The sequence below is a fragment of the Vitis riparia genome, chromosome 13 (assembly GCF_004353265.1).
Source record: "Vitis riparia cultivar Riparia Gloire de Montpellier isolate 1030 chromosome 13, EGFV_Vit.rip_1.0, whole genome shotgun sequence".
In the NCBI taxonomy this organism is placed as follows: Eukaryota; Viridiplantae; Streptophyta; class Magnoliopsida; order Vitales; family Vitaceae; genus Vitis; species Vitis riparia.
Window position 1 is genome coordinate 1,020,624 of NC_048443.1, and position 121,742 is coordinate 1,142,365.

The following is a 121,742-nucleotide window of genomic DNA, read 5'->3' on the forward strand; positions in this document are numbered from 1 at the left end:
TTTGCTTTAGACAAGTTTCATGCTTATTTGGTAGGGTCTTTCATCATTGTTTTCACTGACCATTCAGCCTTGAAGTATTTATTGACGAAGCAAGATGCAAAAGCAAGGTTGATTAGATGGATTCTTTTGTTACAAGAGTTTGATCTCCAAATCAGAGACAAGAAAGGAGTGAAGAATGTGGTAGCTGACCACCTTTCAAGGTTGGCTATAGCACATAATTCCCATGTATTACCTATTAATGATGACTTTCCTGAGGAATCACTTATGTTGCTAGAGAAAGCTCCTTGGTATGCTCATATTGCTAACTATTTGGTTACTGGTGAAGTTCCAAGTGAGTGGACAGCGCAAGACAGGAAGCACTTCTTTGCAAAGATTCATGCTTATTATTGGGAAGAGCCCTTCCTTTTCAAGTATTGTGCAGATCAGATCATAAGGAAGTGTGTTCCTGAAGAAGAGCAACAAGGGATCCTCAGCCACTACCATGAGAATGCCTGTGGAGGCCACTTTGCCTCTCAGAAAACAGCCATGAAAGTCTTGCAATCAGGGTTTACTTGGCCATCGCTTTTCAAAGATTCCCACATCATGTGCAGGAGTTGTGATAGATGCCAAAGACTCGGGAAGCTTACAAAAAGAAACCAAATGCCCATGAACCCCATCCTTATAGTTGATCTTTTTTATGTTTGGGGTATTGACTTCATGGGACCTTTCCCAATGTCTTTTGGTAACTCTTATATATTGGTGGGGGTGGACTATGTTTCCAAATGGGTGGAGTCAATCCCCTATAAACATAATGATCACAGGGTGGTTCTCAAATTTCTTAAGGAGAACATCTTCTCAAGATTTGGGGTGTCCAAGGCCATAATCAGTGATGGAGGTACTCATTTTTGCAACAAACCTTTTGAAGCCTTATTAGCCAAGTATGGAGTGAAGCATAAGGTAGTTCCACCTTATCATCCTCAAACTTCCGAGCAAGTAGAGCTAGCAAACAGGGAAATAAAAAACATACTGATGAAAGTGGTGATTATAAGCAAAAAAGATTGGTCTATTAAGCTGCATGATTCATTATGGGCATATAGAACAACTTATAAGACTATTCTTGGCATGTCCCCCTATCGTCTCGTCTATGGCAAAGCATGCCACCTCCTTGTGGAAGTTGAATATAAGGCTTGGTGGGCAATCAAGAGGTTGAACATGGACTTGATCAGAGCTGGGGAAAAGAGGTGTTTAGACCTTAATGAGATGGAGGAATTAAGAAATGATGCTTACATCAATTCCAAAGTTGCAAAACAGAGGATGAAGAAGTGGCATGATCAACTAATCTCCAACAAAGAATTGAGGAGAGGACAAAGAGTCCTACTCTACGACTCAAGGCTCCATATTTTTCTAGGGAAGCTCAAGTCAAGGTGGATAGGTCCTTTCATTATTCACCAAGTACATCTCAATGGAGTGGTGGAATTACTAAATTCCAATGACATAGACACCTTCAGAGTCAATGGTCATCGCCTCAAGCCATTCATTGAGCCGTTCAAGCCAGAAAAGGAGGAAATCAACCTCCTTGAGCCATAAAAATCCTGATCAAAGAAGGGTTAAATGGACTTGGTTTCACCAAAGTCCATAATTTTGTTAAATATGTTAATTTTTAAGTTTTGTAAATTAATTGATTGTAATTTTGGTCTTAAATTATGTTAATTGTAACTAACTTTTTGAATGATTAAAATCAGGAGGAATTGCAAGAAAATCGAAAGAAGTTGCTCCGAGCTGATGCCATTCCCAGCTCATCAGAGCCATCTCAGGCCCCTCCTTTTGTTGATCAGCCGCCTTTACCTCATCAGGAGCCTCCTACAAAAGAGACAGCTGAGCCATTATTTCCACAGCATCACTTCATGTCTCTAAGAAGGTACCACTTCTTCCCTATTTTTCAATCGCTTTTGTCACATTGAGGACAATGTTCAGCTTGGTTGGGGGAAGAGTTGAGAAAGGAAGTTTTTGTTATAAATGCTAACTTATTTTGATAATTTAGTTACTTGTTGCTTAATTTTAATTTTTTTAAAAAAAAAAATCTGTATTCTACTTTCCATGGTTATTAAGGAAAAATTTTCAAAATGAAAAGGGAGAAATTGAATTTTTGTCTTTTTACTTGACTTAGATTTTTTATTATGCTTACTAAAGTTGATGAATTGTTGAAGCTTCTATTGAATTCAAGCTTAGTTCTTCCACTTTAAGCTATTCACACACTGTGCACAATAGGTTCCGAGTATAAGATGAAAAACTATTTCCCTCTTGACTTAGGAAAATTTTAGACTTGGTACCTTTGACCTCATTTAATAGTATTGGGACACCTTGTAAAAGGCCAATGAGCCTTTGAAAAAAAAAGAATAAAGCAAGAAAGAAAAAATGTTTGTTTGCCTTGAAATCCGAGCAAGGTCCAAAGGGTATATGGTGAAAATCTTTAAAACCTGGTGCCCTAAGCCTTCATTGGTTGGGAATCACCGACCTTAATGCTCGTTACAAGGGTGAATAGGTGAAGTTTAACATACTGTAGGTGCTTGGGTATTAAAAATTTATTCTCAAAAGTCCGGGGTAAAATCCGAGGAGTTAGTGGTTGAAAAATCCTTAAAACTTGATGCCCTAAACCTTAATTGGTTGGGAGTCATCGATGGACCCCCGTTATATGGACAATTTAGAAAAAAAATACCTTTAAGCCTTGTACTCCTACAATGAAAAAAATTGTGAAACGAGAGGTGCGTTCTTAGCCTATTGGAAGTTGATCAGTTTGCTAAGCTTTGAAAAAGAACTAGGTTGGGAGGAGAGAGGTTAGTTCAACATACTATATTCGGAAACTAATAAATAACACTTAGATTTTTGTGGAAGAGTAAGGTTTGACCCTTTGGGAGTGGAAACTCTTTTAAAGCTTAAATTTGCATAATGTCTTCTCTTTAAGAATTGTGATTAGACAAGTTATTTGATAACTCTTGTTGAAGTTTGAGTTTTATTTCTTTAATGTTCCATGTGAGAGTTAGATCATCATGCCACTTAAAAATTGTTTTTTGATCAGCATGATGTTGTAAAATATAGTACTATTTATTTTTCTTTTTCTCTCCTTCATTACTAAGGGACTAGCAATATGTCGGTTGGGGGGAGTGATTACTACTCAAAAAGTGCTATTTGATAGCTTGTAATTAACTCTTTTAAACACTTTTGAGTAGTAGTTATCACCTTTTAACCCAATTAACATATTAAGGACCCTTGCAATCAATTCTAATCAAATTGTGTTAAGTTTTGGTGTTTTGATAGCTTTTTTATCACCAAAGCAATCAGTGATTGATTACTAATCAAAAAGTGCTATTTCATAGCTTGTAATAAACTCTTTTAAATACTTTTTGAGTAGTAGTTATCACCTTTTAACCCAATTAACATATTAAGGACCCTTGCAATCAATTCTAATCAAATTGTGTTAAGTTTTGGTGTTTTGATAACTTTTTTTTATCACCAAAGCAATCTGTGATTGAGGAGAGTTCTTTGGAATCCTTGGAAAAGCAATGGAAAGCTCAGAAACATGTAGAACCAAAGCTTTGAAGTCCTTTGCCATAAGAAAATCCGGAATACAAGGAGTAAAAGATGTCCGGACAGGGCATCCGGACACACCATCGGATGGCGGCGGAACATGATTCGGACAACATATCCAGATAGGATATGCTATTGTCTGGGTGTGAGGTTCACGAGTGTCGTGTGCTTCTCCCTGAGGGAGTCCGGATAGGAGAGCGCGCCACATGTCCTTTAGGGGGAATCCGGATGGAGTTGATTCGGATAGCCATGCGCACTCCGTGTCATCCGGATGGAGTTGATCCGGATAGCCTTGCACACGTAGACGGCCCCCCTTTGCGCAGCATAGCTCAGTCCACCCGGAGAGGAATTCTGTGCACCGACATTTTACATCCGGATGTCTCACAGTCGGATGGGAGAGGAAGACGTTTCAACTTCTCCGGTCAGACATATCCAGATCCTTAGACAGCGCTTACCCGGAGAGTTTTTCTCTCAGTATACAGTGTCGCGGTGTTATCCTGCAGCTTCCTGATATTTCCGACCGACATCTTGAGATATTTTCGATCGATATTTTGGGATATTTTGCTTTAGATATTTGTTGTGTAAATCCCCAAAGTCTCCTTGTAACCCACCTATCATAGGATTCCTTAGTCCTTAAGTAAGAACAAATGGGTGAATAACCTCTTATATATATAGATCTCGGGAGCTTGTTCTTAGGAACGACGCATCCTTTGTACAGTTTTGGAAGGAAGTAAAATACAGAGCACTTGCTCTGCTTTTCATATATATTGTTTTCTCGTTAGTTTTCTTTCTAGCCAATCAAACTCTAAGGATTTTTCCCCAGAGGATGAGAGGCTAGGCTCTTCGTCTCTTGGAGTGAAGAAAGCCGGGGAAGTTTCTTCATGCATAAATTGGAAGTTTTGTTGTTTTAGTTTTTAATGAAGAGAAAGTGTGACCCGTTAATGGTTTTTATCTTTTTAGTTAACTTAAAATGCCTTTAAATCACCTGGGCCAACACTTGATAAGGCAAGTGATCTTCATCCATTGAGATGCACTTGTTTATCTCTTGCAAGCCTTTGGGAGGTGGTTTAGAGGTAAGATTTTCTAGAATAGCCAACACTTGGTAAGCTTTTGGACTCCAATGAGACATCCATTAGTTATCTCTTGCGAGCTTGAGAAGGGAAGTCCAAGGTTAAAGATCACCTTGAATGGCAAATGCTAGTTGAGAGGCACAAGCCATTGCAAGTTGCATCAGTGAGAGGGATTTAGTGTCTGAACCCATTAAAGGGAAGCATCTGTATCACACCGGTTAGAGAATTAACTATATGTTAATTCTCTAACGCAAGGAAAAGAAACAAGTGACCGAAACTCTCTTTTTGTATGAGGAATCTGAGCCTAGTGATCTAAACTCCAAGAAACACTTTTCTTTGTAAGTAAAATCAGTTACTATTTTTGGTTAGTTTAAAACAAAACATTTTTCCACTAAAAATTATGTTTTCTTTTAAAGCTAACCTTGAAATGAAAAGGCACCAATTCAGCTTTGAATTAATATCAATTGTGAAATGAAAACCCATCCCAGTGAACGATCCTAGAGCCACTATGCTATAGTAGCTTTGTCTTTGCTACCCTAGTACATGGTGTAATAGGTTATAAATTTTGTTGATTACTCCCTCAATCAAGGAGCAGAAGCTAGACATGAATCAGCTGATACACCAATTGATAACGAATTAGTGATTAAGGAGAGTTCTTTGGAATCCATGGCAAAGCAATGGAAAGCTTAGAAACATGAAGAACCGAAGCTTTGAAGTCCTTTGCCATAAGCAGATCCGGAACGCAAGGAGTAAAAGATGTCCGGCCAGGGCGTCCGGACAGGATGGTGGCAGAAGTCAATGATCCGGACAACATATCCGGATAGGATATGCTATCGTCCGGGTGTGATGTTCACAAGTGTCGTGTGCTTCTCCCTGAGGGAGTCCGGATAGGAGAGCACGCCACATGTCCTCTTGGGGGAATCCGGATGGAGGTTATCCGGATAGCCTTGCGCTGTCATCTGGGAGAGGAGTCCCTACACCTTGCACACGCAGACGGTCCCCCTTGCGCAGCATAGCTCATTCCACCCGGGGAAGAATTCTATCTGGCAGACTCTCCACCTTCTCCGGATATTTCATATCCGGAATTCCGTGTGCCGACATCCGGATATCTCACAGCCGGATGGGAGAGGAGGACGCTTCAACTTCTCCGGATAGACATATCCGGACCTTCTGATAACGCTTACCCGCAAAGTTTTTCTCTCAGTATACAATGCAGCGGTGTTCTCCTGAAGCTTCCTGACATTTCTGACCGACATTTTGAGATATTTTGGGATATTTTGCTTTAGATATTTGTTGTCTAAATCCCCAAAGTCTCCTTGTAATCCACCTATCATAGGATTCCTTAGTCTTTAAGCAAGGAAAATGGTGAATAACTTCATATATATAGTTTGTAATTTTCTTTACAAAATTATTATATAATTGACGGAAGAAAGAAATATATTTCACAGAGCACTTGCTTTGTTTTTCCTTCATATAATTGTTTTCTCGTTAGTTTTCTTACTAGCCAAACAAGCTCTGAGGAAGTTTCCTCAGAGAATGAGTGGCTAGACTTTTAGTTCCTTGGAGTTAAGGTTGTCAGGAAAGGTTCCAAGTGCAAGAATTAGTAGCTTTGTGGTTTCAACCATTAATGAAGAGAAAATGTGATCCTTTAATGATTTCTATGTTTTTAGTTAACTTAAAACACCTTCAAGTCACTTGAGCCAACACTTGGTAAGGCACGCGATCTTCGTCCATGGAGATGCACTTGTTTATCTCTTGCGAGCTTTTGGGAAGTGACTTGGAGGTAGGATTTTCTAGAATTGTCAACACTTGGTAAGCTTTTGGACTTCAAGGAGACATCCATTAGTTATCTCTTGCGAGCTTGAGAAGGGAACTCCAAATTTAAAGATCACCTTGAATGGCAAATGCTAGGTGAGAGGCACGAGTCATTGCAAGTTGCATCAGTGAGAGGGAATTAGAGTTGAAATCCATTTAAAGGTTACACCTGTACAACACCGGTTAGAGAATTGACTATATGTCAATTCTCTAATGCGAGGAAATGAACCAAATGACCAGAGCTCTGTTTTTGCATAAGGAACCTCCCCTATGAACTTAAACCTCCAAGGAATGTTTTTCTTCATAAGAAATTTTCATTACTTTCTTTTTAGTTAGCTTTAAACAAAACCTCATTTAAACAAAGTTTGTGTTTTATTTCTTAAGCTAACCTTGAAATGAAAAAACACCAATTTACTTTGAATTGGTATCAGTTGAGAGTTGAAAACCCTTCCCAGTGAACGATCCTAGAGCCACTATGCTATATTAGCTAAGCTATCCTAATGCATGGTGATATAGGTTATAAATTTTGTTGATTACTCTCTCAATCAAAGAGCACCAGCTGGACATGAATCAGCTGAGACACCAATTGGGAACGAATCAGCTCTTGATATATTGGTATACAAATTTCTCTTAAATAGAGAATTTTGTATCCCTATTTCAAAATAGCTTTGATTTTTACAAGAACTATTTTAATTAAATCCATAATGCATTTTCTTGTGGGTTGATTTTACATTTTGTATCTCATCTCATTATTATCCTCCTTCTCAAAGTAAGATCATGTTAAGAGCTTAAATGACTAAAACAATATTTGTACTTTCATATCATTTCATCAAATTGATTTCTCCACAATGAGTATATAAGAACAGCATACCATATGCATTTTATACATTAAAAAACAATTATATATTACATCTATTAGAAAGAAATAACATAATCTATTAGAAAAACCTGCAACATTTTAATATAAATTTATAATTACTTAGATACCTCTTGATATATTGGTGAACGCACAAATTTTTCTTAAATAGGAGATTGTGAAACCAATAAACCCTTATTAATTTGTAAAATAGCTCTTGATACATTGGTGTACGCACAACTTTCACTTGAATAGAGAATACGAAACAAATTAACCTTTTAAAATAATAAGTATAATAATATATATTTGTTTTATGGTTAATGACTAAAAAGAAGCTTGACTAGTATGGGCCATGGATCTTGACTCGACTTGATCTAAGTAATATTGACTAAAATTGTTAATGCTTGATCTTGGATTAAATATGCTACAAACTTTATTTTTATCTTCAAACTTATTCTTCAAGTTTTCGATGATTTGTAAAGTTTCTTAAATTCTCAAGGTGGACTCTATAATTTTTTTCAAATTTTGAGAGTGTGTTTTAAAAGTTAAAGAGGTCCTAAAGGTTAGGAAATTCTCTTTGATGTTATCTTCATGTTGAAATATGGACTCACATATTTAACAATGATTCATGATTAAGCTATTCAAATTATGGACATTTTGATTTAATGTTCGTTTTAAGAGTATGGGCCACCTTATGTGTAGAGCCCAATGCAATCACGGGCTTTAGATGATGGGCCTAAGGCCCGTGAGGCCCAATAACCAATGGGTATGGTCCCTAAGGCAGGAGGGTATAAAAGGCTTAGGCTTGTGTCTTTTGGAGATTATTTTACATCCTTTGAAAGAATAGAACCGCTCTCTCTCCCGCTCCCATTGCTTGAGAGAATATATGAAGAAAAGAGGTGGTGCCCTCCATTGCTCTTAGAAGATCCATATCGTCTTCATAATGGCACAAACTTCAAGAAATGGGATAATATTCATGTGATTCAACATGCGATCCTGTATGATCATTGTTCAGAATATGGAATATAACAAATTGGTATCAGAGTCATTGTTAGATCAATTAGAAATGGTATATTAGGGCAATAAAAATTGTACTGCCTTTGTTTTTCATTTTGATTGGAATCAGCGCCATTGGAAGTGCGTTTCACGCGCATTTGGAGGCACCAGAGAAGGCGCCAGTGCAGGCGCCACTCAGATGCCATTAAGGCGCCTCCTCAGCGCCGTAAAGGCGCTGTTATGCAGCGCTATTCAGGAGGCCCCACTCCAGCGTAGTTTGTAGCGATTTTCAGGCACCAATGGAGGCGCCATTAACAGCGCCGTTGGAGCGCGCCACTCAAGACGCCGTTAAGGCGCGTTTCAGGGCACCATTCCAGCGCTTTTGAGGGTGTCGCTAGTACGCACCAGAGGGCGCCGCTGGTGCGCTGCTAAGGGCACCGTCTTGAATGGGATTGGAAGGCGCTGTCTTCGCACGCGGCCTGGTGCACAGCCTGGTGCGCGGCTGAGGGGCAAGCGTCGCGACCTGTGGGCACGGCCTATGCGCGTGGCCTGTGGGCACGGCCTATGCGCACGGCCTGTGCGCGCGGCCTGTGGGCACGGCCTGTGCGCGCAGCCTGTGGGCACGACCTGTGCGCGCGACCTAGGGCGCGGCCTATGCGCGACACGCCACAGCGCCTTCATTGCGACACTGTAGGCGCCTCTCCAAGCGCTGCTAAGGCGTCTTCCCAGGAGCCATTGGGGCGCACTCCCAGGCGCTACTTCCGGCACCATCTACAACGCCAACAGAGCATTCTCTGGGGCACCATTCCCGGTGCCATTAAGGTGTCGTCTTCAGTGCCGACTCGTGCCGTCTTAAGCGCCATTTAGGGCGCACCTCAGGCACGGTTAAGGTGCAGTTGCAGCACCCTACGCCATGAATGGCGGTTTTTGGTTTAAAAAAAAAAAAAAAAAAAAAGGTTGAGGAAAGGCCACCAAGGGAGTCGAACCCACGACCACAAGGTTGGAAGCCTTGTGCTCAACCAACTAAGCTATGGGAATTTTGTGTTTATATATGATTTTGATAAATTTTTGTATTCTCTTCTCTATACCATGTTAAGTATAAAGAATTTACCATTTCTTATTACATTTGTGTTTATATTTTAAAATAAATGAATTATGTATATCGGTTGCCAAAGTAACTTATACTATATAATTGATTTATTTTACAATATCTAAACATGTTATTATTATTATTTAAAATAATCGGCCCAAAGGAAGATTATTTTAATATAAAAATAGATAAAGTAGTCATAAATATGTGACATATAATGTTTATCTTGCATTGATATGTTAGTCCAAAGACATGCATATTGTGTTTGATTTTATTGTCAATATTTATGAATTAATTTTGTATAAGGATACCAATTACAAGTTAATATTTTTGTCCAAAGACTGAATATTAATGTTTGTGCTAAGTATCTTGCATAGTGTTTATTTATTCATGTATGTATGATGCTTATGTGACTGATTGTGAGCTTTATTATTATGAATTCAGCATCTTCTATATCTGCAAATGTGAATAACATTCCTGTGCTTAATGGCACAAACTTCAAGAAATGGAAAGAGCACGTTATAATTGTGCTCGGGTGCATGGATTTAGACTTTGCATTAAGGGAGGATCGCCCTTCAGATCTTACTAGTGCCAGCACTGCTGAGCAAAGGTCTACTATGGAAAAATGGGAGCGATCCAATTGCATAAGTCTAATGATTATGAAGCACTCAATTCCAGAAGCAATAAGGGGTGCAATACCTGAGGAAACCCAAGCCAAGGCATTCTTGGACCAGATAGCAAACCGATTCGCTGCAAATGAAAAGGTTGAGACAAGCACTATTCTTAGTAAGCTTGTCTCTATGCGGTATAAAGGGAAAGAGAATATCAAGGAGTACATTATGGAAATGTCTAATCTTGTGATGAGACTCAAGGCACTAAAGTTAGAGTTGTCGGAAGACATACTCGTGCACTTGGTCTTGATCTCTCTGCCTACACAATTCAGTCCATTCAAAATCAGTTACAATACACAAAAGGAAAAATGGACTTTGAATGAGCTTATTGCTCAATGTGTGCAAGAGGAAGAGAGATTGAAGCAAGAAAAGATAGAAAGTGCTCACTTGGCTTCCACATCTCAGGGATTTGGTACCAACAAGAAAAGAAAGAGGGACAATAAAGGAAAACAAACTGCAGTTTCTGGGACATCAAAGCAAAAGGAGCAAAAGAAACAAGATAAAGAGATCACTTGTTTCTTTTGCAAAAAGGCTGGTCATATGAAGAAGACATGTACCAAATACGCTGCTTGGCGTGAAAAGAAAGGTACACTTCTCAACTTTGTTTGTTCAGAAATTAATTTAGCTGTAGTGCCTACTAACACTTGGTGGATAGATACGGGTGCAACTACTCACATAAGTGTCACTATGCAGGGTTGCCTAAGAAGCCGAATGCCAACTGATGGTGAAAGATACATCTATGTGGGAAATGGCAACAAGGCTGCAGTCAAGGCTATTGGTCTTTTTAGATTACAGTTAGACTCTGGATGTACATTGGATTTGGAAGAGACTTTTGTAGTACCATCATTTAGACGGAATTTAATTTCTGTTTCATGTTTGGACAAATTTGGATATTGTTGTTCATTTGGAAATGGAATGGTTAGTCTTTATCTAAATTCAAATCTTATTGGTACAGGTAGTCTAACAGACAAACTATATAAATTGAATATAAAGGCCACTAATGGAAATGAAACCTTGCATTCAAGTGATTATGGCATTAAGCGAAAATTAATGAATGAGAATTCATCAATGTTATGGCACAAGCGTTTGGGTCATATTTCAAATCAACGAATACAAAGACTTGTGTCAGAAGGAATTCTTGATCCACTTGATTTTTCAAATTTTCAAGTCTGTATAGAGTGCATTAAAGGAAAACAAACAAATATGAGGAAAAAGAATGCCAATAGGTGCAGTGACGTCTTGGAATTGATACATACGGACATTTGTGGTCCATTCCCTACAGCTTCTTGGAATGGACAACAATATTTTATCACTTTCATTGACGATTACTCGCGCTATGGCTATCTTTATTTGATTCATGAGAAATCTCAGTCATTGGATGTGTTCAAGAATTTCAAAGTTGAAGTTGAGAACCAACTAAGCAAGAAAATAAAGGTCGTCAGATCTGACCGTGGAGGTGAATACTATGGTAGATATGACGGATCAGGTGAACAACGTCCAGGGCCATTCGCCAAATATTTGATGGAGTGTGGTATCGTTCCTCAGTACACCATGCTAGGGACTCCGAGCCAAAATGGTGTAGCAGAAAGGCGAAACCGTACTCTTAAGGATATGGTAAGAAGTATGATTAGTCATTCCACCTTACCAGAATCACTTTGGGGCGAAGCCATAAAAACTGCAGTTTATATTTTGAATAGAGTACCAAGCAAAGCAGTAGCCAAAACCCCATATGAGTTATGGACTAGCAAGAAACCTAGTATTAGGCACTTGCATGTCTGGGGTTGTCCAACTGAAGCTAGGCCTTACAAGCCAAATGAAAAGAAATTGGACTCCAAAACAGTGAGCTGCTACTTTGTAGGGTATTCTGAAAGGTCGAGAGGTTTCAAATTTTATGATCCCTCAACTAGATCCTTCTTTGAAATGGGCAATGCTAAGTTCATTGAGGATGTTGAGTTAAGTGGGAGAGAGCTAGTAAGAAAGGTGGTCTTTGAAGAGGAATCTGTTAATATTCCTATTATTACGATTGGACATGGTCATATTATGTTTAATGACACTATTCAGAATGTACAGTCGATAACAGGGATTCAAGACACACCTGAGATTCCTCCTGCTCAAGTTATGGAACCGATTCAAGTTCATCAAGAGGTAACTCAACAACCTCAAGAACCTCAAGTACAAGTGCCACTAAGGAGATCCACTAGAGAAAGGAGAAGTACAATTTCAGATGATTATGTTGTATATCTCCAAGAACATGAGCTTGACATGGGTCTGGAAGACGATCCAATTTCAATAAGTCAAGTCAAACAAAGTTCTGATTCTGAAAAGTGGATAGAAGCCATGAAGGATGAGATGAAATCAATGAAAGACAATGGTGTTTGGGACCTAGTAGAATTGCCTAAAGGTGTAAAACCAATTGGTTGTAAATGGATTTTTAAAACCAAGCGGGATTCAAAAGGCAATATTGTTAGGTATAAGGCACGCCTAGTTGCAAAAGGTTTCACTCAAAAGGAAAAACATTGATTTTAAGGAGACTTTTTCACCAGTTTCATCAAAGGACTCCTTTAGAATCATCATGGCACTTGTAGCTCATTATGATTTAGAGCTACATCAAATGGACGTTAAAATTGCGTTTCTTAATAGCAACATTGATGAGACAATATACATGGTGCAACCGGAGAACTTTGAGTCTAATGATTCAAAGCAACTTGTATGCAGATTAAAAAGGTCCATATATGGTTTAAAGCAAGCATCCCGACAATGGTACCGAAGTTTGATCAGGTGATTACTTCATTTGGTTTTAAGGAGAACACCGTTGATCAATGCATATACCTCAAGTTCAGTGGGAGCAAATTTATTATCTTGGTGTTATATGTTGATGATATTCTACTTGCAAGTAGTGATGTGGGACTTTTGCATGAAACCAAGCGATTTCTGTCTAGTAAATTTGACATGAAGGATCTTGGTAATGCATCTTTTGTGCTGGGTATACAGATCCATAGGGATCGTTCAAGAGGTATACTTGGGTTATCACAAAAGGCCTACATCGATAAGGTGTTGAGTAGATTTGGCATGAGCAATTGTGCACCAGGAGACACGCCTGTAGCAAAAGGCGATAAGTTTAGTTTGCACCAATGTCCGAAAAATGAACTTGAGAAGAAAGATATGGAGAGATTTCCTTATGCCTCGATAGTAGGAAGTCTCATGTATGCACAAGTTTGTACACGTCCGGATATTGCGTACATTGTTGGAATGTTAGGCAGATATTTAAGTAACCCAAGTATGGATCATTGGAAAAAGGCAAAACGGGTTATGCGGTATTTACAAAGAACTAAAGATTACATGCTCACATACTGTAGATCAAGTCACTTAGAGATCGTGGGATATTCGGACTCCGATTTCGCAGGATGTCTTGACAGTAGGAGATCCACTTCAGGCTACATCTTCATGTTAGCTGGAGGAGCAGTTTCATGGAAAAGTGTTAAACAAACACTTATTGCTTCTTCCACCATGGAGGCAGAATTCATAGCCTGCTACGAAGCATCAAACCATGGGATATGGCTGCAGAATTTTGTCACTCAGTTACGAATAGTTGATGGGATTGAGAAACCGTTGAGAATCAACTGTGATAATAAGGCCGCAGAATTATATTCTAAGAACAACCGAAGTTCGTCAAAGTCCAAACACATTGACATCAAGTTCTTGGTTGTGAAAGAAAGAGTTCAGAGTCTTCAAGTATCGATTGAACACATAAGTACAAACTCCATGATTGCGGATCCGCTCACTAAGGGTTTGCCACCCAAAGTATATCATGAGCACGTCACACATATGGGTGTTGTACACATTGATGATGTGCCAGTATAGTGGGAGTTTGTATTCAGACTTTGTGTTTATTTTCTTGATGTGATATTATGTTATGTTATCTGTACAGATCTTGATTTTAAAGACTATTGTATTTGAATTCTCTGAATTAAAATGATGACTTTCAAAAGCAGTTTAGCATCAAGTGTTGAAAGTGAAATTTGACTATTTTAGTCATAAAGTAGGACCAATTGGAAATAGACATATTAAAGTTCACATTCTATATAATTTCCATGCTACACATCCATACTTGATCCATGTTGCTAATTTTGTTAATGTTGTGATCATTGATGGGTCTAGTTAAATTATGATTATCAAAAGCCGCTTTGATCCTATGTTAACATAATTAGTAGACCGGATTGTTTAAGGATATTAAGTTAGAATAGCAAGATGAGCTCAATAAAGTACTATCATGAACATTGTTTTGTACTATATGTGGTCCAAGTGGGAGATTGTTGAAATATGGACTCACATATTTAACAATGATTCATGATTAAGCTATTCAAATTATGGACATTTTGATTTAATGTTCGTTTTAAGAGTATGGGCCACCTTATGTGTAGAGCCCAATGCAATCACGGGCTTTAGATGATGGGCCTAAGGCCCGTGAGGCCCAATAACCAATGGGTATGGTCCCTAAGGCAGGAGGGTATAAAAGGCTTAGGCTTGTGTCTTTTGGAGATTATTTTACATCCTTTGAAAGAATAGAACCGCTCTCTCTCCCGCTCCCATTGCCTGAGAGAATACAGAGAAAGAGGTGGTGCCCTCCGTTGCTCTTAGAAGATCCATACCGTCTTCATCAAACACACAAATGGAATCAGGTAGGTACCATTTGGCATAGAGATATTTTGGTATAATATTCATGTGATTCAACATGCGATCCTGTATGATCATTGTTCAGAATATGGAATATAACACTTCAATGTTTTTAGAGATAATTGTTATTATTTTGATAATTGTCTTTGTAATTATCTAAAAATTGATATTAATAATTATTATTAACAGTACCATATTTCAACATAAAGCAAGTCCTCCTTTACATGGATCCCATATAACACATTCCATAATCTTAAATATGTGAAGAAATGGATTACACATAGTAAAAGTTAATATGTCCTCTTAATTCAATTAGAAAAAACTCTTTTCTTATATTCAAAACTCTTCTCTAAAAGTGTATTGATTTTCCACTTGCAAATTCTTTTAGTGTTACTTCAAATGCATCCTAATATATATATATATATATATATATATATATATATCGTGAGCTAAATTTGTTTTAGAATTATAAGCATTAAAATCATTCTTTATTTACTCATTGTGCACTCAAAGGTAATAGTTAAATGGTACTAATAGTCAAAGAATGAAGGTGTCCATTCTTTATGTTATATAATAGTTAAAGATAGTGCTATTTTTATGCACTCAAAAGTCAAAAGTACTATTTGCTTAAGTTAAAAATTTACTTTCACAAGGTAATTTCTGGATAATAGATTTATTATGAAAATACATAAAAATAATAAATATTTCGAGTTCATTTGATATGGTTTGAAATATGAAAAGAAGAGTTTGCATTTTATAAATATTTTCTAATCAGCCCATTAAAACATGTTTTTCCTAAGAAGAATTTGAGATAGTCTCCAATACCTAAAATATACATTTAAATTTATTTAGAAATAGCCTCCAATACCTAAATATACATTTAAATTTTTTTAGAAATTTTTTTGGATCCTTCTTGGATATATTCCCATTCCAATTATCTTTCCTTTGTTTTCATTCCTGGATAATGACTTCATCAGTGCCACCTCCTCACCTGCCAGTAAGGCGCTTTTCTGTCCTCCAATGTGTGCCATGTCATTTGCCAACTTTGATTTTTTCCATGACATAAACAATTCCATGATATTGAGAAAATTGGAAATAATTTCTTTAAAACAGTTAGAAATTAAATGATTTTCACTTTTTTTTCTTCTAAGAAAACGCTTTTAGATTTCTTTTTTCTTTTTTTTCTTTTTTCTTGAAAATACATTTGAATAAAAATAAAAAAATAAAAAATATTTAAAAAAAAATGAAATTTATATAGTCTTGTTGAATCTTGATTTTTCACTATTGCAAAAAACGATTAAATAAAATATAAATACAAAAATTCTACATAATACATCTCATGGTATGAGATATATTATTAAAAAGGATTATTATATTATGTTATTTTATAAACTTTTCTTATAATTAATTAAATAATTTAAAGGCTGATGTGTGAAATTATATGTTCATCCACTTCTAGTTTTATTACATTGGGGTCACCACATATATAGAAAATAAAAAATAAAATATAAAATATAAAATCTTATTTCATGGTAAAATCTTATACAAAGGGAGTGAAGTGCTGAACCTTGAAGCCACAGCTCTTCATGGCAATTCAAGGCTCATTGTTTCTGACTCTACTAATCCTCGTTAGTGTATTGGCTTGGACTGAGCCAGTGGTTGCGACCTCCTTCAATCGGAGTAATTTTCCGGCTGATTTTGTTTTTGGAACAGCCTCATCTTCTTATCAAGTAGGAACATATTTTCATACACAAATCAACTGTAATCTAGCCCTATTTTGCATGAATTTTCGTATGAGTATATTTTCAATAGAAATGAATGTGTTTTGTTTATGGATTTTTCAGTACGAAGGTGCTGTCAAAGAAGATGGAAAAGGTCCTAGTATATCTGATACTTTCAGCCATAAATATTCAGGTCTCATTTTGGGTTAATTTTTATCATAAAAAATTTCGGTTGGTATAATTGAGTTTGAAATTTAGAGTTTAGGTTTCAGGATATTTAAAAAAAAAATGAAAATAATGAAGCAAATATTAAAAAGATTTTCAACTTGCGCTTGGAATAAAAAAAATGCAAGAATTTAGAGTATTCTTTTTGTGATGGCACTAGAAATGCAAGTTTTATTGTCATTTCACATGTACTTTTCTTGCTTTTACAAACCTTTTTAATTTTTCTTGGAATGTTTGACTTATGATCTATCCATTCTTCTTTCTTTTCTCAAGAAAATGAATTTATATATTCATTTTCATGAAATCACCCATGGTTTTAATATCTCATATCTCCATATATTTGTTGATGGAATTTTTTTTTCCTAAAAATTAATAGCCTTTCTAAAATAATTATTTTAATTGCTTTATTTTAAAATCATATGTGTCAAATGGACAAGATAATCTTCATATTTAGGAAAAAAAAAAAAAAAAACCTCAACTTTTTAAAATTTTTAAGTATACCTTTAATTGCCTCTATGCTATTAAAAGGAAAATAAATCAAATATCAGTTGGGGTTGATGAAGAGTATTCTTATCCAAAAATATTTATATGTCATGTTTTTAAAAAATTGAGGTTATTCTTTGGATGATTATTTTATCCTATTTAATTAAATGACCCTTTATTTTATATGTTATCTACTACAAAATAAAAAAAAACAATCATGATGTCTTCGAAAAATATATCAACACATGTGCATTTAATTTTGGGAAAGAAATAAAAATTAGACAATTAGGTTTAAAGTCTAGTTAATAAATAATAATTTGTATTGATATCTAACGAATCTTAACTATTTTATGAGATTTTTTATGTTAACTAATAATGAAGGTAGGTTAATTGATGGTAGCAATGGCGATGTTGCATATGATTTCTATCATTGTTATAAGGTATAGAATTCATCATTCTAAATCTTTTACTCTTTTTTCTCTCTTTAAGGTTTATATGTTAATTTTATTACTAATGGTGGATTTGAATTTAATAGGAAGATGTGCATTTAATGAAGGAATTAGGAATTGATGTTTTTAGATTCTCAATATCTTGATTTAGAGCATTACCTGGTAAGTTTATTGTTTCAGTATATTCATTAATTATTAAACTTCTTGCTAAGATATGTTAATAGGATAATAAGGTGTTATGAGAATTAGCATATTCAAACATTATAATGTTTTTTTTTTTTTTAATAATTCCATTGTGCTTCCCACACAAACATACAAGCAAAAAGAAAAAGAAAAAGAAAAAAAAAAAAGAACTCATTTTAATATATATATATATATATTAAGAAAAGAAATAAAAAGAAAAAACCATTGCCCCTTTTCATCTTTAGAAGTTGATTTGAAGTTAAGTTGGGAGTTTAAAATGCAGATACAATGATTTATTGTGATGCCCCTCTTTTTTCCAAATTCAAACCTTTCATTATGTTAAACATGAAGGCACCCTTTGGAATTTTATGATACCAATTTGATATCATATTGAATTAAAATCTGAGTCCTTGATATATAAGACTAAATTAAGACATAAACAAAGATACAAAACAAAAGATTAATATAAAAAATGAGATTAAGCTATCTAATTAGTCTAATTTTTTATAAGAAAAAAATGAAACATATGTACCAAAAAATGAAATCACCCAAAGGTATAAAAAATAGGATTTACTTTCATTATATGGACATAATTTATTGTGTGACTTTTTAAAATGACATAGCAATATAGTTTTCCAATACGATAGAAAAATGATGATAAGAGATTCATTCATAAACAACACTCTAACTCAAGGAGCTACAAATGAAGTTCCTCTCATTCATTTAATATGTTTACTTTCAACAATAAATAATCCTTTAATGTTTTTATATACCTTTATAGCTTTTAATAATTGAATATGAAATAAAATGAAAAAGAATTAAAAGTTTCACTTATAACATAATAGCTAATCACATATAAATATTGTTTGTTAACTATGTACTCATGTTGAGTTAGGATACAATATTCCCATTTTGATCCCTTCATTTAGGTCTTGATGTCCTCATCATAAACCATGGATTCATGGATGGCCCAATCCTATATTGTTAAAGGTTGGTTTTGATATCAGTGCCTCTCACAATTTTAAAATATATCTAAGCATATTACTTAAGTCATTTGTTTTTAGTGCCAAAAACTTCTCTATGCATGAATAATCACATCCATGACAATAAAAATAGTGACATCTTAAAAGAAATTTGTGCACTTTTTTCCTTTTGTTGATCTCAATGAGTGTTTGGCTTCTTAATTATATAAGCCCCAATTTATTTTATCATATCTAAAAGTGATATTTTTTTTTTCACTTACTTCCTTGTTAATCAATGAAATCCAAAAGTAATACATCATCTTAATTAGATATGTGACTTAACTCTTATGTTAAAAATTTTATCTAATGTAATTAAAAATTAAAGTAATTGATTTTGACATCTTTTTATCTTATCTTGACGCAAATGGTTACTTTTTTTAAAAAATCTATAATATGTTATTTTTAGGCTCAAGCAATGAAATTCATTAACCTAAAGTATAGTTCAATAAAAGAAGTATGCTAGCTTATATTTTTTTATTGGAAAAAGAAATATTTCAATTATATATTAAAGTTAATTGGGTCAATTTATTGTCTTATCTATTCAAAGCATTAAGAATTGTATATCAATGTTGCTTCCGAAAAGGAAAATCCCTGAAAATTTGAACATTTAGTTAGAAAGCATATTAAAAGAAATTATTCATAAGGTGTTAGAAATTCAAGACAAATCATACAATTCCAAAGGAAAAAAGATAATACATAATTTTATGGAAAGATTGTCATAGTTACTCTTCCAACCAATGTTATAAGATGAAAATTAATTTTAATAAAGTCAAAAACTTTTTTTTTTTTTTGCATTGTGGTTTAACTTAAAAATTTTATGTTGGGATACTATAAAAAGTTTAATATTAATTTTATATAATAATATTATCCCACAATGTTATAAATTGACCTCACATTCCTTGAAAGATACATAAATTTTGTACTCAAGTGGGAAGCTAAGCGGGGGAGTGAACAAGAAAGGCATCAACTTTTACAACAATCTCATCAATGAACTACTATATATCAAAATGTCATTATCCTTCCATCCTTTTATAATTTGATGATTAGTTGGTCAATTTAAGGCTATAGCTTGTACAAGCTCAACCCTCCCACCTGATCAATTGATATATATATATTTACTAATTTAATTCTAACTTGATTTTAGTCGAAGTGTTAGAAAAATAGGTCTAAATTATATTTAAATTGTGTAATTTATATTGAACACCAGGTAAGGTAGGGTTTTAGAAGAATAAACATCAAGTTTGGGTTGATCTAAGGTTGACTGCCCATCGACACAATAGGTCTAAGTTTTACCTTGGCCATATTAGTGTACCTAAATCTAGGAATGTCAATGAGTTATGTTGAATTAAGCTTAGATGGGATTAGCCTAGACATCACTCTAGGCTAGAGTAGTGTCCAAGATTACACCCAGCTCTAAGTGGGCTTGTACTGAACTTGGTTTGCCTTTTTTTTTTTTGTTGCCAAAATTCAACTTAGGCTATGGAGGTTGAGCTAGATACTCATGAATTCAACTAAAAACAACATCAAAGCATAGACTGGTAAGGTTAATTGGCTGCAAATTAATATGGAGAAAAACACTATAGAGCTTGTTCTAAATTTATTCCACTTATCGTAGGTCTACAACCCTATGTGACAATATTTCATTGGGATCTTCCACAAGCACTAGAAGATTACTATGGTGGATTTTTAAGCCCACACACTGTGTAAGTAAATCAAATTCTACCTTCTTTACCATTCTATACTCAATGAAATATATGAAAAATATAAACATTTCTAGGACAAGTCTTGTTAATTTGCTTATAAAAATTTTAGTATTCCTTGTATATAATACATGACATGTTACTGTATGATTGACAAAGATGATTTGCGAGACTTTTCAGAGCTTTGCTTTAAAGACTTTGGTGACCGGGAAAGCATTGGATCACCCTCAAAAAACCTTGGACCTTTAGCTTGGGTGCTTATGACCAAGGAGGCCTAGCACCGGGGCGGTGTTCTAAGTGGGTTAATGAAGCCTGTGAAGCTGGAAACTCTGCCACTGAGCCTTATATTGTAGCCCGCCATATGCTTCTGTCTCATGCAGCTGCAGTGAAAGTATATGAGGCTAAATACCCGGTAACCGAATAAATAGCAAGAGTCTCAAGCATGATCCATTGGTTTGTCAGTCTTTATTAGGAGGGCATGAGTTATGAACAAGGGTTTGAAAATAATAAGTTATCGACCAACCAAAATGCTTAAGTGGTTAGAGGACTACAAGCGAATAATGAATATAAAGTTAATTTGCTAACATGTAGTCTAATACATAACAAGTAACCAAATGTAAAATAGGAGTGCATGGAATCAATTACGTGTTAGATTATTTATTAGGTTTTGAAAAAAATTATACAAGTCTTTAACAATGGAAGATTATTATTAATATTATAATACTTAATTAGAAAGGTTGTGTTGACAAACTGTACAGTCATCTCAACAAGGGAAGATCGGGGTAACATTGATATGCCATTGGATGGTGCCCTACTCCAACCAGACAGCTGATAAGAAGGCAGCCAAAAGAGTCTTCAATTTCATGTTTGGATGGTTAGTATATAAATGCATCACAAAAACCAGTCTTCTAGTTATAAATTGCAACACATACTAATATCATTTCATGTCTATTCATAGGTTTATGGAACCATTAACCTATGGCGACCATCCACATAGCATGCACATACTTGCTGGAAATCGACTACCTAATTTCACCTTTGAGCAATCTATGCTAGTCAAAGGATCTTTCGATTTTCTTCTGATTGAATTATTACACAACAAATTATGCAGTTGATATTCATGTAGCTAATACTGTTAATGTGAGCTACGCTACAGATTCTCTTGTTAATCTTACTAGTAAGTCCATATAAAATCCTCAAAGTTTGATTTGTATAATAATTTCAATAAATCATCTTGATTATTGTTGACCTATATATGTAATTAATTTTTATTTTTTCCCTTTGGTTTGATAGAACAACACAATGGAGTTCCCATCAGTCCAGTGGTATGTAATCAATAAATTGTTGTTTTATAGCATTTCATACTTATCTTTCTAGATTGAGAATCATTAATAACTTCATTTTCATAAACTAAACGTTGAGAAATGAATTTGCAGGTTGGTTCAACTTGGCTTAGTGTCTATCCAAGAGGAATGTGTAGTAAAGTCAACAATAGTGCCTTACAAATTAAGGAGGCACTAAAGGACCCCATGAGGATAGATCACCACTACCAACATCTTTTGTTCCTTCAATTAGCCATCAAGTGAGTTTAATTCCTTAAGACATATAAATTTTTTCTAGTGTTTAGGCTTTTTGCAATTACTACATATTGGATGATTTCAACATGACAATAGGTAATATATTTGCATGTACTTTACAATGATTTGATTATGCAAATGAGAAAAAAAAATACTAATTAGGGTATCAAAATTTTTGGTTGTAGGGATGGTGTTAATGTTAAGGGTTACTTTGGATGGTCATTGTTGGACAACTACAAATGGAATTCTAGTTGCACTCTAAGGTTTGGCATCATCTGCATCGATTATGATAATGGCTTGAAAAGGTAAACTAAAGATTCAACTGTGTGGTTCAAGAAATTCCTTAAAAAATAGAGAGACTCCACAACATTATCTTTTTAATGTATGTATTCAATAAGATGGAGATGATCATCTCTTTTGCATCCACATTTCATAGAAAATAAAACTTTGATTTTCTTGTAGAATTGTTTTATTTAAATCCGCAAGGAATCTTTCTATCTATCCCTCTTTTCATTTGTTGTCTTTCCTTTCAAAGTGAGATCATGTTAGGAGTTTAAACAACCGAAATGATAGACATATTTTCCAAACTCTTTCTTTACATTGTTTTCTTTACAAGTATTAAAAAATAACATCCAACATACTGTAGACCCGTCGACTCTCATATATTCACTAATATTGTAGATTTGTCAACTCTCGTATATTCACTTATATTCAATTTCAACACTATGTCAATGTGTGAAAAGTTAATCAATCCTCTGCATAGACCCAAGAGGGGTTAAATTGGATGTCTTTTAAAACAATATTTTTTAACAAATTTAAAAGTAAGTAAGAATAATTGTATAAATTGCAATCAAACAAAAGAGAAACAGAGTAAGAGAGATGCAATTTTCATTTATAATAGTTTAAGACAACCCGCTAATATATGTCTACTTTTCTCTAACTTCAATGTCAAGCTTAAGATTATTCCATTATTAATAAGGCTTTTAAGCCAAAGTTTTCAAACTTTTACACTTGGAGTAGACCTCATTTAACCTTTACAAAGAAACTAGGATTAAAGATACATTAAGTATGAATAAGTAAAAGTAATTAATTATATCCTCAAATACTTTTTAAAACTCAAATAAATGATTTAACAATAATTTCTCAAGATTCCTCTCATTCATAAATGTGCCCGAAGAGTTTTAAATAGAAGTTTCAATGTGGAAATAATAGTTAGGCACATTTTGTACTATACCAATTGATCAAGCAATCGACAACTTAACTAGCCATTGGAAGTACAAAGTATAACAAGTGACTGTTGAGAAAGAGATAACTTGATCGGATGACTAGTTGCTCAATCTGTAGTCATTGCCTTGTCTCTTTACCAAAACCTCCCTAATTGATGAATTGGGCAATTCACCATTTCCCATATGCTTCTTGATTACTAAAAATCTTCACTTTTTAGCTATATAAAAAAAAATATATCCTTATGATGTTGAAAACCTTTTAAATATGAATTAGCTAATTTTAATATGAAGTGCCTAATTTTAATATAAAGTACCTAATTTTAATATGGTTTTATTTGCAAAGGTACTTCATCCATTTTTTGAAAAGATACAAAACAATTTGATTTAACTTGGATGAGTTTTGGTGCCTTAAATGATCATATGTATTCCTAATTTAGCCCAACCTAGTTTTACGTGAAATTAACCTTAAAAAAATGTTCAACCCTTGATGAGTTAATCTTCATCATGCAAACTTTGACGTTTCTTAGCTTTATATTCTTACCTTATCCATAATATGGATAATACTTTTGATATGACTCTGAGTCACCTTGTGAATTGTTGGGTCAAGCTCTTTAACTCACTACTCTCAAATGGTGGATAAGTCACTTGTATGACGTATTTAGCTTCAAAGCTTAGAATTTATTTAGGAACTATTTTTATTTTTTTTTATTTTTTTTTTTTTTTAAAATAGTTTTCTAATTTAGAAACATATTTGAAATTTTTTATTGAAAATTATTTCTTTGAGAATTCATTCTAAAAAACATGTTTTTTTAGTGTTTTTTGTAAAATATTTGAGAAACAATAAAAGATATGAAGAATATTTTAGGAATTTTTTTAATTATAGATATAAGTGTTATTTACAGAGAGAATAAATTAATTGAAAAAATTATTTTTCATATTAGAATTCTGAAACAAAATTTTATTTTAAGAACTATGCTAAAAAAATTCTTTAAGAAGTATTGCCAAAAAATTATTTTTCCTATGTGAATTCTCAAACAAAATTTTGTTCATAAAACCTTTTTTTTTTGTAAGAATTATGCTAAAAAAATGTTTTTAAGAAACATTTTCAAAAAAAATATTTTTACAGCCTTTTTCAAAAATATTGTCAAATAAACTCTTAATTTTTAAGTAACAAGCCAACAATTTATATCATATAGACTTAGGTTAAAACTTCAACACGTATATGATAACAATTTTATACCATTAATTTTACCCTAATTAAATGTTAAGGTTGTAGTTTAAATAAACTTAATGTATGTTATTGATCATTCTGCCTAATAATTTAAGTTTCTAGATTGTTTGATGGTATCAAAGGTTCTACGGAAAATCATGAATCTGAAACTCCAATTTATCAAGACTTGGACTCAACAAATGTTAGCTGAGTCACCTTCTTAACTTTCATCATCTCCTCCTTTGACACTTTCAAATTAAGTATGCTTGGCCTCAATCTGGTTCCTTTCAGTAGTGATATTCAAATATTTACAGCAGGATGACTAAAAGATCGTCTTACGTATATTTGAAGAAACATCCATACGTATATTTCAATAAAAGCTGCTCCCTTCTTCATTATCTTAATCAAGAGTGATTCATGCGGTCTTAAACAAATAAATCAACTCTCCAACTTTCAATTATTCATATTAATAAATCATTGATTGTTGTATGCAAATGTATATATTTTACATTACCTATAGCTTAGGAGTAGTAGACATAAGATACTGAAAATTAGCAATCACCTAGATGGTGTAAAATACGGTTAACTGAAGGACAAGTTTTTTGTTGTTATATCTGTATTAATGACATCACACCCACTCAAGATGAGTGCTCTCCTACTCATGCGTTTGTTCTATATATAAAAGATACAAGAGATGAGGGCTATATATAACCTGTACATGAAGTTAATTTGGAAGAAACTAATCACACTAATCTAGGCTACAATCTTGGATGATTTACAATCAAATTAAACTAACTTGGTAACTAGGATATTTTTATTTCTATAATTGCTCCTTCAACAACTCATGTCAATACTCCCCCTCAAGTTGGTGCATAGATATCATCAATGCCCAATTTGTCAAGTGAGTTGTGAAATATTTTGCTAGAGATAGCCTTTGTAAGAATATCTGCTCGTTGATCTTCTGACTTCACAAAAGGAAACTGAATGACCTTGTCTTCGAGCTTCTACTTGATAAAATGTCGATCCACTTCAACATGTTTGGTGCGGTCATGTTGAACTGGGTTGTGCGCGATTGCTATGGCTGCTTTATTATCACAAAACAAGTACATTGTATCCTAAGATGAACACTCAATTTCCTCTAATGATCTTTTTAACCAAAGTAGCTCACACAATCCTTTAGCTATGCCTCTAAACTCAACCTCTGCACTAGATAAAGCAACTACCTTCTGTTTTTTACTCCTCCAAGTGACCAGATTACCTCCCACAAATGTGAAGTAGCCCGATGTAGATTTTATGTCAGTAATGTTCCCTGCCCAGTCTGCGTTCGTATAGCCGTCAATGTGTAAATGTTGGTTTTTCGTGAACATCAGTCCTCTTCCTGGAGAAGACTTCAAGTACCGTAAAATACGAACCACTGCATGAATTGACTCACCAAGCTCACCACATAAGCAATATCAGGTCGTGTGTGAGATAAATATATCAGCTTTCCCACAAGGCGTTGATACCTTTCTTTATTGGTGGGGGTCTGGTTAGGAAATTCTCCCAAGCCATGGTTTTGAACAACTAGTGTATCAGTAGGTCTATAATCAAGCATTCCAGTTTCAAACAACAAGTCAAGCACGTACTTCCTTTGGGATAGAAATATGCCTTGTTTTGATCAAGCTACTTCAATCCCCAAAAAATACTTCAACCCTCCAAGATTTTTCACTTCAAATTCAGTTGCTAAATGCTCTTGTAATTTAGAGATTTCTTCCTCGTCATTTCCTATAATTATCATATCATCAACATAGATTATTAGAGTTGTTATCTTTCCCCGTTAGTGCTTCAAGAAAAGAGTATGATCTGAATTACTTTGCTTGAAACTGTGCTTTCTCATGACAAGGCTAAATCGTCCAAACCATGCTCTAGGAGACTGTTTCAATCTGTATAACGCCTTTTGTAACTTGCAAACTACCTTCCCTTGTGTCGAAGAAACAAAACCCGGTGGAATGTCCATGTACACCTCCTCTTCAAGATCCCCATGGAGAAAGACATTTTTGACATCAAATTGGTGCAACGGCTAGTCCAAGTTTGCAGCAAGAGAGATTAGTACTCTCACAGTATTTAATTTTGCTACAGGTGAGAAAGTTTCTTGATAATCTACCCCATATGTCTTAGTATATCCCTTCGCAACGAGCCTTGTTTTATATCTTTCAACTGATCCATCTGCTTTGTGTTTGACAGAGAACACTCATCAACATCCCACGGTTTTCTTCCCCTCAGGTAATGGCACAAGCGCCCAAGTATCATTTTTCTGTAATGCTTTCATCTCTTCCTCTATCGCTTGGATCCATTTGGGATTATTCATGGCTTCACTCACTGTATCAGGAACACCATCTATAGATAATTTATAAACCAATGCCTGGAGAGGTTCAGACAATTTTTGAGTTGAGATATGGTTGGCAATTGGGTACTTTGACTTGCTCGTTCCATGATCGGGTGAATAGCGGTTTGGTGGTTGCCCGCGGTTATGCTTGAAAGGTAGTTTATAGTCAGCAGAAATATTGTGAGGAGAGTTTAGAACTTGTACCTTAGGAATATTCTCGGGAGATTGGTCTAATTGTGGTACTGTCAGGTCATGGAAGGGTTGTTCACTTTCAATTTCCGTAACTTTTCCATTTTGATCTACTCTTGTTGGTTGTTGTTCGATCTCTGCTTCGACACGCTCAGCATTTTCAACTTCTCCTCTTTGATCTATCAGTATTGCCATTGGTTCTCTTAGTTGAACCTCCCTTATATCATTTGAATTTTCTTTGAAGCCTGGGCAATTTTCCCAATTCTGCTCTTCACTCATCATCTTCCCCTAAAGAGAGGAGCGGGAAGATTGAGAAGTGAAGAAATTCTCTGATTCAATAAAGGTGACATCCATGGTGGTATAGAGTAGCCTTGTAGTTGGATTGTAACATCAGTATCCTTTCTTGTGAGCTACATAGCCAAGAAAAACACAATGGACAACACATGGATCAAGCTTTGTCCGTTGATTCTTGTGTATATGAACATATGTAACACAACCAAACTTTCTTGGAGAAAGCATTAGAACTGATGGTAATGTCACATGTTGTGCAAGAACTTGAAGAGGAGTTTTGTAGTGCAAAACTCGTGATGGCAATCGGTTCATTAAGTATACAACAGTCATTGCTGCATCTGGCCAAAATCGTTTAGGGACATAAGCAACAGTCAAGAGAGCTCGAGTGATTTCCAATATGTGTCTATTCTTGCACTCTGCAACACCGTTCTATTGCGGTGTTTGAGAACAAGATGCCTCATGATGCAAACCATGTTCCTGAAAGTATCTGTGAAATTGTGCATTATCATATTCCCCACCGTTATCAGATCGAAGAATTTGAAGTTTAGCAGAAAATTGTGTTCGAATCATATTATGAAATGATCGAAATATTTCAAACACTTCATGTTTATTTTTCATCAAATAAAGCCAAGTCATTCGTGTACAATCATCGACAAAGGTTACAAACTAGCGAACACCAGAAGAAATAGTAATAGGAGCAAGGCCCCAAACGTCATAATGAACAATCAAAAAATGAGTGTCACATTTATTCAAACTGATTGAATAAGGTACCCGATGACTCTTAGCTTGAATACAAGCTTCACACTTAAAATCTGACTCATTAAACTTCGTAAATAAATCTGGAAATAAACATCTCAAATATCAAAATGAGGGATGCCCCAACCGATTATGCCATAACCAAATATGTGTTTCCTTAACTCTAGCAGAATGCATATTATTTGCTCAACCATAACTAAAATCATCCATGTAATACAACCCTTCCCTTTTAGTACCACGACCAATAATCTTCTTGGTGAGAATATCCTGAAACAAACAGAAGTTAGGATACATTATAGCACAACAATTCAATTCCTCAGTCACTTGTCCAATAGATAACAATTTATTGGAAAGTGATGGAACTAGTAAGGTATTTGGTAATGAAAAAGAAAGAGAAAGAGCCACTGTTCCAGCCCCTGTTACTGGATATGTTACTCCATTAGCATTGGCGATGCATATTCGTTTTGGTTGGGTGGCTTTAGAGAAGTCACAAGGATCAAAGGTCATGTGGTCCGTTGCCCCAGAGTCAATGATCCAGCCATCAGGGTTCCCCATTTTCAAGCAAGAAAAAACATAACCTTGGTTACCTGAGTCATTCTGAGCAATCTGTTCACTAGTGGAGATAGAAGATTCTTGTTGTGGTACGAGAGATAGTTGAGGCTCTACGCTCATAAGAGCTGCATGACTAGGATTGTTGCCTCCACTTGCTTCACGCTTTTTCTTTGCCTTGAGTTCATGCCACCAATCTGGATAACCATGTAGTTTGAAGCATGTTTTTTTTGGTGTGTTTTGTATTCCCACACTGTGTGCAGCCTCCTCTTTTCCCTTGTGACTTTGGTTTTGTGGTTGTGTTAGGCTTTCCATTTGATGGCGTTTGAAAAGATAATTGGTGTTGAGGTTTATGCCCTCCTCTTGAAAGCATAGCACCACCAAATATGGTATCTTCATTCATCATCATTACGGATTGCCTCAAATCCTCTCTTCGAACTTGTGCATAAGCTTGTTCCACTGTTAGGAATGGTTGTATCTGCAGCACATCTGCTCGGATCTTGTCAAGCCGATCATCAAGTCCATCTAAGAAGGTGTAGACTCTATCCTCCTGCAAAATAGAGTTATATTTTTGTATATCAATATCACATTCCATAGGATTTGGTCGATGAAAGTCGATTTCTCTCCACAAGCCTTGGAGATTGTTGTAGTATGTCTCGATAGATCCTCCTTCTTGTTTGAGTCTGGTTACTCTTCTTTTGAGATCATATGCTTGTGATGTATCAATGCCATCAAAGTACATAATAGCAATATTATCCCAAACAACCTTAGCCGTTGAGAATCTGATAAAGTTATTGACTAACTTTAGATCCATAGAATTGATCAGTCATCCCTTCACCACTGCGTTTTCGGTTCTCCATTTTCTGATTGCAGGATCTGTTTGTAGAGGCTATGGAAGATCTCCATTTATGTATCCCAACTTGTCTTTACTTGAGATATACATCTCGACAATTTGGGACCATAATGCATAATTGGTGCCATCTAACTTGATTCCAATCTGTGTAGCAGGTTCATGAGTTGTGATCTGGTTCTGAGTTTGGTTGTGGTTTAGTACTTGTGTCATTCTTGTCGTAAGATCAGCGAGAATTGAATTCTCCCCTTCGTGTTTTTCCACCCCAGTAGGAGGTGTTTCCATTTTCCTCTTTCTTGTTTTTTTTTTCAGAAATTCTATGGCCCTAGAATCTCTGCTCTGATACTATGTTGAGAAGAAGAAAAATGGTATTCTTCTATATATAAAGATACAACAGATGAGGGCTATATATAACCTGTACATTAAGTTAATTTGGAAGAAACTAATCACACTAATCTAGGCTATAATCTTGGATGATTTACAATCAAATAAAACTAACTTGGTAACTAGAATATTTTTATTTCTATAATTGCTCCTTCAACAACTCACGTCAATAACTCCAAGACAAGTTTTCTTGGAAATACTAATATTTATCATATCGTCATAGTCATCCCATCACGTTTTCTTAACTGAATGATTCAGATATATATATATATATATATATATATATATATATATATATATATATATATATATATATATATAAACCTTATTTTATAGTAAAAAAATGTCATGTCATCAATTGGTTGATTTCCTCTATATAGATCTATATAAAGGGAGTGAAGATGAACCTTCAAACCACAGCTTCTCATGGCAGCTCATCAGTGCTCATTGCTCCTAGGCCTACTGATCTTGGTTGGCTCAGTGGCTTGGACTGAGCCAGTGGTTGCTGCCTCCTTCAATCGGAGTAGTTTTCAGGCCGGTTTCATTTTTGGAACAGCCTCGGCTTCTTATCAGGTAGGGAGACATTTTTGTGAATTTATATAGATTAATTTTAATTTAATTTGTACATATTTCACATAAATTCATTTTTTTTTCATGAATTTCAAATATTCAAATTTGAAGTATGGTATACTACATATTCTATATCATATCATATTCTTATTTTTAATATAAATGAATGTGTTCTGTGCATGGATTTTTCAGTACGAAGGTGGAGCAAAAGAAGGTGGCAGAGGTCCCAGTATATGGGATACTTTCAGTCATAAATACCCAGGTCTCTATTTGAGTTAATTAATTTTCATGACTTTTATTAACACATAATGATTGTGTTTGGATTTAAGCTTGAGGGTTTAGGCTAACATTTGAGTTTTAAAACTAAATCCAAAATAATGATGATCTCTTCAAAGAGATACTAAGCACATCCAGTGGGAAAGAAAACATTAGAACAGCTATAAATGAGGTATAACACTGCCACCCCATTTATGATTTTATGGTTTTTTTTAATGGGTTCTCTCAATGATGGATACGTGGTGGTGGCACAAAAATTATATTAAACTATAAATTTTATGGTTTCTTTTTTAAATCAGATCGAAGGCATTGGTCCCATCTACCAGCCATGCAACCAGTTTAATTTAGCTATTAAGTTACTCTACATATTAGACCTGAGGTCACCTGTTTGAATGGTTGGTTTTTTACTTTAATAATTTTTAAGATAATAAAATGACATAATATATTGAATAAAATTAAATGATAAAATTTATTTGATGTTAAAATATGTCTTCTTACTAGTAAATTATAAATACTATGTTTATGCTATTTAGTCAAATTAGAAATTTTAGTAAATTTATATTTTATCCTTATTATAATTTAATTTGTATATATTAAAGATAGAAAGATGAAATATTTCTAATTTTTTTAATTATATACTTTTAATTAAGAACATATAAATTATAATTTTATAAAATCATGTTGAGTTGTGATTCAACCTCGATTCAACTAGTGAATTGTGATTTGATAACTTTTATAATTCAATGATCGATATGATTTTGAAATCGTAGAAAATAATTAAATTTTTTATGTTGACAAATATAGAAAGGATAACAAATGATAGCAATGGTGATGTTGCAGATGATTTCTATCATCGGTATAAGGTATGGAATTCCTCATATTATCTTTTCTTTTTCATTTTCCTCTTGTCAATGTTATAAAAATTTTGGTGATATTTATCAATAATATATTTGAATTGAATAAGAAGATGTGCATACAATGAAGGAATTGGGATTGGATGCTTTCATATTCTCGATATCTTGGTCTAGAGTATTGCCTCGTAAGTTTGTTGTTTCAATATTTTTATAAATTATTAAATTTGTTGCTCAGATTTCTTAATAATATATAAAAATGTTAGAAGAATTATGATATTTACTAATTAATTAATTTTATTTTTTTCCCACACAACAAAGAAGTTGATTTTAAAAAGAAATAAGCTAGAAAAGAAAAGGAAAAGATTATTGTCCCTTTTCCACATTGAAGTTGATTCTTTGACTAGTGAAGTTTCCAACCCCAATTTGAATAAGCATAATTTTGACTAGATAATAGAAGAGACAAATCCATAGAAATGACTCTCAGGTGATGACCTGTGTCGTGGAATGGCAAATAAGGTCATATCGGTTCATTTCTATGTTAAAAAAATTCTTTGTATCATATCTTCCTTGATTGTAACAATTCAATATGAAACAAACACTACTAGTAAATTCATGTCATGTGTAAATATTGTCTATTACTTATGTGTTGGTGGATGGTCACGCACGACACGAGCTTTTGAATAATAGGTCACAACCCACTAGTCATGGTTAAATCTTAACTATTTCAAACCTATCATCTCTCGCAACATCACAATATATTTAATTAAGCACATTAGAAAATCACCACTTATAAGTATAAAAAAAATTGATAGTAAGAGATATCACACCTAATGACAATTGAAACGATGGTCATATCTCAAAAGATGTATCTTAGAGAAAATTGACTTTTGATTTTTTTTTTTTTTTATATGTATATATTTGTGGAATGCAATCAACAAAGGTTTTAATATATATTTGAAGTAAAATAAGTTTTAGTAAAGTGACATCATTATTAATTAACAAAATTTAAAAATGATAAATTAACTGATCTTAGATCAAAATGTAATTAAATAATCATCAATTTTGACATTACTCTTTTTTGTGATAGAAATGGTTAATTAAAGAAAAAAATCCATATTATTTTATTTTTAGACTTAATGCAATAAACATACAAAGTTTAAATTATATTATTTATAGACTTAACATCATAACGTGTGACATTAAAAAGTTGACCTAAATTCACCTAAAATGTGGTTAAATCTAAAAAGGCAAGCTCATTGTTAATATTGTTTAATGATAATAATTCCGAAAGATTCCAATTATAATTAATATTAACTTGGACAATATTTTGTCTGATCCATTGAAAAGCATTAAGGATGACATATCAATGTCTCCCAAAAGAAACCCTTGAATGGCTATTTACTCAAGTAGACCTCAAAAATAATAATTATTATTATTATTCATTACATGATTAGGAGAAAATGAGAGTAAGTTTTTCAACCAATGTGATAATCAAATCACTTAGTTATAAATTGATCTTTTATTCCAATGAGTGTAACATATATTCAATTATTTTTTATTGGAACAAATATAAATTTTTGTAACTCAGGTGGAAAGCTAAGCGGAGGAGTAAACAAGGAAGGTATCAACTTTTACAACAACCTCATCAATGAACTACTATCAAAAGGTCATTAATTATTAGCTAGTCATATTTGTGTCTGCAACTTGAGCTAACTCTATCCATTAACCCAAATACTAATTACAAATCTAACTTTTAACTTAGATTTAGAAAAATAAACTTAAGTTGAACTTGAGTTAGGTAACTTAGATTGAACATTAATTGGGTTAGCTTAGATATTAAATAAATAATTTTCATGTTTGGGTAAAGTTTAGGTTGACCACCAACCAATCTAACTCATTCGAGTTACACCCACAAAATTAATGCACCTAAATGTAGTATGTCAACCATCATTTTAGGATGGACTAATACCTAAGATAGAGCCCAACACTAGGTGGGTTTGGGATAAGCCAACGTTTGGGCTTTTCCAAAACTGTACCCTTATAAGTATCGTAATTGAATTAAGCTTGAGGTTGTAAAAGTCAAGACACAAACTCAAACATTCAATCTAAGAAATGAAATATTTGGATCAAAACACTAAAAAAAAAAAAAAAAAAAAAACTTGTTCCATATATGTTTCACTTTCCACAGGTCTACAACCCTACGTGACAATATTTCACTGGGATCTTCCACAAGTACTAGAAGATGAGTATGGTGGCTTTTAAGCCCACACATTATGTAAGCAAAATCAAACCCTATTTTATTTACAATATACAAAAGAGTCTTTAACTACATATCTAAGTATATATACAAACACATTTGTGGGGCAAATTTTTTGTTTGTGAACACGATATGTATGTAACATGTTACCATACGTTCAATAGAGATGACTTTCGGGACTTTGCGGAGCTTTGCTTTAAGGAGTTTGGCGATCGAGTGAAGTATTGGATCACCCTCAACGAGCCATGGACTTACAGCAATGGTGGTTATGACCAAGGAACCTTAGCACCTGGACGATGCTCTAAGTGGGTTAATGGAGCATGCACAGCTGGAAACTCTGCCATTGAGCCTTACCTGGTAGGCCACCATCTGCTTCTTTCTCATGCAGCTGCAGTAAAAGTGTACAAGGATAAATACCAGGTGAGTATGCAATGGTTTTTAGTAAAATTCACGGATAGTCTAGTACATTAGTCTGTGCATCTATACTTAGAATTATGAATGAATTGTGAACTACAAGATTAAGTTATTAACTAACCTAAAAACTTAAGTTTTTAATAAGAAACTAGCAATTCATATCAAGTTTATTAGCATTTGGACTATTACATAACATGTAACAAAATTTAAAATAGTTTTTCCAATTGTTAATCAAATTTTGAGTCTTTAAGAATGGAAAAATCGTTATCAGTGCTATAATCCTTAACTAGAAATGTTATGCTAATATGTAATCTATGTAGGCAACTCAAAAGGGGAAGATTGGAATAACATTGGAGTCTAACCGGATGGTACCCTACTCTGACCAAAAAGCAGATAAGAAAGCAGTCACAAGAGCCCTAGATTTCATGTTGGGATGGTTAGTATATACATGTATACACAACAATTAGCCTCTTGATGGTAAATTACTAAACTAATTATATTATTATATGTTTGTCCATATATAGGTTTATGAATCCATTAACCTATGGCGATTATCCATATAACATGTGCACACTTGTTGGACCACGACTACCAAAGTTCACCCCTGAGAAATCTATGCTAGTGAAAGGGTCCTTTGATTTTCTTGGATTGAATTACTACACTGCAAATTATGCAGCTAACGTTCCTATTGCTAATACCGTTAATGTTAGCTACTCTACAGATTCTCTTGCTAATCTCACCAGTAAGTTTATATCAATTCCTCATATTTTGATTCATGACCACTATAAACCGATGTAATTAACATTTCTTCTTCTTTTTTTTCCTTGGTTTGATAGCACAACGCAATGGAATCCCCATCAGTCCAACGTTATGTGGACAAAAAAAAAAAGTTACTAAAACACTAGGAAAACAGTCATATTATGCATGAATAGATAGTTGTAGTTAGGGGTGGCAAAAGTTTGATATAATTCATCTGCACAATCGGAATCTAACATGTTTTTCAAGGGTTAAATTGAGTATAATAGTATTTGGGTCAAATTTATGTTTACCAACATAACTCATTTAATAAATAGGCTATTTTTAGGTTGACCTATATATCATAAATTTTATCCAAATTAATCACCTATTTAATAATCATATTGATTAATCCATTATAGTTCTAATTTAAACTATATTTGACTTATATAAAATTTTATTTTGAATAAATAAGTCAAAATTGAGTCATAAACATACAAGTTGAAAAGTTAATTATATAGACTTGCACAAAATCTAATTCAATTGGATTATTAAACAATACCTAATTATTAATGGATTAAATAGGTTATTTAATATATTTTATTAGGTTGTGCATGTACTCTAGGTTTATATTTTAACTTGATTATTATTTGTGTCACCTTTGGATTGACTTATTTAGTTAAGTGTTTCGCTTTTAACACAATACAAAATAAGACTCACCAATATGAATTGTTACCCCTATATAACATAGCATATTTCTCTTTAGAGCATAAAGATATATCATTAATTAGTTCATTTTTATAAATTACGTGTACGAAAAATGTATCTGTAGACTGGTTCAAATGGGTTTAATGTCTATCCTAGTGGAATTCGGAGTCTTTTACTCTATACGAAAAGAAAATACAACAATCCACTTATTTACATCACCGAAAATGGTAAGGCTAATGACCTTCTATTAATTTCCTTTTCGGTCACATGTTATCTTAGAAAAATATATCTCAAAAGAATTCTCTTATTACATCTTTAGTCAATTAACATAAATATTTGAAACTATTTTCAGGCATTAGTGAAGTCAATAATAATACCTTAACACTTAAAGAGGCGTTGAAGGACCCACAAAGGATAGATTTCTACTACCGTCATCTTTGTTCCTTCAATTAGCCATGATCAAGTGAGTTTAATTATTTTGATATACATTTTTTTCTAGTGTTTATGGTTCTTGCAATTACTCATTTTTGAATTATTCCATTTTGACTATAGTAAGTATATTTATAACAACCTTATGATTATTTGATGGCACAAAATAAAAGAAACATATGCTAATTATGGCATATTAATATTTTTCTTTTTCTTTTTTTGTTGTAGGGATGGCGTTAATGTGAAGGGTTATTTTGCATGGTCATTATTGGATGACTATGAATGGAATTCTGGTTACACTGTCAGATTTGGTATTGTCTTTGTTGATTATGACAATGGCTTAAAAAGATACCCCAAGCATTCGGCTCTATGGTTCAAGAAATTCCTCCTATAATAGATGATCGAGCTTCACAATAATATCATTTCAATATATAAATTTAATAAGATGGAGATGATCATCTCTTAGTATCCCCATTTCATAATATGGTTGGTTTTCATATGGAACTACTATAATTAAATCTATAATAGATTTTTTTGTGTGTTGATTTTACAATATCGCCCATTTTATTATTGTCCTATTTTTCAAAGTAAGATCATGTTAAGAGTATAAATGACTAAAATGATATTTGTACTTTCAATCCTCTCATCAAATTACAGGATACTTTCATATCCTTTCATCTAATTGTTTTCTTTGCAATGAATAGCTAATAATAGCATACAATATACATGTTATAAAATAAAAGCATTTATATATTATTGAACTTACATTCATAGCTCTTGATATATTGGCATACGAACAAATTTCTCTTAAATAAAGAATTTTGTATCCCCATTTCAAAATAGCTTTGATTTTTGCATAAAACTATTTTAATTAAATGCATAACGCATTCTTATGGGTTGATTTTACATTTTGTCTCTCATCTCATTATTGTCCTCCCTCTCAAAGTAAGAGCATGCTAAGAGTTTAAATGACTAAAATGATATTTGCACCTTCATATCATTTCATCAAATTATTTTCTTCACAATGAGCGGATAATAACAACATACCTTATTCATTTTATACAATAAAAAACATTTATATATTATAGTTATTAGAAAGAAATAATAAAATCATCTATTAGAAAACCTGACATCATATTGAAATAAATTTATAATTACATATATAGATAACCCTTGATATATCGGTGAACACACAAATTTCTCTTATATAGAAAACTATGAAACAAATTAAACTTTATTAATTTGCAGAATAGCTCTTGATACATTGTTGTACACACAACTTTCACTTGAATAGAGAATATGAAACAAATTAAACTTTTTAATTTATAAAATTATAAGTATAGTAATATATATTTCTTTTACAATTAATGACTAAGAAGCTTGACTAGATTTGGCCCTTTTATCTTGACTTGACCTGAGCTTGATTTGAGTAATATTGAATAAAAGTGTGAATGCTTGATCTTGGATGAAAGATGCTACAAACTTCATTTTTGGATTTTCAAACTTATTCTTCAAGTTTTCGTTTCTTAAATTATTGAGGCAGACTCTATAATTTTTTTCAAATATAGAAGTTTGAAGGTCCGAGAATGTGTTTTGAAAGTTAAAAAGGTCCTAAAGGTTAAGAAATTCTCTTTGATATTATCCTTAATTTTTTAGAGATAAGTATTATTATTTTAATAGTTGTATTTATAACTATCCAAAAATTGATATTAATAATTATTATTATCAGTACTATATATTTTAATTACTTAAATTGATTTATTTATTTAATATTTCAACATAAGATGAGTCCTCCTTTACATGGATCCCATATAACACATTTCATAATCTTAATTATGTGAAAAAGTGAATGACACATAGGAAGAGTTAATGTGTCCTCTTAATTCAGTTAAAAAAACTCTTTTCTCAAACTCTTATTTAAAGTGCATTGATTTCTCACTTGTAAATTCCTTTAGTACACCTTCAAATGCATCTTAACTTTTTTTTTTTTTTTTTTTACATTATAAGCTAAATTTGTTTTAGGATTTTAAATATTAAATTCATTCTTTATTTACTCATTGTGAGGGAATAGACTTCAAGTTGCTTGTATATTTGAAGAGATTGTGAATATGCATTTAGAATCTAGTAATTCAAGTGTAAGAGGGTTGAAGTCTTTGACCTTAAAAGTCTTAATAGCAATGGGACTCCCACTCGGTTAGGAGTTTGAGGAGAGTGGACATAAGTGGATTGTGAAATCACTATAAAAGAATTTGTATATCTCTTCCTTTTATCTTTTACTTAATTATTGTCTTGTTTAGCATTTCTTGTTCCTTTTGCCATTAATTGGTTATTTTTTAAAAATTTTTTAACACCCAATTCACTCTCCCTCTTTTGGGTGATTTACTTTACTTATTTAAATTGGTCATTTTCTAATTCTTTTTCCTTTTTCTTTTCTTTTCTTTTTTTTTTTTTTTTTTTTTTTTTTTTTTTTTTTTGCTTCATTTTTGTAGATGAGATAATCAAACCTAATATAGTTTGGTTCTCACACTTGTAGCATATGAAGTCCATTTTCTCTTTACCTACATTAGAGTATTCCTTTTTTTGGAAGTCCTTCCTTGGATAGAATTTTCTTCCTTTATATTTTTCAAGTCTGATGAACTTCTTAAACTTTCTTATGATAAATGCAAGGTCCTCATCTTCTTTACTAGTCCTTTTTTTATTTATTTATAAATAGTGAAGCTTTAAGATCTAAGTTTTTCTTTCTCTTGTCTCTCTCTTATGGATGGCCCTTTATTGTGATTTCATAAGTTATCAATGACCCAATCAATTTCTCCAAAGGAAGTTTAGTAAAGTCCTTAGCTTCATGGATTAGTGTAACCTCGACCACTCATTACTAAGAAAGAGATCTCAAAATCTTCACAATCTTCTCTAATTAGTAATTGTAGAGTTTGCCAACTATCAAGTGACAAGTGGCAAGGCTGTTGACTAAGCTCAACTAGCAAACAATAAAGCTGGCTGAGAAAATAACAGATGGGAGCATTTGTTAGTTAGTTAGAGGCTTGTGATTGATATAAAAGGTGCAGTCTCGGGAAAACTAAAAGGGGGCATTCAGTTGTATAGAACAGAGAGCAAGAAATCAAGAGAGCTTTGCAAATCCATAACCATAGGTCTATTTAGGTTATCTTGAGATAGAAAGAAACAGAGGTGAGGAAGGTTCTTGGGAAAAGCTTGTAATTTCTTTGTTTTGATTCTTGTGTAATCTCTGGTTGGCACACTTGAATAAAGGCTTCAGGAAATCAGTGTGGATGTAGATCAAGTTGATCGAACCACGATAAGTCTCTTGTGTTCTTGATCTTGGTTGATTGCATACCAGCTGTTTGATTTTGGTCCTAAGAGAAGTTCTTGCAAACTGGTTGTTTTTCCTTTTAGTTTCTGCTCTAACAGTCCCTAATTCAAGGCTGGTTCTTCTTCAACAGTATTTGCATACAAATTTCTCAATGTTTTTTTTTTATTTTATAGGGAAAAGAAATGGAACCCTTATTAATCCAATGGTATGTTGTTGGATTATGAAGTCTAAATCAATTTTGTTGCATTTCACAAGAAATATCATGATCGAGCTCCTTACTAACCTCATAAGGATCAAGCTATCCAGTCAACTTGTGATGGTTTAAAGGGTTAGTGCCCCTTTGAATTTGTTTTTTATATTTGATGAATGAAGAGTTTGTTTTTATTATATATTTAACCCTTTTATGATTTAGAGTTTTGTTTTTAGGGAGTACGGTCACAAAGAGTAAGAGTCTTCACTATTGTAATTCTTCTCTCTCGTTTGATTAGTGGATTCTTGAGTGTTGATACACTCTCGGGAGGGATCACATTGATTGTCGAACCACATTAAAATCTATTGTCTTTTATTTATTTTTGCTTGTGTGTGTGGTTTGGCAAAAATATGTTACAAAAAAAAAAATTGTTGAAAGTTTAATATGTTGGAAAACAACTTTACAAGTACATAGAGATGTAGAATTTCAAGCTTCTTTTATGCTCAAGAAGTTCACTATATCGGTTTATTTCTTTAAATAACATGTGTGGAAAAATAAATTTGCAAATTGCTTTAAGTCCTACTATCCATCAAAGAAGATCTTGTGATATATACTTTATTTAAAAAAAAAGATGCAAAAATATAATTATCTACATCATCGAGAAAGGTAAGACTAAAGGACATAATTTAATTATTTTCATTGAAATTACTTCATGTTATAGTTCCAATTCATTATGTCTTTAATCAATAAGTTAAAGTTTTTTAATTATTTTTATACACTTAAAGGTCAAAAGTACTATTTGCTTAAGTTAAAATTTTACTTACATAAGGTAATGCCCGGGTACTAGATTTATCATGAAAATACATAAAACAATAAATATTTCGAGTTCATATGATATGGTTTGAAATATGAAAGGATGATATTGCATTTTATAAATATTTTCTAATCAGCCCATGAAAACATGTTTTTCCCAATAAGAATTTGAGATAGTCTCCAATACCTAAAATATACATTTAAATTTATTTAGAAATAGTCTCAATACCTAAAATATAGATTTCAATTTATTTCGAAATTTATTTGGATCCTCCTTGGATGTATTCCCATTCTAATCATCTTTCCTTCGATTTCATCAATGCCACCCCACCTGCCAGTAAGTCGCTTTGCTGTCCTCCGATGTGTGCCATGTCATTTGCCAACTTGATTTTTGCCATAACAATTCCATGATATTGAGAAAACTGGAAATAATTTCTTTAAAACAGTTAGAAATTGAATGATTTTCTCTTCCTTTTTTTTTTTCTAAGAAAACTTTTTTAGATTTCTTTCCTTTTTTGTTCGTTTTCCTTTTTCTTGAAAATACATTTGATCAAAAAAGAAAAAAACTATTTTTAAAAAAATGAAATTTATAGTCTTGTTAAATTTTGATTTTTCACTATTGCAAAAAATGATTTAATAAAATTTAATTACAAAAATTCTACATAATACATCACATGGTATGAGATATATTATTAAAAAAGGATTATTATATTATATTATTTTATTAATTTTTCTTATAATTAATTAAATAAGTTACTCTAATATAAAAAATATATTCTTCTATAATAATCCATAATTAAATAAATAAACAAAATATTTATACCATACTTTTAAGATAATATTTATATTCAAATATATATAAAATAATATTTTATTTATATTAATATTTTTATAGAGATAATGATTTTAAAGGCTGATGTGTGAAATGTATATGTTCATCCTCTTGTAGTTTTATCACATTGGGGTCACCACATATGAAAATAAAAATAAAAATAAAACCTTATTTCATGGTAAAAAAATAATCCTTCGAGTTTATTAATGTCCTAAATTTTGGTCTATATACAAAGGGAGTGAAGTGCTGAACCATGAAGCCACAGCTCTTCATGGCAATTCAAGGCTCATTGTTTCTGACTCTACTAATCCTCGTTAGTGTATTGGCTTGGACTGAGCCAGTGGTTGCTACCTCCTTCAATCGGAGTAATTTTCCGGCTGATTTTGTTTTCGGAACAGCCTCATCTTCTTATCAAGTAAGAACATATTTTCATACATAAATCAATTGTAATCTAGCCGTATTTTGTATGAATTTTCGTATATGTTCATTTTTTTGTATGAGTATATTTTCAATAGGAATGAATGTGTTTTGTTTATGGATTTTTCAGTACGAAGGTGCTGTCAAAGAAGATGGAAAAGGTCCTAGTATATCGGATACTTTCAGCCATAAATATCCAGGTCTCTCTTTGGGTTAATTTTTAACATAAAAATTTTCGATTACTATAATTGAGTTTAAAATTTAGAGTTTAGGATTCAAAATGCAAGGCTTATTGCCATTTCACAAGTGCTTTTCTTACTTTTGCAAACCTTTTTAATTTTTCTTGGAATGTTTGGCTTATGATCTATCCATTCTTTTTCTTTTTTCTCCAGAAAAGTGAATTTCCATATTCATTTCCATGAAATCACCCATGGTTTTGATATCTCATATCTCCCTTTTTTTATGGAATTTTTTTTCCTAAAAATTAATAGATTTTCTAAAATAATTATTTTAATTGCTTTATTTTAAAATCATTTGTATCAAAGGGATAAGATAATCCTTAGAAAAAACCTGGTACTTATTAAAAAATTTGAGTATAACTTCAATTACCTCTATACTTTTAAAAGGAAAAGAAATTGAATATAAGGTGGGATTGATGGAGAGTATTTTTATCTAAAAATATTTATATTTCATGTTTTTAAAAAATGGAGGTTATTCTTTGGATGGTTATTTTATCCTATTTAATTAAATGATCCTTTATTTTATATGTCATCTGCTACAAAATTAAAAAAAAAAAAAAAAAATCATGGTGTCTTCCAATATTATATCATCACATGCACATTTAATATTGGGAAAGAAAAAAACAATTAGACAATTATGTTTAAATTCTAATTGACATAAATAATAATTTTGTATTGATATATGACAATTTTAATTATTTTATGAGATTTTTTGTGTTGACTAATAATGTAGGTAGGATAATTGATGGCAGCAATGGTGATATTGCAGAGGATTTCTATCATCATTATAAGGTATTGGATTCATCATTCTAAATTTTTTACTCACTTTTCCTTTTTTAAGGTTTTAAAAATTGTATGTTTATTTTATTACTAATGGTGGATTTGAATTTAATAGGAAGATGTGCACATAATGAAGGAATTAGGGATGGATGCTTTTAGATTCTCAATATCTTGGTCTAGAGTGTTACCTCGTAAGTTTATTGTTTCAATATGCACATTAATTATTAAACTTCCTGCCTAGATATGTTAATAGTATAAAAAAAGTGTTAAGAGAGTTACCATATTCAAAAACTATAATGTTTTTTTAATAATTCCATTGTGCTTCCCACACAAACACACAAGAAAAAAGAATTCACTTAAAAAACCATTGCCCCTTCTCTTTTGAAGTTAATTTTTTCACTTCTAAGTTTGTCATGCAAATACAATGATTTATTGTTATTCCCATTTTTTTCCAAATTCAAACCTTTCATTATGTTAAACATGAAGGCACCCCATGACACCCCATTTAAAGTAAGCATCATTTTGACCTTGTAATTTGACAAAGGAAAATTTTATGATACCAATTTCATATCATATTGAATTAAATTTGAGTCCTTCATATACATGACAAAATTTAGGCATAAACGTCAAAGATACAAAACAAAATATTAATATTAAAAATGAAATTAAGATATAAAAAAATTAGACTAATTAAAATAAGAAAAAAATGAAACATATGTACCAAAAAATGAAACCACCGAAAGGTATTAAAAAAAAATAGGATTTATTTTTATTATATGGTCATATTTTATTGTGTGACTTTCTAAAATGATGTAGAAATGTAGTTTTTCAATACCATAGAAAAATCATGACAAGAAATAAGTTCATAAACAAAACTCTAAATTGGTGATGATCTAACTCAAGGAGCTACAAATGAAGTCACTCTCATTCACTTGATGTGTTTACTTTCAACACTAAATAATCCTTTAATGTTTTTATATACCTTTATAGATTTTAATAATTGAATATGAAATAAAATGAAAAAGTATTAAAATTTTCACTTATAACATAATCACTAATCACATATAAATATCATCTATTAACTATGTGCTCATGTTGACTTAGGATACAAGGTTTCCATTATGATCCTTGTATTGAGGCCTGTTGGGCCGTTTAGCCCATTGTGGAACCACCCTTTGTGATTAGGGTTTTTTAGTGTGGTGGGGTTGTCATGTTATATATATAGAGAGAATATTGTAACCGCCCCGGTTGTACTCTGAATTCTTCCCTGATAATAGTGATATCCCTGCAACTCCGTGGACGTAGGCAAATTGCCGAACCACGTAAATACTGTCTTGTGCGTGTGATTATCTTTTCTTTGGCGTGTGTTTTCTTTAATTTTGTTTCTCACGGGTTGGGAATTCGGTTTAATTCCCTACAATTGGTATCAGAGCCTAGGGTTAGGTTTGAGTGGGAGCAATGGCAGAGGAAGCAGGAAAGGCGTCTGGAATAGAAAAGTTTGATGGCACAGACTTTGCGTATTGGAGGATGCAGATTGAAGATTATCTCTATGGGAGGAAATTGCATCTGCCTCTTTTGGGGACAAAACCTGAGAGTATGAAGGCTGAGGAATGGGCGCTTCTTGACAGACAGGTTCTAGGAGTTATTAGGTTAACTCTGTCTAGGTCTGTTGCACATAATGTTGTAAAGGAGAAGACCACAGCAGATTTGATGAAGGCTTTGTCCGGTATGTATGAAAAGCCGTCCGCAAACAATAAGGTGCATCTGATGAAGAAGTTGTTCAATTTGAAGATGGCAGAGAATGCATCAGTAGCACAACATCTGAATGAATTTAATACAATCACAAATCAATTGTCGTCTGTAGAAATTGATTTTGATGATGAGATTCGTGCTCTGATCGTCTTGGCTTCTTTGCCAAACAGTTGGGAGGCAATGAGGATGGCAGTAAGCAATTCTACGGGAAAGGAAAAGCTCAAGTACAATGATATACGAGATTTAATTCTGGCTGAGGAGATTCGCCGAAGAGATGCAGGTGAAACCTCAGGATCTGGTTCTGCCCTAAACCTTGAGACAAGAGGCAAAGGTAATGACAGATATTCAAATCGGGGTAGATCAAATTCCAGAAATTCTAATCGAAACAGAAGCAAATCTAGATCAGGCCAACAAGTACAATGCTGGAATTGTGGGAAAACAGGTCACTTTAAAAGGCAATGCAAAAGCCCTAAGAAGAAGAATGAAGATGATTCTGCTAATGTTGTAACAGAAGAGGTACATGATGCATTACTTCTTGCAGTAGACAGTCCACTTGATGATTGGGTTTTGGATTCAGGAGCTTCGTTTCATACCACTCCACACCGAGAAATCATACAGAATTATGTTGCAGGTGATTTTGGTAAGGTGTATTTGGCTGATGGTTCAGCCTTGGATGTTGTGGGTCTGGGAAACGTCCGGATATCGTTGCCCAATGGGTCTGTTTGGTTACTGGAGAAGGTTCGACATATTCCTGACCTGAGGAGGAATCTAATTTCTGTTGGACAACTTGATGATGAAGGACATGCAATACTATTTGTTGGTGGTACTTGGAAGGTTACAAAGGGAGCTAGGGTATTGGCTCGTGGAAAGAAGACTGGTACTTTGTATATGACCTCATGTCCAAGAGACACAATTGCAGTTGCTGATGCAAGTACTGATACAAGCCTATGGCATCGTAGACTTGGTCACATGAGTGAGAAAGGGATGAAGATGCTGTTGTCAAAAGGAAAACTACTAGAATTGAAATCCATTGATTTTGACATGTGTGAAAGTTGCATCTTAGGAAAACAAAAAAGGTAAGCTTCTTGAAAACTGGCAGGACACCGAAGGCTGAAAAATTGGAACTAGTACACACTGATTTGTGGGGGCCTTCTCCGATTGCATCCCTAGGAGGTTCAAGGTACTACATCACTTTTATTGATGACTCAAGTAGAAAGGTATGGGTTTATTTTCTGAAAAATAAATCTGATGTATTTGAAACTTTTAAGAAGTGGAAGGCCATGGTTGAGACAGAAACAGGTTTGAAAGTAAAATGTTTGAGGTCAGATAATGGAGGAGAGTACATAGATGGAGGGTTCAATGAGTATTGTGCTGTACAGGGAATTAGGATGGAGAAGACCATTCCTGGGACACCACAGCAAAATGGTGTGGCTGAGCGCATGAACAGAACTCTCAATGAGCGTGCTAGAAGTATGAGGTTGCATGCTGGACTACCAAAAACTTTTTGGGCTGATGCTGTTAGCACTGCAGCTTACCTGATAAACCGAGGACCATCAGTTCCCATGGAGTTCAGACTTCCTGAGGAGGTTTGGAGCGGTAAAGAGGTGAAGTTTTCACATTTAAAAGTTTTTGGTTGTGTTTCTTATGTTCATATTGATTCTGATGCTCGTAGCAAACTTGATGCAAAGTCGAAAATATGTTTTTTCATTGGCTATGGTGATGAGAAATTTGGCTATAGGTTTTGGGATGAACAAAACAGGAAAATCATCAGAAGTAGAAATGTGATATTTAATGAACAGGTTATGTATAAGGACAGGTCAACTGTAGTGTCAGATGTTACAGAGATAGATCAAAAGAAATCCAAGTTTGTCAACTTAGATGAATTGACTGAAAGTACTGTCCAGAAGGGGGGTGAAGAAGATAAGGAGAATGTAAATTCACAGGTAGATCTGAGTACACCTGTAGTTGAAGTTCGCAGATCTTCCAGGAACATTAGACCTCCGCAGCGTTATTCACCCGTTTTAAATTATCTCCTGTTGACTGATGGCGGTGAGCCAGAGTGTTATGATGAAGCCTTGCAAGATGAGAATTCAAGCAAGTGGGAGTTAGCCATGAAGGATGAGATGGATTCCTTGTTAGGGAATCAGACATGGGAATTGACTGAATTGCCAGTAGGAAAGAAGGCTTTGCACAACAAGTGGGTATACAGAATAAAGAATGAGCATGATGGTAGTAAACGTTACAAGGCCAGATTAGTTGTTAAAGGATTCCAACAGAAGGAGGGCATTGACTACACAGAGATATTTTCTCCAGTTGTGAAAATGTCAACAATCAGACTTGTACTAGGAATGGTGGCTGCAGAAAACTTACATCTTGAGCAGTTAGATGTGAAGACAGCATTCCTTCATGGTGACTTGGAGGAAGACCTTTACATGATTCAGCCAAAAGGGTTCATTGTTCAGGGACAAGAGAATCTAGTCTGCAAACTGAGAAAAAGCTTGTATGGCCTTAAACAAGCTCCTAGACAGTGGTACAAGAAGTTTGACAGTTTTATGCATAGAATTGGGTTCAAGAGATGTGAAGCTGATCACTGTTGCTATGTTAAGTCTTTTGACAATTCTTACATCATATTACTGTTGTATGTGGATGATATGCTTATTGCAGGGTCTGACATTGAGAAGATTAATAATCTGAAGAAGCAATTGTCCAAACAATTTGCAATGAAGGATTTGGGAGCTGCAAAGCAAATCCTTGGTATGAGAATCATTAGAGATAAGGCTAATGGTACATTGAAGCTTTCACAATCAGAGTATGTGAAGAAAGTTCTCAGCAGGTTCAACATGAATGAAGCTAAACCAGTGTGCACACCCTTGGGGAGCCATTTCAAACTAAGCAAAGAACAGTCACCGAAGACAGAAGAAGAAAGGGACCATATGAGCAAGGTGCCCTATGCCTCAGCTATTGGTAGCTTGATGTATGCTATGGTGTGTACAAGGCCAGACATTGCACATGCAGTGGGAGTTGTGAGCAGATTCATGAGTAGGCCTGGAAAGCAGCATTGGGAGGCAGTCAAGTGGATTCTAAGATATCTGAAGGGTTCATTAGATACATGTCTTTGCTTCACAGGTGCAAGTTTGAAATTGCAGGGTTATGTAGATGCTGATTTTGCTGGTGATATTGATAGTAGAAAGAGTACTACTGGGTTTGTTTTTACTCTAGGTGGTACAGCTATATCATGGGTTTCAAATCTACAGAAGATTGTTACTTTGTCTACTACAGAAGCTGAGTATGTTGCAGCAACTGAAGCTGGAAAGGAGATGATTTGGCTACATGGTTTCTTAGATGAATTGGGTAAGAAGCAGGAGATGAGCATTCTACACAGTGACAGTCAGAGTGCAATTTTTCTTGCCAAAAATTCGGCTTTTCATTCAAAGTCGAAACATATACAAACAAAATACCACTTTATCCGTTATCTTGTTGAGGATAAACTGGTAATACTTGAGAAGATTTGTGGATCTAAGAACCCTGCAGACATGTTGACTAAGGGTGTCACTATTGAGAAGTTGAAGCTGTGCGCAGCTTCAATTGGTCTTCTAGCTTGAGGACAGGAGGATGAGTTGTAGGGATGAGGGATTGTTTCTTGGAGGATAGCGGTTTGATGTTGGTGATTGGACTAGTCTCCAAGTGGGAGATTTGTTGGGCTTTGTGGAGCCTAGTTTTGTTTGATCCAATTTGACGACCCGACCCGAATAATATTGCATGACTTTTTAATGGGAGATTTATTGAGGCCTGTTGGGCCGTTTAGCCCATTGTGGAACCACCCTTTGTGATTAGGGTTTTTTAGTGTGGTGGGGTTGTCATGTTATATATATAGAGAGAATATTGTAACCGCCCCGGTTGTACTCTGAATTCTTCCCTGATAATAGTGATATCCCTGCAACTCCGTGGACGTAGGCAAATTGCCGAACCACGTAAATACTGTCTTGTGCGTGTGATTATCTTTTCTTTGGCGTGTGTTTTCTTTAATTTTGTTTCTCACGGGTTGGGAATTCGGTTTAATTCCCTACACCTTGGATTTAGGTCTCGATGTCCTCATCATAAATTTAGGGATCATAATGGGAACATTGTACCCCATAGTTAGCATATATATATATATGTCCCTACATTTAGGGTACAATGTTCCCATTATGATCCCTAGATTTAGATATTGATGTCCTCATCATTACCCATGGATTCATGGATGACCCAACCTTATGTCGTTCAAGGTTGGTTTTGATATCCGTGCCCCTCACAATTTTAAAATATATCTATATATATTAGTTAAGTTATTTGTTTTAAGTACCAAAAACTTCTCTATGCATGGATTATCACATCCATGACAATAAAAATAGTGACATATCTTAAAGATTGTTTATGCATTTTTTTCCTTATGTTGATCTTAATGTAATGTTTTGCTTCTTAATTATATAAGCCTGGATTTATTTTATTATATCTAAAAATGATCTTTTTTTTTTCACTCACTTCCTTGTTAATCAATGAAATCCATAAGTAATACATCATTTGTTAACTTAACTCTTATGTTAAAAATTTTCTCTAATGTAATTAAAAATTAAAGTAATTGATTTTACATCTTTTTCTCTTATCTTGATGCAAATGGGTACTTTAAAATAAATAAATAAATCTATAATACGTTATTTTTAGCCTGAAGCAATGAACTTCATTAGCCTAAAATATAGTTGAATAAAAGAAGTTTACTGCTAGCTTATATTTTTTTATTGGATAAAGAAATATTTCAATTATATATTAAAGTTAATTGGGTCAATTTGTTGTCTTATCTATTCAAATCATTAAGGATTGTATATCAATGTTGCTTCTGAAAAGGAAAATCCTTGAAAATCTGAACATTTAGTTAGAAAGCATATTAAAAGAAATTATTCATAAGGTGTTAGAAATTCAAGACAAATCATACAATTCCAAAGGAAAAAAGATAATACATAATTTTATGGAAAGATTGTCATAGTTACTCTTCCAACCAATGTTATGAGATGGAAATTAATTTTAATAAAGTCAAAAACTATTTTTTTTGTATTGTGGTTTAACTTATAAATTTTATGTTGAGATACTATAAAAAGTTTTATATTAATTTTATATAATAATATTATCCCACAATGTTATAAATTGACCTCACATTCCTTGAAAGATGCATAAATTTTGTACTCAGGTGGGAAGCTAAGTGGGGGAGTGAACAAGAAAGGCATCGACTTTTATAACAATCTCATCAATGAGCTATTATCAAAAGGTCATTATTCTTCCATCTTTTTATAATTTGATGATTAGTTGGTCAATTTAAGGCTATAGCTTGTACAAGCTCAACCCTCCCACCTGATCAATTGAAATATATTATTACTAATTCAAGTCTAACTTGATTTTATTCGAAGATCTAGAAAAATAGGTCTGAATTATATTTAGATTGTGTAATTCAAATTGAGCACCAGGTTAGATAGAGCTTTAGGCAGATAAACAAGTTTGGGTTTATCTAAAGTTGACCGCCAACCGACACAATCGGTCTAAGTTTTACCTTTGCCCTATCAATGTACCTAGCTAAATCTAGGAATGTAAACGAGTTATGTTGGAAATAGCTTAGATGTGAATAGCCTAGACATCACTCTAGGCTAGACTAATGCCCAAGATTACGCCCAGCTCTAAGTGTGCTTGTATTAATTGAACTTGGTTTGGGCCCCCCCCCCCCCCCCCTTTTTTTTTTTTATGCCAAAATTCAACTTAGGCTATATATGGAGGTTGAGCCAGATACTCAAAGCATAGATTGGTAAAGTAAATTAGCTACAAATTAATATGGAGAAAAACACTAAAGAGCTTGTTCTAAATTTATTCCACTTATTGTAGGTCTACAACCCTATGTGACAATATTTCATTGGGATCTTCCACAAGCACTAGAAGATGAGTATGGTGGATTTTTAAGCCCACACATTGTGTAAGTAAATCAAATTCTACCTTCTTTACCATTCTATACTCCTCAATGATATATATGAAAAATATAAGCATTTCTAGAACAAGTCTTAATTTGCTAATAAAAATTTTAGTATTCCTCGTATCTAATACATGACATGTTTCTGTATGATCGACAGAGATGATTTTCGAGACTTTTCAGAGCTTTGCTTCAAAGAGTTTGGTGACCGGGTAAAGCATTGGATCACCCTCAACGAACCATGGACCTTTAGCTTGGGTGCTTATGACCAAGGAGGCCTAGCACCGGGGCGGTGTTCTAAGTGGGTTAATGAAGCCTGTGAAGCCGGAAACTCTGCCACTGAGCCTTATATTGTAGCCCACCATATGCTTCTGTCTCATGCAGCTGCAGTGAAAGTATATAAGGATAAATACCAGGTAAGTGAATAACAAGCTAGAGTTTCAAGCATGATCCATTGGTTTGTCAGTCTTTATTTAGTAATGAATGAATTATGAACTATAGTTTGATAATATTAAGTTATCAACCAACCAAAATGCTTAAGTGGTATATAAAGGTAATTTACTAACATGTAGTCTAATACATAAGAGGTAAAAAAAATGTAAAATAGGAGTGCATGGAATCAATTAAGTGTTATGATTACTTATTAGGTTTTGAAAAAATTTATACAAGTCTTTAAGAATGGAAGATTGTTATTAATCTTATAATACTTAACTAGAAAGGTTGAGTTGATAATACTTAAACTGTACAGTCATCTCAAAAGGGGAAGATTGGGATAACATTGGTATGCCATTGGATGGTGCCCTACTCCAACCAGACAGCTGATAAGAAGGCGTCCAAAAGAGCCTTAGATTTCATGTTTGGATGGTCAGTATATATATGCATCACAAAAAACTAGTCTTTTAGTTATAAATTACAACATATACTAATATTATTCTATGCCTATTTATAGGTTTATGGACCCGTTAACCTATGGTGACTATCCACATAGCATGCGCATACTTGCTGGAAATCGACTACCTAATTTCACCTTTGAGCAATCTATGCTAGTCAAAGGATCTCTTGATTTTCTTGGATTGAATTATTACACAGCAAATTATGCAGCTAATATTCCTGTTGCTAATATCGTTAATGTGAGCTACGCAACCGATTCTCTTGTTAATCTTACTAGTAAGTCCATATAAAATCCTCAAGGTTTGATTTGTATAATGATTTCAATAAATCATCTTGATCATTGTTGACCTATATATGTAGTTAACTTTTAATTTTTCCTTTTGTTTGATAGAACAACGCAATGGAGTCCCCATCGGTCCAATGGTATGTGATCAATAAATTGTTGTTTTGTAGTATTGCATACTTATTTTATATATAGAATGAGAATCATTAATAACTCCATTTTCATAAGCAGGCTGGTTCAACTTGGCTTAGTGTCTATCCAAGAGGAATCCGTAATGTTTTACGCTACATTAAAAGAAAGTACAAGAATCCACTAATTTACATCACTGAAAATGGTATGGCTAATGGTCTTTTAATAATTTCTTCACCCATTAGACACTATTTCATAAATGTATAATTCAAAAAAATTCTTTTGTTCTATATTTAATTGATTAACTTGAAACTTTGAAACCATTTTCAGGGTATAGTGAAGTCAACAATGGTACCTTACCAACTAAGGAGGCACTAAAGGACCACAGGAGGATAGATTACCACTACCGCCATCTTTTGTTCCTTCTATTAGCCATCAAGTGAGTTTAATCTCTTAGAGATACGGAAATTTTTTCTAGTGTTAAGGCTTTTTGCAATTACTCCATTTTGGATGATTTTAACATGACAATAGGTATATATTTGCATGTATTTTACAATGATTTGATTATGAATGAGAAAAAAATACTAATAGTAGGGTATCAAAATTTTTGGATGTAGGGATGGTGTTAATGTTAAGGGTTACTTTTCATGGTCATTGTTAGACAACTATGAATGGAATTTTGGTTACACTCTAAGGTTTGGCATTATCTTCATCGATTATGATAATGGCTTAAAAAGGTACCCCAAATATTCAGCTATGTGGTTCAAGAAATTTCTCAAAAAATAGAGGAATTTCACGACATTATCTTTTTAATGTATGTATTTAATAAGATGGAGATGACCATCTCTTTTGTATCTTCATTTCATATAGAATAACTATGGTTTTCTTGTGGAATTGTTTTTTTAAATCCTCAATGGATCTTTTGATCTATCACTCATTTCATTTGTTGTCTTTCCTTTCAAAGTGAAACCATGTTAGGAGTCTAAACAACCAAAATGATAGACAGATATTCTGAATTCTTTCTTTACATTATTTTCTTTGTAGGATTAACTAATAACATTAGACATACTAGTTGTAGCCCACCTACTCTCATTTATTCGCTAATATTCAATTTCAATTCTATGTCAACATGTGATAACAAGCTAATCAATCCTATGGTACAAACCGAAGAGGAGGGATTAAATTAGGTGTTAGTCTGTCCAATTATTTTTAAAAAAATTAAAATCAAGTAAGAACAATTGTATAGCAATTAAAAAGAGAGAGAGAGAGAGAGAGAGTAAGAGATATTCAATTTTCATTTGTAATAGTTTGAGACAACCTACCTATATATGACTACTTTCTCTACCTTCAATCTCAAACTTGAGGTCGTTTCACTATTAGTAAAGCTTTGCAAGTTTTTACGCTTGGAGCATGCCCCATTTAACCTTTATAATTTCTTTCAAGTGATACCCTACACTTAACAAGTACTCGAGTAATATATTACACTACACTTAAACAAAGCCCTCTAGTGATACCCCAAACTTGACACAAACCCTTCAATGAATACTCACACTTGATACAAATCCTCTAGTGAACACTTACAAGGTTTACAAGAGAAGAATAATATAACAAACTCCTACTTAACAAGTTTGGCTCAAAGGATAGAAAGAAACTAGGATTAAAGGTACATTAAGTAAGAATAAATAAAAGCAATTAAATATGTAGTCAAACACTTTTTAAAGCTCAAATAAATAATCTAACTATAGTTTCTCAAGATTCCTATTGTTCATAAATGTACTTCAAGAGTTTTGAATAGGAGTTTCAATGTGGAAATAGTAGTTAGAGACATTTTGTCCCCTGCCATCCTAGACCCCAAAATTGGTCCTATTTTTTTCATCTAAAGTTTGATGCCTATTTATATATATAGATATATATATTTGTACCCTCTTACCTATATCTCATGCACTCTTATTTGTATTTTTATTATTTTACTTCTTTTATTTTATTTGTATTTTTGTTTTATTTTTCTTTATTTTACCTTATTTACTTTACTTTTGAGGAAGAAATAGAATTAGAAGGAAAACAGAAAATCAGGATTTTGAGAGAGAGTATCAAGTTATCAGTAATTAAAGAAGGCTTTCTCCGTCCGGCAAGAGCCGGCCCCCCTCCTTCTCCCTGGTTCTTCTTTCTTTCTTGGATTTTTTTTATTTTCTTCCTCTGCTTCTCTCTTTGCTCTTGGCCGCCATCTCTATTACCAGTACACACTACCACCTCTCTGCTATCACCCTTCCATGGCCGTCGCTCTCACCACCGTCCGCCTTAAAACTCCACCATCTCCAACTCCTCTTCCTGACTAGCCAAAACCACAGATCAACGACCACCATGGCTGCCACCTACATCCTTCATCTCGCCTCACCACCCGCTGCCACTTCTCATCTCCATTATGCCCTCACAGTCCATGCACCGTCACCTCCCAAGTTGTTGCTTCCTCTCTCTCTCCGGCTCCATCTCCATCACCACACCGCAGCCAGCTTCATTCAGTCCACAACGGACCATTGCCGACACAGTCACCCTCTCCATCTCCCTCACAGCCTCACCCATGGCCGCCATTACCTATTATTGTTATTAGAAAGAAATAATATAACCATCTACTAGGAAAACCTAGCATTATTTTAAAATAAATTTATGATTACATAGATAGCTCTTGATACATGGGTATACCTACAAATTTCTCTTAAATAGAAAATTGTAAACAAATTAACTTTTATATATTTCTTTTACAATTAATGACTAAGAAGAAGCTTGACTAGGCATGAGCCTTGGGTCTGGTCTTGACCTGATATAAGTTTACTTTGAATAATATTGACTAAGTGTGTGAATGCTTGATCTTGGATTAAAGATACTACAAACTTGATTTTTGAATCTTCAAACCTATTCTTCAAGTTTTTTGAAGATTTGTAAAGTTTCTTAAATTCTTGAAGCAGACTCTTTATGATTTTTTTCAAATGTAGAAGTTTGAAAGTATGAGAGTATGTTTTGGAAGTTAAAGAAGTGTAAAGATTGAGAAATTATCTTTAATATCATCCTCGATTTGTTTTAGAGAAATTTGTCCTAGGATTATAAGCATTAGATTCATTTTTTATTTATTTATTGTGAGGAAATAGACTTCAAGTTGGTTATATACTTGAAGAAATTGTGAAAGTACATTGAAACCCAATAATCAAAGTGTAAAAGGATTAAAAATTTTAACCTTAAAAGTCTTAGTGATAGTGGAATTCCCACTCGTTAAGAGTTTAAGGAGAGTGGACATTAGCAAATTGTCCATTCTTTTATTTGACATTAGCAGATTGTCAAACCATTATAAAAGAGTGTGTGTATTTCCCTTTATCTTTTATTTAATTCTTGTTTAGTATTTCTTATTCCTTTTGTCATTAATTGGTTGTTTTTGAAAAAAAAAAATTAACATCCAATTCACTCTTATTTAAATTAACCATTTTTTACAATCTTTTGACTCATTTTTGTAAAGGGGATAATCTTAGTGGACTCTCACACTTGTAGCATACCAAGTCCTTCTCTTTATCTACATTAGAGGATTTCTTCTTTTGGAAAACCTTCCTTGGATATATAGGATTTTCTTCCTTTTTTTTTTCAAACCTGATTCACTTCTTAAAGTTTCTTCTGATAACTACAAGGTACTCTTCTTCAATCATTAACCTCTTGTTCAGTATCTTTTTTTTTTTTAATCAATCGTGAGGCTTTAAGAGTTATATTTTTCTTTCTCTTGTCTTTCACTTCTTGATGACACTTCATTGTGATTTCATAAGTCATCAATGACCCAATCAATTCTTCCAAAAAAAAGTGTAATAAAGTCTTTAACTTCTTGGATTGTTGTAATCTTGGTGTCTCTTTGCTTAAGAAGATATCTCAAAATCTTCCTAATCTTCTCCGTCTCTTGTAGACTTTTTCCAATGCTTGAATTCCATTAATGATGTCAATAAACTTGTAAACAATTCAACAATGGATTCTCAATAATGAATAATATAGGTTTTACCATAAAATTTTGAGTTTTCTTTAATAGGTTTAAACTTCAACATCCTCCAAATAAAGACAACTAATGATGTTTGTTAAATCATAATCATGAAAAAAATATATTTCTTGCCACATTTTGATGACAATATAAAATATGCCTCTGGATGAAATTTTCACATCAAAAAGTACCTTTTTAGAGCTAAAAAATTAAATAATCATGTTTTTTGGTTTAGCTTTTTAATTTTTTATTTTTTTTTTCTCATCTTAATTTGCCTCCATCAACTATTAAAATGGTTAAAAAAACAACTCAACACCCCCTTGCATCTGAGAAATTTTTGAAAAGTTTTTTTTTTCTTCATATTAATGAAAAGGTAGAAACTAAATGATTGAAATTTTAGCTCATTGATCATTGTTCAATTTATATAAATCTTGTCAATAGATGGTCAACTTAGAAAAATATTTTCAATTTAATTAAGGTTTATTGGATTAAAAATGATAAAATAATTCTTAATTGGTAAATCTAACCCTCCACTTTTTTCTAACCCCAAAAAAATACCCTTTTTTAACAAAAATATTCTTTTACATGTAAATAATCCATTTTCAAATATGGGAGACATTAAATTTACTAATTTAGGAATGAGACTGTGAAACAAGTATTCTTGGAAATACTCAAATATTATTTATCATATGGCCAATAACCATTCCGACACATCATCTTCAATAAATGATATAGAAATAAATAAATAAAAGAAATAATTTATAAATATAATAATAACCCGATCATTCAAAGGCATAAGATTTTACCCTATAAATCTATCCGGCATTTTTGCCTTTCCTCTTCTATTATTATCGCAGATAGCAAATTTATAAATTAATAAAGTGTAAAAAAAAAAAAAAAAACCTCATTTTATGGTAAAAAATGTTGCATCAAATCAACCGATTTCCTCAATTTGGATCTCTATAAAGGGAGTGAAGAAGAACCTTGAAACCACAGCCACTCATGGCAATTCAGTGCTCATTGGTCCTAGGCCTACTAATCCTAGCTAGCTCATTGGCTTGGACTGAGCCTGTGGTAGCTGCCTCCTTCAATCGGAGTAGTTTTCCGGCCGGTTTCATTTTTGGAACAGCCTCGGCTTCTTATCGGGTAAGGAGATATTTTTGTGAATTTACACAGATTAATTTTAATTTAATCTGTACATATTTCACATAAATTCATTTGTACCTAAAGTCATTTTTTTTTATGAATTTCAAATATTCAAAATTTGAAGTTTTTGTATACTACATATTCTATATCATGTCATATATTTATTTTTAATATAAATTAATGTGTTTTGCGTATGGATTTTTCAGTATGAAGGTGCAGCAAAAGAAGGCGGCAGAGGTCCAAGTATATGGGATACTTTCAGTCATAAATACCCAGGTCTCTCTTTGAGTTAATTAATTTTCATGACTTTTTTTAACCCATAAAAAGTTTATGATGATGGATATTTGGATTTAAGCTTGAGAGTTTGGGGTAATATTCGAGTTTTGAAATTTAAAAGTTGAAGAAATAGTATATTCCTTTGAAAAAAAGGGGAGGAGACCCTAAAATATTTTGGATTTTCTATTAGGAGTGATTATTATGATGACAACCGATTTGGACCGGGAAGGTATCGAAACCCCTTCCCAATTTAATTATTTATTTTTATTTTTAAAATTGTATTATAAATAAATAAATTTATAATTAAATAAATATTATAATTTTTATAATTTATTTTTATGAAAGTAAAATTTTTATTTTATATATGTGAAAAGAAAGTGAAAATAAAAAAATAAATTAATAGTGTTTTATTTAATTATATATGTAATTCGGATGGGATGAGATAAATCAGTAATTAAATTTGACTAAATTTTTTTAAAATAAAAATAATCTCAACCTCATCTATAACCCGTTTATTATTATTTTAAACTCATACTATCAGGAATGGACTGGAAGGGTACCTATAAACCAGCCCTGTTCCCTAGGTTTGCACATTTACATTGATAATGCAAAATCCCATTGCATCCTTTATGGTGTTTTTTTGTTGACAAATATTTTGAATTTTTCTTGGATTGTTTGGCTTGCCATCACTCCTTTTTCTTTCTTTTCTCAAGAAAAGTGAACTTCGAGATTTATTTCAGAAAACCAGCCATGGGTTGATATCACACCCACAACAATCTCCATGCGTATTTGTAAATCAAACAATTATTTAATGATAAGATGTGCTTAATGTTGATGGAAATTCATTTTTCTTTACTTATATACTAAAAGCAATAGCTAAATCTTTCAATATAGCTTTTTAAATTGCTTGACTTTCTACTCCAAAATCCAAAATTATCATGACATCTTTAGAGAGGTACCAATTTATGATTTTATTTTTTTTAATGGTTAAATGATATTAAAATGTCTTCTTAATAGTAAATGATAATTATTATATTTATACTATTTAATAAAATTAGTAATTGTACTATATTTTTATTTTTAAATTGTATATATATATATATATATATATATATTGATATATAAAAATTTTTAATTAATTTTATTAATTTTCGTGTGTTGACAGTATAGATAGGATAATGGATGGTAGCAATGGAGATGTTGCGGAGGATTTTTATCATCGTTATAAGGTATGTAATTCATCATATTGTCTTTTCCTTCTTATTTTCTCTCATTAATGTTATAAAAATTATTGTGATATTTATTAACAACATATTTGAATTTAATAGGAAGATTTGCATACAATGAAGGAATTGGGAATGGATGCTTTTAGATTCTCAATATCTTGGTTTAGAGTTTTACCTCCTAAGTTAATGTTTCAATATTGTCAAAAATTAACTTTTATAAATTATTAAATTTGCTGCTAGGATTTCTTAATATATAATATATGAAAATGTTAGAAGAATTGTGATATTTAATTAATAATTAATTTTGTTTTCTTTCCTCACAGCAAGGAAGTTAACTTTAAAAAGAAATAAGGAAAGAAAAAGAAAAGGACCATTGTGCCTTTTCCACATTGAAGTTGATTCTTTGACCAATGAAGTTTCCAATTATAAAGACACCCTAATTAAAATAAGCATAATTTTGACCAAATAATAAAAAAAAACAAATCCATGGACTTAGATGATGATCTAACTCATGGAATGACAAATAAGGTCATAAAGGTGCACTTTATGTTTGAAAATTCATTTGTTTCATTCATATTTGAAAATGGAAGCATTTGATTAAAAGGTATCAAATATTTTTTAAATTTGATGAATAACCCCTTTGTTTATTTTATAATATAAAAAAATGACTCATTTAGGACATTATTACCCTTCTATTCTTTATGCAATTGTTTTTTTTTTTTAGTTGGGGGTGGGGGTGTGGTTTGAGTTGTTTTTGTTGAGAGTTTTTGCATGTTTTTTGTTGAGAGTTTTTGCATGTTTTTTGTTAGGGTTTCTTGTTGTTGTTCTCTCATGGGGTTTTTGTTGAAATCATAGAAAATCTATGATTTCTTATTATAAATTATCTTGAAAGTAGGTATAACACCATTAGAATTTAAATAAACCTAATAAAAATAAATAAAGACTAATTTATCCTTACTTCTAAAAAAGAAAGAAAATAATTCTAATATAATAACTAAATAAATAAAAGATACAGTACCTAAATATATAAATATATAATAACTAAATGAATATATAGTAACTAAATATATAATTTTAATGTAGTAACTAAAGATATTAATAATTTTTGTAATTTTTGAGGTTTTGGTAAAGGTGTGAAATTTTGATTGATGTTTTCTTTTGGGATTTTGATTTGTGTTTTCTATTGAGATTTTAGTTTAGGTATTTTGCAGTGCAATTTGTTTGTTAGATTTTTTTGTAGTTTCATCTAAATTTCTAAAATGTGAAGATGAGATCATAGAGTTCATCAAGTTTTTTTTTTTTGTAAATAAAATGAAAACTTAATATTAGTTAAGTTCTTTTAAATAAAACTTAACAACAGTATCATTCAAATTATTATAATCAAATTCTTTGTTGATGAAACAAAAACTTAACGCTAATTAAATTATTTATAAAGGAAACTCAATCATAGTATAATTCAAGTTACCATTATCATTAAGAACTTAACCTTAGTTAAGTCCGCTATAATTCAAATTTAATTTCAATGCAGTTCAAGTGAACATCCTTAATGAGAAAATAACCTTTATTAAATTTGTAATAAATAAAATATAATCTAGATAAATATCTCTAATGAAAATGATAATGAGTTGTTTGAGAAATAAAACAATTACAAAAGAGAGAAAAAAAGTCAACCAAAGAGATAAAAGTATTATAGCATGAAATAAATAAAATAAGTAGAAAAATATATTTTGGAAGGGAAAAAAACAATAAGGAGGGGTAAAAGTGTCTAAAAATGGTTATTTCTCAACAAAATTAAAGAAGAAGATCATTTTTACAATTTGATAGTTATTTTGAGTCATATATTTAAATAACCCTTGAAAACAATTCAATATGAAACAAACTTTTGCAAAAGAAAATAAGTAGTAAACTATTAATAAATTAATATCATGTGTAAATATGATCTATTAATCATGTGTTGGTAGATGGTCATGTATGACATTCTCTTTGACGACTCATGTGCTCTTGGATAGTAAGTCACAACCAACTAATCATAAACTAAATATTATATATTTAAAATTAACTATCTCTCACAAGTCACAACTTCATAATATGTAATTAAATACATTAGATAAGCCACCTCTTATAAATATCAAAATTAAACTTGATAATGAAAGATATCACACCTAATGACAATTGAAATGATACCACATCTTAAAAGATATATCTTGTGATTGCAAAATCGACTTCTTAGTTTTTATCATGTCTATGAATAGAATCAACAAAGATTGTAATATATATTTGAAGTAAAATAAGTATTAGTAAACGTAACTTCATTATTAATTATTGAAACTTAAAAAGGATAAATTAACTCTTATATCAAAATGTAACTAAAAAATCATTGATTTGGGCATTACTCTTCTTTGCAATACAAATGTTTATTTTTGAAAATTCATATTATATTATCTTTAGACTTAATATCATAAACATACAAAGTTTATATTATATTATTTATACATTTAACATCATAACATAAGACATTAAAGGGTAGCAATGACCTAAATTCACCTAAAATATGGTCAAATCTAAATGGGTAAGCTCATTGTTAATGTTTTCTAAGGGTAATACTTAAGAAAGATTCCGATTATAATTAATATTAACTTGGACAATATATTGTCTTATCCATGAAAAAAGCATTAAGGATGGCAAATCAATGACTCCCAAAAGAACAACCCTTGAATGATTACCTTGAATGGTTATTTACTTACAAAAAGTTAGAATGGCCCATATTGTAAAAGGGAGAATGACAATTTTTTTTTTCTTTGAAGAATTGTTGAAGTTACTTTTTCCAATCAATGTGATAATATAAGTTACATAGTTATGAATTGACCTCTTATTCCAAGGAATTTAGCATGTCATTTTCCTTTGCTTGGAATGAATATAAATTTTTGTAACTCAGGTGGGAAGCTAAGCGGAGGAGTGGATAAGGAAGGTATCAACTTTTACAACAGCCTCATCAATGAAAATACAACAATCCACTTATTTACATCATTGAAAATGGTAAGACTAATGATCTTTAATTAATTTCCTCTCTGATCATATATTATATTATAAACATACATGTAACTCAGAAGAATTATCTTGCTACATCTTTGGGCAATTAACATAAAAGTTTGAAACTATTTTCAGGTGTCGGTGAAGCCAACAATAGTACCTTAACACTTAAGGAGACCTTGAAGGACCTCAAAAGGATAGATTACTACTACCGCCATCTTTTGTTCCTTCAATTAGCCATCAAGTGAGTTTAATTATTTAGATGTACAAATTATGTTGTTGTGCCTATTGTTCCTATAATTACTCAATTTTGGATGATTTCATTCTTACAATAGTTATTACATTTATAACTATTTTGTGATTATTCGATTGCATAAAATAAAAAATTTTAAAAATAAAAATAAAAAATAAAACCTATGCTAAATGATGGGTTATCAATATTTTTTTGTTGTAGGGATGGCGTTAATGTGAAGGGTTATTTTGCATGGTCATTATTGGACAACTACGAATGGAATTCTGGTTACACTGTTAGGTTTGGCATTGTCTTTGTTGATTATGATCATGAATTAAAAAGATATCCCAAGCATTCAGCTAGATGGTTCAAGAAATTCCTCCAAAAATAGAGGAAATCCACAACAATATCTTTTCAATAAGATGGATTTTGTCATCTCTTTGTATCCCTATTTGATCATTTCTTTGTATCCCTCTATTTGACAATAAGCTTGGTTTTCGCATGGAACTATTTTGATTAAATCTATAATGCATCTTCTTGTGGGTTGATTTTATATTATATCCCTCATTTCATTGTTATCCTCCATTTCAAAGTAAGATCATGTTAAAGTTCACACAACCTAAACAATATACATACTTTTCAAATCTTTTCATCAAATTGTTTTCTCTATAATAAATAGATAATTATCGCATACAATATACATTTATAAAATCAAAAACATTTATATATATTATTGTTATTAGAAAGAAGTAATATGACCATCTATTTGGAAAACCTAGCATTATAATAAGTTGGACTTGGGTTTGTCTTGCCTTAGATCTCAGCTTGGATTTTGACTTGACATGACATAGGCTTGATTTGAGTAACTTGGACTAATGTGGTGTTTGTTTTTTTACTTAATTCTAAACAGAACCTTAATGCTTAATAGTGTTAAATATTAGGTTGTTTGTTTTTGTAGTATTTTATTTCTATTAAGTATTAAAAAGTAAAAAAAAAAACCAATATGTTATTTTTTTTCTATTTAGAAAAAAGTTACATATTTTAACCTTTTGTATTTAGTAAAAGGTTTATAATAAGTTATGAAAAAGTAGAAAAACAAACAACCTAAATTCTAAAACTAAATTGCTTTCAGCAAAAAGTAAAAAAAACAAACACCACATGAGAGTATGAAGGATTGATTTTGGATTAAAGATGCTTTAAACTTGATTTTAGGATCTTTAAATTTTTTAATGCTTGTAAAACTTCTTAAATTATCAAGGCAAACTCTCAGTAACTCTTTTCAAATGTATAAGTCTCAAAGTTTGCCTATGTGTTTTGAAAGTTAAAGAGGTGCTAGAGGTTGAGAAATTCTCTTTGATATTATCTTCAATTTTTAGAAACAATTTTTTTATATAATTGTCTTTATAATTATCCAAAACTAAAATTAATAATAATAATTATTATTATTATTATAATTTAATTATCTATATTTATTTATTTACAATCCTCCTTTCTATGGATCCCATATGACACACATTCACAATATTAATTATTTTAAGAAATGGATGATACATAGCAAAAGTTAATATGTCGTTAAGTGTCATATTTTAGATAAGTGGTATTATTTTATTTGAAACAATTAATTTTTTTCAAAAACACATGGCAAATTTCCTTTTGGTCACTAAACATGAAAGTCAATTCAGGGTCAATCATTATTAACACATGTACTGAATAGACAACAATCGGATTAAAATAGAATAAGCTTTTGAGTATTTGTGGATCACTTCCTATGATTTTGTTGCAACCCAAGCACAATCATAAGCCAGGTCAAGCCCTTTTAGCTTTAGGTTAAGGCCAAGCTTGGGCCACCACCCTTAACCTGGCTGAAATGGCTCAATCATGCCCTAGTATTTAGTAATCAGTTGTTTTATTCGTAACATATGTACCTACCAATTGTATAAGTAATGCTTTCCCCACTTTGAAAAGATTCAAATATCTTAACATATTTTCAAGAACCTTTTTACAGGATTTATTGAGCTAGTCTCGAGCTTAAAGAATCAGTCCAAGAAAGGTTATCATAAACCCTAGGCAATTATCCTACATTTATCGAATATGTTTTCAGAATATTGCTTTTCATTATGTAAAAGATCACTAAGTGTTGATTAATTTATTGAAAATAAATCATTTTAGAAGATTAATGGAGCTAGGGTTGAGATGGAAAGAAGCAAGGGAAGCCAAGAAAATTTTGGTAGTCAATGATTTAGGCTGTTAATGAAGGGTTTTGGTTAATGTTGCCTGTCATACAAGTGGTACATCATATGGTCTTGTTGTTTTTAAATTTTTGAAGGCACGGAAAATTTCAAGATATGGGGATATACCTTCCTCACTTTTTAAAATGTAAAGTGCATAAATTTTCTCTAAATTCTATGGTGGTAATTTCCATCACATTTATAATCATATATTGATATTATTACATGAAATCTTGAAGTATTTTTCCGGAATTTCACAATAATCTCTTTTTCGTGAATGGATTCAATAAAAGAAAGAAATAAGAAAGATGATTATCATTTTCCATTCCCTTCATAATAACTTTCACTTATCAAAGAATTCTTTGTTAAATCTATAATGTATCTTCCTTTTGATGTGTTGTAATTTTAGTATCATATTTCACGAATTCTCTTTCCTTGTAATGTAAAATAGTTTAAGCTATTCCAAAATAATAATATAAGTTTCTCATTAGTTCTTCAATTGCTAATTGCATTCATTAAGGATTGTAATTGTCTTTTAATTTTCATGAAATTAAAGCGATTTATATGTGCTATATACTTAGTCAAAGAAGAAAAAAAATCTACAATCTATTTAAAAAAATATAACATCATTCTAAAATAAATATATGGTGAGACAACCCTTGATATAGTGCACCAAAATGAAGTGAATCTTGATCATATTTTTTATGATTTCATGTGATTTCCATGATATTCAAGTGTAGTAGAAAAGAAAAAATCTTTGACTTCGATACCAATCCACATTACAACTTAGGTGTTGATTAATATTATTTTCAAAACATTTTATGTCACCTCTTTCACACCATAACCAACTTTAAGAAAAAAAAAAAGGAGCTTTTAATGCATCTAATAATAAAATTTTAGCTTCTAAACAAAAGTTAAAGATTAGATTAGTATTACATAATAACTCCGATTTACTTAAAGAATTATTTTAGTTAAATCTATAATGCATCTTTTAATTTTCTCTCATTTCATCCATTGACTTCCTTTTCAAAGTGGGATCATGTAAATGGGCTAAATAACCCATGTTATTTCTTCACATTGTTTTCTTTACAACAATAACTAATGGCATATCATCTATCTTTAATAGAACCAAAGGTATTTATGTAGTGCTCTTATTCAAAAGAAGCAATTGAAGTATCTAATTGATCACTTGATTTTTCGTCATTTATCGCATCAAAACAAAATTTATAACCTAATTCAACCATGTTAAAGTAACTCTTATCCGATCAAAAAGGGGTTTTAGCAAAAGATATGGTAGTATAGTGGTCTTAGGTGTTATCCACTGTGATGAATTATTTCCAGTAATTAAGGCATGAATGAGAGGAAAAGAAATGATTGTGATTAAGTGAAATTGGATTAACAATTCATGATAAAAATTCAAAATAACAATGATTTCAAATTGAAAAGAACAATAAAATGCAAAATAAAATGAAATTAATAAGGAAAAAAACTTTCAAAGTTAAGATTTTCTAGAAAACAATCTCTATAATAAATAGATGTTGAGATCTATTTTCATCAAGTTAAATTAAAAACCTAAATTTTCATCTAAACTGATTTTAAATTTAACTTTAAGTCTAGACTTAATTTCTCTTCAAATTGAGTTATTTAATCCAAAAGATCAATTTAAACTATATATTCAATTCATCTTAAACCACCTTCCAATGATTAATACATTAATGCAACTATTCGATCTCATTAAATATAGTTTTAAAAATTTAATGAATTTACTTAGTTTGCAATGTAATAGTCATTTAAGATAATTTGAAGAGAAAAATCCTCAAATTTCAATTAATCAATCAATTGGATCAAATTACCTTTGCAATTAAAGTTCATTTATCTAATTTACTATAGATCTTGCCTCTAAACCCTCCTTTCTCCAAAAAAAACGAGATTTAGTCACTCATGCTTGAAGATTTGGTCTCACAAGGCAGGTTTGGCTAGTAAGAAAATGAGGAAAAATAAAAGAAAAAATAAAATAATTCTATTAAGAGAGAGAATCTAGAAAATTCTACAATCAAAAGTATTCAAAAGCTCTTTATATGATAAATTCAAGTTTCTATTTATAGGCTAAGGTCAAGTGAACACTTGGCAACCTTTCATTGGTCTTCTAGAACATTCCAAATTCACAAATATAGAGTTTATCATCGAACTCATGATTTTGCATGAGCTTCAACCACTTCGCACAAAGACTCATTTTCGCACGATCATGCAAAATTTAGTGGAACAACAGGAGCATCAAAGAGCTTCTTGGACCATTTCACATGAGTATGCAAAATTTTCACATATTCATGTGAAATCAACTTACACACCTTCCTTAGCCTACAGTCGATTTTCTTTCTCTAGTCCATTTTGCACAATCATGTGAAATTTTTGCATGATCATGCGAATCTGCAACATTTGGTTTTTGAGCTCTCTTTGTTATTTCTTTCATTTCCTTCTTTTGATTCCACCTTAACTACCTCTAATTAACCCAAATCTCGATCCAAACCAATTGCATTTCTTCTTCCATTATGTATTTAAATCATCATCAACATTATTTGTTCTCTTCAATTTAATTCATCTCTTTCATCACCCATTTATCAAAACATACCCTGAAATGACCTCAAAACTTCATAAAACTTGTTTGCAACTCTTGTAAGGGTAACAACATGTTAATTGAGCATTTTAGGCATAATTACTACTCAAAAAATGTGAAACCCATCAAAATTACTATCTGAAATATGCTCTTTTGAATAGTAATAACTAATCACAAGCAAGTTTGTAATTGGGTAGCTCTTGATATATAAGGCCAAATAAAATGAATATATACCTATTAAATTATATGATACCAATGTTAATTTGGGGTTCTCCAATTCAATTAGGAACATTATTAATATTTTATATTTTAAATTTAATTTTTAATAATTTTTAAGCTTTTAATCCTTTTTAAACCTATTAAATTAAATATATATATTTTCCTTTTCAGAAGTTGATCCAAACAAGGCTAAAGTGCAATTAATTTCTTATATGATTGTAACAACATTGAAAATACGGCCCAAGCATGGTCACTAAAATAAAAAATAGGAGGCCCAAAAATATCACAGTATAGAGAAAAAGTTTGATTTCAAATAAGCACGTAAATGGGCTTGGTCAACCAGGCCCAGGCTCTCTTAGCTTGGGTCTGGCCCGGCCTTGAGCTGCCCTTAGCTTCGCCCAGGATAGCCTTTGGGCTGCTTGATTTAATTTCTAACCTAAGCCTAGTTATAGACCCAAGCTTTTAACAAACGATACTATTGTACTTACACAAAGGAAAGAAAAAAAATATTAAGAAATTTCATATTTAATCTTTTTGAAGAAAATTTAAAAATAAAATATTTTAAAATTAATTAAAATTTTATATATTTTTAAATTACTTTATTTATATATAAAAATAAATAAATAAATTTCAAATAATATATAAAAATAATTAATGATTTAAAAAAAAATTATTGTCACTCACTTTTTCTTTTCTTTTATTCTTCTACTCTATTCTCTTTCCCTCTTATAATCCCTCACACTTTTCAAGAACAAATGGATCCTGAGATATTTTCAAAAACCATTTGAGAGGATGTAGCTGGCAAGGCTCAGACTTAAAAGGTCAACCCAAGTGGAGACGCCAAAAAAATTGCTCAAAGCAAGTATTATTGCTTTAATTTGTTGAGAAAAATCATCTTGGAAGATTGGTGAGGCCAAAAATTTGGTGGTCAATTATTTGGGGTGTTATAGGGCTTTGATTAATGTTGCCTGTCATACAAGTACTACACCATGTGCTCTTGTTTATAAGATAAGTGGGCACTGTTCTCTTGAACGAATAGAACAAATCCAAGCTATGAGAACATCCAGGAAGACATAGTCAGAATAGTACAATATCCACTTTTACATCTCAAAAATTAGGAGGAAAACTATACATAAAAAGGAGCAAACTTTTTCAGTTTAATATGACTTTTTACTTTTTACTTTTATTTTTATTTTTATTTTTTCAATTTTATCATTTTTTTGGTACTTCCCATCACATTTATGGTTATATAATGATATTATTAATGCATGAAAAATGAAATATTAGGATATTTATAGCCTTAAAAAATGGCCCAAGAGTTTAGAGTTGGATTTTTTATGATTCACTCATTGATTCAACTCTCCTTTTGTAGGTCACATGGCCTTTAGGTCTTGAGAATTGTTCTTATTTTCATAGCATTGTCCCCTAATCATTACTCAATGTATGCTATAAAAAAATGCAATTTTTCAAATCATTTACTGATGGGTAATGAGGAAAATAAAGGAATTGATACAAATCCCAAGAAAAAAAAAAGGTTCATTTTTCTGACCCATGTCAGAATTGACGAGAAAATTCAAACTCAGATCATGGGTTGCTGAAAAACCAGCTGAGAAAAATGCTAATTTGAGAGAAACATGTCTACAGAAAGCTAAGGTAAAGTTAAATGGACAGCTCAAGGCAAGTTGGTTCTGGTACCACATGGCCAGAGGGGGCCAGACTGAAATACAAGATGATGGTACATACAGAGATAAAAGCAAAGGGTTCAAGCCACAAATTTCAAATTGAATGCCCACTGATTCAGGTGATCCTATTGTATTTTTCTTTAAGTCCATGTCTGTTAGTCAATTTCCAAGTCTATTCTATGGAATAAAGGGCATTCTTACATCTAACTTCTAGTACTGGAGACTCAAACCCTTAGGGATCAATTTGACAAATGAAACATTGTTGCCATAATTTGGTTACAAGTACATTAAGTTATGATAAAAAAGGGAAATTCGATTAGCTAATACTATTAGTACTCTTAGAATTTACGTATGAGTTTTTGAAAAAGAATTTTTCCTAATCTTAAGTGATGAACTAATTTTAGACAATCTCGACATTAGTACTATTCTAAAGCTTCTAACATAAGTAAGAAGCCTATTTAGAAATTTGTGTGATCACTACCCTATTATCACGGACAATATTTGAATAATGGTTTGAACATGAGCTTTGAAAACACATTATTAAGCCATCAAAGAGACTTAAAAAGAATTCCACATTGGAGAATGATGAGAAAAAAAAAACATAAAAATGTTGAATATTTTTTGGCTCAACGACTGGCTGAAATTATGCCAAAAAACTATCCCCACACATCCTTCAATCATGAAGTGAGCCCAAAAAAAGTGAAGGGAGACCCCATCTAGAGGTCAAGGGTGTGTGGCTTCAATTCAAGTAAAACCCTAAAAAGAGATTGAGAATTGGACATTTTTAAGGGTGGGAAGAAAAGGAAATGAGAGATCAATGTATAGAGGACATAAATGCACATGGGGGAAGGGGACAATACTCACATGTAGGAAACATGGGCCTTTTATGCCTTGCTTCCTGAATTCAAAGCACATCTCCATTTGCTTACTTCTCACATTACTCATCCACAGTCCTCTCTCTCCTTCATCTTATCCTCTTAGTCAAATTATTTGGACAATATCATTACATTATAGGGTCCATCCTTAGGGTACCCACATGGTTAAAGGCCAAACTGACCCTTTATTATAGAGGAAATGAGAAGGGTTTTAGTACCATTAGGATGTTTTATATTTTCTTACTTATCATATATATTACTCATCCACATCTCCCTCTCCCTCATCTTATCCTCTTAGTCAAATTATATAGGACAATGCCACTACATTTAAGGATCCATACCCTTAGGGTACCCACTTGGTTGAAGACTAAATGGCCCTTTATTATAGAGGAAATGATAAGGATTTTAGCAGCATTTTATATATAGGATGTTATGCATACAATATTGTCTTTGCACTAAAAAAAAAAAAAGAAAAAGACTCCAACTGTGTGGTCACATTACATGTTCTTGCTATAGATATTGACACAACCATGTCTCCTTCATGATTGTTACTTAATCATTGAACAACCTCTGCTATGTATGCTGGAATTTTTAGTTCACTGCATGTTTACCTAATAGGGCGCAGATGGGGTTCACAATGTTTGCTTTATTAATCAATCCATAATGTCGGGTCACTTTCGTTATAAAGTGTGATTACCAAGCTTTAATTAAAATGCCTTCATCATGGATGACTTTACAAGCTCAAACTCAATTCAACATTAGCAAAATAAACCCTAGAACTCACATTTTAAAAGACTCATTATGAATGGTACGTACTCAGCCATGTGCATGTGTTATAACAGCTCAATGGTTGACAAAACCCTAGATTTCAATCACCCTACATTACCCGAAACCAGTGGTATAAATTTGAGAGTTATGAAGTGTGATTACCAATTTTTAGTTAAAATGCATTCATGGATGAACAGTTGATAAAACCCTAAACTTGGCCATGTGCATGTCATAAAGGTTGAATAGTAGATAAAACCCTAATTAAGTTTTCTATATTCATACTGCATGATCCAAAACCAATATCATAATGTATGCTACCAGAATTAATTAATGGGGAAACATGTTTAACGGTCTCCTTATAAATATAAATCGCGAACACCAAACTTTAATCCATATGCATTCGTCAATGAAATTTACAAACTCGGCCTTAATTCACAACAAAACTAACCTAGCTAGGAACCACATTTTTAACTATCAAGTTGTGCAGTGATGCTCTTGGCCATGTGCATATGTTACAACAATTGAATAGTTGATAGAATCCTATGTCCCAATCATTGTACATAATATGAAACCATCTGTTGTCAAAAACAATTGTTTGGGAAACATGGTCTAACGGTCAAAATTTACAAGATCCAAGGCCTTGTAATTCATAGCATTATTCTATGGTACAAAACAATAGGAGGATTCTTATTGTTAATTCTATTGTTTATACCACAAAAAATCAAGTGTTCTAGACCTAGTGTTTTGGATAGAATCACTTGGAAATTGGACACAAAATTATTTACTCTTGTTATGGTGAAGTTCTAGGGTCATATTCTTAAGCCATTGAACCATTTTTTCCCTATAGAGGCACCCCACATTCTTCTCACACTCATACATGAAACAAGTATTATTGGACAATCATTGGTCCTCTCTGTGAATTATTTGCCCTAGCTAGTTTCAATTATTTTCATTTTGAGCATTTATTATTGTTCTTCAACTATCCAGCATGTTGTCCAGCTGTAAAATTAATTTTAGAGGCATTTCAAAAATATTCATTTACTTTAGAAAATGTTGAGGGATTGACAAACCCTCCATAACCTCATTTCACCTGCCTCTTTGTTCATTAGGTTTAAGGATAATATTTTATACTTTCTTTATTTTTATTTTTCTTTGTATTTTTCATTGTCTATCCAAAAAAATAGTGGACCCATTGATACCTTTACCCCAATCAAACATAGACCAAAATTTAGGCAATACACCAAAAATTTGGAGAACATTATTAGCTACACACCATTCAATTAAACTATTCCATGGTTGTTCAACTCCTCACTGTCATGACCATAACCCTTCAACCTCCATATATATCATTTATACCTAAGTCTAAAAACAAATAAATAAAATAAAACCACTTATTTCTAGCTTAAAATTTATTAAATAATATTTTTTAAATCTAAAACTATCTCTTTCATTGCCCACCCAAAGAAAATAGAATCATATTAGTAAATGCTTACGGTTACATGGAGAATATTTTTGCTTGATTAATCAATATTATTAATTTTTTTAGTGGGATTTTTTTTATTATAATAACATATATTTCCAATTTTTTGACTATATAGTATAGTAAATTTTAAAATAAATAAATAAATAAAAATACTTGTGACCAATATGTGACCTGCTGACCTTGAGGGGTTTACACCTAACTTCACTTAAGAAACGATATGATGATTTAGTTGAAAAGAGATGGAGCTAGTGGCATTTATCTCCCACACCCACCCCCATATTCATAAAATCTTCATGATTAATAATCCACTAAACCACTAATATTATTGAAGTTGTTAAAATACATATTATTAATTCAAAAGAATAGCACTTCACTTGGTGTCCAAATATTTTGAGCCCACGTACAAGTCATTATGGAAGATTGATAGATTAGTTCACAATTGACTTGGTGGGTGTGCTTTCTAAAGTTTGTGTGATGATATTTGTTGGAATTTGTTGAACCACCCAAAATTAAAAATAATAAATTGATTTGTTTATTTACAACTTTTATGGTGTTACTTAAATTTAATATTTTTATTAAGTTGAATTATAAGATCAGCATAATAAAATGATTTGTCAAAGGTTAATAGTGACGGGAAAGAGAATATTGTTAGATGTTACATTTTCTAAGTATGCTTTTCTAAAATGACCATTTACGTTTCATTTAGATCTTAGAAGATCAAGAAGGTAACATAAAACGAAATATAGAAAAAAAAAAGGATAATTCATGTTAGTGAGTTATATTCATATCGTTTTAAAGTTTAAGTATTCTATTATATAGAAAAACTTAAGTTCGATATGATTAATAATCGCATGGTAAAAATAAACACAACTACTACATAATTATTAAGCAAATAACATATCATATAACTCATTTAATAATTAAATCCTCCTTATATTTAATAATCAAATTGAGTTGGGTTTTATATAAGTTTATATAATTAATATCTCAATCGATCAAATATATTTATAACTCAATTGACATATTTATTTAAAAACAAATTTAAAATGAGTCGAATGTGAGTTAAACTGTTTAAAATTTTAATTAGGTTAAAAATTGATCAATTCTAGTCAAATTCGTATTATATAGATTAACTCAAGAACTACATATTTATTAAACAGATTATGCAGGTCGATTCTAATTTGATTCGAATTCAATTATACTTAACTCAAACTCTCAAAAAACATATTGATTTTGAATCATGTTGGTGAATTGTAGCAAATTTTGTCTCTTCTAATTAAAAGGGGTTAAATAATCCCCAATTTGAAAATCAAACCGTATTTCTTCAAACCATAAAAAATATTCATTTTTAACATAATCACTTTTTACTTTTTTTTCTTGTAAAAATAACTTTTATTTAAAAAAAAACAGAAAAGATTAATTTAATTAAACTTGATTCACAATTTTCAATGGTGAGGATAAGAGACCTTTGTAAAATGTAACATGGACACACATCCAAAGGATGCATAATGTCGGATTTATTAAATGCTACCAAAAAAATAAAATTAAAATTAAATGCTATGCACAAACTTCCATGATGCCCTAATCTTACCTCACAACTTGTAATATTGTAATAAAATACAAAATTATTAAAAATTATTTTTTTGGATTAAAAAATCTCTATGGAAGGTGCAAATCATTATTAATTAGTGAAAGGAAAGGTCATGATCTATAAATGGAGCATGCATCTTCTAATATTATATGTGAGTTGAAGTGATGAAACTCATGTGAGTTTGGGAGGTGATTAATTAAATTAATTAAATTGGATTTTGACCAAACTTTTTGGTTTGAAAAATGAGAGTCAACAATGAAGGTTTGATGTATAAAAAAGAGTAATAATAATTTTTATTATTTATCAAATAAATGTGTGACATGTGATGTCAGACTGTACACCCATGAGCCCATCATATTTTAATATGGTCTAGATATATACCTCATGTGATGTCTTGTATTTTTCTATTCTTTTTCTTAATAGAAAATTGATGTAAAATAACATTTTATTATTAAGTAAAAATTTTAAAATTTAGGTCCATATATTTTTTTAGATTAAATGAATGTATATAATCTTAGTCGGTGATAATTAATGATGAAATTGATGATGAATGACGATGAAGTATAATAATTTTTTTTAACGAATTTGATTCTACATATTTATATTTTGTTTAGTCGTTATTAACGTCTTATGATACTCGTATTTTTATTAACGATGAAAGGTTTGAACATTGAAATGATAAAAGCATATAAGGAAGAAAAAATTAAATTAAATTCTTTTATTTTAATTATTTTTCTTAGTACCTTTAGAAGCTCAAAAAGAAACCTTAAATTTTATCAAATTTATACTTTTTTTTATTACATCATATTATAGGTCCCTTCTTCCTTTAAGCTCATAACCAAGTTAGGGTTTAGTTGAGGGATATTTATTAAACTTTCTTTCCAAATAAATTATTAATTCATGTTTGAATTTTAATAGTCCATACTTTTTAAATATTTTAGTTAACTCCTTTAATACTTTCTTCTTCAACTTTTTTTCTCAAAATTTTATTAAAAAATGACATGGAGAAAAATTCTAAAATATGAGAAATTAAAGTTTAATATTAGCTATCAAGTTCTAAAAAAGCAACCGCTTTCATCAAGAATTCGGTGTCGGTTGAATTTTCAATCACTATTTTGAAAAATGTACCAAAATAAAAAAAGAATTTTATGAATGGAAATAAAAATATTAGAGTCAATAGATAAATAACAAGACGGACAAGACGGAGTATGAAGAATGAGACTAAGGTATAAATAAATGTGATCACGATATAAAATAATATATATAAAACTATGGGATCAAAATGCACACATAACACTATTTGATTTATTGCAGTTTTTCTTATATATATCTAGTCAATGCTATATCAAAACCGGTTTTATTAAATTAAGAATTATTATTTTGATTTACTTCAATTACTCTTTTTTCTTGATTATATTTTTCTTATTTTTTATATTTTAATCATATTTTTTAATATCAATTATATATATTTTTTAATTTCACTTTATTTTTACTTATATTACATTTAATAACCGAATAATATTAAAGTATCACACACCCAACTATGAAAATAATTTTTCCCTAAAAATTAATTTGATTTTTTTTGGAAATTATTAAATTATTGTCAAAATTATAAAAATTAGTGGCTTGTTACAGTTGGCCAACACTGCACAAACTTCTAAGTCAATTATAAAGTCTATGTATGACATCATGCAATTTCTAGTTGCCACGTGAAGAAATCCAATTGGTAGACCATAAAAGTTGGACTTATGAGACATTCTCATCAATTATTAGAAGATGCTAACCTCACCTGGAAAGTCACCAAATTTTTGTGTTTCCTTGATGGGATGTCCACAAAATATGCCTCAAAAGTAAATACTAAAACTTTCTATTATACCTATTTATGAATTTTCCCTTATATAATATAAAGTTTATTATTTTATTAAATATTTTAATTTATTATTGAAAAAATAGGCCCCATTTGAGACAATGTTTAACTTTTGAATTTTAAAATGTGAAATAATTATTGAAATTTGTATTTTTAAAAATATTTTAAAATACTTTTGTTGAAATTAAGGGTAATTATGACACATTTAAAAATAAAAAGTCTCTAAGAAAAATATAGTCTTTTTTTGGATGGTGCTTATTTTTTAGTCAAATAAAAAAAAGTTAAATATTTTGATTTTTTTTTTTCAGTTAAAAATAATGTTTTAATATCAACTAATATAATTAAAATCAACTTGTTATATTAATAAATTCAGTTTAGTTATATTAACTGATATTAACATGTTATTTTTAATTTAATAGAAAAAATAAAATATTTAATTTTTTCTATTCAACATAAAAAAAAATCACTTAATAATAAGATCGAATCAAAACAATTTTTAAAAAACAATTGACTTTTTAAAATGTTAAAGGTTAAATGTAGGTCAAATATAATTTAAAAATATTTAGATAGAATTTGTTATAAAGAGTTTAATTTATTTACTATAATATAGATAAATTACATAAATTAAAATTTAAAAATTCACTCCAATGCAATCCATCTTAAACCCAATCCAATCTCAACAAAGTTAAACTTTGACTTTAATTTTCTATCATTTTTCCCTTCTTTAGAGGGTAAATAACCATTATTTTCTCTAGAAAAATCTCACCTCCAAATTATTACTAACAAAATCTTGTAATAGAAAAGTAAAAATGATGGGAAAAGACTCAAGGACAATTATTAAACCACATCTTTTAGGGGAAGCAAAAATGATTGAAATTTAATGAGACAAAAAAATTATTATAATAATTATAGAAGATAACTGAGAAAAAATTAAAGAAAGAAAACCCAAGTGCCATAAATTAAAGGTGATGGAGTCAGTTAGGTGTAAAGACAATGAAATGAGGAGTGAACGACAATGAAAGTTGAAGCATCTTTGCGTAAATAAATTGTACAAGTTTGAGTTGAAATATATAAAAGAATAAGAAAGAGTATGAAGTGGGCAGCTAGACGATAATAAAGGGTATGGACCCACAGAGCAGCCATGATGGAAGAAGAAGAAAGAAAGGAGAGAGAGAGAGTAAGGTGGTGTTTGTTTTTTTATTTAATTCTAAATAGAATCTTAATACTTAATAGTATTAAATATTAGGTTGTTTGTTTTTGTAGTATTTTATTTCTATTAAGTATTAAAAAGTAAAAAAAACCATTGTGTTATTTTTTCTATTTAGAAAAAGCCACATATTTTGGCTTTTTCTATTTAGTAAAAAGTTTATAATAAGTCATGAAAAAGTAAAAAAACAAACAACCTAAATTTTAAAACTAAATGGTTTTCAGCAAAAAGCCAAAAAAACAAACACCACCTAAGTGATGGAAGAAGAAGAAAGAAAGGAGAGGGAGAGAGAGGGAGAGGGGGAGAGAGAGAGAGAGAGAGAGAGAGAGATGGCTTCATAAAAATTCAAAAAAAATATGATTAGGTAGCTGGAATTTGTAGAGCGTGATAGGGAGGGTGTACCAGAAGCGGAGAATAGCGTAATATAAACGCTAGCCGCTCCCATTGTTCACTTCCATATGGTCTCACCTTCCCTAATTATTAATTCTTTTTTTTTTCTTTTTTAATTTTAAAATATGGGTATTTTTTTTAATTTAAAAAGACGGATATTGGGTGGTGGTTGCCAATTTGTACAACATTTGTTTGTTTTTTTAAATTTTAAAATTTAACCAAATTTATTTTACATATTTTTTTTCTTTAAAAAAATATGGAATTAAGCACCTTATTTTTTTAGGCTCAAAATTTTTTCTTTTAGTGTAGGCTATTGTACCATGTTGGCAATGCTATTATTTTTTTTCCCCTAATTTTGAAATATGGATATTTTTTAATTTAAAAAGATGATATTATTATTTAACCATTTAAGTTGAATTTAAGTTAAATTATATTTAAGTTATTGATTTAAAATTTATTATTTAATTTTTATTTTAAGTGTTAGGGTTGTTTAATAATATTTAATTTAAAAATTATTTTAAATTATCAAATTAACATATTTATCCTTATAAATTATAATTAGGGTAAAAATCAATGGTTGAGTAACAAAAAAGGTAGTGAAATAATAAAAAAGATGATGAAGATGATTGGGATAAATAAAGATAAAATGATAAAATAAAAATGTAGACTTAAAAATAAATTAATTTTTTTACTTATCATTTTGAACTATTTGTTGCTTTAAATCATATCATTAAATTATTTTATTAAATATACTTAATTCATTTAATGACTTAAATTTAGTTATTAAATCATTTTAAATTATTAAGTTGGTTTATCAAACACCCACTAATTATTGGTCTTTCGAAGTTTTAGTCTTTGTCTAGATGCTCGTTCAAAATTAAAAACCTTTTTTTTGTATAAAGTTCAATTAAAAAAAAAAATTGTGATTGTCTTTGAAAATGAAAATTGAATTTGGTATTTTCTTATGGTGAGGTTGATGGTATTGTCTCGTGCTCTAGCAATGCTATCAGCTTTTCCCAATATTAAAAATAGCTAGATACTTTTGTTTGGATCTAGTTTTTTTTTTAATTATTAAATCTTTTTTAAAAAAAATAAATAAAAAAATAAAATAAAAACCCTCTCTTTTTAAAAGATTGATAAAATCAAAATTTTTTGAATTTTTTAAAGTCACAATTTTATGTTTTATAAAAGCCTAGTTGACTATAAGAATTTTTTTTTTTAATGGTATTGTGTGGATGTTGTTGAATCATGGGGGATATGTTAGTGTATGATAACTCATATTCCCATTTTGGATTGACTTATGAAAAATCAAACCCCCTTTTCCAAATTTTCAATTCAATAAGAGCATGATTATGTATTTGAATAATTTTTCTCAAAAGACTTTTTGACTTCAAGAATTCTTTTTATGGTGCACATTCATTGCCATTGTATCTTGAAAGATAACCCAATACTATCACAAAGTCATATCCACAATTTGTATTTACTCATAAAAATTCTACCACATGTTTGAATGATTTTTCTTAAAGGGGTTTTTTAATCAAAGACAATTTTTGTGGTGCAATAGTTGCCTTTTTTTTTTTTTTTTTTAAATCACAATTTTGTTATTTAAAATATTGGTCAAAAGTAAGGAATTATTGATATAAGGTAAGAAAATTAAGTGTCTGTTTGACCGTATAATTTAAAAATAATTTTATGTTTTTAAAAATAAAATATTATTTTAAAATTTTTTTAACATTGTTTGACCGATGTTTTTCCAAATCAAATTTTAAAAGAAAAATGAAATAGAGAATAAGTAGATGTTGTTTTAACAAATTTTAAAAATAAAAGAAAAACATTGACTTATTTAACCATGTTTTTGAAACATATGTTCAAACAAGCTCTAATATTTTTATAATAATGTAAAATAAGAAGAGAAAATGAAAATACGGCCACCGCTCACTTTGAATGGTGATAAATAATTAAAAATTAATAATAATAATCCTAAGTTTTATTCTTTCAAAAGAAAAAAAAAATGTTATTTCTCTCTTTATTTAGGGGTTATTTGATTAAAAAGAATAAAATTATCCCTAATTTGTAAAACTAATTCTCTACTTTTTCACTCTAAAAAATATTTATTTTTGACAAAAATATCTTAATATTTTTCTTACAAAAATAATTTCTTCCGTTAAAATATGAATGTAAATAATCAAAATATTGAAGGATATTTATATATAAAATGAGTTACTTTTCAATTTTTTTTAAAAAAGAGGAAAATTAGTTTTTGTGGACAAACCCATATGAATAAACCAACTTAGAATTAGAATATTTTGTATTTTGATAAATATTTACAAAATTTTTATATATTAGTATAGTAAATATATTGTCCTTTCTTAATTTAATATCATAAATAGTAATAGTAAATATATACATCAATCTTATCAAATTAGTTGAATAAATTGTTATAGTAAATATATGCATCAATCTTATCAAATTAGTTGAATAAATTATTATCGATTAGAATATTTTTGTATTTTAATAAAACATCATTTTCAATATTATAAAATTTTAAATACACGCTACCATGAATATAACTATCGAAAAAGAAAGAAGAGAAATTAATAAATATGGAAAATAGGATTCTTCAACCAAAATAGAAAGACCTAATCAACATGTGGCTGGGGGGGTTGGGGACAAGACACTTTCTGAGGGGTCCACGTCAGCGCAATAATTATAGCAACCAAAGAAGAATGAACAACGTGGCATGAGGGTTTGGTGGGTTAAGACTGACACGTGGCGAAAAAGCCAGCGTGGCGTGGGAGTGGCGCCAGCCGAAAAAATGAGTATATTGGGTGGAACCGTGGAAGGTCAGGGCCATAAGCATTGCAGCCGAACAAGGATGGCCAACGTGGCATGAGGCATAGGTGGGCCCACTATTGCCACGCGGCCAAATTTGCCAGCGTGGAGAGAGAGTGGACACCAGCTGGCAAAAGAAAAGAGGAGTGGAGCTTTATAGTAATTGGGTGGAAGATGTAGAAGGTATCTGACCAGCCTGTCTGGTAATGGCGGCAGGTCACATGATTCCTTTCTCTTCCATTTGTTTGCTCACAGCTGGCGTCCTCCACAAAACGACAACGTTTTGTCCCCCTCATTTCTCACACTCATTTTTAAATTCTAGAATTTCACCAAATCACCCTTGTTATATACATACATACATATATATATATATATATATATATATTCCCACACACATAGTTTTGGATATTCCATTTATTTATTTTTATCCATTTTACCATTTTCTTTATTTACATTTTAAAAAATTAAAAATAAAAATAACTATTTTTGTTGTGTTGTTAATTTTTTTATTTGAAAATTATATTTTGAAAATATTTTTATTAAAAAAATAATTTTAATAATTAATCTACTTCCCACGTAATATTTAAGGAAAAATTATTTTTTATCTAAATTATTAGATGAAAAAATAAATTAAAAAAATAAAAACAGAAATTTCCCATTTAAATATATATATATAAACCCACTTTTCAAAACCCAAAACCCAAACCCAAAACGGTCCAAAAGAGACACCTCTGTCTCTCCCCCCCTGCTTCCTCTCTCTCTCTTTTTTCTTCTTCTTCCCAACGCGTATTCACTCGGTTTTCGTGTTCCCGCGGCCTACTCTGACGTCTGAACCCCATTTTCTCTCTCTCTAAAACCTCTCTCTCCCAGCTCTGGAGAAACCAACTGAGCAAGAGCCTCTGTTTTCTATCTTACAATGGCTAAATCAAAGAAAGTCTGTTACATCTCTGTGCCTTCACAAATAATCAACTCTCTTTCTTCTTCCTCCCTTCAGTCTCTGCTTGTCTCCCCCAAGAAGTCCTCCAGGAGCTCAAGCAAGTTCTTTTCTTTCTTGTTCAAGAACCCAAGGCTCTGGTTCCTTGCTTTCTTCTTTTGGCTTCATAGCCATGCTGAAAATGTGGTTCAATCTCGAGCCTTTGATCCCCTTCTCGCCAAACCCTTGTGGTATTACCCAGTCCCAGGGGATAGTCTCTGCTGGGTCGTTGAGTTCTCATCTGGGTGTTAAGGAAGATGGGGAAAAGAGTGAGTTCTGGGAGCAGCCTGATGGGTTGGGGTACAGACCGTGTTTGGAGTTCAGCAAAGAGTATAAGAAGACGAGCCTGGAGATTGTGGAGGACAGGACCAAGTATTTGATGGTGGTAGTCTCAGGTGGGATGAATCAGCAGAGGAATCAGATAGTTGACGCCGTTGTGATTGCCAGAATTCTCGGCGCTGCTCTGGTTGTTCCCATCCTGCAAGTCAACGTCATTTGGGGTGATGAAAGGTAAAGAAGAAGAACACTGAACAGCACATCTTTCCTTTGATTTTTTTTTCTTTCAACCATAATTCTAAGTTTGTTTGATTCAAGCATCTATTACCATTTTGATTCAATTTATCAAACACCCGTTTTCAATGCCTTCATAGTTAGTACCATTTTTTGGTTTAGTTTCATGATTGTTTGTCATTTTGGCTCAATGAATCCAATTATTTCATTGTGGTTCAATCCACAAAATGCCCATTTTTGCATTATAGCTAATCCCAATTAACTCTGTTCAGTTCTTTGACTGTTTCATAGATGTGATTGCTTATTTGGTTTTTCCCCTTTTGTTCTTTTGTTGTTTGGGTTGTAGTGAATTTCTGATATATTTGATATGGAGCATTTCAAGAGAGTTCTGGCCAATGATGTGAGAATAGTTTCATCATTGCCGTCCACGCATCTGATGTCAAGGCCTGTAGAGGAGAAGAGAACGCCACTTCATGTCTCTCCTCAATGGATCCGTGCACGGTACCTCAAAAGGGTAAGGGCCATTGCTTCCTTTTCCTTTTCTCCTTTGAAGTATCCACTTTGGCTTCTTCTTGGATGATTTCATGTGAACCGTTGATATAGTAAGTAAAGCAGAAAATGTAGGAGAGCAGACAAGAGGTCCTTAATGGTGTTAGTTTGTGATTAGGCATAAATGGCCCACAATTCAATATTGGTATCATAGAGCCTGAGCTTTGTTGTGGGCCTTGTTGGCGTTGTTGCCTCAGGTGTATTTTGAGCTCTAGAAAAGTTGTATTCTGGTAGTTAGGGAAACATTGAATTGGTCGAGTCTCAAGCCGCCATCCATGTTTTACTGAATTTTCAGTTTCAGTAATATGGGGGGACAGTTAAGAGTTTGAGCTGTTGAAATGGTTCTATTTTTGTAATGGACTTGATCAGCTTATGGGCTGTCTGTTTCAGTCATTGGTTAAATTCTTGTAGTTAGTAAATGTTTGTAGCTGGTGGATGGATTGTCCTTTTCAGAGGAATAATTTTCCTAGAAAATTTCCAGTCAAAGTTTCTATCAGTAAAAGATTTTGCTGCTGCTTAAAATAGTAATATTTTTATTCATTTAGAAGTTATGGTGATGTTATTCTGTTGGTTTCTGCAGCTTAGGAGGGAAGGGGTTTTGCTTCTACGCGGGTTGGATTCAAGGCTTTCTAAGGACCTCCCTTCTGATCTTCAGAAGCTTCGATGCAAGGTATTTGTGGGGTTTCATTTTAGTTTTGATGTTCAATTTGTTTGATATTCATGCCTTTCTATTGGGAGAACCTAGGGCTTGCAGAGCCAAAGAACTTCATAATTGGGACGAGCACAGAATATTTTCTGGAATTCTGAAAATGTCTTAGATTTTATACAACAATCCCTTATCATCATAAGAATTTCCTGTTTATTGCAAATATTTCTCAATAATTCATGAGAGTCTAGCTTTATCCTAGCAAGCAGTGTTCTTCCCTTCATATTTTCCTGATTTTGTTCTTGTTCTTTACCTCATCTTGCTTGATATAGGTGGCTTTTCATGCATTGAGGTTCTCGCAGCCATTTTGGAACTCGGTAACAACTGGCAGAGAGGATGAGGAGCAAAGACCTTACCTTGCCCTTCATCTACGAATGGAAAAGGATGTATGGGTGAGAACAGGTTGTCTTCCTGGTTTGAGCTCTCAGTATGATGAGATAATAAACAATGAGAGAAAACTAAGACCCGAGCTCCTAACTGCTAGATCAAACATGACTTACCATGAAGAAAGCTTGCAGGCCTCTGCCCCTTAAACGCCTTGGAGGTTACAAGGTCAGAATTTAACTCAATTCTCTGATATGTTGATATATATATGCCCTACCAAGTGCTTGGTTTTTTGTTTATAGTTTTGTAGTAGACTGAAATGTTTGTTTGGATTCATATGTTGTATGTTTTAGGCTGCTTAAAGCTCTTGGAGCTCCAAAAAGTGCAAGGATATACTGGCTGGGGGGCAACCATTCGGTGGGGAAGAAGCTTTGCTGCCATTAACCGAGAGTTTCTAATTTCTACAATAAGGAGGACCTGGCCTTGCTGGTGAACTAGAGCCATTTTCAAAGAAAGCCTCCTTCATGGCTGCCATTGACTATATTGTTTGTGAGAAGAGTGAATGTTTTCATGCCGTCTCATGGGGAAACATGGCCATGCAATTCAGGTATTGATGCCATCGCCATTATTTTCAGCTCCGACTTATTTGTCACTAATTTCTAGATTGTGGTTAAAGTTAATATTCACAATATGGAAAGATCAAGAGGGAAAAAGAAAACTTGCCAAAAAGATCCAATGTGATTTCAATACCTTCATGAGAACCATCATTTTCAGCTCCAACATATTTGTTGCTGATCTATCAATTGAAGTTGAAGTTAATAATTCACAGGTATGGAAAAGCCAAAAAGGAAAAATAAAACTTGCCAAAAACACCCAACCTGATCAACCAAAAACATATTTGTTCTTTCAATACCTTCTTGAGAAGAACTTGGAGCATATATAATCGTATAACGCTGTCATTTTAGAAGACAAGAGAAGAATTTAAGCTACTACTCCTACTGACTAAAATTTGTTGTTGATGCAGGGACATCGGGCTTATGCAGGTCACAAGAAGTATATAACCCCGAATAAAAGACAGATGATTCCTTACTTTCTGAACTCTCCTCTCCTGAAGCAGAGTTCAACAGGGTTATAATGGAACTGCACCGTGATTCTTTGGTCAGCCAGAGCTCAGGGCTAGCAAAGTTGGAAGGATGTTACAAAGTACCCTGTCCCTGAGTGCATGTGTAATAGTACTTCAAGCACACATTCCATGTTATGAGATAATTGCTACAGCTTCCCACATGATCATACCACGATAGATATCATCATTGGACTGATGAAATCTCTTCAACATGCCCCTGAATCCAAGGTCCCTTGAGAACACAACAGTTGCTCATCTTTTTCAGGCTGATGATGCTTCTAAGGAAGAAGAATGCCGCCTTGGAAGGGCAGTTTTGGATGGCATGCTCTCTCTGCAAGTACACTCTGATATTCATACTTGCATATACATATAGTAATTGTGCTTATCCTTGTATGCATGTCAAGTGAAATCAATCATGCAGCATGTCTTATGGCATATTTTTTTTTTATTCTTTACTTAGGGCTGGGGGTGTTGAGGATAGATATATTTGTGTTCTGCTTCATTCTTTTGTACTGCATCCCTGTTTCACAGGCCAATACATGTATAGTTGTACATGAAAGTATTCTATTGAAATTCATAACATTGGGTTCACAACTTTGTTTTATTTACGAGTTATTTCATTGTAGTACCTAGAACAAAAACCGTTAAAAGTGCATATGAGTTCCAATTTTTCACTTTTTCTTGAAGATGTATTGTCTCAAACAAGACTCCATGATATTAGTATATCCCAAGAATTTTTCATCTTGCATCCAGTTCGCTTCTCAAGTACAGAGGTATGCACATTGAAATGTGCAGAAATTGGTTTGAGTTGAGTGGAAACAGGTATTGTACAGCCAGAAACTAGTGGGAAGCACATGCTTTTGCTGTAGTTTCAGGTATGCTGTGTTTGCTACTTGATTGCTAAAATGTCAGGGGAAGAAGAGAAAATTACCCGAAAATCTAGCTGCGACCACTTCAATCCCACCTGTTATCACTTATCAGTACTTTTCCCCCTGTTTTCTGCATTTTTCAATGCTAAACCCATCTAATTCTAGGCTTTCACATTCATATTCCACCCCTGAACCCCTACAAGGCCATCAGGAACTTGAATCAGGAACTGGCATGAGAGGTAAGATTTATTTATTTGTTCTTTGGGCATGTTCACGCTATATGCATGGATTTTTCTTGTTTTTGTACTTCTTTCCCTTTGATGTCTAAATGCCCTGTTTCAGTTTTTTTGCAGGTTTAGTTTCTGTTTCAGACATGGCATGACTTTTTGAACATTGTAAGTAAATAATTTAGATTTCATAAGATTCGAGAAACTACCTTCCATTGAGGCAAAAAACAGGGTAAGAATGTTGGAAGTTCTCGAGACATGGAATCTAGATATGCTTATTTATATAGCTATTTTATGATACAGTGTAGCATCATAAATTAGATAGAGATGCTATTAGGAACTCCCATTCCTGTGACCCCTGGTTTTGAGAATGGCTTCAAGAGTTCATATGGAACAACCCCGGCTCCAGTTCTGTTCTTCAGGTTCAAATTGGTGTTCCTCCCATCAATGATCCCCTCAAGCTCCTTCAATCTGCCATTGAACCGTTCAAAATGCAGCCTTTATGATTGGGTTTTCTGTCCAAGATGGCTCCATCTGGTCACCGAGGTACTCCTCATCTGGTGAATGACTCGACAGAACATCCAAAACTGCCATCACCTTTGTTGCTTGAATCTGTGAAGGGAAGCACTTTAACAAGGCAATTTCTGGCTTATGCAGAAAGTTCTTGAATTCCTCATCTGATGGGTCCTCAGTTGGCATGTTGGTTCGAGCTATTGTGGGCCAATTAGGAAAGTACCCGGCATATACATATTGACCGAAGTTCACAGCTGCATGGTGCCCTGCTGTGACCCAGATTATGGTTGTTAAAACATGGATTAGATCTTCTGGGGTTTTCATGACAGGCCACCATGGCTCATCCTTCTTGTCTGCATGCCCTTTGGTTCGAACTTCTGTCCACCAAGCTTGTAGCTCCTTATCAGACTCAACCAAGCTTGGGTCTGGGTAGTAGTGGTTCACATAGTCCCTAACCCACTGCTTGATGGCATCCCAAAGGACTAGACCATCGTTGGCAAAAGGGTAATCCTTAATGGTGAGCTTCAGCCCATGCTCAGCTGTTGGATCCTCAACTGCCATTCCCCTGAAAGAAAAGGACAAATTCTGATTCAGAGGTAACCAAATAGAGTACAATATCTTTTATCATATCCTTGAAACTGTCTCCTATACCTTCGGATCAGGTCAGCAGGCAAAGCTTCCATGTCAAATCTCCAGAGCTGGTCATAGGCAGCAGAACTGAGCTCAATGGCATACTTGCCCGGCGAGAAGCAGCTCTCAATGATTCCACCTGCATTTATGAGGCTTTCCCGAGCAAGAGCATTTATCTCCATTGTGTACCTGAAATGAGGATGCAGGAGTCTATAGATTGGGTGCATAGCGCTTAGTTGCCGGTTAGCTGCAATGATGTATGGCTCAGTACAGCAGTGAGTCCTTAGCCTGCAAAAAATACAATCCCAACCAAGTGGTATCAACTTGTTCTGATTGTTGAATTGGTAAAAGCCCGGTTTAGACAATGAGCAGAGTCTCAAATCATTTTACCAGTGAACAACAAGCTGGTGATAACCAGAGTCGTGAGCACAAACATGAGCTTTGGCCAGCCTCCATAGCCAGCAACTCGTGCCATCCCAGCCTGGTGTGAACACTTGCTTCCACTGGGGCTTGTCACCAACTGGCAGCCTAGTTAGCTCAATTGCAAGAGGCCTCAATGTGCCATCCATGGTTAGGAAGAACAGAGTTCGAGATCCATACAATGTAGTCCCTTCAATCTCCCTCACTTTGCTCACATAAGGTAAGAGAAGGTCATGATAATCCAATATGAACATCTTCTTCTGTTTCAAGGCCTGCAGTGACACACAACAGCAGAACCAGTTCTTCAAACCCCCTTAAGATCTTACTCATACAAAGCCCTAAAACCCAGCTAAACGCAAAATGGGGTCCAACTAAACAAGCTTACAAGGGAGTAGAATGGGCGTTACCTCATCAATAGTCATGACCCCTTTGATCTCTCTCTCGATCAGTTTTGCTGTGATCAATGATTCTGGAGGACCATAGATCTCAGGATCCAGTTTACTCTTCAAGGGTCACTCCTGCATGAGAAGGCATGGACCATAGGCTTGAATTCATGTGAATTGATCGGGAAAAATGGATTGTTTGGACTCTTATCTCCTACTACATTACTCGTGCGTTTGACAGAATGAACATACTGTAACCAACTGAAGGCTATACGGGTTGAGACCAGCAAGAGTCTGCCGAGAAAACTCCTCATCCCTGAACCAAGCAAATTTATCTCCTGCAACAGAAGAACACTGATTCACCAAGGACTCGATCCATCTCAAGAAAAAGGAGAGGAAGCGAGGAAGTGATCAGGCATACTGTCGATCATTGCAGGGGTTTCAAAGAGCAAAATATCTCCTTCTCCTTCAGCTATGGTCTTCACCAGTCTTGGGATGATTGACTGAAAGAAGTTCTTGCTCTTGGGCAGGGGGACTCCTTCTTGAAACAGTAAGTCTATGGCAGTGAAGTACGGAAATCCAAGGTGTGGATCCAGCAGCATGATCTCCACCTGAGGCAGCAGCGCGTGCAGCACTGATTTCAGCGTCTTTGTCGAGAATGTCATCTGCTTCACTTCTTCAAACGCTTCATCCCTTGGCAGATGCACACTGCTGCTTCTTGTATCCGACAACAGGTCTACATCAATCAGCTCAAAACTTCAAATAAATTGATCGGCAAAACATAATACATAAATAATACCACCCATTACATACCTTTCTTGCAACTAGGACGCCCGGTTCTGCATCTCCTAGGGTAAGGATGATCCTGTCCGCCAAGAATAGGTCGGGCAAGATCCTTACTATCATCAGGCTCCCCAAGGTCATTGTAAGTGTCGTAATCATAGATCCTATCAGACGTCTTGCGTTCTCCCTTTCCATTTCCGTGCAGATTCTCCCACTCTATCTCCCTTAGCTTCTTCAACCCGCTGGGTGTATCGTCCGGCAAGTAAGACTATTTCATAATTCATGCACAAACATGCATTAAAATCTATAAAATACACTTCCATGCATGTCATATACCCCTTTTTTCTTTTTAATATTGTTGTTACTCAAAATGATTAGTTGCAAGTTTCAATCCAAAGTTAAGTGGGCTTAGAAGCCGAACATGAAGCTAAAGTTAGGATGGGCCTCAGGCTACTGAAACTTGCCTCCCCTAACTAAGGCTAGTCGTAGTCTAACTCAAGCCTAACTTGACTTAATTTGTTTATGTTCCTAAAACTAATTGATGATTCTCAAGGTTAAAAATCTGTTAGAGCGATTACATGAATAAAAGGAATTACGTAAAGAGATATTAAGAGCATATAAGATCTCGTTGGTGAAGAAGATTCTTCCAGTAGGGAGGGTTGTAAACAGTCGGGTCGGGATTGGCACTTTTAGCTTGAGTTTTAGTGGGCCTAGGTCCCCCTTAATTAACCAAAAAAAACGGAAATATATAAGGGGAGATTAAAAAGATATAAAACCTTCTTGGTGAAGAAGATTCTCTTCTTAGGGTTATCAAACTTGGAATGAACCCATGAGTTGCAATTGATATGAATGGGTCCATTGGGTAGTCCATCAAGTACTATGTTGTTGAGGAACATCTCCTTGTGGTGTTCATTCTCTACCAAAATTGCACCAACCTCTCCAAAACCTGCAGGAACTGTGAATTCACTCTCATATATCACCTCCTCCTTTTCATGCCTCACTTTGTGGGCATACCCCTTGATTGTTCCCCTCTCCAAGCCCGTCCCTATTTAAATTAATATCACAAATAATTATAAAAATAAAAAATATATATTTATATATATATATATATATATATATATATATATATATATATAGAGAGAGAGAGAGAGAGAGAGAGAGAGTGGGGTAGAGCCAATATATATATATAGAGTGTGTGTGTGTGTGAGAGAGAGAGCTCCCAATTATATATATAGAGTGTGTGTGTGAGAGGCTATAGTTGTTTTCCCTCTATATATATATATCACTACAAGAAAAAAGATATATGGTGACATTTATAATAAGTCACTATAAACATAGGGTGTCACTACAATATAGCGTCACCTTATCCACTGACACCATAGAGGGTATCAATTGGTGACATATTTCGAAGTGACACCAAAGCAGATAAATGGTGACACATTCAGAAGTGACATCATATATTTTTAGTGATGCTTAATTTGATATAGAGTTGTATGAGATATATAAGGTGTCATATTAAATGCATCATCTTTGAGTTATGGTGTCACGTTAAATGTATCACCTTTAATGGAAGGTTTGGAAGGTTATTTTAAGGACATGAAACCCTAGGTAGCGACAAAGGTAGTGGACAGTTTCTCTAGGGACCTAGAAATTTCATTTAATGAAAATAAGTTTCAGAAATTTTTCTTAAAATAAAACAACCTAATTATTATTATTTATAAAATAATTCAAAACATTAGGGCCTATTTAGTTTCTATTTTTCAAAATTGTTATGGAAAATAGTTTTTTATAACAGTTTTTAAGAATAATTTTTGGAGTTTTCATAAAAAAGAAAAAAAAAATTGTGTTTTGAATTGAATTCTGGAAAATAGTTTTTGTTAAAAAAAAAACATGTTTTGTTGAGTTGATAAAAAGGTTTTTATAATAAGTAAAACAAAAAAACATGTTTGAAAGTTGTTTCTTTTAATTAATAAAGTATTTTCTTCCATTGACTTGATATTATAAATATACAAATAATTTTTATATGCACAATTCATTTAAATTAAAAAAAAAATTATTCTATTTTAAAATTTTTACATCACTTTTAATTTTCTTAAATAAATGATGACTTTGTAACCATGTGTAAGTATATTAATTTCAATAATTTAAGGAAAAAGAAAAGGTTTGCGGGTGGGGGTGTGGTTGTTGGGTGGAGCTCACCTTCGTGGAAACATAAAAAGTAACTAGGAAAACACAAAAAGAAGGAAGATTGAAAAAAAATATGGAAAACAATCTATTCTTTAAACAATGAAAAAATAATGAAAATATTTTTTTATTGTTCTCAAAAAATGGTTTTTGAAAATACGAAAAACACCAAAAATAAAAACACACCCCCTTCCCCAAACATGTTTTTAATATTTTTTGTTTTCAAGAACAGAAAACAATACTTGAGAACAACAACTAAACAAACCCTTAGCTGTTTTGTTGCTATTTTTGAAAACTGTTCTGGAACATAGTTTTTGAAAACAATTTTTTACGTTTTAAGAAAAAAAATTTTGTTTGGGAACTAAATTCTGGAAAATAGTTTTTGTTCTAAAAAAAAAAATGTTTGATTGAGTTAATAAAAAAGTTTTTTAGAATAAGTAAAACAAAAAACATGTTTAAAAGTTATTTTTTTTAAATTAATACAGTGTTTTCTTCTATTAACTTGATATTATAAATATATAAATAATTTTCATGTGCACAATTCATTTAAATTAAAAAAAAAATATTTCATTTTGAAATTTTTACACCAACTATAATTTTCTTAAACAAATGATGACTTTGTCACCATGTGTAAGTATATTAATTTCAATAATTTAAGGAAGAAGAAAGGGTTTGCGGGTGGAGGTGCAGTGGTTGGGTGGAGCTCACATTTGTGGAAAAAAAAAAAAAAAAAAAAAAAACTAAGAAAACACAAAAAGAAGGAAGAGAAAATACGAAAAACAATCTATTATTTAAACAGTGAAAAAATAATGAAAAAGTTTTTTTATTGTCATCAAAAAAGTGGTTTTTTAGAATACAAAAAATACAAAAAAACAAAAACACACATCTTTCCCCAAACAAGTTTTTGGTATTTTCTGTTTTGAATAATAGAAAACAGTTCTTGAAAACAGAAACCAAACAAACCCATAATTTTTAGTAAATTCAGAAAATTGTTTTTAATAAAATAATAACCTTTTCTAACAAATTTGATTTTCTTTGTAAATTTTAAAATAAATTGTAAAGCTCTTTTGATTAAATTGATGAACATTTTTATTTTCTTTAAATAAAGTTAAATTCTTTTTTCTAAATCATTTTTTAAAGGAATTAAATAAAAATTTATTTTTAAATAATAAAATTTGATTTGGAAATAATTTTCATAAATAAAAGTTACGAAAACCTTTTCAATAAAAATTGAATTGAATAATAAATTGGTAAAAAAATGCCTTTCTAGATAATATCCAAGAAAAAAAATCCTTTTTAAAATTGAATTGAAACTTTCTTTTTGTAAATAGAGTAGTAAAAACCCCATTTATTGGCAAAATCACTTCTCTTCTATAAGAATTTGGTCAATACTTTTTGAATAAAATTGTAGAATCTTGTTTTTAAGAAAAATAATATGATCAATTTTAATAAATTATTTTATGCACTCTATCTTATCTTTTATATATATATATATATATATATATATATATATAATGTAATTTACATTTTTTTTACCTCATGATTAATTAATTAATTATCATAATTCATTTCATTCGTTTAATAGAAACTATAGGTGTGCTGGGGGTGTTATGACTTATTATCGTACTTTTTCAATGAGTAACTTAATCCTCAAATCCGTTTTTGGTAAATAGATTTATTTTTTCCAAATAAAAAATCATGCAAGGTTTTGTTTCTTATTTTATTTTCGTTTTAAAACTAAACTACAATAAATAATAACTCCAACTTTTTCAAATAATATATTTTTCATAATAAAAAATAAATTAGTGAGACTCACGTGAAAAATGTTGACTTTACATATAATCTTATTCATTTGTGCTACACTTAAATTTAATTTATTTATATTTAAATATGATTTCTCGACACTTTCACCTTCTGTGTTCTTATTTTTTTATATCTTTATTTAATGATGTAAATTGGAATATAGAAATCAATGACTCCCACGTTAGCATATCCCCGAGAATTTTTCATCTTGCTTCCAGTTCAACTTCTCAAGTATGCAGATATGCACATAGAAATGTGCAGAAATCGGTTTGAGTTGAGTAGAAAATAAGTGTACACATGCCTTTGCTGTAGTTTCAGGTATGCTGTGTTTGCTACCTTGATTGTTAAAATGTCAGGGGAAGAAGAGAAGATTAACCCAAAATCCAGCTGCAACCCCTTCAATCCCACCTGTTATAAGCACTTTTCCCCCTGTTTTCTGCATTTTTCAATGCTAACCCCATCTAATTCTAGGCTTTCCCATTCATGTTCCACCCCTGAACCCTACAAGGCCATCAGGAACTTAAATCAGGAACTGGCATGAGAGGTAAGATTTATTTATTTGTTCTTCTTTAGGCATGTTCACTCTATATGCATGGATTTTTCTTGTTTTTGTACTTCTTTCCCTTTGATGTCTAAATGCCCTGTTTCAGTTTTTTCGCAGGTTTAGTTTCTGTTTCAGACATGGCATGACTTTTTGAACATTGTAAGTAAATAATTTAGATTTCATAAGATTTGAGAAACTACCTTCCATTGAGGCAAAAAACAGGGTAAGAATGTTGGAAGTTCTCGAGACATGGAATCTAGATATGCTTATTTATATAGCTATTTTATGATACAGTGTAGCATCATAAATTAGATAGAGATGCTATTAGGAACTCCCATTCCTGTGACCCCTGGTTTTGAGAATGGCTTCAAGAGTTCATATGGAACAACCCCGGCTCCAGTTCTGTTCTTCAGGTTCAAATTGGTGTTCCTCCCATCAATGATCCCCTCAAGCTCCTTCAATCTGCCATTGAACCGTTCGAATGCAGCCTTTATGATTGGGTTTTCTGTCCAGGATGGCTCCATCTGGTCACCGAGGTACTCCTCATCTGGTGAATGACTTGACAGAACATCCAAAACTGCCATTATTTTTGTTGCTTGAATCTGTGAAGGGAAGCACTTTAACAAGGCAATTTCTGGCTTATGCAGAAAGTTCTTGAACTCCTCATCTGATGGGTCCTCAGTTGGCATGTTGGTTCGAGCGATTGTGGGTCGATTAGGAAAGTACCCGGCATATACATATTGACCGAAGTTCACAGCTGCATGGTGCCCTGCTGTAACCCAGATTATGGTTGTTAAAACATGGATTAGATCTTCTGGGGTTTTCATGACAGGCCACCATGGCTCATCCTTCTTGTCTGCATGCCCTTGGGTTCGAACTTCTGTCCACCAAGCTTGGAGCTCCTTATCAGACTCAACCAGGCTTGGGTCTGGGTAGTAGTGGTTCACATAGTCCCTAACCCACTGCTTGATGGCATCCCAAAGGACTAGACCGTCGTTGGCAAAAGGGTAATCCTCAATGGTGAGCTTCAGCCCATGCTCAGCTGTTGGATCCTCAACTGCCATCCCCCTGAAAGAGAACGACAAATTCTGATTCAGAGGTAACCAAATAGAGTACAATATCTTTTATCATATCCTTGAAACCATCTCCTGTACCTTCGGATCAGGTCAGCAGGCAAAGCTTCCATGTCAAATCTCCAGAGCTGGTCATAGGCAGCAGAACTGAGCTCAATGGCATACTTGCCCGGCGAGAAGCAGCTCTCAATGATTCCACCTGCATTTATGAGGCTTTCCCGAGCAAGAGCATTGATCTCCATTGTGTACCTGAAATGAGGATGCAGGAGTCTATAGATTGGGTGCATAGCGCTTAGTTGCCGGTTAGCTGCGATGATGTATGGCTCAGTACAACAGTGAGTCCTTAGCCTGCAAAAAATACAATCCCAACCAAGTGGTATCAGCTTGTTCTGATCGTTGAATTGGTAAAAGCCCGGTTTATAGACAATGAGCAGAGTCTCGAATCATTTTACCAGTGAACAACAAGCTGGTGATAACCAGAGTCATGAGCACAAACATGAGTTTTGGCCAGCCTCCATAGCCAGCAACTCGTGGCATCCCAGCCTGGTGTGAACACTTGCTTCCACTGCGGCTTGTCACCAACTGGCGGCCTAGTTAGCTCGATTGCAAGAGGCCTCAATGTGCCCTCCATGGTTAGGAAGAACAGAGTTCGAGATCCATACAATGTCGTGCCTTCAATCTCCCTCACTTTGTTCACGTAAGGTAAGAGAAGGTCATGATAATCCAATATGAACATCTTCTTCTGTTTCAAGGCCTGCAGTGACAGAGACAACAGAACCAGTTCTTCAAACCCCCTTAAGATCTTACTCATACAAAGCCCAAAAACGGAGCCAAACGCAAAATGGGGTCCAACTAAACAAGCTCACAAGGGAGTAGAATGTGCGTTACCTCATCAATAGTCATGACCCCTTTGATCTCTTTCTCGATCAGTTCTGCTGTGATCAATGATTCTGGAGGACCATAGATCTCAGGATCCAGTTCACTCTTCAAGGGCCACTCCTGCATGAGAAGGGCTTGAATTCATGTAATTTGATCGGAAAAAACGGATTGTTTGGACTCTATCTCCTACTACATTACTAGTGTTTGACAGAATGAACATACTGTAACCAACTGTAGGCTATACGGGTTGAGACCAGCAAGAGCCTGCCGAGAAAACTCCTCATCCCTGAACCAAGCAAATTTATCTCCTGCAACAGAGGAACATTGATTCAGCAAGGACTCGATCAATCTCAAGAAAAAGGAGAGGAAGCGAGGAAGAGATCAGGCATACTGTCGATCATTGCAGGGGTTTCAAAGAGCAAAATATCTCCTTCTCTTTCAGCTATAGTCTTCACCAGTCTTGGGATGATTGACTGAAAGAAGTTCTTGCTCTTGGGCAAGGGGACTCCTTCTTGAAACAGTGAGTCTATGGCAGTGAAGTACGGAAATCCAAGGTGTGGATCCAGCAGCATGATCTCCACCTGAGGCAGCAGCGCGTGCAGCACTGATTTCAGCGTCTTTGTCGAGAATGTCAACTGCTTCACTTCTTCAAATGCTTCATCCCTCGGCACATACACACTGCTGCTTCTGGTCTCCGACACCGGGTCTACATCAATCAGCTCAAAACTTCAAACAAATTCATCCACAAAACACAATACATAAATAATACCACTCATTACATACCTTTCTTGGAACTAGGACGCCCGGTTCTGCATCTCCTAGGGTAAGGATGATCCTTGCTGCCAAGAACAGGGCGGGCAAGATCCTCACTATCATCAGGATCCCCAAGGTCATTGTAAGTATCGTAATCATAGATCCTATCAGACGTCTTGCGTTCTCCCTTTCCATTTCCGCGCAGATTCTCCAACTCTATCTTCCTTAGCTTCTTCAACCCGCTTGGTGTATCGTCCGGCAAGTAAGACTATTTCATAATTCATGCGCAAACATGCATTAACATCTAGAACTAATTGATGATTCTCAAGGATGACAATCTTTTAAACTAATGACCCAAGAAGATTCTCAAGGAAATGTACAAGGGGAGATTAAAAAGATATAAAACCTTGTTGGTGAAGAAGATTCTCTTCTTAGGGTTATCAAACTTGGAATGAACCCATGAGCTGCAATTGATATGAATGGGGCCATTGTGTAATCCATCAAGCACTATGTTGTTGAGGAACATCTCCTTGTGGTGTTCATTCTCTACCAAAATTGCACCAACCTCTCCAAAACCTGCAGGAACTATGAATTCACTCTCATATATCACCTCCTCCTTTTCATGCCTCACTTTGCGGGCATACCCCTTGATTGTTCCCTTCTCCAAGCCTGTCCCTATTTAAATTAACTCCACAAATAAAAGCAAATTATAAAAATAAAATAAAATAAAATTAATAATATTTAAGTACCTTGGAAAAAGATACCACTTCTATCATCTTTCATCTCATGTATAAAGTTGTGATGGATTTTTATGTAGATTTATGATTTTTCTAAATTTATAAAAGAAATATCAAATTCCCAACTTTGTTTATCACGGTGAAGATATGATAACAAAGATGACTTTATTTTTTATCATACTTTCAACTTTTTTGAAAGAATAAAAGTACATCACCCACTAACAGTAGTTCCATTAGGGTTTTTCTTTGGTATCACATCACATGGAAGAGTATCATCCAATGAGAAATAATCACGTTGATAGAATGATCTGAGTGATATATTTTAATGATAACCGATTAAAATGTATGAAATCTTCCCTATTTTAGAAAATTAATCTTTCATCTTTTTTCAACCTAAAAAATACTTATTTTTGACAAACAAAAAAAAAAACTCATTTTTGATAAAAATATCATCATTTTTTTTCTTATAAAAATAACTATTTCTTTTAAAACACATGTAAATAATGAAAATATTAAAGATTATTTATGTCAAAAATCGATTACTTTTTAAGTTCAAAAATAAAAAGGTTAATTCTATATGGGATGTTTTTATCATTTTTAATCAACTAATCCTATATTTTACCCAACACTTTAATCAGACACAATGATAGCAAAGAGACATGACCCATCACCTAACTAATGATTGTTTTGGATACCCAACTTAAAAAGACATTTACCAAACTTTGAATCGGTAGCCGTTTTTTAAGAACTTTGTTTTCAATTGTTTTTTGTCACGTATTTTGAGTAACAATTAAAAACATAAAAAATACTATGAAAACTTTTCAATTATATGTACAATTACTATAACATAGTAGAGCAAATTATTATTTATATTGAATTGAATCTTCAAACAAAATTTTGTTCTTCAAGATAGTTGAAATTTGATTTTAAAAACTTGTATTTAGTAACCGTTTTGAAACAAATTTTAAAAACTCTTATTCAATAGCTGTTTTAAAAAATAATTTTTGAAAATTATTTTATAATATTTTATAAAACAAAAGTATATTTAATAATTTAAAATATTTTTAATAGTTTTAAATATGTTTTAAAAATAATTTTTATATTTAATATTTTATTTTTAATTATTTTATATATTTATATAATTATTTTTTTAAATGACTCAATAAATAGATAAAAACTTCGATAAATAATAAAAAAATATTTTTTTAAAATACCTTATTTTTTATTTTTAAAAATAAAAATTAGAAAATAATTTCCAAATATTTTTTTAAAAATAATTCTTAAAAACAGTTTACACTAACTTGACAACAGTTTTAAAAAATAGACCTCTCATTTTCTATTTCAATTTTTAAGACATTTGTCTCATAATCCTAACAAATTCCTTTTGAGCAAATTCAAAACATGCCCGAAGACTTAACACCTTTGCAGAATTCAACTGAGCAAGCAGGATCTAAGAGACCAAATCCTTCTTTAATTGCTATCATCTCCTTCCTACAACTTACCCGAGTCGACCTCTGCGCTAACAAGCTCCAAAAGCAGCGTTTTCCCAACCAAATCCGCATACACATCAAGAGGCTTCGTAATCCCTAGATCGGACAGCAACCCTGCAGCAGTCGCCCTAACGACAGCCTTAACCGATGCCGCATTCTCCTTCGACGTCTCCACTCCTCTTACATCAGTGGCAGAAGCTCTTATGCAGAAGCACTTTTTCTTTCCATGGAAATTCAGGGTTCTCCTGGTGGGGAGATATGCAGGGCTGCTGATACTTCTTCCATGGCTGAGGATAAAGGGTTTGTGTAAGAGGGAGGAGGAGGGGGATTGAGTAGGGTTCAGTCTATGGAGCTGATGATGAGAAGCGTTCATCATCATCTTTGGAAATGATAAGGAAGAAGACTGCCTCTGATATCTCTCTGTGTATATTTTGTATGTAAGCTAAGGCCAGAATTTATAGAGGTAGATCCATAGACTGTTGTGCAGTGATTTCTCTTTTCATGAATATTATATCTATCTATATGCAGACAAAAATATATATATATATATATATATATATATATATATATATATATATATATATATATATAAATAAATAAACAAAAAAAAAAAAACCCTTATTTTACTATTTCTGCTTTGTATTGGCTTTCTTTAATCGTGGAAATATGGAGGACAACAGGCTATTCCAACGAAGGTAAGTGAAATGACTAATAAGACCTCCAAAACAAAGAAATGATGAAACCTATATATAAAATAATAAAATTATTATAAGGTATAAAATAAAATAAATTTTTTTATATTTTTATGATGTGATGTGACATGGAAATAAGATGTCTTTTTATTTAAACTTATCCGAAAATTAGTCCATTCCATGAGCAAACTCTGAGTGGGGTTTTTTTTTTTTATTTGAATAAAAAATATCAAAATATTTTACTTTTTACTCCACTAAAAATGACTCGTGGATATCCATTTATATAATTAAAATAAATTTAATATTAATAAAATTTATGAATTGTTTTAAATTGAATAAAAAAAATTAAATATTTTAATTATTTTTATTCAATCAAAAAACAAATACCATTTAAATAACTTTTACCTTTTACTTTTAAAAATAAAAAAACACGTTTGAGCATATGTAATTTTCATTTAAAAGAGTTTGAGTTCTAAATACAAAAATATCGATTTAATATCATCAAATTTTTCTTAAAATTTGAAAAGAAAAAAAAAAAGGTTTGGACAAAGATTAATAAGAATATTGCTTAAATATATTTCAATTTAAAAAAATGGGTCATCTATGATATAAAAAAGCAATTTTTAATATTATAAAAAATAAAAAATAATAATTACAAGTAATCACTAATTTATTTACACTTTATCTAAATTTTATCTATTTATACTTAGATTTTATTTCTCGACACTCTTCGTATCTTTATCTAATGATTTAAATTGGAGTATATAAATGAATGATTCACATAGCAAGCTTTGTAGGTATCACTTGGATTTTTTAGAATTTTTATAAAAAAATATATAAAAAATAAAAAATCTTTTTAAAATTACAAAAATGAAAAATAAAATCCTTATTTTCCTTCTATTTTGGGAAAAACAATTTCCCCTTTCAAATATAAAGTTTTTTTCTGACTTCTCAAACCCTGGGTAGATCTGAAAATGAAGGGTGGGTGAATTATTGAGAATAAGATTAGAGTGACCCATGCATACAAATAAAAAAGTCCCCTCTTTAGGGATCTTATCTTACATGTGCTGCTATGTTTTGTTTCTGTTGGATGATAATGTCATGGAACACGTGGATTTTTTTGGATTAAAAATACTATTATTTTTATTTTAAATCTAATCTCTTTTTTTTCTTTACAGCACACCCTTTTGTTTCTATTCATTTACTAAGCACAAAAGTCATGCCCAATGTTTGGAATAAGATAATAATACACTTCCAATATGATAATTACAATTCTTCTAGAAAAATGATAATCATAGGTTAGCATACATAATTTATATTATTATTATAAAACCTCGCTATCATATTATTATCTAAATGACTTAAATGAAATCTTCCTTTATTTTTTGTGGGTCAACAACTCCTCAACCCCCTATACAAACTCGGATATATACAATGAACGTATAAAATATTTATATTCTTTATCATATTAAAAGATAATAACCAACATGAGAATCACAAGTTGAATAAGAACAAGAGAATCACTAATATGGTCGGTGTGGAGTCGGTGTCATTAATCATGAAATGATATTAAAATCAATCAAATCAAATCGGATTCACCCAATAATTTGATCATGTTGTTTTGTAAAATTCAAATAGATGCCATAATTGAATTAAACTTATTTAGTTAAATGGTTTATGAGAAGAATAATAAAATTAATAATAAGTTCTTTTATTTTTTATTTTTATAATTTAAACCAATCAAATGAAAGTCAACAATTGAACCTAATCAAATCCCGTTAAGTTATTATTACAACAAAAAAAAAAAGAAACAAAATTGTTTTTCGACTTTAAGCTAACATTTAATTTTTAAAACATTGTTTTCAAAATGAGACCATATTTTGAAACAAATTTAAAATATTTTAAGACTCGTTTGATCATATCTTTTGAAATTTGTTTTTAAGAATTGTTTTAATTCTTTAACTTAAAAATAATTTTTTTTTTTAAAAATTCAGAAAACATGGATAAATAGACTCATGTTTTCCTTTTGTTTTTAAAAACTAGTAAAAACAACTTTTGCTTACCCTCTAAAAATTATTCTCTATTTTATTTTATATTTAGATAATAATGATCGAACAATATTAAAAAAAATTTAAATAATTTTTCATTTTTTTAAAATAAAAAATTATTTTTAAATCATATGACCAAACAAACTCTTGTTTTTAAAATATATTTAAAATATTTTCATTAGTTTTCCAAGACACTATTCTAGAGCCAAGGAATCATAAACAATAACATATTTTAAAAATAAATTTAATTTTGTTACATCAAAAAATCAAATTGATTCAAAATTCCTTCAAAACTCTTTCTTCTTCTTCTTTTTTTTTCCTTTTTTTTTTTTTTTTTGTCAAACATCAATTTTTATGTTTTAAACACCATTTTTATGTACTTGATTAGATTAATTAATCATAAATCCCTTCTACAAATATGATAATTAACATTAATATATTATGTTGAAAATTTTGATTTATGAGATTTGAAATTGGGGCATGGGCCACTGCCATGGCTGGCAGGCAATACCATTAATCATGGAATGAATATTTTAGGTGAAATCAAACTTGATCATGATGGACCCCATTAATTTGGTTTCATTATGATTAAAAAAAATTAAAGTTAGAAGCAATCATTGATGTGTGCAGACTATAATAACACTTATTTTATTAAATGGTTTATGAGAAAAATAATAAAATTAATATATTAGTAATAAAATATATTAATCAATGCCATAAAATAAAATATATAGCAATATTAATGTTTATTATTTTCAATTTTTTATCTTATAAAACATTTTTAATGGGAGGGTTTTTTTGGGGGGTCTCATATAATACACTTGGCTTCGATGTTTAGACCAGGCTTAAACTTAAAAAATCAACTTAACCTAAGTTTGGTTTTTTACGAACTATTAAAAAATAAATACATTGAAGAACCCTTCTATTTTTTAAATCAAATATTCAAAACAATAATTCTTTCCCATGTACTTTTTTTTATTTTTTATTTTTTTCAAAAAATATGTTTTAAAATGCTTCTAAAAGCTTGAAAAAAAAAACATTTTGAAAATTCGATTTTAATACAATTTAGAAACCATATTTTGAAACATGACTTTTAATTTCTATAAAAGCCATATTTTCAAAATCCAATTTCAAATTAAATTTAAAAAATAAAAAATAAAAACAGGCTAGTTGAACATTAATTTCACATATCATTTTTGGGTTATACATTATCAGAAAATAATGGTTGTGCAAAGTCAATATATACACAACTTATTGTTTATGTACTTCATTAGATTAATTATCCATAAATCTTTTTTACAAATATGATAATCACAACTTGAAATACATATGACATCAATCAATAATATAAAAGCACTCTTTGATTGATGAGATTTGAATTTGGGATATGGGCCAATGTCATGGCTGACACTTGACAGTGGATATTTTAGGTGAAGAATCAAATCAGAACAAATCAAACCTCAGTAGATCATGATCTTCCTTGTGGTAGACCCCATCAATTTGGCTCCATTGTGATAAAAAAATTTAGAGTTAGAGGCATTCTTTGATGTGTTCAAACCATTTTGAAGGGCATTCTTAAAAGTGGCAATTCTTAGGAGGAAGGGTTTATTTATTTATTTTATTTTTTGGGCGAGAATCTTACATAGTAGTCCTGGCCTCAATTCTTAGGTCAAGCCTAGGGTTAAAAGATCAGTTTAAGCCAGACTTAGATGGTGTTTGTTTTTTTGGCTTTTTGCTAAAATTAATTTAATTTTAGAATTTAGGTTGTTTGTTTTTCTATTTTTTCATGACTTATTATAAACTTTTTACTAAATAGAAAAAGCCAAAGTATATAACTTTTTCTAAATAGAAAAAATAATATATTGATTTTTTTTACTTTTTAACATTTAATAGAAATAAAATACTACAAAAACAAACAACCTAATATTTAACACTATTAAGCATTAAGGTTCTATTTAGAATTAAGTAAAAAAACAAATACCACCTTAATCTTAAAAATCAATTCAAGCCTTGGCACACCATCTGAGCTCATATCGAAATTCGACGTGGGTCGGGTTGCATTTTGACCTGAAATTCTCAAATGGGCTTGGATCTAGTTTTAGGCTATGGATCCAATTCTACACTTCTCATCTGGCTTTATCTTTTACAACTCCTTGTCTTACGTAAATATTATCTGCTTTTAATACATTGGTTCTCGTGTTCTCAAAAGTCGTCTTATTTTCCATCTCCATGTTCTCTGAGACCTGACTGACTACCACATTGTTTGATATACTTTTATATAATATGGCATACCACACCTACAATCAAAAGTTTATTCCAATAGAAACCAAATCCTACGCTCTTATAACAATTTTGATTGCTCTTACTATGATTCACCTTCATTCTCATTCTATTTTCATTCTTATTCTCAATTCTCATCTATCAAACGCACCCTAAAGATTTTATTCTAAGATAAGCATGTTCAACAGCATTAGGTTGTTGTACATTGATCAAGACCCGGTTTTTACAGACCACCATGCAGCTCATCATCCACCCTTTATCAAACGCACCATGCACTAAAGTTATAACTTAGATTTAGAACAAGCAAACAATCAAACAAGAGAAAATTTTAGAAATTTTCCGCACTTCTTTCTTTTCTATTATTTTTTCTTTTTATTTTATTTCCCTCAAACTTTCTGGGAACCAGAGATAGGAAACAGTTTTCAATCGTTGGACTCTAATCTTCACTACAATCTGCTAGAAGACATCTAACATTTCGTTTTTGTGCTTTGTCTTAGCTAAGAAAACTATCTTCCTGCATACCCTACAAATATATGATGACAGTGTTAATTGTTATCAATCTAGCAACATGCTCTGGCTTCTAACAGCCAGGAATTTTCAAGCACGCATAACGATATTTTTATAATGACAGAGGTTGTATCACTAATCATCATGCATTCTCACAGATTCAGCAACAATCTAGCTAAAACACTCGTCAATCCCCAATCATTAATGCGTATATCCCTCAAAACTAGTTCTCAAGTGGGCATGTTCAACAGTTAGTAATCAACAGAGCTGCAGGTCTACACAGTCTGTAATTTCAGATATCATTGCGAAATTTCAACCAATTTATTGAAAGAATCAGATCAAAATCCGTGGATCATCTGCATTACAAAATCAGGCTCATAAAATTGAGATCTTACAAAAAAATTTTACCTGACCAATGAGTTACTTCTCTAATTGGATATGATGCAAGCTTGCTGGGAAGCTGCTATCGGTTGGATGTGATCTACTGCTATCTGTAGATTCTACCTGGTCTCAATCAATTCGCTTGAGATAAATATTAAAAAAAGATGTCCCTCCACCACCCAGAAGAAATAAGCCAATCAGACTTCTAAATTGGTTGCTCTTTGTTAAAAATGTTGGAATGGATCAAAATGGGAGGCCCAACCCCCAAAAAATAAACCTTGGATGATATAAATTGTGCCTCAAATGTCTATTTCGCCTCTACCAGGAGGGATGCTTCTATAGAAGAATGGGGCCAGAAGGGTGAAAGTGCAACAACCTTTCCAATGACGATCAGTGTCGGTGATACTAGCTCTGCAGAGGAAATCTCATCAGCAAGATCCTTCAGTTCTGCAAACACCTGCAAGGTTGCAAAAGCAAATAAAATTGGTTTCTGACAGTAACATCAGGGGCATAACCTCATGTTTAAAAAAAATCCAAAACCTTGCCTCACATTTTTATTATTGTTTTGATAAGAACTTGAAATAAGAGATGTTTACATTGTGATAGACAAGGGAAAATAAAATGATTTTCATGCTTACCAAGCGCTGCTGTGGTGTGGTCCCTCGCTCAACTGCAACAGCTGGTGTATTAGATGGCAGACCATGATGCATCAACTTTAGGGCAAGAGAAGGGAGGGTAGACAAGCCCATGTAAACAACCAAGGTTGAATCAGGATCAGCTGCATTCTCTGCTACAAAAAGAGGATCTGTTCCTCCTTTCCTTGAGTGCCCTGTTAGAAATCTAACACTATTTGCAATACCCCTGTGAGTTAATGGGATCCCCAGCTCTGCTGCTATTCCCGATGCAGCGGTTATGCCTGCAAAGAAGTGAGGAAAATATCATACCACTATACCCTAAAGCAATCTAAGGCACACAAGTGTAAACATAACAGAAAAGTACAGTTTGGGACTACTTCTCCTGGACTAATACAAGTGCTTAGGAATAATATAGCTGTCTAAGATCGCATGCAGCAACCACTGTCATGTATTCCATGAACCTAATGTTTTGTACAAGGGTTTGCATGTATGAGGGTGATTGTAACTCACTACTATGCATAAGAATCTATACTTTAGACAGTCCATGTCTTCACTCATTGACTAAATTGACATTTTCAAAAGACCTAAATTGGGTGTTAAGGGCCCTAATTTTTTTTTATCAGTGATGGACAGGCCACCACCACAACAGAATGACAGCAGGTAAAGCAACTGATCCTCTTCAAGGATATGCCTTAGGTGTCTCTGTCAAGAGAACCCATGCTCAAACAAGATGAGATTTCACAAGTACAACAGATATCTCTTTTAATTTCCTACTTTTCTGAAAATATGGCAAGATTTGGATCAACTGTTGATGAATCATCAGTTTTTTTTTCTTTTTTTTTTGCTGCAAATTCCTTGTAGTTTTATCCTACTGCCTGCTATATATATGAGCATTATAGTTGTAGCTCCACCAGTGCAAGTGTTTGGGAGTTTCCCGTGCTTGCAGGACAGTATTATAATAAAGGCAGCAGGCAAAGAAAGATTTCTTTACAGTTAAGTCTTTCTTCTCATCCCTAGCTCCATGCATCGGTAGAGAGTTCCCTTCAAGCTTAGTTTGGAATCCTTGGGTTCCAAAGAGAGTAAGCCTTTTTGCTTGGGAGCTATCTGGGGAAGAATTCTAACTATGGATCAACTAAAAAGGAGGGGTTGGGCCCTACCAAGTAGGTGCTATTTGTGTAAAGCAGATGAAGAATCAGCAAATCATGTGCTTATTCATTGTCCCAAGGCAGCTATGATTTGGCACCTTATTTTAACTCTTTTTGGTGTTCATTGGGTTTTGCTCAATTCTATCAAGGAAACCATTCTTGGTTGGAATGACACTTTTGTTGGAAAGAAAAGAAAAAAGGCGTGGAATGCAGCCCCTTTATGCTTATTTTGGACTTTATGGAAGGAAAGAAATAGAAGAATCTTTGAAGATACTGAATTAGCGGATCAAGCTATTTTACGGTCTTTTTGGTACATGTTTTCGGATTGGGTTAGGGTGCATGTAGATTGTGCTTCATGGTCCATTTTCGATTTCATTGATTGGTTGGGTTGTAAGTAAGGGTTTTTTTTTTTGTTTTTTTCTTCCCCCTTTGGCCTTGTTGCCTTGTATACTTTTAGGTGTACTTCGGGCTTTCTTTATACAATTGCTATTACTTATCAAAAAAGAAAAATAAAGGCAGCAGGCAATGCTTTCAGCATTATGGCATTCCCATTTGTCTTGATTCCATTTCATTAAGATATTAAATCAAAAGGTCAAGACATTCCTAACAGAGTAATTTAGATTCATCAAGACAAATTTCACACATCACACTCATGCTATGAACAATAGTCCCGACTCCCAATCATATTCAATCAAACATCAACTTGTTTGACAAGGCAACCAACTGCAAAATAAAGCCCTTAACAAGATTTCCATCATAAAAATCATCAAAGATTCTTAAAACAACAACAAAAATAGTGATTTTGGAGGGAGTTCAGACATCCTCCAAAAAATTCAAATGATCCAATTTCTCTTAGCAAATTCGAAGTAGAAATTCATCATTGGAATGGGGTTTTAAAGAAAATGAGAGCGATCACCACAACCTGATGTTATACAATCAATCTAGTTTTTCTTTAAATGGTGACATTTTCAAGTTATAGCCATAATATTACTAAGAAGCCCCGCATTTATGCAAAGCACATCATCCATAAATTATGCATTTCTACTTTGAAAAGCTATGTAAAACACAATGGAGTCATTCAATTTTCAGGTGGTGTTCTTCGTTCAACACAATTGAATACAATTGCAATGTATCATACCTGGAATAACTTTCACTTGAATCCCCTGCTTTTGCAAAAAGTCCATCTCCTCTCCACCTCTCCCAAATACCTAATACACACAGAAAATATTTGAAAAAAGTTCAATAAAAAACACTAAACACAACATTTCTGAGATGATTCCGTGAAACAACTTGCAATGCCATACTCATCTTTTTCACGTTTTGCAATAGAAACTCACCAGTGGATCCCCTCCTTTAAGTCTCACAACTGTAGCTCCAGCTTCAGCAAAACTCAGAAGTAATTCATGTATCTCCTCCTGCAAATACAGTCAATAATTACTCATTTCCTCAATCAAGAACACACCCACTCACAGAAATTAAAAAATTGTGAAACCAAATCAAGAAATCAAGCAAACCCATAACCCCAAATCATCAAAACTTTGGCCCCATCTCACAAACAAAAGAAACCCAATTCACAGAAATCTTCAAACTTTTCAATCATATCAGACACCCAGTTGGAAATCAAAGATGCCCAATTCACAGAAACTCCAAAAATGTAGTCTTGAGAGAGAAAGAGAGAGAGATTTATACCTGGGTTCTGCTGTGGTATCCGGCAGTCTTCCCAACGTAGAGAAGTCTAGCATCAGGCCCAACCAATTCCAACACATCATTGGAGACCAGTCTATCATAAAGCAAAAGATGAGCACTCTGAATAACTCTCACAGCCTTCAGTGTCAAAAGCTCAGGGTCCCCAGGCCCAGTCCCCACCAAATACACATTCCCGGGTCCACAGCTCCCCCCTCCTCCATCACATCCTCCACTCTCCCTCTTCTCCCTCAACACTCCAAGCATCTTCTTAAGCTCTGGAAGCTGCAGAGCAATGTCATTTTCCCTCACTGAATTGGAATCAAATGGGAGATTCCATGAGGAGGCATCCTCCACCTGGGTATTGTACACCCAACTGTCCCTCTGGTACCTCTCAACGGAATGCTTCTCAGTGAAGGGTGAAGAAGAAGAAAAAGAAGAAGAAGAAGAAGAAGAAGAAGAAGAAGAAGAAGAAGAAGAAGAGGTGCAATTGAGAGAGCAAATGGGGTTAAGCCCAAAGGTCTTAGCTTTCCCAAAATGGGATGAAACAGAACAAGAAGAGAAACCTGAGACTCTATTCACAAGAGCCATTGACACCAAGAAAGAGGAAAAAAATGCTTAATCTGATACAAAAACTGAAACTGGGAAGACTATATATGTATAGGCTTGATCCGAAGAGAAGAGTTCTGGTTTGATTTGGATTGTGAGCTTTGGTGAAGGCGAGGAGGCAAGCGTGGCTTTTTGCCTTTTGGGGTAGCTTTTTGGGCTTTGAAAGGGACAATATTGGGGTTTGGGGATGCCGAGGGGCTTTGGAAGAGAGGGGTCCTATTGTAAACTTTCACCCACACACAGTATATGGTGGCTTATATATATATATATTAAGAAAATGGTCAAGCTTTTTTCAGATTTTCTAGTCTAGATTCATTGAACTTGGGGTGAAGAATATATCTCAAGGAAAGTCTTATCTTACCATGGTATAAAAGGTAAAATAAAATAAAAATAAAAATAAAAAATAAAAATAAAAAATAAAAAATAAATTTAGTATCAAAGAGTTATCATCTTGTTCATTAACAAAGTTTCAATCTTGTCCCATTATTTGTCCTAAGCTTATATTTTTCATTGATGATTATTTTTTATATTTTAATTACATTTTATGAATTATTTGTCAAATTCTAATATCCATGATTCTATTTCTATTTTTAAGCTATTTGAAATAAAGTAAGATTTGATAAGAAAAATTGGTATAATATTAAAAAAATATATATTTAATAATATTTGCTAACAAATTTGGCTAATGTGATATTTTTTGGGTATGGTACCAAAAAGACACCATCTAATATGTAACATTTCAAGGTCTAATTTATTTATAACCTAGTTATATTTGTTTATATTTCGATATTTTTATTTTTATTTGTTTATATTTTTATTCAATAATATAAATTTCACTTTATTCGTTAAACAAAAATTCAACAAGTATTACTTTTGTATCCAATCATTTTTCATTTCCTTTTTTTATTTATTTTTATTGAAATAACCTTTCAAATACTTTCTTTTATTTTGAAATATTTTAAGTAGTAATTTAAATGCATTATAAAAACCCTTTTACTAGCAAGAAAAAAAAAATGAAGGTTTATGCCATTAAAATATTGTTGCCTTAATTATTTCTATGTGTAGTCTCTTTAGTAGATATTAGTTGATTTATTCATTTTTATAAAAATAATTTTAAAACGGAAAAATAGATTTTATAAATTTATGATTTTTTTCTTTTTTGCTATATGAGCAAGAAGACACGTGTAGTTCATCAATTGGTCCAACTGTCTTACTAGCCTAAATGGGGTCGTAGAGGAATGAAAAGACGGTTATGCCAATGGGCTGGATGGGTGTAGGCCTGTGAAGAATTAAGCCCAACAAAAATCAGCCTGTGTAAACGTTTAGTGTCCAATACCAACTCGGCCTCTGCTAGTTCTGTGATCGTTCAAGCCTCATTGTTTCTGGTTTTCAAATTGATATATGGATCACTAGTTGCCATTTGGAAACTCCAAAATGACATGGCCAATTTTTCAAAGCTTTGGCATTTTTTTTTTAATATATTGAAAGATTATATGACTTAGAGTTCATTTGACATTTGACAGTGATTTTAAAAAGTTTTTTTTTTTACTTTTTTAACACTTGAAATTTTTTATTTTTTAAGTATTAAAACGACTAAAAACATTTTCTAAAATCATTGTTAAACATATTTTTAATAATTCAGAGCAAATTTACAAAGGGACTTACAATTTAAGTTGGTGATTATTAATAACTAGTTAGTTATATGTCAGGACCTGCTCAAAGGACCCTTCCTATGGGTTTTTATAGAGAACAGAAAGCTTTTGGAGACTCCTAAAGCCACCTACACTTAGCCATTGTTAAACATATCTTTTAATGTTTTCAAAATTCTAATTTCAATAAATGTAATTCCCTTAAATTTTCCTTTTAAAATTCTGCCTTACTCTTAAGCTAATAAAATTCCATTTTCCAAAAGAACTTGTTGTCATCTTTCTTTCGCCAAGCAACTTTTATTTTTTTCTTTTTGAATTAACTTTAAAATTTTCTTAATCTTTGATGAGCGAGAATGATTCCATGGTTCCAATAGTGAAATTCATAGAATTAACTCGTGCAAAAATAAATTTGGCCTTGGTGGGCTGACAACTATAATATTTTCTTAAGATAATGATTCAAGTGATGTGATTGTTTGATATTTGTTTGACTCTTATTTATATTGTGTTACACATGAGATTGTTTTAATTGCTGATGAACTAACCTTGTGTCCCATTGAAGCACTCAATTCGCTACCCAGGTTTGCTTCCTATCCTTCAAATTTCAAAATTCTATAAGTATGTGTATTGGTGAGATCTATACCTATTTTTTTGGAATATTGTATGCTTTATTTTTTGAACAAACTTTTATGTCTTATGATAACACTTGAGAAACAATCCAGGTACGCACCTTAACTCTTTATAATTATGTTTGTGATTTGAATTCTTGTTTGGAATGCTAGTGTTAGTAGATTCTTTTAAAATCACTTCACCTCTTTTAGGTATCCTTAATCAATTGATTAATTGTCACATTTCCCTTGATTTAGTCTATAGAGACCTTTTTAGGGCTTAAAGGTGTTATACTACCTCTTTGAGGTATCTTCTCGATAGGTAACCTAATTTTCAGACCTAAACTCAGACTTTTCTAATACATGCTTTTCCAAAACTTTGTAGTCATTTCTTTAGAGTTTTCTTTCTTGTTTTATTTTTCCTTTTTAAAATAAAATAAGTGGCGACTCTAACTTTTCCAAAACTAATTTTTCACCATTAAAAAGCAAATCTCGCCAACGAGTGGGAAAACATGTGAAAAATGCAAGTCCACAATAGGTGTTGCATCTATCCGAGGCCTCACGGGAGAAGAAGGTGAAAAATATTTTAGTTGAACGGGTCACCAAGAGACAAGGAGTCCCTCCTATGATAAAGTATTTAGTCCAATGGAAAGGACTACCTAAGAGGTAGACAAGTTGGGAACGCGCAATGCCTTGAAAGAGTTCTGGAAACACATTGAGAGATTTCTCGTCCAAGGAGAGGAACATGGTTGAGAAAAGAGTGAGCATGGGAGGAAAATGGATGGGAGACATGAGTGGTAAGGTGATGAGGTAGAGGATAGGTGTGATGCAGCCTTGTTCACATGGTTCTCAATGCCCATGCTGGTGAGAAGATCCGTAAATGGATTCCAAAACTCAAAACAAAACAATAAATGAATAAATAACTCCATGCATATATCCGGATGTCTCACGATGAATATAATAAAGATCCTCATCCATTGTTCAAGCCAAGTTAATGCAACGGAGAAGGCACCAACAGCATAAGTAGAAAAAGAAAGACACCAAGTAAATCAACAAAGACATCCTGGGGAGCGATACCCAGAATAACCGAAAGCATGGTTGAATAAGAATATACCTGTAGATGCACTAGATGCACTCCCTCAGCTCCATGTCATCTTCCTTTTTCCATTGCCTCCCCCAGGTCTCCTTCCTTGTTTTTTTTTTTTTTCACCCTGCTTCATTTGTGTCTTCCTCAGCAAGTCACTACTTGCTTTCCCTGTTCACCAGTCAGCAGCATGGCTTCCTCACCTACCCGCTGCATTCCGTCTAATCTGGCCGCCCCCATCAGCCTAATTCCCGGGGTGGTCAGAAGAGTAATCATGATAGCCAAAATAAAAATGGCCCAAAAAAACCCCTCCTTCCCGGGAGGGGGTCTACAAATATGCCCCTCTTCGGTAGAGTTCACGAGTGTAAGAGATGAACACTGGAGTGAAAAGAAAGTGTGAATAGTGAGTGGAATGAAGTGAACTCTACCGAAGAACTAAAGAGACCCTCATATGAACACTAGTGAAAACACGAACTCACTCAGACCAGTAGGCAAACACGAGGACCCCAACCCTAAGAGAAAAACAAATCTCTCAAAATGCCTTTAAAGCTAAACAGAGGACTCAGGCTTCCTCTAAGACGTCTCCAAAAGTGACTCAAAAGACCACATCAAAGATGAGTAACAGTCGAACCACTCTGAAGAACAAAAAAAACTATGCCTGAAGGAGGCTACCCTATGTGAACTATATGAGAATGACAAGCATAGGATGCTCAATAGCACGACAGAAATGCGTATCGTGAACTCAAAGGACATCGTCATAAGCAGTGAGAAGGGAGATATGAAAGGACAATGACGAATAGGCAATAAGCACGGGGTAACAAGGTAAGGAAAACGAGGATAAACACAAATCCATGAAGGCAACATGCGCAATGCTAGTGGATATGAATGTCGGGGCCTGTGACTCTGAATGATACAGATGAGAAGGAATGACTCTGAACGTCAAAACACGCAAAGGTGATGACTCAAGGTGCCTGAAGGGATATGTACAATGGCTCTGGACGCCAAACTAAAGAAAGATGGTGGCGTCGAATGCCTGAATGAGTATGAAAAATGGCTCTGAACGCTAAAACTAAGAGAGAAAGTGACTCTAAAACGCATGAATGGGCATGAAGAATGGCTTTGAACGCCAAACTACGAAAGATAGTGGATCAAAATGCATGAATGGGTACGAAAAGTGGCTCTAAATGCCAAAACTAAAGAAAAAATGGTGATGGCTATGGATGTGGATACGAGAGTACGACTCCGCGCATCAAACCGAGAATGACTAACGACTCTAAATGCCTAAGTGCAAATGTGGCTCTGAATGCCAAACTAGAAAGAGGTGGTGGCTTTGAACAACGAAATTGAAAATAGAGATGGCTCTGAACGTCGAAACGGAGGAGTGGTTACGGCTCCGAACGCCAAGACTGGAAATGTCGATGGCTCTGAACGCTGACTGAGAGGTGATGACGACTCTGAATGCTAAACTGAAAAATAGTGATGGCTCTGAACGCCAAAACTGAAAAGCGATGATAGCTCTGAACGCCAAAACTGAAAAACGATGATGGTGCTGAACGCCAAAACTGAAAATAGTGATGGCTATGAATGCCAAAACTGAGAAGCGATGATGGCTCTGAACGCCAAAACTGAGAAGTAATGAAGGCTCTGAACGCCAAACTGAAAATAGTGATGGCTATGAATGCCAAAACTGAGAAGCGATGATGGCTCTGAATGCCAAAACTGAGAACGATGATGGCTCTGAACACCAAACTGAGAAGTGATGATGATGACTCTGAACGCCAAACTGAAAATAGTGATGGTTATGAATGCCAAAACTGAGAAGTGATGAAGGCTCTGAACGCCAAACTGAAAATAGTGATGGCTATGAACGCCAAAACTGAGAAGCGATGATGGCTCTGAACGCCAAAACTGAGAAGTGATGAAGGCTCCGAACGCCAAACTGAAAATAGTGATGGCTCTGAACGCCAAACTGAAAATAGTGATGGCTATGAATGCCAAAACTGAGAAGCGATGATGGCTCTGAACGCCAAAATTGAGAACGATGATGGCTTTGAATGCCAAACTGAGAAGCGATGATGGCTCTGAACGCCAAACTGAAAAGTGATGAAGGCTCTGAACGCCAAATTGAGAAGCGATGATGGCTCTGAACGACAAACTGAGAAGCGATGATGGCTCTGAACGCCAAACTGAAAAGTGATGAAGGCTCTGAACGCCAAACTGAAAATAGTGATGGCTCTGAACGCCAAAACTGAGAAGCGATGATGGCTCTGAACGCCAAAACTGAGAATGATGATGGCTCTGAACGCCAAACTGAGGGGTGATGATGGCTCTGAACGCCAAACTGAAAATAGTGATGATGGCTCTAAACGCCGAAATCGGGAATGTAACTCTGAACGTCAAACTAGGAAGTGATGATGGCTTTGAACGCCGAAACTGAGAATGTGACGATGATGGCTTTGAACGCCGAAACCAAAAATACGATAACGATGGCTCTGAACACCGATACCGAGGGGTGATAATGATGGCTCTGAACGCCGAACGAAGATGTGATGACGGCTCTAAACGTCGAAATCGGGAATGTAACTCTGAACGTCAAACTAGGAAGTGATGATGGCTCTGAACGCCGAAACTGAGAATGTGACGCTGAACGTCGAGACTGACTCTAAACACCAAACTAAGAAAATAATAGCTTTGGAAACCAAACCAAAAAAACTAAACCTAAACACTAAACTAGAAGGCCCATAAGTGAAGACCTACGGTGGTGATACAATAGAAATGCCCATAGATGCCAATCTATGGTGGTGAAATAACTGAAATGCCCATAGATGAAAATCTATGGTGGTGAAAAACTGAAATGCCCATAGATGTCCGATCTATGGTGGTGAATCTAAAAGCCCAAGGATGAAAATCCATGGTGGTGAAATAACTGAAATGCCCATAGATGAAAATCTATGGTGGTGAATCTGAAATAAATGCTCATAGATGAAAATCTATGATGGTGAAAAATTGATCAAAGCCCATAGATGTTTGATCTATGGTGGTGATAAATCTGAAACAAATGGGGATGCCCTAAACAAACTGAAAATAGGGGGATGCCCTAAACAATGACAGTAGGGGGATGCCCTAAACGAAAAGACAGTAGGAGGATGCCCTAAACGAAATGACAGTAGGGGGATGCCCTAAATGAAATGACAATAGGGGGATGCCCTAAACGAAAAGACAGTAGGGGGATGCCCTAAACGAAATGACAGTAAGGGGATGCCCTAAATGAAATGACAATAGGGGGATGCCCTAAACGAAATGACGGTAGGGGGATGCCCTAAACAAACTGAAAAATAGGGGGATGCCCTAAACAAACGGAAAATAGGGGATGCCCTAAACAAGATGACAATAGGGGGATGCCCTAAACAAGATGATAGTAGGGGGATGCCCTAAACGAAATGACAATAGGAGGATGCCCTAAACGAAATGACAGTAGGGGGATGCCCTAAACGAAATGACAGTAGGGGGATGCCCTAAACAAACTGAAAAATAGGGGGATGCCCTAAACAAACGGAAAATAGGGGGATGCCCTAGACAAGCGGAAAATAGGGGATGCCCTAAACAAAATGAAAATAGAGGGATGCCCTAAACAAGATGACAATAGGGGGATGCCCTAAGTGATAACTCGTAAAGATTGACAAATGGGTCTGACAACCATGAAATCAAAACGAGACACGGTAAACCCAAAGAGAGGGGGTATGCCCCAGTAGAAAAGTGCTAAGAAGGGGGGGTATGCCCCAGTATGACGACTCGCAAAGATCCAGAAGTGGATCAAGTGATGAGAAAAATCGCAAAAGATCTGGTGGACTCAAGGGTGGGGGTATGCCCCAGTATGACAACTCACAAAGGTCAAGAAATAGAATGAGTAGTGAGAAAATCCGCAAATATCTAATGAACTGAAGGATGGGGTTATGCCCCAGTGTGGCATCAAACGTGTGATAGGTTAGAAGAACCAGATGAGCTCAGATCACTCGTCATCGAATGCGCGATCCAAATCATCCACATGTACAACTGAATCAGACCCATAGATCAAAAGGGGCGTCTCCCGGAAGGAAAGCATGATGACATCGAGGCGTCGCGAAGTGCAGGCCTAACTGGGTAACTCCCGAGAGGCTCCACGGAGGAAACATCGTGTCCATGTGTATCTCGTAAGTGGGGATGAGCATGCAACTCCATGAAGATCCGTAAGTCTCATCCAGAATGGTAATATGCCCCAGTATGGCATCGAACGTATGACAAGTCAGAAATCGGCCGACATGAAATCATCTATCATCGAACATGTGACCTCCGCGAAGATCCGTAAATCTCACCCAAAACAGAAATATGCCCCAGTATGGCATCGAATGTGGGACGGGTCAGAAGAAAAAGTGACATGAAATCATCCATCGTCGAGCACGTGACCTCCGTGAAGATCCGTAAATCTCATCCGAAACGGAAATATGCCCCAATATGGGCATCGGATGCACGATAGGTCAGAAATCGAGCGACATGAAATCATTTATCATCGAACATGTAACACTGGTCGTCCGAATCCATAACTGAATCATGCACATATATCCAAGATGTGCCTCCCAGATGGAGAGGCATGATGGCATCCAAGTGTCGAGAAATGCGGACCTAGCTGGATGGATCTCGAGGGCTCCGTAAAGTAACGATCATGTCCATGTCTCAGTGAGCATCCAGTAAGTGATAATGATCGTGCAAGTCTGTGAGGATCCATAAACCTCTAAATGAAGTGGGATATGCCCCCGGTGTGGCACCAGAGGTACGATAGGTCAAAAATCGGGTGACACCAAGTCAATCATCGTCAAACTCACGATCCCGGTAATTCGAACACAACTGAATCGGTCCTACACATCAAAGGGGTGACTCCCAGAAGAAGAAGCATGACAATATCTAAATATCAACCAAATCTCAATCATCTGTCCAAGTAGAGACTGCCGAAGGCGACATCTAATCCCATGGCCTCAGGGTGGTCTTAAGACACGGGACGTAACGTAGGCCAAGGTGATAGGGTGATAGAAACGAAAGAAAACTAGGCTCAAATACCCAATGATCAAAACTCATGCCCTCATATATGAAATGCAACATGTATAGTGAACCCCATGAGCCATGGACTTGAGGATGCCAAACGTGAATATGATATCGATAAGGAGACAAATGAAGCAAAATGAACTGATAGTGATATGTGTAATGATGATGCGAAGTGAGCATCGAACTCGAGATGGGTCGCTGTAAGGAGAGAATAAGACGTGAAGGGAATGAGATGAATCACAAGCAATGATAAAAACGACAGCGAAACAATGAATATGTGAAGAAAGGTGGTGATCGACTCAGATCAAACATGAAGTGAAGTCACATCAATGATGAATGTAATGATGGAAAGGACAATGGCTTGGAGTCCTTATGAGAAGGTCACTCATCTCTCTCACAAATAGATATGACGAAACAATACAAATAACATGGGATCTCAAAGAGCTCACATACGAACTCCCAATACCGAACATACTCGATAAAAATGACCCCCAGACATCAATATACATACTCAATGATTGAGAACACTATGCACATACACACATGTGCTTATTATTTTATTTTATTATTTTTTTTTCTTTTCTTTTCATTTTTTTTTTTTTTTTACATATATACAAATACACATACCCTGAACATGAACAAATGAACCCCAAGGGTGATGTCGATAACGGATGGACACCGACCTAAGTGCTAAGGCAACTCAAAACTCTCTCTAATGAGATGGCCTTCTCAAACTAAGGATCTCTAAACCAATGTCCGTGAGATAGATGGTGGAAATGATGTGACTATCCTCCATGTGATGAACTGAGGAGGCTCACCACTCAGGGTGGAGAGAATATGAGACAAACAAATAGTAGATAGGATAAGGAAGAAGAGATGAATAACATAACCAATAAGATGAGATGAAAATGCAGAGGTGCAGTGATAGGAAAAGATAATGAGAAAAACATGCCCCTAGGTCCAAAGCTCATGAAACTACCAAACAATGCATGCATACATTAAAGGGCCCCTATCCCGGTGTGAAAATGTGAGCAAGGCGATAAGAAAGAAAGGCTATAATGCGCATGCGAGGCTCAATGGGCTAGCAACGGACTATGTATCCAAAGGGAATAACAAGGTAATGGCTAACCGAAATGATGGCCACCCATCCTGTGACCATGGTCTCAAACATAGTACCTCTTTAGCTGATCCACATTGGTTGGCTATGAGAATCGGTTTCCATCTAAATCCATCAACCATGCGGCGCCCTCTGGGGTCAACTCCCTGATGAAATAAGGTCCACTCTAGTTGGGTCTGAACTTCCCTCTAGGATCTCTGATCAATCCCCTGATGACTTTCAGAACCAAGTCACCTATCCGTAATGGTCTGGGCCTGACCCGCTTTTTGAAAGCGCGGGCCATCTTCCTCTGATATGCACGAACATGGTCTGCTGCTCTCAATCTCCTCTCATCTAGGAGATTGAGCTGATCAAATTGAGCCTGAGCCCAATTTGCCTCGGGAATCTACTGCTCTAGTGCTACCCTCAACGAACCCATCTCAATCTCAATGGGTAGCACCGCCTCCATGCCATATACCAATGAGTAGGGTGTGGCGCCTGTAGAGGTGCGAAAAGAGGTCCGATAAGCCCACAATGCAAATGAGAGCTTCTCTAACCAATCCCGAGAAGTCTCGACCATCCTTCATAATATCCTCTTGATATTCTTATTTGCGGCCTCTACTGCCTCGTTCGTCTGCGGCCTGTACGCAGACGATCTATGATGTCGGATGCTATATCGCTGCACCAAGGTGTCAACCTCTGCCCTGAAATGTAACCCTCTATCTGAAATCAACTCATGAGGGACTCCATAGCGACAAATAATGTGTGATCTGATGAAACTAGCAACTCCAGATGATGTCAATCTCGCATACGAAGTTGCCTCCACCCACTTGGTGAAGTAGTCGATGGCGACCAAGATGAACTCATGACCACTGGAAGATTTCCGCGAAATCTTCCCGATGATGTCGATACCCCATACTGAAAACGGCCAAGGTGAAGTCAGTGCGTGCAACTCTGAAAGTGGCATGTGAATGAGGTCCCCATGTATCTGACACTCGGGACATCTCTGAACAAACTGGCAGCAATCCGTCTCCATGGTCAACCAGAAGTAACCGGTCCTCATGATCTTACGGGCCAACATATGTCATCCCATATGGGGTCCGCAGACTCCCGCATGAACCTCTCTCATCACTCGATCGGCGGAGGCACGGTCCAAACACAATAATAGCATCCCGTCAGCTGATCGTCTATATAATGTCTCACCACAAATCACGAATCGGACGACTAACTGTCTCAATGCTCTCCTATCCTTGGCCGTGGCAGCCTCAGGATACACTCCAAGTCTCAAGAAGTGATATATGTCATGGTACCAAGACAGACCATCGTCTATCTCTGTATCATCAATCAGACAACAATATACAGGAGCAGACCTCGACTCGATCAACAATGGGCGAACAGTGGCATCAACAGGAATGTTGATCATGGAAGCCAGAGTAGATAAGGCATCAGCAAACTGGTTCTGCGCTCTAGGCAGATGGGTATATCTCAAATCATCAAATCTCCCAACCAGTAGCTCCAAATATGCGTGGTAAGGCCTAAGCTTCACATCTCTAGTCTTTTACTCGCCCTGAATCTGTCTCAACACCAGATTGGAGTCACCAAACACCTCCATCTGTCTAATCCCGAGTTCGAGGGTTGTCTCTAATCCCAAAATACAAGCCTCATACTCAACACTGTTGTTCGTGGCAGGATGTTGATCCGAGAATGCCAAACGAACAGATCTGGGAATGTGATCACCATGAGGGGATATCAATAGGACGCCTATCCCGTATCCAGACTGGTTGGCTGCACCATCAAAGTACATGCGCCAACCTGACAGACTAGTCACAACAGCAACATCCTCGTCTGGGAAGTCGTCATCAATGGCCCTGCCATCGGGAACTGGTAAAGAAGCTAGATGATCTGCGACAACGCTCCCTCTAATGGACTTCTGAGTGACATAATGGATGTCAAACTCAATCAGAAGTACCAAGCATCTCATGAGGCGACCGACCAGGGCGGGCCTGTCAAACAAATATCTCAGAGGATCTAGACGGGATATTAAGTGCACCGAATACTCGATCATGTAATGTCTCAGTCGGCGAGTGGCCCAAACAAATGCCAAGCAATAATGCTCAATCGTGACATATCTCGTCTCGTAGTCTAGCATCCTCTTACTCAGATAATATATGGCCCGATCCTTACCTGAATCATCGAGCTGAGCCAACATGCATCCCAAAGCCACGTCTGAAACGTATAGGTATAGGAGAAAAGGACGGCCTGGTGTAGGAGGCACCAAGACTGGGGTGACAACAAGTACTCTTGGATCCTCTCGAATGCGCGCTGACACTGATCATCCCAAATAGTAGGTTGACTCTTCCTCAAGAGTCGGAAAATGGGCTCACAGATGTCTGTCAATCTAGCGATGAATCTGCTGATGTACTGAAGTCTACCCAAGAAGCCTCTGACTTCTCTCTCTGTCCTCGGTACAGGCATGTCCAGGATGGCTCTGATCTTATCCAGATCTACCTCTATGCCTCTCTCACTGACCATATACCCTAAGAGTTTCCCAGAAGTCACTCCGAAAGTGCACTTCTTAGGATTCAATCTCAATTTGAACTGTCGGATCCTCTCAAAGAACCTCTCCAGAGCTGCCAAGTGATCTGGTCTGTCTTGGGATTTCACTATCATGTCGTCTACATAAACCTCGACATCCCGATGCATCATGTCATGGAAAAGGGTGCTCGCCGCTCTCTGATAGGTGGCCCCTGCGTTCTTCAATCCGAATGGCATGACTCTGTAGCAATAAGTACCCCACTCGGTAATGAAGGACGTCTTCTCCATGTCCTCTGGATCCGTCAAGACCTGACTGTACCCGAAAATCCGTCCATAAAAGACAACATCGAATGACCCGCCGTACTATCAACTAGCATGTCGATGTGTGGAAGGGAAAAATCATCCTTAGGACTTGATTACTACCAAAAAGTGCTATTTTTTAGACCTAATTATAATGTTTTTAAGCACCTTTGAGTAGTAATCATATTCATTTAACCCAATTAATTCATTAAGGTCCTTAGTAATTGGTTTTAACCATTTTGTGGCAAGTTTACATGTTTATATCAGCTTATGAATCAATTCAAGCATGCCAAATGATGGAGGAGCTACTTGGACAAGTTAAAGCAAGCTTTTAGCTACACCAAAGCAAGCCAACAAAAGGAGAGAAGCAAAGAGAAGCAAAGAAAAGCAAAAGAGAAGCAAAGAGAAGCAAGGAGGAAAACAGAGGACAGCAGCTGCAGTCTTCTTTGGCACTTTTGGAGCACTTCCCGAAGTCCATTTTTTACATGCTATATATCATTTCAAAGCTCAAGAAGTCAAGAATCCAACGCTTCAAACCGTGTACGATTTGGATCTGAAACGAGGAAGTTATGGCCTTTGGAAGACAACTACTCCAGGTGTGCGAAAATTTCGCACACCCCCTTCAGGTGTGCGAAAATTTCGCACACCCCTTCCCCTGTTTTGCCGACTCCACACGAGATCTTTTCTTTTAGATATTTTTGTATAAATTTCCATTCTTCTCCTTGTAATCCACCAATCATAAGATTTCTTAGCTAGGAAGGTTGGAAAAACTTCTCTATTTATACTCCTTTGCATCCGTTGAAACAAAAAAAATGGAAGATATGGAGAATTATATGTAAGATATATATAGAAATATATAAAGCTTGGTTTTTCTCTCTTCTCCGGTTCTTCCCCATTTCTATTTTCTTAGTAGCCAAACATCCTTGGTGGATGAAATCCCCAAGGATGAGAGGCTAAAACCTTTTAAGTTTCTCAAAGTATGGATGTTATGTGATGGCTTGGATGCATTCCCATGGAAATTTCTCGCACCCGGAAGGTAAGGTAGTCGTTTTTCATTAATGGTTCATTAATGCAAAGTTTGATTTTTATTTCCTTTGGACAACTTCCAACGGCCAATACTTGATAAGCTTTTGGATTTCTATCCATTAGTTATCTCCTACGAGCTATTGGAAGGTGAGGTTTTCAATTCCAAGTTTTGCATTAATCCATTAGAACCAATTTCAATGGCCATTGAAAGGTGAGTTTATCACTTGGAATGACTTTGAGTTGTCAATATTTGGTAAGCTTTTGGCTTTAGACCATTAGTTATCTCTTACGAGTCATTCAAAGGAAGTCTAAGGTGACTAACCATTGATGAAATTCACTACCATCTGTTTTGCCATTTTAAAGGATTAAAACTTGATTTGCTAAATCCATACCGGTTCGGGAAGCAAGCATCACCATAGTTGCAACCCCAACGCGAGGAGCCTATCCTGAGATTTCCAATTTGCATAAGAGCCAGAGCATAGCTATCCTATCTTTGAGAAACTTGTTTTTACACCCTTTCATTTTAGTCTTTAATGTTAGCTTAAATTAGTTTAAATCTTTCTAAAACATTTACATCTTCTTTTAAAGCTAACATCCATAAGAAAATCACCTATTTTCCTAAATTGAATATCACTTGTGTTTGCGAAAACCCTTCCCAGTGAACGATCCTAGAACCACTATGCTATAGTAGCTTGGCTACTTTAGTAATAGTATCTAAGGTATAAATTTTGTTGATACGCCTTTAAAGCTAAGCTACCATGAGTCGCATCAGGACTGGCCTTGTTGAGATCTCAAAAATCAACACAGACTCTCACCTTGCCGTCCTTTTTGGGAACAGGGACGACATTGGCCAGCCACTCTGGGTACTCGACCATTGATAAGAATCCTACACTGAGCTGCTTCTGAATCTCCTCCTTGACCTGCAGGCTCCAATGAGGATGCAATCGTTTCAACTTCTGCTTAACCGGTCTGGCATGGGGCAGAAGTGGCAAACGATGCTGGATGATAGATGGATCAAGGCCTGGCATGTCCTCATAGGACCATGCGAAAACGTCCAAGTATGCTCCGAGCAACTGGATGAGGCTATCTCTCTCATCAACAGATAAATCTAACCTGATCCTCAACTCCCTAGGCTGATCTGCTGTGCCGAAATCAACAATCTCTGTGTCTCCTACAGCAGGTGAAACTCTCTCATCAACAGGACCCGAATCGGAAGCAGAAGACGAGTCATCGTCTGAATTGTGTTGTGCAATCTCATCATCAATGTCAAAAATCTGTGATGTGGGTGAAGATGGTGCAGATAAATCAATAACATGAGAGACAGGAAAATACTCAAAGGTGCTCAAATCCATAGATGAAAAGTCAGAAACATAGTCATGACGGGAGACAAATCCCGATAAAACATCAAAGGAAAAAGGTGGGTCCACAAGGTCGGACGCTCTCTCAACTA

The 121,742-nt window shown here is 33.4% G+C and overlaps 3 protein-coding genes and 4 pseudogenes across 6 annotated transcripts; 4 read left to right on the forward strand and 3 right to left on the reverse strand.

Moving 5' to 3' along the window:
- Positions 1–9,930: 9,930 nt before the first annotated feature.
- Positions 9,931–22,405, forward strand: LOC117927728 (annotated as a pseudogene).
- A 7,937-nt stretch (positions 22,406–30,342) lies between these two features.
- On the forward strand, positions 30,343–36,553 carry LOC117927514 (annotated as a pseudogene).
- Positions 36,554–41,590: 5,037 nt separating this feature from the next.
- Positions 41,591–62,103, forward strand: LOC117927515 (beta-glucosidase 12-like). Its single transcript, XM_034847045.1, has 13 exons — positions 41,591–41,734; positions 41,867–41,936; positions 42,709–42,767; positions 42,871–42,946; positions 49,729–49,806; positions 50,412–50,499; positions 50,654–50,909; positions 51,242–51,357; positions 51,443–51,660; positions 51,776–51,807; positions 51,899–52,001; positions 61,628–61,724; positions 61,935–62,103. The coding sequence occupies exons 1-13, from the start codon at positions 41,591–41,593 to the stop codon at positions 62,101–62,103; spliced, it is 1,506 nt and encodes a 501-aa protein (XP_034702936.1).
- Positions 62,104–80,173: 18,070 nt separating this feature from the next.
- On the forward strand, positions 80,174–84,230 carry LOC117927636 (annotated as a pseudogene).
- Positions 84,231–84,948: 718 nt separating this feature from the next.
- LOC117928982 lies at positions 84,949–88,536 on the reverse strand (annotated as a pseudogene).
- A 3,633-nt stretch (positions 88,537–92,169) lies between these two features.
- LOC117928981 (linoleate 13S-lipoxygenase 2-1, chloroplastic-like) lies at positions 92,170–97,353 on the reverse strand. The gene is made up of 9 exons (XM_034849147.1): positions 96,954–97,353; positions 95,121–95,389; positions 94,745–94,982; positions 94,353–94,667; positions 94,184–94,269; positions 93,971–94,081; positions 93,535–93,836; positions 93,164–93,430; positions 92,170–93,077 (listed from the first exon to the last, which is right to left on the reverse strand). The coding sequence occupies exons 1-9, from the start codon at positions 97,318–97,320 to the stop codon at positions 92,318–92,320; spliced, it is 2,715 nt and encodes a 904-aa protein (XP_034705038.1). The 5' UTR covers positions 97,321–97,353; the 3' UTR covers positions 92,170–92,317.
- A 5,412-nt stretch (positions 97,354–102,765) lies between these two features.
- Positions 102,766–107,129, reverse strand: LOC117929343 (siroheme synthase-like). 4 transcript variants are annotated; one of them, XM_034849635.1, is made up of 6 exons: positions 106,796–107,129; positions 106,319–106,744; positions 105,967–106,044; positions 105,768–105,837; positions 103,488–103,765; positions 102,766–103,306 (listed from the first exon to the last, which is right to left on the reverse strand). In XM_034849635.1, the coding sequence occupies exons 1-6, from the start codon at positions 106,901–106,903 to the stop codon at positions 103,157–103,159; spliced, it is 1,110 nt and encodes a 369-aa protein (XP_034705526.1). In that variant the 5' UTR covers positions 106,904–107,129; the 3' UTR covers positions 102,766–103,156. The 4 variants fall into 4 exon arrangements, with proteins under 4 accessions (XP_034705526.1, XP_034705525.1, XP_034705524.1 ...); XM_034849634.1 differs by having other exon boundaries at positions 106,319–106,745; positions 106,788–107,129; XM_034849633.1 differs by having other exon boundaries at positions 106,319–106,745; positions 106,779–107,129.
- Positions 107,130–121,742: the final 14,613 nt, after the last annotated feature.

Bases quoted from the DNA above. Each gene is read 5' to 3' on its own strand.
- LOC117927515 (XM_034847045.1), top strand. From the start codon at position 41,591: ATGGCAATTCAAGGCTCATTGTTTCTGACTCTACTAATCCTCGTTAGT. The intron at 51,661-51,775 runs GTAAGTCCATAT...TTTGTTTGATAG, and splicing joins TTCTCTTGTTAATCTTACTA to AACAACGCAATGGAGTCCCC. The intron at 61,725-61,934 runs GTGAGTTTAATT...TTTTTGTTGTAG, and splicing joins TTCCTTCAATTAGCCATCAA to GGATGGCGTTAATGTGAAGG.
- LOC117928981 (XM_034849147.1), bottom strand. From the start codon at position 97,320: ATGATGATGAACGCTTCTCATCATCAGCTCCATAGACTGAACCCTACT. The intron at 94,983-95,120 runs GTTTTATATCTT...ATTATGAAATAG, and splicing joins GAATCTTCTTCACCAACAAG to TCTTACTTGCCGGACGATAC. The intron at 94,082-94,183 runs GTATGTTCATTC...CTTCTCATGCAG, and splicing joins ATAGCCTACAGTTGGTTACA to GAGTGGCCCTTGAAGAGTGA.
- LOC117929343 (XM_034849632.1), bottom strand. From the start codon at position 106,903: ATGGCTCTTGTGAATAGAGTCTCAGGTTTCTCTTCTTGTTCTGTTTCA. The intron at 106,045-106,318 runs GTATAAATCTCT...CTGTATTTGCAG, and splicing joins GATACCACAGCAGAACCCAG to GAGGAGATACATGAATTACT. The intron at 103,307-103,487 runs GTAAGCATGAAA...GCAACCTTGCAG, and splicing joins CCACACCACAGCAGCGCTTG to GTGTTTGCAGAACTGAAGGA.